The 130,823-nt window shown below is 42.1% G+C and overlaps 3 protein-coding genes across 9 annotated transcripts in view; 2 read left to right on the plus strand and 1 right to left on the minus strand.

Moving 5' to 3' along the window:
- The first annotated feature begins 57,075 nt into the window (after positions 1 to 57,075).
- On the plus strand, positions 57,076 to 96,520 carry LOC132883447 (uncharacterized). 4 transcript variants are annotated; one of them, XR_009654327.1, is made up of 10 exons: positions 57,076 to 57,171; positions 57,893 to 57,999; positions 59,578 to 59,662; positions 59,769 to 59,967; positions 60,059 to 60,127; positions 64,613 to 65,562; positions 65,858 to 66,630; positions 66,760 to 66,960; positions 92,159 to 92,474; positions 93,310 to 96,520. XR_009654327.1 is itself a non-coding variant. In XM_060917102.1 (9 exons), the coding sequence occupies exons 1-9, from the start codon at positions 57,080 to 57,082 to the stop codon at positions 92,257 to 92,259; spliced, it is 2,577 nt and encodes an 858-aa protein (XP_060773085.1). In that variant the 5' UTR covers positions 57,076 to 57,079; the 3' UTR covers positions 92,260 to 96,520. The 4 variants fall into 4 exon arrangements, 3 of the variants coding, with proteins under 3 accessions (XP_060773085.1, XP_060773083.1, XP_060773084.1); XM_060917102.1 differs by having other exon boundaries at positions 92,159 to 96,520; XM_060917100.1 differs by lacking the exons at positions 92,159 to 92,474; positions 93,310 to 96,520 and adding an exon at positions 67,628 to 68,488.
- LOC132883448 (butyrophilin subfamily 1 member A1-like) lies at positions 79,813 to 99,511 on the minus strand. 3 transcript variants are annotated; one of them, XM_060917106.1, is made up of 11 exons: positions 99,396 to 99,511; positions 99,246 to 99,302; positions 96,835 to 96,979; positions 95,631 to 95,835; positions 95,193 to 95,489; positions 94,478 to 94,576; positions 86,192 to 86,212; positions 86,085 to 86,099; positions 85,141 to 85,182; positions 84,482 to 84,523; positions 79,813 to 80,542 (listed from the first exon to the last, which is right to left on the minus strand). In XM_060917106.1, the coding sequence occupies exons 3-11, from the start codon at positions 96,934 to 96,936 to the stop codon at positions 79,980 to 79,982; spliced, it is 1,386 nt and encodes a 461-aa protein (XP_060773089.1). In that variant the 5' UTR covers positions 96,937 to 96,979; positions 99,246 to 99,302; positions 99,396 to 99,511; the 3' UTR covers positions 79,813 to 79,979. The 3 variants fall into 3 exon arrangements, with proteins under 3 accessions (XP_060773089.1, XP_060773087.1, XP_060773088.1); XM_060917104.1 differs by lacking the exon at positions 96,835 to 96,979 and having other exon boundaries at positions 95,631 to 95,993; XM_060917105.1 differs by lacking the exons at positions 86,085 to 86,099; positions 96,835 to 96,979 and having other exon boundaries at positions 95,631 to 95,993.
- Positions 99,512 to 123,357: 23,846 nt separating this feature from the next.
- The window catches only part of si:cabz01076231.1 (calcium-binding protein 2), a 21,800-nt gene continuing 14,334 nt past the window's right edge, over positions 123,358 to 130,823 (plus strand). The window contains exons 1-5 of one of the 2 annotated variants that reach the window (XM_060915957.1): positions 123,358 to 123,619; positions 123,807 to 123,875; positions 128,131 to 128,169; positions 128,531 to 128,672; positions 129,884 to 129,914. In XM_060915957.1, coding sequence (XP_060771940.1) covers positions 128,132 to 128,169; positions 128,531 to 128,672; positions 129,884 to 129,914 — 211 coding nt within the window. In that variant the 5' untranslated portion in view covers positions 123,358 to 123,619; positions 123,807 to 123,875; position 128,131. Of the gene's footprint in view, positions 123,620 to 123,806; positions 123,876 to 123,943; positions 123,994 to 128,130; positions 128,170 to 128,530; positions 128,673 to 129,883; positions 129,915 to 130,823 lie in introns of those variants that run through there. The other variant, XM_060915956.1, reaches the window with a different exon arrangement.

Below are 130,823 nucleotides of genomic sequence, written 5' to 3' on the forward strand. Positions count from 1 at the left end.
GAGTCAGCTCCAGGAAAATCTCCATTTGGAGGGGTACAGAAGCCCTACCCCTTCCCCTACCCCTCCGCGTTAACTGGGATTGGGATACCCCTACCCCTTCACGTGAACGCGCAAAATGGAGGGGAAGGGCCAAGGGGTATGTCCAAGGGGTGAAATGGGATTCGGCCTTTGACGCGGGAGTCTTGGTTCCCGCTATAATAGATTGTTACGAAAATAAATGTTAAATTAAATATGCATCCCACGCATTCCTTTCCACAGGAACTTTGCTCACAACGTTTCGGTCGTGGCTAACGCACTGTCCTCCTTACCACAAGTGCAACGTTTCGGGAACAATACTGAAAGGACAGTGCGCGGGATTCATCTTTCCTTGAACAATTACCCAGAGACTTTTTAAATTACCTCACTGGGAAATATCCAATGCACCTGTTCAGTTACAGAGTTGTGCTCTCTAAATTGTAGTCATTCAAACCATTGTTTTGGCGGCCTGATATACTAAATGTAAATTCATGGTTTGGATGACTGCACAATTTATTTTCGTAACACTGTGTTACAGCGGGAACCGAGACTCCCGCGCACAGTCAGCCTATTTTGCAGAGTTTAGTGTTGCTGCTAGCCTGTATTCAAACAGCGAGTGGCATGCCAGTGAATCCAAATCGTGGCACTTTTTTTCAATAGTGCATGATAGGCAGTGGGACGGAGTTTTCTTTTCTTTTTTGATCAGGTAGTGTGACGAAAAAAATGTGCAGGTTGCTGCACTGCTATTTCAAACGGCTATGATAAAGTCCCCTGTCTCTATGCCCTATGGACAGTCTGGCTAATGTACACGAACACACTTACACGAATTTGTACTGCTCATGAACGTGTGCATGTTCACAAGCTGACCATTAGCTTCACCCTGAAACAGAACAACAGGGTAGGAAGCTGCTTATGTTATTCAGCATCACGACTGCAAAGTGTACAATCAACTTACTACTACTGATATACAATATCATTAAACTTGACGTAACTACATTGCTTACCAGCATTCACATAAGAATTTCACAATAATAAACTGAATCCCTAGCTACATCTGCAACGGCTAAAATCCTCCTACCGCTCACTCTCGTGGCTAACATTGGCTAACGAGGAGTTTAGCTGCTATCACCAAATAACAACACATTAATAAACTTACTGGGCAGAATGGATCTTCAAATGCCGGACGAAATTGGAGGTCGTGGTCTGGCTGTCAGAAATCGTCACGTTGCAAATCTTGCACTGCGCCGTTCGTCGTTTACCTTCTAGGCAGTAGCCCTTGAAGCCGAAAGTGATTACTCTTGGGATGGCTGACATGATGATATGATGTGAAATCTGTGAACACATCATGGCATGGGGCGTGGTATATAGCCCACGCAGAGAGCATGCCTGATGGACAGGGCGGTGACAACGCAACGGCAGTGCAATCAAAATTACTGAAGTATGTGCATATTACATTTTATTTTCACAATAAAAACACGATGGAAATAACACTCAAGTCACTCAAGTCATCGTGTGTCAAGTCAAGTCAAGTCCCGAGTCTTAAACTTCCAAGTCCGAGTCAAGTCTCAAGTATTTTCATGTTTTGTCAAGTCAAGTCACAAGTCATGAAAACAGTGACTCGAGTCGACTTGAGTCCAAGTCCCCAAGTCTCAAGTCCCCACCTCTGGTTTGAACATATCATCATCTACAGTGTATAATATCATCAAAAGATTCAGAGAATCTGGAAGAATCTCTGTGCGTAAGGGTCAAGGCCAGAAAACCATACTGGGTGCCCATGATCTTCGGGCCCTTAGATGGCACTGCATCACCTACAGGCATGCTTCTGTATTGGAAATCACAAAATGGGCTCAGGAATATTTCCAGAGAACATTATCTGTGAACACAATTCACCGTGCCATCCGCCGTTGCCAGCTGAAACTCTATAGTTCAAAGAAGAAGCCGTATCTAAACATGATCCAGAAGCGCAGACGTCTTCTCTGGGCCAAGGCTCATTTAAAATGGACTGTGGCAAAGTGGAAAACTGTTCTGTGGTCAGACGAATCAAAATTTGAAGTTCTTTATGGAAATCAGGGACGCCGTGTCATTCGGACTAAAGAGGAGAAGGACGACTCAAGTTGTTATCAGCGCTCAGTTCAGAAGCCTGCATCTCTGATGGTATGGGGTTGCATTAGTGCGTGTGGCATGGGCAGCTTACACATCTGGAAAGACACCATCAATGCTGAAAGGTATATCCAGGTTCTAGAGCAACATATGCTCCCATCCAGACGACGTCTCTTTCAGGGAAGACCTTGCATTTTCCAACATGACAATGCCAAACCACATACTGCATCAATTACAGCATCATGGCTGCATAGAAGAAGGGTCCGGGTACTGAACTGGCCAGCCTGCAGTCCAGATCTTTCACCAATAGAAAACATTTGGCGCATCATAAAACGGAAGATACGACAAAAAAGACCTAAGACAGTTGAGCAACTAGAATCCTACATTAGACAAGAATGGGTTAACATTCCTATCCCTAAACTTGAGCAACTTGTCTCCTCAGTCCCCAGACGTTTACAGACTGTTGTAAAGAGAAAAGGGGATGTCTCATAGTGGTAAACATGGCCTTGTCCCAACTTTTTTGAGATGTGTTGTTGTCATGAAATTTAAAATCACCTAATTTTTCTCTTTAAATGATACATTTTCTCAGTTTAAACATTTGATATGTCATCTATGTTCTATTCTGAATAAAATATGGAATTTTGAAACTTCCACATCATTGCATTCCGTTTTTATTTACAATTTGTACTTTGTCCCAACTTTTTTGGAATTGGGGTTGTATATTTTTAGTCTTTTGTATTTGTAATTATTTGTATCTGTAAATGCACAACCCTACCAGCTCTGCTGATCAATTTATCATGTTTAAATAAAGTTATTCATTATGAGTTGGAAAATTATCCATCCGTTGAATTCCCCGACATCTCAAACTACCTGCTGCTGCAGACATTGTTCTACACAGACAAACAGATGAAAACCTGAAAGAGCATGGAGGTGAACAACTTTTTACATGTGGCTGGGTTAAAGATCTAGGGATCCGGACACTACAAGGTAAATCCTGTATCGTTTTTGACCGGGTAAATAGGAGTTTCTGGGCTTTTTGTTCATGTCCTTGAGAAGGTTGTTAGGACGCTACAAGTTTTGGTATCGGGTGTAAACAAACCACAGCCACTTGATTTTCAATCCTCCCTGCTCTTCTCTTCCAGCAGGTATCACAGATCCATAGAATTTACCCACAAACATATGCTATGTGTGTGTGTGTGTGCGTGCGTGCGTGTGGGTTAAATGTGACAAAATAAAGGCTTGCTCTTCTTAATTTACCCACAAATGTATTTATTCCACTTGAAAAATATACGGCAAACCAGCTACCGGATTTGGGACACTACGACATCCTGAACTATTTAGTATTGGGCTTCAAACTTGAAAAAATGTCCCAGCCCACTAGATGGCACTTGGCCCAGTGATTGAGAAACACTGCTTTAAAGGACATTGTTAAGCTAAATAGTCTCATTAAAACAATTTGTGATATTGCATGAATTGTCTGTATCTACAAATTTAAGTGTTTGTACCTACATTACCATCCACGTAATCTCCTGCTCAGGAACATTCTCCTGGCTTACCTTCATTGAACACTGCAAGATCAATAGATTAACTCACACTAGATGATATGACATTGGGCAGACATCCGAAATTCAGCCACAAGGTCACCTCAAAATCATCCGACCATGAACTCATACTAGGCAAGCTTATGTCCAGCAAAAAAAAAAAAAGTTTTCAGAGACAGCATGCTACACAGGCTCATAAGGAGGGTCCTTAAGGGACTCCAGTACAAGAAGGAGAACCTACTGTTGACTCATATGGGACAGTGGTTGATGGAGCTGCAGAGAAATGCCACCCATGTTACTGTAGTGTGTGCTGAAGGTTGCCATGTACACCTTTAGCATAGATGAGAACATTCTGCTGTCTAGCAGTCCCTGAAGATCCAATGAATAGGGCAATACACTGGCTTCAGCCAAATGAATTGAATACTATTCACAAAACAGCAACCATGGAATGTCATACAAGGCCAATGTGCAAAAGGTTCTTGTATTCAGAAGTGTTTCCTAGATCACAGTCTTCAGTAATTCAGCCTGAGGTTTAAGACCCACAGGCATAGGTAACCTGTCAAATCCTGCTGTTCATTTGGCTCCACAGATCTCCTCATGGAGGAACCCGGTGAGGAGTTCTAAGAACTGGAGAAAAAAGCAGTGGGAACCAAGGTTTTGCTGGCCATCTCAGGGCTACAAGGGACTTCTATGAATGATCTGCTACTATAGAAACAGTAACATATTAGAACCAGTGCATTTAAATAATATGGGCTGGCACTGAGCGCTATATCAGATATATCCCATTCAGCTAGCATGATATTGAACAAGTCGAAGATGAGTTCAATATCATGCTAGCTGAAGGGAATATATCTGATATACCAAGGAAAAAAGCCAGCCAATATTACTAGTAGTAGTAGTAGTAGTAGTATACAGACATATTCAATTAAACAATTATAGATTTTACAAAAAGTTAAGAACAGCGGGGTTACTTACCAATATCCAATGCACTTACTAGCGAGGATGTTTTACATGTAATATGTATCTTATGGTGAGCAGCATGGTGGTGTAGTGGTTTGTGCTGTCACCTCACAGCAAGAAGGTCCGGGTTCAAGCCCCGTGGCTGACGAGGGCCTTTCTGTGTGGAGTTTGCATGTTCTCCCCATGGGTTTCCTCCGGGTGCTCCGGTTTCCCCCACAGTCCAAAGACATGCAGGTTAGGTTAACTGGTGACTCTAAATTGACTGTAGGTGTGAGTGTGAATGGTTGTCTGTGTCTATGTGTCAGCCCTGTGATGACCTGGCAACTTGTCCAGGGTGTACCCCGCCTTTCGCCCGTAGTCAGCTGGGATAGGCTCCAGCTTGCCTGCAACCCTGTAGAAGGATAAAGCAGCTAGAGATAATGAGATGTATCTTATGGCATTTTCAATTTATTGTGACAGTTTACTGTGGGCACCACCACCAAGAAATGCTCTTCTGCGTGTACAGCAGAAAACTCTCTCATTTGCTGTGTCCGAAATCACTCACCACAATGCATCGTGAAAAGTAATGTACAACCGATGGTCACTAACCATTATGGACCACAATGGAAATAAGTGTTTTCACTTTCTTGTGTCATCCATGTATTTGCAATTGTTTGTATGTATTTACATTGAATTTACTAAATAAAAAAAATCAAAACCTAGCAATATATACCGTCATGCATTGCGATCACACAAAGAAAAATAGCAGATGATTTGACATGAAAATAAAATTGTTGTTGTGTCTAACTTTCCCCAGGAGGGGTGTAGTTTGACCATAGGAATCTGACACTAATGAGAAAGTTGTTCACTGAGAATTCATTCAGAAATGATGGTTGTGTATCTATTGTAAATGTACAGGCCTAGCATCATCTTTTCACTTATGATTTGATGACATCTTGCTAGTCTAGCAAGAGCAGCACGTCTCTGTTTTCTCTCTGGTAATTCTGTTAGGGTTTTGCTGGGATTCGAACCCGGGTCGCTGGTGTGATAATCCAGCAAACCCCCACTAGGGGGATGACTCAAGTTCAGGGCCGTAGGTAGAGTATCAAAAAACAGTTTATTTACAATATTTACAATCCAATGGAAAAAACAAAAAGAAAATCCAAAAGCTCAGAAGATGACCAAAAATAAAAATATCCAAAAAGGTTCAAAGTCCAAAAAACAAAAAGGAAAGGCAAAAAATGCTGAATGCTCAGAAGATCAAAAAATAAAAAGACATCAAACACACAAGGGCACAGGCAAGATACATGGGACAGAGGAAACTAGCACTAGACAACATAGCATAAAGACTCTGTGACTAGGGGAACAAACAGAGGGGTATTTATACACAAACTAATTAAGGAACAGGGCGGGGCAGGAAACAGGCAATCAAGACAAACAAAACACAGTGGTGGCCTCTAGAGGCCAAAACAACCATGACAAGATAAACATAACAGCGGCCTCTAGAGGCCAAAAAAGTCCCAGTCCTAACAGGACACCCCCCCCCCCCAGGAGCGTCTCCTGACGTTCCCAGGGCAATCCGGATGGGCTGAATGGAAGTCCTGGCACAGTCCTTTATCTAAAATGTCCCGGGCGGGGACCCAACAGCGTTCCTCAGGGCCATAGCCCTCCCAATCTACCAGATATTGAAGCTCACCACGGACCCGGTGGGAGTCAAGCAGGCGATGCACGGTGAACACAGTCCGACCCTGGAAGATGGGGGGGGGGGATTCCTAGGGGCAGGGGCATACGTGGACGCAAGTACGGGCCGCAACAGGGAAACATGGAATGTGGGATTGATCCTCAGAGTCCGGGGCAACTGGAGCCGGTAGGCGACAGGGTTCACCCTGCGCACCACCTTGAAGGGGCCAATGTAGTGAGGAGCAAGCTTGCGGTTCTCCACCCGCAGCGGAAGGTCCTTGGTGGACAGCCAAACCCGCTGCCCAGGGCGGAAAGTGTGGGCAGGTCTTCTATGGCGGTTGGCCTGAGTCTGGAGGTCTGGATGAGGGTCTTCCTGACCTTGCTCCAGGTCTTGCGACACGGTCTCATATATTGGTTGACCGAGGGCACCCCCATGTCCTCCTCCTGGTCCGGGAACAGAGGTGGCTGGAACCCAAATTGGCACTGGAATAGCGACAGCTTGGTGGCCGATGACTGCAGGGTGTTGTGGGCGTACTCTGCCCATAGCAGCCAGGTGCTCCACGATGTCAGGTTATCCATAGCCAGGCCTCACAGGGTGGTTTCCAGGTCCTGTTTAGCAGTTTCAAGGGCAGAAGGGAGCTTGCACAGTGGTATAAAGCAGCAGGCCTTGGAGAATCTGTCCACTATGACAGTGTTACCTTGTGACTCCGGGAGACCCGTGATGAAGTCGACTACCACGTGGGACCAGGGATGCCAGGGAATGGTCAGAGGATGCAGGATGAGGAGATGTGGGCAGAGGGGTCAGCTGTGCCAGGGTTTTCCAAATCTGCTGAAGCAATACCTCGTGGCGAGCAAGGGCCGCACATTGGCTTGCAAGCATACATCCATGAGCGCCCATGGTCGCTCCAAAGCGTGTCAAAGCTGCCATAATTCCCTGAAGGTTGGCGGGGTAGACAGTTGAAGCAGCCTCTGCTGAGTCGGTCATGACGGAGTCTTTCTGTTAGGGTTTTGCTGGGAGTCAAACCCAGGTCGCTGGTGTGATAATCCAGCAAACCCCCACTAGGCCACCAGGGGGATGACTCAAGTGCAGAGGCGTGAGGTGTAGGTAGAGTATCAAAAAACAATTTATTTACAATTTTTACAATCCGATGGAAAAAACAAAAAGAAAATCCAAAAGCTCAGATGACGACCAAAAATAAAAATATCCAAAGGTTCAAAGTCCAAAAAACAAAAGGAAAGGCAAAAATGCTGAACACTCAGAAGATCAAAAAATACAAAGTCCAAAGAAAGCAAAAACATCAAACACACAAGGGCACAGGCGAGATACGTGGGACAGAGGAAACTAGACAACATAGCATAAAGACTCCATGATTAGGGGACCAAACAGAGGGGTATTTATACACAAACTAATTAAGGAACAGGGCGGGGCAGGAGGCAATCAAGACAAACACAAAACACAGTGGTGGCCTCTAGAGGCCAAAACAACCATGACAAAATAAACATAACAGCGGCCTCTAGAGGCCAAAACAGTCCCAGTCCTAACAGTTTCTTCTTATCAAAAATATTTGAATGATTGTCAGAACAAACAAAGCATGACTGAGATTGGCTGGCATTTTCACAGAGCTGTAAAAGCTGTTGCATAAGGAGCGTTAAGTAGAGTGGCGGCTACAATTATCGACAGTCCATAATTATCGACACTTTCTCAGATTTACCAATAAAAAAACTATTTTACAAAAGGTGAGTTTCAGTTACAACAGTTAATATTAGTTAATTAAATCAACCGTAAGACCCCTCTCGCCCTTTGATCTTGTCGTTTGATGACACAGCTCGCTACCTGAGATGGAATTTTTTTAGCACAATCAGCAATTTGAGGAAAACCTGGATGTTATCATCACAGGTAAGCATGGTGGAAAGATCATGGACATGTTTTTACTTATCAAATTCATCAATATTTTATGATATCCTTGTCGAAACCTACTTTGTTTCTTACTCTTTCATTTGGCAGTCGCCATTTTGTATCTAAACGCACATTTGAGAAGTCACGTTAGGTGTCAATAATAGTGATCATTTTCACCCCGTGTCCACCATTATCAACACCTTGTGGAATTAAGTGACATTTACAACTGTTATGTATCGATCTTTGTGCAACATTGTTGAAGTAGATGAAGTACTTTAAAAAAAAATAAAAGTGCTGTGATTTTTTTTTTGGATTCATAACAGAATGGAATGTTTATAGAGTTTTTGGAATCCTATTGCAATAGAATTAGACCAGAATTAAATTCCTAACATATTAAAAAAAACTTACACGCTTGAAATATTTAGATTTTTCTATTCCATTTAGAAATTTTTTTCAGCTTGTTGTAAATAAATATCGAACACATATTACAATATCAGGAGACATTTTATATTTTGGTTCGAGGAATGAAATGCGACCTTTGACCTGGATTTTCATGTAGTGACAGTGTCAATTGCCTTTTGACATTTATTGGTAAACTACAAAACTAGAAATTAATACAAACAACAACAAATTATATTTTGCATGAAATATAAGTCTATATAAAACAAAATTTTAAATAAAAACTGTTTTGTTAACTTAATACCACATGCCAATTATTATTTTTGTTTTTTATAAATAATCATCTAGATGTCAATAATTGTGGAATGGTGTCGATAACTGTACACAAAGGTGTTAATAATTGTGTCACGTGATCTGATATGCTAAGTAGTCGGGATTCAACTAATTTTTTTCCAGTGGAAGTTACTCATGCACAATTTATGTATTGAAAGTTTTTCTACTTTTGCAATGGTCAAAAGATCGTTAAGGTGTCGATAACTGTAGCCGCCAGTCTATTTTAGACTGAGTATAGCAGTAGTTTGTTTTTCCTTATGACAATGGGCACGAGACAAATTTATCAGTTGTGGCATGAAAATGGCAATAATATTGTAGTGTGTTGGGGTGAATGAACAGAGGAAGAAACAAATAAACGGACATTCATGTACAATTAAAAATAGTAAGAGAATAGAAAATAAGTTAAAATAGAAAAAGACAGATACAAAAGAAGAATAAAAAAGTTTCAGTGCAGAGCGAGGAATTAATCAAAAGCCTCAAATTTGGTTTCATAAAAGGCAGTGGCAAAGAAGAAAGTATTCAGCCTTGATTTAAAAGAACTGAAAGATGCAGTTCTTTGTATTTATTAATGTGGGAAATGCGCTCAGTATATGTATTTATCACAAAAACATATGCATGTATTTATTAGGGATGTCCCGATCAGGTTTTTTTGCCCTCCGATCCGATACCGATCATTTGATTTTGAGTATCTGCCGATACCGAGTCCCGATCCGATACTTCTTATAATCCATAAAAAATAATAAAGACGAGGAAAGAAACGGATCCAGGATGTTCCTCATTTTTTATTTAACACCTTATTTTAACATCCAACAACTCCGTTAGCAAACAGAGTACGGAGCCGTAGAGGGGACATGGTGAATAAAAAAAAAAACAAAGCGTGGGAACGACTTATAAGGCGTGTGCACGAGATATTAATGCGCGCGCACGAGTTATAACCCGTGCGCACGCTTTGAGGGGACATGGTGAATAAAAAAATAACAAAGCGTGGGAACGACTTATAAGGCGTGTGCACGAGATATTAATGCGCGCGCACGAGTTATAACCCGTGCGCACGCTTTGCGTTAAGGCGTGCGCTCGGGTAGTTAAAAGTGAGGGGACGAGTTACAAATCGTTCCCTCACTTTCATGAAGGCGTGTGCACGAGATATTAATACGTGCGCTCGAGTTATAAAGGCGTGCGCACGGGTTATTAAAAAGTGAGGGAACGTCTTAAAACGCGTTCCCTCGGTTTATATCCAAGGCGTGGGAATGATATCCTACGGAGCCGTAGAGGGGACATGGTGAATAAAAAAAAAAACAAAGCGTGGGAACGACTTATAAGGCGTGTGCACGAGATATTAATGCGCGCGCACGAGTTATAACCCGTGCGCACGCTTTGAGGGGACATGGTGAATAAAAAAATAACAAAGCGTGGGAACGACTTATAAGGCGTGTGCACGAGATATTAATGCGCGCGCACGAGTTAACAGAGCACTTACGTGAGGCAGTTTGAACAATAAATAACAAATTTAAAAAAATAACCTTAAAATACCTGGCAGGAATGTAAACAAAAAAAAATAAAGTGCCACAGTGCCGGTAATTTGCTTTTAAGAACGCATCTCACAGTGGTGTACAGTAATTTCAATTAAGGAAATGAAAGTTTTTCTTGATGAAAACAAGCATTTCTACCCTTTCAGGTTTGAGCCCGTTTCTTTAGTCATCCAACAACAACAAAAAAATGATCTCATGCTTTGCTTTCCGCTTCGAACTGCTTCCGTGTTCAACTTTGCCGGCAACAGGCAGCCAATAACCAATAGCGTCTCCACTACAAAGTGATGTCATGCCGCACGCGTTGATGTTGCTGTGTTGAGACAAGAGGTCTGGTCTCACTCTGTGCCAACGCATAGCTATTGATGTGTTAAAAATGAGAATATATTATATAGATATATATCCGATCTCTGATCGGGAGGCAATGCCCGATTCCGATCGAGTCTGAAACCATGTGATCGGGCCCGATTTCCGATCACGTGATCGGATCGGGACATCCCTAGTATTTATTATTTTGAAAACCCACCAGCCAACTGATTTGGCACAGTTTAATTGTGCGACAGTAATGATGTAAATAACGGCGCGGTGGAATAGTGTCAAAACATTTTTTCATTTTACCAATGAGCTCACTATATTGTCCTCTATATAGAATTCCTTAGATAGTGAGTAGGGAGTAGTGAATGAGTGGGTGATTTCAAACACAGGGATTGAATATTCGCATTAGCTCCGACATGTGACGTCATGTTGTTTTGACAACCATATTCAATGCTCATTCTCCATTGGGTAGAGTGGCATAATACACGTAGGATCAGCGATATGCTAACAAATATTGTATGAAACCAAATGAATGAAACAGAATACATGTTTTTATTCCATCGAAAAAGTGTCCTGTATGTATAATAATAAGGGATAATGTACAACAGGGGCGATTTCTCAGAGACAACAAGGGAAGCCGAGCTTCCCCTAAAATTCTCTCCCCAAACTGCGGCGTCTACGACGTTGAATTCTCATTAAAACAATAACTTGCATAACATAATATATGCCCAAGATTGTATTTATGTTCATAACTATCCTGTAACTTATTTGAGTGATGTCTGACGAACTTGCAGTTCACTACGAGAATCACCTTTGCTGCCAGGCTGTAACCTTTCTTATTTCAATGGGCTCTATGGACTGGCAGCAGTGTTGCCAGATTGGGCGGTTTTAAGTGCATTTTGGCGGGTTTTGAACATATTTTGGGATGGAAAACGTCAGCAGTATCTGGCAACACTGACTGGCAGCCGGGTATCCGTTGCAGTCTACGAGACGGCTCTGAACAGCCAATTTCGGCTAGTTGTTATTGGTTAAAATCAACAAAATCGTCACTTCCAGGGAAGCCGGGCTTCTCTGGGACTAAACGAGACAGTGGGAGGGACAAGAAGCCAGGCTGATAAAGGATTATTGGAGGTAGTGTTTGAAAGAACATGGAAGTATGATCAGTCAGTCCCTAGCGGATGTCGAGAAAGTGTGGTCGTGTGCTAAAGTGCTGTCCGAATTTCTTTTCATATAAACGGTTCTTCTCATTGATGTCTCTGTACATTACTCTGTAAATAAATGTAAATATTACTCGTTGTGCTCCGTTAACTTTCATCCATTCTATCAGTTTGATCATTCGTGAATTCACTCGTTTATTTCATTTGTAGTTCAATCTGGTTGTAGGCTAGCTTGAGCCTTATTGGGATCTGCAGTGCTAGCTGCTAACAGAAATGGGTAAAGTCTCTGGAAAGCACAACCAGCTAGTGTGACAGGGTCACAGACCATTTTCTGGAAAAGGAGCGGAGGGCAGAATTTGTGTATAAATAGTGTTCATGTTCATGAATCTGAAGTGTGTATATTGTTCAGTAATGTTAAGAGAATGGTAGGCTCTGTGTTATAGGTTATACCTGGGTATAATATTCAAGGTTCTGTGTGTTGCATAGCCTACCTGGTTATGAATTTCCAGACTGTGTTGCAGAAGATGTTCAAGGATGTGTTGCACAGCTGGGTGTTGTGTTAAAGACTCTGTGTTGCATATCAGGGTATGATGTTCAAGGCTCTTCGTTGAATAGTCAGTGATTTTTGGATGTTTGATATTTTTGATTAAGGATATGAGGCACTAGCCTGGCAAGCCAGACTATAACATGAAATGTACAAGCAAAAATACTTTCTGCCACTAGGTAGGGTTGTCTAGTTCATTATGCTAATGGGGCACACCTTTCTATGCTTTGATATCCGGCCTACAGGTTTTACGATGAATGCGTAAAATGGGCTTCCCCTGTTTTAAAAACCAGCAGCCGCCACTGATGTACAACCAAGCTGGTCATTACTGTGAAATAAACAGAGGTGGACAAAGTACCCAACTTCATTACTTAAGTCAAAGTACAGATCCCACTGGTCAAATGTTACTCCGATACAAGTGAAAGTTGTACAGTCAAATTTTTACTTAAGTATTTGATTTTAAAAATACTTAAGTATTAAAAGTACATTTTCTGTCAATGCATTGTTGTATTATTGCCACAATGCTTACAAAACCTAATGCTTCTGAAGCAACTGACTGGATTCACAAAATGAACATATGCTGTGCCATCATGGTGGTTTAACATTAAGCTAGCTCGGCAGTGAAGCTCCACCTGACATGCTAACAAACTCTTTTCAAACTTGAAGTCATATTGGGTATGCTCTTAGAAAATAAAGATTTCTACATTGTTTATTTGGCAAGATTATGCTAAAACATATTTCTGAAAGGACTAAAGATAAGTTAACATTATTCATGTTAGCATAACTCCATTTTTACATGCTAACTAACAGTGTCCAAGTTAACTAGCTATGTGTTATCATTAGCCGTGGACAAGGCTACAGCAACTTGGTGGACAAATCCATAGAAAGTCCTTTAACTACCCAGACTGCATAGCTATTGCAACATTGTAACTAGCTCTAAAAGCACAGACAACTTCATTGCATGCTTTCTTTTGGAATAAAATGTTTACATACCTCAATATGCTTCCGCAGGTTGGATGGTGAGTTTTTGTAGGTTGCAATGTGCTCCATTTTAGGCAAACAAAGCAAACATTTTAAACAAAACAGATCTTTAATTCTTTCAGAAAACTGAAACATGGGTTCATGGGCCATAGGTGTGTGTGCATTCCCCAGAAGAACCGCCTCCTTCCATTCTGCCATCAACTGATCGTGTTCAAATAATGCTGCTGAGAAATCATTGAACTTGATTTTATACAGTCCATGGACGTAATGTGACCCTAGTGATTACTGATAGTCTCTCAGTGTCACCTGCAAAAAAAAAATCAATCACATTTTAGAAAAGAAAAGAAAAAACATCCACTTTCAAAGCTGCTTCATAGTAACAACTAATGAGGACCTTGATAGAAATGTAGTGGAGTAAAAAGTACGATATTTGTCTTTCAAATGCAGTGAAGTTAAAGCCGTAAGTTTCCAAAACAATAATACTCAAGTAAACTAGATACTCAAAAAGTGTACTTAAGTACAGTATTCAAGTAAATGTACTTCGTTACTGTCCACCTCTGGAAATAAACCCCAATAGGGTGATGAAGGAATCACCCTGAGGGGTTTATTTTGTTATAATATATAGGGCCAAGGGGCAGCACAGTGGTGTGGTGGTTAGCGCTGTCGCCTCACAGCAAGAAGGTCCAGGTTCGAGCCCTGTGGCCGACGAGAGCCTTTCTGTGAGGAGTTTACATGTTCTCCCCGTGTCCGCGTGGGGGTGCTCTGGTTTCCCCCACAATCCAAAGACATGCAGGTTAGGTTAACTGGTGACTCTAAATTGACCGTAGGTGTGAATGTGAATGGTTGTCTGTGTTTATGTGTCAGCCCTGTGATGACCTGGTGACTTGTTCGCTCGTAGTCAGCTGGGATAGGCCCCAGCTTGCCTTCAACCCTGTAGAACAGGATAAAGCGGCTAGAGATAATGAGATAAGATGCGACATAGGGCTGTAGGTGCAATTAGTAATTAAGTGATCAATCTCATTAAATAATACCATTAATTTTGGTGCTTAATAATAAATTACCAAACAGCTAAATTATGGTATATTCCAAATTATTATGATCACTTACCTTATTACATAACTTATATGCACCTTGGAATTCTTTTGAGATTGGGCAACTTCAAAAATATCGGGACAACAAATAAACACAGTTTCAATAATTAATTGAATTTATTATAGCAAAGAAAAAAATTGAATAATAGTAATTGAAATCTTCAGCAAACAGTGTGTGTGTGAGAGTGATGTGTGAGAGTGATTGCAATCTTATCTGAGGTGTGTGTGTGTTTGCATGTGTGTGTGTTATCTGAGGGGTTGGGGTCACCACGTGGGAGAGGTGACCACGTGTTTCTAAGTGGAACAAAAGAGTTAGCTTTGGTTGCTAGCTAAGATGTGTTTGTGTCCACGTGGTGGAAACAAAAGAATTAGCTCTGGTAGCTAACTCCACGTGTGTGTGTGTGTGTGAGGCCTGTGACCACGTGTTTCTAAGTAAAACGAGATTAGCTCTGTTGCTAACTAAGGTGTGTTTGTGGGGGGAGGATGATGAACTCATGGTCCCTTGAGACAATACAATTAGCCCTGGATGCTAATGAAACAAAAGAATTAGCTGTAGCAGCTAATTCCACTGAAATCTTGATGAGGTCAAAATATGTGTAATAATGAAGTCAAGGGTTAGAAAGGAATAGAGAGAGCATGCAACCTATCTATTAAGCAATTGAGAGGACAAAAATAGAACAATAATTAATTCAATACCCTGAGGGTCTACAGTGTACACATTTAAACCGTTCCGGAGTTTAAATTCACACTTCTTCATAAAGCTAATTCCTAAAACTAGTTTTTGTGCCCAAATGCCAGTATCTTGCCTCTACGTGAGATTATGAGAAGATGTTCCGAGACTTTTGGAGTCTCACCGTTGTGGAGCACGTGAGTCGCTTCCGTGGAAAGCAGAGGATTTCTTGGTCTGACGCGTGGTCGCTCGTGATGAAAAGAAGCCTCTGATCAAAATAATGTGCACAGCGCTTTAATTAGAAGGATCCGGTCGCTTCTAACTTTTAAATTAAACTGCTTGGGCGGCAGTCTTGTAAAGTTACTATAATACGAATAAAAAACTGGTTGTAACTCAATCTGAGTTTAAAATCGCGCGATTCTAGAGTCTACCGTGGCCAAAGGTAAACAAAAACCGCGCTGAATTGTGGCTCTTGCAAGAAAGATGTCTTTTCTTGGGTTTTCTGGTGTAGGGTATCTCTTTGTGTCCAGACGGCTTGAAGTCCAAGATGAGAGAGAGCGAGCTGGGAGTTTCCGGGTTACTTATGGCTTCCTGGAGGATGTGATGTAGGTGATCCCGCCCAGCCGTGACGCAGGTCAACGCGGAAGCTGGTCGATGGGACCTGTAGTTTCTTAAAGGGACTGTTGTAGTTCTTAGACGGACTGTGTTACCTACAGGGCCAAATTACTCAATTCTGATTGGTCAATCAAGGGTTTTTTTTTCCTTCTGAAATGTTATTGGCTAGTTCATTGCTTGGTTACAGTTACAAAAATTAGCAAATTTTGTCAAAAAAATGGCTTTTGTAAAGAAGTTCCAATAAAATTTTGTAAACCACTTTCAAAATCCTCGTGTTGTGTCACCATGTCATGATGAAAGACGCCTTAGAAACTGATTCAAACGTGCAAGAAACTGAGATTGTATTGAAATGTATATCAAATTGTATCTTTTATAACTGGAAAAAACAATAAAAACACTTTGTTTAAAAAAAAAGTGCAAGACAGTTTCGCGATTGGTTCAGAAAACATGAATGACAAATGTTGTGAACTTGAATGGCTTCCAAAGTATGAATTTGGCCTTCATCTCATCTCATTATCTCTAGCCGCTTTATCCTGTTCTACAGGGTCGCAGGCAAGCTGGAGCCTATCCCAGCTGACTACGGGCGAAAGACGGGGTACACCCTGGACAAGTCGCCAGGTCATCACAGGGCTGACACATAGACAACCATTCACACTCACATTCACACCTACGGTCAATTTAGAGTCACCAGTTAACCTAACCTGCATGTCTTTGGACTGTGGGGGAAACCGGAGCATCCAGAGGAAACCCACGCGGACACGGGGAGAACATGCAAACTCCGCACAGAAAGGCCCTCGCCGGCCACAGGGCTCGAACCCAGACCTTCTTGCTGTGAGGCGACAGCGCTAACCACTACACCACCGTGTGAATTTGGCCCTATATATTATAAACAAGTAATCGTATGGTTCCTCGTAAAACTAAGGATTAATTTCACTCGTGATTTCAAAGTTTTTAAATTTTCAAAACTTCGAAATCACTCGTGAAATTAATCCTTAATTTTACTCGGCCACATACGATTACCGTATTTTCCGCACTATAAGGCGCACCTAAAAGCCCTCAATTTTCTCAAAAGCCAACAGTGCGCCTTATAATCCGATGCGCCTTATATATGGATCAATATTGGTTAATCACGGCTTTCTTGGTGCTTTCGGTTTAGGAAAAGATGTAATCTCTCCATCCGCACACGAACTAGTGTTTCGCTGCAACTGCCAAAAGACTATCAAGAAAAGCTGGCCACTTTCCGGGCATACTGCAAAAACAAGATCGCTGAAAAGAAGATCCGGCCAGAGCACATCATCAACATGGACGAGGTTCCACTCACCTTTGATATTCCTGTGAACCGCACTGTGGATAAAACAGGGACACGTACGGTGAATGTACGCACCACAGGAAATGAGAAGTCAGCCTTCACTGTAGTTCTCGCCTGCCAGGCAAATGGCCAGAAACTTCCACCCATGGTCATTTTCAAGAGGAAGACCTTGCCAAAAGAAAACTTTCCAGCCGGCGTCGTCATCAAAGCTAACCCGAAGGGATGGATGGATGAAGAAAAGATGAGTGAGTGGCTGAGAGAAATTTACGTCAAGAGACCAGGTGGCTTTTTTCACACAGCTCCATCCCTACTGATCTACGACTCCATGCGCTCTCATATCACCGATGGTGTCAAAAAACAAGTGGAGCGCACTAATTCGGTGCTTGCCGTCATTCCGGGTGGATTGACAAAAGAACTCCAGCCTCTAGATATTGGTGTCAACAGGGCATTCAAAGCTAGACTTCGAGCTGCGTGGGAGCAATGGATGACAGAAGGCGAACACACGTTCACCAAGACGGGGAGACAGCGCTGAGCGACATACGCCACTATCTGCCAGTGGATCGTAAATGCCTGGGCTGATATATCAGTCTCAACTGTGGTCCGAGCTTTCAGGAAGGCAGGAATTGTCACTGAACTGCCAGACAACAGCAGCGACACCGACGACTTTGACGAGACGGAGCCGGGCATGTTGGATGTCGTATTCGCCCAACTGTTCAATTCGGACACTGAAGAAGAATTCGAGGGATTCGTGGATGAGGAATGAACTGATAAAGTGAGCTTTACGTGTTTCTTTTGTGTGTTCACAACTGAACAAGGTTGGTCATATTGTGAATATGAACGTTAACGTTTCAACAACGTTGAGTTATTGATTTATTGTTGTATTGTTATTGCTTTGCACTATTTCGAGAGTTACTATATTGTGATTGCACTAACCGTGACTAGATTTACCGTAATGGTATCGGTTTCTTTTACATGTTTACTGAATCGAGGAAAAGTTCCCCTCCACTACGTGATTAAAAAAAAGTTGCACTACTTGTTATACCATGCTGTTGTTAAGAGAGAATCTGTTTCGCGAATATACTACGTCACTGACATTACCTCGGGGAAAACAATAAAACTGTTTATTCATTTTGGGAGTGAACGGAGTTGTCAGAACGCTGGTCTGTATTATATTAATAAAGTTTGACTGCTAACTTATCTGACTGTTTTGTTGACATTCCCTTTAGCGCAGCTCCATCTAGTGGATGCATAACACAACCCCAGCCACTACTGTAGGTTCTATTCTATGCGCCTTATAATGCGGTGCGCTAGATATATGAAAATAGTTTTAAAATAGGCCATTCATTGAAGGTGCGCCTTATAATCCGATGCGCCTTATAGTGCGGAACATACGGTACCTATACTTACAATAATGACCAACTTACTGTACATTATCCAGCTTATTACATGACTACTTACAACATAAACCAATACTTTGACACAAAATATTGATTTAAAATTTATTTTATTGATTTAAAATTAGGGGCGGCACGGTGGTGTAGTGGTTAGCGCTGTCGCCTCACAGCAAGAAGGTCCGGGTTTGAGCCCCGTGGCCGGCGAGGGCCTTTCTGTGCGGAGTTTGCATGTTCTCCCCGTGTCCGCGTGGGTTTCCTCCGGGTGCTCCGGTTTCCCCCACAGTCCAAAGACATGCAGGTTAGGTTAACTGGTGACTCTAAATTGACCGTAGGTGTGAATGTGAGTGTGAATGGTTGTCTGTGTCTATGTGTCAGCCCTGTGATGACCTGGCGACTTGTTCAGGGTGTACCCCGCCTTTCGCCCGTAGTCAGCTGGGATAGGCTCCAGCTTGCCTGCGACCCTGTAGAAGGATAAAGCGGCTAGAAATGATGAGATGAGATGAGTTTTAAAATAGGTCATTCATTGAAGGTGCGCCTTATAATCCGATGCGCCTTATAGTGCGGAACATACGGTACCTATACTTACAATAATGACCAACTTACTGTACATTATCCAGCTTATTACATGACTACTTACAACATAAACCAATACTTTGACACAAAATATTGATTTAAAATGTATTTTATTGATTTAAAATTAGGGGCGGCACGGTGGTGTAGTGATTAGCGCTGTCGCCTCACAGCAAGAAGGTCCGGGTTTGAGCCCCGTGGCCGGCGAGGGCCTTTCTGTGCGGAGTTTGCATGTTCTCCCCGTGTCCGCGTGGGTTTCCTCCGGGTGCTCCGGTTTCCCCCACAGTCCAAAGACATGCAGGTTAGGTTAACTGGTGACTCTAAATTGAGCGTAGGTGTGAATGTGAGTGTGAATGGTTGTCTGTGTCTATGTGTCAGCCCTGTGATGACCTGGCGACTTGTTCAGGGTGTACCCCGCCTTTCGCCCGTAGTCAGCTGGGATAGGCTCCAGCTTGCCTGCGACCCTGTAGAAGGATAAAGCGGCTAGAAATGATGAGATGAGATGAGTTTTAAAATAGGCCATTCATTGAAGGTGCGCCTTATAATCCGATGCGCCTTATAGTGCGGAACATACGGTACCTATACTTACAATAATGACCAACTTACTGTACATTATCCAGCTTATTACATGACTACTTACAACATAAACCAATACTTTGACACAAAATATTGATTTAAAATTTATTTTATTGATTTAAAATTAGGGGCGGCACGGTGGTGTAGTGATTAGCGCTGTCGCCTCACAGCAAGAAGGTCCGGGTTCGAGCCCTGTGGCCGGCGAGGGCCTTTCTGTGCGGAGTTTGCATGTTCTCCCCGTGTCCGCGTGGGTTTCCTCCGGGTGCTCCGGTTTCCCCCACAGTCCAAAGACATGCAGGTTAGGTTAACTGGTGACTCTAAATTGGCCGTAGGTGTGAGTGTGAATGGTTGTCTGTGTCTATGTGTCGGCCCTGTGATGACCTGGCGACTTGTCCAGGGTGTACCCCGCCTTTCGCCCGTAGTCAGCTGGGATAGGCTCCAGCTTGCCTGCGACCCTGTAGAAGGATAAAGCGGCTAGAAATGATGAGATGAGAAAAGGGCACATTTTTAATTTTATTATTAACCTTTGATTATGCACCTCATCCACTATACACGTCCCTGTGACAGTTGTTACTACAGAAACCATAACCGATTAGAGCAAGCGCATGAATATTAACCGGAACTATTGTCAGAGATGCTGTGACTCATTAACACTTTCATATTCGACAGCTGCAAAGGGCTGTATAATAATAATAATAATAATAATAATAATAATAATAATAGGGCTTGGAATTTTGTTGTTGTTTAGCTCCGATGACGTAGAAGCGAAACTCTTCCAGAGGCCACGCCCACTGGATGGTGGCTAGGCTGTGCAGTGTAAGTCGTGGGAATGAAAGACAGCAGGGCGATTTTACCAAATTATGCGCGTTGTTGACGTTTCAAACGTTCGCAGGACGGTATTAGTACCTTAGTGTTACTGAAGCACCGATTTTTGTGGGGAAATCACCTGATTTTCCCGATAAAATACAGCCTGTTTTTGCGCGTGTCATGGAGGGCCAGAAAGACTTGGAGCCCGGTCGGTCGGCCACCGCGCGAGCTGTTGCTCTCGCGCGCTTACTGCACGAAGAGTGCAAAAGCTTGTTGGAATTATATGTGAGTATGGGAGTTATTTATTTGTTTGTTTGTTTGTTTTTGCATCAACACGACTCGAAAATCTTCGTTGCGTACCTGTGTACCGTTATATCTGATTGATCCTGTTCTGTAAATCACGTGCTGTTGTTGCACCTGTTCATAATGTGCACTCTAATCTAGAAAGTGCAAATAAATAAGCAAATATCAAGCAAATTCACCTGCCTTGTGCTTTCAATGTAAATTGAATTAGCTTGGAACACTGAAGCTACCCATCCATCAACTTAAAGTGCCATTCCACCATTGGATGTATTCTTTGGCATAAAATACAATATATTTTGACAACATATATAAATGGTATCACTAGATAGAGAAATCTTTTAGCTTCAAAATGATATATCAAACATAATTTTTTGACAACGACAAGTATATTAATTTTGCGACCAAAGTCACCTACCCTTTTAGTTTCCGCGCGTGATGTCATCGGCAGGTTCCCCTTCTTGTGTACCACGTGACGTGTGACGTGGCACATATTATCAGCAATGGCGGATAGAACGCGATAAAAATAATACCAATAAATCTAGCTAATACCAATAAATCTAGCTAACTGAAAGATTAACTCAATTTTTCGCAATTTTTTTGGCCCCCATATACGAGGAGAAATGACTCTCTCACTTTGGGGGTTTCCTGGTCTAAAAATAGACCGACACGTGGTACACAAGAAGGGGAACCTGCCGATGACATCACGTTTCACTACCGCGCGGAAATTAAAAGGGTAGGTGACTTTGGTCGCAAAATTAATATACTTGTCGTTGTCAAAAAATTATGTTTGATATATCATTTTGAAGCTAAAAGATTTCTCTGTCTAGTCATGTTGTCATAAAATATATTGTATTTTATGCCAAAGAATACATCCAATGGTGGAATGGCACTTTAAGTAGATTGAATGTGGATGTCTGATGCAGCCATTTAAAACAAAACTTCACCCTGATGATCATTAAATTTTATTAGATTGACTGACATATTTGTGCTGTTTTTAACCATACTGGTCCTGAAATGTTAGTCGATTCTGTATTGTCATTATTCCTGTGAGTTGTTTGTGGTTGTGTCCCTTGCTCATGTCACAAGGAGACATTGCAAGCACAATTACATTGCCATTTAATAACAGAAAAAAAATCTGTACCCCTTTTCTGCAAAAAAAAAATCACTTTTTGGCCAACAGGGAATGGTTCATGAACCGGTTCCGTTCAGGATTCTTGAACGTTGGTGCCAGCGAACCAGCCTGTGTTTTCATCAGTTTTGAGCAGAAACACTGTAATCAAGGATGCGTCTTGAAGCGAAGGTGTTGGAAAATGCATAACAGAAGTCAACAGTAGGAGCAAGATAGCAAAACACACTGATTACCTGCGGGCTTTTGTTCTGTTATTGCAGATATTAGTTTTTGTTCCATTTTTCCTGAAGATGCATCCTTTTCTATTGCTGTGCACTGTTTCCTGTCCAAACTAATGACATGCCCACTGATGTCATCATGGTTTGCACTGGAAGGTTCTGAATCAATTTATTTTTTGGTCAGAATGCACTGAGCATTTCAAAATTTGGTGTGTGAACCAGAATGGAACCCTTTCCCTGAGCCAATTCGGAGCTGGTGCCTAATCTCAAACCAGTTTTTAGTGTTTTGGCACCCAAAATCAGCTCCCAGCCAGGAAAACTGGTTCAAGAGTAGCACCAGCACTTTTTGGTCTAGATCCAAGAACCATTTATGTCAGAGGCTGGGGGTGGGATTACTGTTACCAACAAGACTGACTAAACCTTTGTGACTGCCATTGTTAAAAGCAAACAGAGCTGGTGAAGCATCCAGTCTGTGTAATCCAGTAGTGCGTTCTTGTTGTTTTGCTTGGCTCTAGCATTGCTGGGAGCATTGAGACATGTACAGACATATGTAATATAATGACGTGGCTCTCTAGCCTGTGGAAAAGCAAATCAGTTCTTTGAAAATTCGCAAGTTGAAAAAATTCTGAACTGGCACCAGCCCAGAACTAGCACCTAGTTTGCTTTGGTGGAAAGGGCATAAAAGATTTCAGAAGCATCTGATTTTTCTGTTTCAGCTCAGCCACTTTTGTCAACACACATTGAATATGACTCCGATTGCTATTAATTTGTCTAATTGCTCATCTGAGAACTTTGTTGCATCATGTAGCCATGATCATTTTATAGGTATAATTGTGGATGGGAAAGGGTTTGTTTGTTTGTTTGTTTGTTTGTTTAAAACCTAAGGCATATTCAGCATAAATTGTAATATTATTTCAATTTTGGTGGTATAATGAGGGGAAATAAGTATTAGCATACTTTTTTATTATTATTTAATATACTTCTAGTGCATATATCCACTTCAAGTGTAATAAAATGTAAAAGTTGGATAAAAATCAATCAAGTTCCAGATATAAATGTGCTTGTGGAAATACTATCTGATGGTAATATAAAAGACGTTGCCATTGTTTGGGACTGTTTCACTTAACAATCATGGTGAAGGTGAAGGCACTTCCTAAAGTACCCAGGGACAACATTATTGAACAGCATTCAAGTAGAAAAAGCTACAGAGCCATAGCAAAGACCTTAAACATCCCTACCACTACAATTCATTTGATAATGGTAAAAGTCCTCTGTTAAAAAAAAACATAGAGATGCACATCTTAAAGCACTTGCACAAATCAGAACTCTTTGGTAACCATGTACTCTGGTTAGATGAAACAACAACAAAAAAAAACTCTGGCAATAATTCAGCTGGTGGTATTTGGAGGAAGAATGTTTGTTTTTATAAATCCCAGAACACTAAACCCACAGTGAAACACTGTGGTGGGAGCATCATGGCATGCATGGAGCTGTTGCTCTGTACACACTTCAGGGGGATTACACATCATTTGCCAAGAAAGTGAATCTGGGGAGATGATAGCTGTTTCAATAAGATGACCATGTCAAACATACAGCCAAAATATCTCAACAAGGCCTTGCATGGCCTAGCCTGTCTCCTGACTTGAAATTTGATGGAAGATTTATGGAGGATTTTGAAATTGTGAAGCCCATCACAGGGACCTTCAAAACCTTGTGGAACTGAAGACAATTTGGTAAGAGGAATGGACCAAACCTGAACCGCAATGCTGTTAAAAGCTAATGACTTCTTCCTCTAGATATCTCGAAGCTGTAAATGCAAAGAAAGTTTTGCAAGTACTAATATTGGTCATTTGTAGTGTCTGAACTCTTACATATTATCTTGAACATATTATTAAGTACACATTCAAAACAGCATTGTATGTATAAATTTGAAGTGGACATATGTATTGGAAGTATATTAAATAAAAAAAATCCAAATACTTTTCATATCACTGTATTATTTGAAATAATCCTTGGAAATTTCAGCATTGTGATACATTTGCCCTCAATGGGATGCCTTTTTGCTCATGTCATTCTCTACTCCTCTTGTTACTCATTCAGAAAGAGCGAGAGAGTTTTCTCTCTCATCACATCCCTGAGGGTGAGCGTTTGTTGATCTTTGACCTCTGCCCTGACTCACCAAGCTCTACGCAGCAGGTAGGCCACGCCCACTCAGCTTTGAGTCGGTGCCTGGAGATGCTGGAGTGCGTGATTGCCCGAGAGGTGGAGGAGCTGGGTGAAGATTTTGAAGGCGAGTATGAAACTACCAGGAATACCGTGAAGGATCGAATCAGGCATCTGCTGCACAGCACTGGAGCACTGCTGGAGAACGGAGAGGATGTTTGTGCTCCATTGCCTGAGTTTCAGTGTATCCAGGTGGGTAAAGAGAGACGGCGAGACATTTCTCTTCATGCTTCATAAGCATGTATGACCTACATGTATGACATAAGTGTACACATGTAGCACAAAGGAAGGAGTTTGTTGCAGAAGTGAGCCTCTGATTTAAGCTCTCAAAGTCAAAACAGCAAGTGACGTGCTCCAAAAGTTAAATCTTGAAAGGTGTGAAAGCTTCTTGCTGTATACAAGGGGCTGCAAAAGTAGGTATACAGTAAGGATTATTCCAGTATTATAATAGTGGTGCTAGGTTTCATTTAATACTAACGTTTTGTGCAAATGTTTTGTTTTTCATTACTGTATACCTACTTTTGCAGCCCCCTGTATTAGAGGAGGATAAAGTGGTATGAGTGAAGCTACAAGCAAGATAGACCTAATAATGTTTACACTAGGCTTGAATGCACCTTATCTTTCAATGCAAATCGAATGGACAATTTTATGTTAAGTCTGATTGCTATTAAGTCTAATTGCTAAATTTAATTTAGCATTTCTTAACTTTTCACACTGATCAGTGGTTGAGGATCCTTTCTGGCAAATCTGCTCGATTATATATAAAAGTAAGAATTCAGCATTCTGTGTGATAGATGTAATGAAAAAGCATGATGTTTCTAATGTAGCTTGCTACACGCCTTTTCCCATCTTTGTGAAGCTTGAACCAGGAACTCGCATGACAAGCTTAACTAATTATTTACTGCCTGGCACCAGGATCATATTGCATTTACACATGGTGCAGTCACACCAGAGATCGCATTAAGCAAACCAAAGACCGGCATGTATGGGTGTACTTGAGATCTATTCCCTTGAGGCCTCAAGCCAATAGAACTGCGGGTGTATATGTAACAGACGTTGCGTTGTGTTGCTCACCAGTCTTTTTATTCTGAAGAAATGAGACACACACACTGCTGAGGATGGGCTGCAAACATCTAGTGGGATTGGCGCTTACATTTCCAAAATGAACTGAAAGAGGCCAGCGCCTCATTCCCATAACTACCTGTGCTCTTAAAGGGCCAGCGCAGAATTTCCCCACCACTACACACAATGGCAAGTGGAAAAAAATAAACCCGTTACATATATAGGGTTGAGTTTTGGAAATAAATAAATTAATTAATTAAAAAGCACACTCTAAATAACCAATTATTTGCAGATAATATTAAAGTTCAGTGAAATCAAGATGCTCTCTAGAATATATATGCCCCGACCCCAGGGGTGGATCTTGCTCTATAGTAGCAGCTCGTCAGCAGCAAACATGGTTCATTGGTAGGGTTTTGGCTGTGTGTCTTGCATGCTGTTTCCTTTTCCGACCATTGCTTGGGAAAGAAACTGGCTGGAGATTTGAATAAGTTGGAATTGAGGTGACCGTTATGTACCTGGCACTTTTCAGACATGTTTACCAACTACAATGCTGGAATATGTTGCTTCCTCAGACTGAGAGAGGATGCAATTCAGTCTTTAAACACTGTTGTGGCTTCTCCATCAGTAAGACTAAATAAAAGGCTATTGTTAATTGGGTTGCTGTTTTCCACAAATAGCTAGCTCGCTAATCTACTGCTGAGTTTGTGTCAGTTCAGCAGTGGTGTGGCATGGCATATCTCAAACTCTACTGGCTGTTGTGTAAATCAGTCAAGCATCACTCTGACTTCCTGATTCAGAAGGAAATATGTCAACATGTGGAATCAAATCACAGCTGAGAAGTAGGGGTGGGCGATATGGGCAAAAAATAATATCTCGATATTTTTTAGGATTTTAACGATAACGATATTTTGACGATATTTAAAAAAAAACACTTGCTTAAAGATTACAATAATTACAATGACTAAAAGAATCATTGCAGTGACACAAGTATTTAAGGAAAAGCCATATTTATTTTCTTAAACAACTTTAAATTAATAAAAATGAATAATTCAATTGACAGTTCGTAACGGCAGCAAACATTCTAATCAACCGTCTCTGACGGCAGTACAGGTCTGCAAATATCCCGCCTGTTCCGCTGCCAACAACCAATCATATGTCGATCTGAACCAACAGCTTTCCAATCATCTTGCAGCTTTGTGCTCCGCTGTCCCTCTCCTGCCGTTATAGAAGTACTGCGCCTGCGCAGTGTCAAAATAATCCACGAGAAAAGTGGATTTTAAAGCTTTTTCTGAGTCATGAGAACCAACCTAACACTCAAGTATAATCAACTTTTCATGGCGATTTCAATCATATGCTCTTCGCGACCGTTAGTTTTCACAGAGTCCAGTATTGATATCTCCCCATTCATGTTCAGAGGGTCTGGTCTCACTAATCCGAAAAAGATGCCTGAAAGTGGCCGGCGAGTGACAGCACTTGGCCTGATAGGAGCCCGTCACAGCTTCTTCTTCTTCTTCTTCTTTGTTTTTTTTTTTCCCCTCAAAAAAAAAACGTAAACTACAAGTCAAAGTTTTTCAGTATAACAATAATAAAGAAAAATGTGCTCAATTTAAAATGTATTGAAACTATTCGAAATCAGCTGATCGGTTCATTCATTATTATCCGTGAGTACAGAAACACTAGTAATAATTTCTGGATCATTGCTATAAACGTGGACTAATATTTCTTGGGAACCAATGGGTTAATGACATGGAATGAACCAACCGACCAATCGCATTTTTTCTTCAGATGGTATCTGGGTAAATGAGCAGCTGTCTCAGCCAATCACATTTTATTGCTGGACGGGATCATATCACGACATCTTCCAGTAGATACCCGAAATCAGCTTTGTGCGTTGTGAGGCCAGCGGAGCAAAAAAAAAAAAAAACTTTTAATATGCTGAGCAATGTTTGATACATTTTGGAAAGTTGTTTTGGTTGCTTTATAGGTTTCTTAGAATATTTAACTCGTCACGTCTGTGCTGCTCTCCTGGGTTGCTAGAAACAGTTGTGTTGCCCTGGCTTGGCGTATAAAATGTGTGCCCCCCCCAAAGCAATTCAAGGCCCGTCCGTCAGTCCGTGTCTGGCGCCGGGTCTGCTCCGCTCTGTATTGATTTTTGGCGGCTTAATTAAAAAAACTTGATAATGCAAAATTACACATCGTCAAAACAACATTCACGATGACATCTCAGACGATACATATCGCCCACCCCTACTGAGAAGCCATTTCATTGAGACCTTCTCAGGCAATCTAAAGAGGGCCAAACATTGCACCACTGATCACCAGTGAACTTGTAGCACTGATTTAGCTTCCAAAACCCATCTTGATGAGATTAATAATTCCATTTGAATGAAGAGTGTGAGGAGGCTTGTGGGAAGGTTTGTTTTTTATGTTGTTCCTCTGTACTATGAATCAGTGTACAGCTGTGCCTTTTGTGAGAATTTTAGCTCTGGTTGGAGCTTTGCCAGGTTGTGTCAGTAAATCCCTCTTTTACAGTAAAGTAGCACCACACACACACACACACACTGGATAGGCCTACAACAGCTGCCAACAGATCACATGGTGAGTAGCACTTATTAGCTGACATGGTAAATTGGTAGATACTGCATCCCAAATGAGAGAGTCATAAATTTGCCCATGAGCATCAGTTTGTTTTGAAAAGTGCTGGGGACAAAAATGGGTTTGACATGTTCACACATTTTTCAGTGGGCCATATATTGCCGAGATACAGTGGTATGCAAAAGTTTGGGCACCCCTGGTCAAAATTGCTGTTAACTGTGAACAGTTAAGCAAGTTGAAGATGAAATGATCTCCAAAAGGCATAAAGTTAAAGATGACGCATTCCCTTTATATTTTAAGCAAGAACAATTTTTATTTCCATCTTTTACATTTTCAAAATGACAAAAAAGGAAAAGGGCGTGAAGCAAAAGTTTGGGCACCCTGCATGGTTAATACCTAGTAACACCCCCTTTGGCAAGTATCACAGCTTGTAAACACTTTTTTGTAGCCAGCTAATAATCTTTCAGTTCTTACCTGGGGGATTTTCACACATTCGTCCTTGCAAAAGGCTTCCAGTTCTACAAGTTTCTTGGGCTGTCTTGCATGCACTGCTCTTTTGAGATCTATCCACAGATTTTCAATGATGTTTAGGTCAGGGGACTGTGAGGGCCATGGCAAAACTTTCAGCTTGTGCCTCTTGAGGTATTCCATTGTAGATTTTGAGGTGTGTTTTGGATCATCATCTTACTGTAGGACCCATCCTCTTTTTAACTTCAACTTTTTTACAGATGGCGTGATGTTTGCTTTCAGAATTTGCTGGTATTTATTCAAATCCATGCTTCCCTCAACCAATGAAATGTGCCCTGTGCCACTGGCTGCAGCACAGCCCCAAAGCATGATCGATCCACACCCATGCTTCAGAGTTGGAGAGGTGTTCTTTTCCTGGAATTTGGCACCCTTTTTTCTCCAAACATGCCTTTGCACATTGTGGCCAAAAAGTTCTATTTTGATTTCATCAGTCCACAGGACTTGTTTCCAAAATGCATCAGGCTTATTTAGATGTTCATTTGCAAACTTCAGATGCTGAATTTTGTGGCTAGGATGCAGGAAAGGTTTTCTTCTGATGACTCTCCCATGAAGGTCATATTTGTTCAGGTGTCGCTGCATAGTAGAACAGTGCACCACCACTCCAGGGTCTGTTAAATTTTTCTGAAGGTCTTTTGCAGTCAAACAGGGGTTTTTATTTGCCTTTCTAGCAATCCAACGAGTAGTTCTTTTCAGAAAGTTTTCATCATCTTCCAGACCTCACCTTGATCTCCACTGTTTCTGTTAACTGCGATTTCTTAAAAACATTACAGTCTGAGGAAATAGCTACCTGAAAACACTTTGCTACATTCTTGTAGCCTTCTCCTGCTTTGTGAGCATCAATTATTGTATTATTCAGAATGCGAGGGAGTTGCTTAGAGGAGCCCATGGCTGTTGATTTTTAGGGACAAGTTTGAGGAGTCAGAGAATTTATACAGCTTTGAAATCTGCATCATCTGACCTTTCCTAACGAAGAATTTGAACAAGCCACAACTCATTAAGCTAATTAAGGTCTGGAACCTTGGTAAAAGTTACCTGAGAACTCAAATATATTGGGGTGCCCAAACTTTCGCATGGTGTTCCTTTTTCTTTTTTCACTCTCCAATTGTACAAAACAAAAATAATACACAAATCTTGCAGAAAACACTGAAAAGACATGTCATCTTTACCTTTATGCCTTTTGGTGATCAGTTCATCTTCTGCTCGCTTAACTATTCACAGTAACAGACATTTTCAGTAAGGGTGCCCAAAATTTTGCATGCCACTGTATGTAAACCGCATCCCTTGAAGGATCACTTTTAAAAGCTCTTTGCACTTTTTATGTGTTATGGTGCTGACATCATACAACGTTTGGAAGGTAAGGTAGACACATTTTACATCTTTGATTCTAGTTTTGAAAGTCACTGTCAAACAAAAAAACAGTTTTCAACTCACGTAATCGACATTTCTAAGTTGTCAAGTACACCACCCATGCATGTTTTCCCAAACACTGAGACTGTGCTAGACCTGTGGATATCACTACTGCAAGCCATATTGCAGCACATTAGAGCTGACATGAACAAGGTCCTCACTGGGACAACTGACGTCTATTCTCATTGACATTAGACTGATAGAAGTACACAGTCCCGAGAATAGATGAAGGAGATCCCAGAGGTGAATACAAACGAAGGACAGAGCAAAGGTTCGGGCTACCAAAAATTATCCCCGTGTATAATACAGAGGTGATTATAGAAAATTGCATGCGCTGATTGGTCAAGAAATTCGGACTATTTCTCAATCTCCTCGAGTGACTCGGCAAAATGGCAGCCAATCGCTTTGTCCCCATAAGTGAGGAAGAATTACAAATTATGAAAGAAAATGCTGTTCCTAAAAGCACTAAAGATGCTATGAAGTTTGGTCTAAAACTATTCAACGGTAAGGTGGAATTGTGATTTATTTTACTGATATCAAAACAAAATCTTTTATGTGACTCTGCATAGATAAGTGACACAAGTCTGCACCACGCCTTCATTACATCTGCATACTGCTTTTGAAGATTGAAATAAATGATTTAAAAAAAATCTTTTAAATAATCACCTGTGTATTTATACTAAAACAAGTGTCCACCTCAGGCTCAGTGAATATTGGTGAATAATAACCTCAACTTCGTCTCGGCTGTTATTCACTGATATTCACTTCGCCTTCAGCGAACAATTGTTAAATATGAAAATCGTCTGGCCTTCCTAGACAATGTTTACGTAATTGTCTGTAATACGCAACCAGTTTAGCTTCCTAGTGGCAAATGTAAATGTATTTAAAAGATAAATGGATTTTTGTCATATCGAATCAGATAGAACTTGTGTAATTCCAAGGTCTTTGAAAGTCTTGTATATGTAGGTGGAGATATATATCCTGACCAGAAAGGAATGTCTCTCTCTTTCTCTCACACACACATCTATCTGTCTCTCTCCATCCCCTTGAGACTGTCTGTAAGAAAGAGACCACAGAAATGTCCCTCACTCTGCCTCTTGCAATTCTGTGTGTGTGTGTATATATTTTATATATATATATATATATATATATATATATATATATATATATATATATACATACATATATATATATATATATATATATATATATATATATATATATATATATATATACACAACCCTGATTCCAAAAAAGTTGGGACAAAGTACAAATTGTAAATAAAAACGGAATGCAATGATGTGGAAGTTTCAAAATTCCATATTTTATTCAGAATAGAACATAGATGACATATCAAATGTTTAAACTGAGAAAATGTATCATTTAAAGAGAAAAAATAGGTGATTTTAAATTTCATGACAACAACACATCTCAAAGTTGGGACAAGGCCATGTTTACCACTGTGAGACATCCCCTTTTCTCTTTACAACAGTCTGTAAACGTCTGGGGACTGAGGAGACAAGTTGCTCAAGTTTAGGGATAGGAATGTTAACCCATTCTTGTCTAATGTAGGATTCTAGTTGCTCAACTGTCTTAGGTCTTTTTTGTCGTATCTTCCGTTTTATGATGCGCCAAATGTTTTCTGTGGGTGAAAGATCTGGACTGCAGGCTGGCCAGTTCAGTACCCGGACCCTTCTTCTACGCAGCCATGATGCTGTAATTGATGCAGTATGTGGTTTGGCATTGTCATGTTGGAAAATGCAAGGTCTTCCCTGAAAGAGACGTCGTCTGGATGGGAGCATATGATGCTCTAGAACCTGGATATACCTTTCAGCATTGATGGTGTCTTTCCAGATGTGTAAGCTGCCCATGCCACACGCACTAATGCAACCCCATACCATCAGAGATGCAGGCTTCTGAACTGAGCGCTGATGACAACTTGAGTCGTCCTTCTCCTCTTTAGTCCGAATGACACGGCGTCCCTGATTTCCATAAAGAACTTCAAATTTTGATTCGTCTGACCACAGAACAGTTTTCCACTTTGCCACAGTCCATTTTAAATGAGCCTTGGCCCAGAGAAGACGTCTGTGCTTCTGGATCATGTTTAGATACGGCTTCTTCTTTGAACTATAGAGTTTTAGCTGGCAACGGCGGATGGCACGGTGAATTGTGTTCACAGATAATGTTCTCTGGAAATATTCCTGAGCCCATTTTGTGATTTCCAATACAGAAGCATGCCTGTATGTGATGCAGTGCCGTCTAAGGGCCCGAAGATCACGGGCACCCAGTATGGTTTTCCAGTCTTGACCCTTATGCACAGAGATTCTTCCAGATTCTCTGAATCTTTTGATGATATGCACTGTAGATGATGATATGTTCAAACTCTTTGCAATTTTACACTGTCGAACTCCTTTCTGATATTGCTCCACTATTTGTCGGCGCAGAATTAGGGGGATTGGTGATCCTCTTCCCATCTTTACTTCTGAGAGCCGCTGCCACTCCAAGATGCTCTTTTTATACCCAGTCATGTTAATGACCTATTGCCAATTGACCTAATGAGTTGCAATTTGGTCCTCCAGCTGTTCCTTTTTTGTACCTTTAACTTTTCCAGCCTCTTATTGCCCCGTCCCAACTTTTTTGAGATGTGTTGCTGTCATGAAATTTCAAATGAGCCAATATTTGGCATGAAATTTCAAAATGTCTCACTTTCGACATTTGATATGTTGTCTATGTTCTATTGTGAATACAATATCAGTTTTTGAGATTTGTAAATTATTGCATTCCGTTTTTATTTACAATTTGTACTTTGTCCCAACTTTTTTGGAATCGGGGTTTTGTGTGTGTGTGTATGTGTGTGTGTGTGTGTGTGTATATATATATATATATATATATATATATATATATATATATATATATATATATATATATATATATAAATTTTTTTTAATAAAATAAAAAATACTGAAAGGGCACTTCACCACATACAGTACAACAAGACCACAGTAATAAATAATGACAAAAAAGGAACACCATCCTCAGATTTATGTGTATTTATGTCCGTTTAGAACATATTAACTGCTGTGTATGAATGTGTTCATTTTCAGTTACAGCCTTAGAACTGCTGGGTGATTTTCACTATTACTCCGGTTAATTTGAATTAATGTTTTAACACAATTTCCAAAATATTCTCAAGACTGCATGTTTGTTTATATGTACAGCCAGTCAAAAGTTTTGACACCCTTATTCATTCATAGGTTTTTCTGCATTGTGATTTTATACATTGAAGAATATTGAAGACATCAAAACTATGAAAAGACAAATGAAACATATATGGACTTGCATAGTAAACGAAATGTAAATAATAAAAATACAGTAAAAAGCCCTATTCTACAACTGTAGTAGTCCATATTATGTCAAGAACCGCTCAACTAAGGAAAGAGAAATGACATCCATTTTTACTTGAAGACATGAAGTGCATTTTCCTACAAACACTGCATGCTTAAAAAAAAAAAAAAAAAACTAAGATAAGCAGGCAGCACTAATCCAAGGACTGAGTTAAAGAAAGTTATGGAATTGGGACAGTTTGGAAAGTCAGATAAACAAGTTTATGTAAAATATGCTGCATTTCATCCTAAACTGTAATTTGCAGGTCAGAATTGCATCATTTTCAACCTCCACACATTTGACAGACAAAGTGGGGAACTGTTCGTATTTTGTTAACAAGCTAGGCAGCTAACTCAGATGAGTGATGCATATTTTCTTTCTCAGACAGTGTACTCTATTGGATTTAACAAACAAATATGTCTGTATGTTAATTAAGCTCATACTTGTAAATCCAGTATAACGGGTTTATTTTGTCGAATGTTGATTTGACTTCACTTCTTAACCCCAGGATACCCCAAGGCAATATCATTTCATGAAAGACATGGTCTCCATTTGCTCTGTTGAGAAAGAAATGTTCACTAAGTTGTGCAAAAATACTAACAGCACAAACAATGTTTTTATAATGATTTTTTTTATTGTCTTTGATGGTTTCATATATTTCATCATGATATATTTTTATTTTCTAAATATTTATCAACATACCGCCATTGTGGCATGGGAGCTTGTGATTGATGGACAGCCGACAAAGGGTGTCTCCCATCGGTTATAAATCGTGACAAAAAAAATTGTAAACACATACGGGACCCTGATTGGATGTTCACATACTGAAGACAAGCGGAGATGTCCAGCATCTGTTGCTGTTGTCAGAAGAAAACTACAGCTAAAAAGGTTCTACTACCGGATTACTTGGACAATCTTAGTCAAAAAGAAGCGAAGGATGGATATACACGGAAATTAGAGTTTATTAGCGGTTATGATCCATCCAGAATTCCTCGAAACAACTGACCTGACGGTGCAGATTTGTGGCCTAGCATTAGCTACATGTTGTAATATCTTCTTTTTCGCGAAAAGTCCTGACACGGAAGAACAGTTTTAAAAAAATCTACAGAAGCAAGAAAACCTTCTTTGTGTAAAGACTTTTTCCTGACATCAGCTTTTGGGAATAGAATGTTGCGAAAGCCAAAGCATTTACTGTCAAAGGCTCTGACCTAAACTGTGGGTTAGATGGTATTGCTGCCCCTCCATGTCTCATCAACCCCAAGGACATGTAACTACACAGCTATCTGCACTCCATTTATACAGTGATGCTTATTATTGTTAAAATGATATCTGAAGTGTTATTTGTAAAATAACAAAATATCTTGCTCTAGACTTTCAAACGATATTGTAAGATTTAATTTTATTTAATAGTGGATGGTACAATAATTACAAACACTAACAATCGGCACATTCCAGTTGTAGCTGTAGTCATACAGTAACTAGAATCATCATTCTTGTAATAATAATTTCAATAAACGGTTAATGTTCAGTTCCCTCTTCATTAATTCTCGATTCAAAGGCAAAACTGAGTCACACAGGTTGATCAGTGTGTAACGGACAATAACAATTTTATCCAAAATAGTTTTTCCTGCCTGAGTCGATTTATTTCCATTTCACATGCGTGCAGCTGTTGTAAAGTTCAGTGTGTTTGTGTAGAACTCTCTTGAACTGTAGGTTCATTTCTACACTCTTGTTCCATGGTGACATTTTGCACAGGACTGTGTTCCTTTGATAACAGAAACAAAGCTCCAGCATTATTATTATTATTATTATTATTATTATTATTATTGGGCAGCACGGTGGTGTAGTGGTTAGCGCTGTCGCCTCACAGCAAGAAGGTCCGGGTTCAAGCCCTGTGGCCGGCGAGGGCCTTTCTGTCCGGAGTTTGCATGTTCTCCCCGTGTCCGCGTGGGTTTCCTCCGGGTGCTCCGGTTTCCCCCACAGTCTAAAGACATGCAGGTTAGGTTAACTGGTGACTCTAAATTGAGCGTAGGTGTGAATGTGAGTGTGAATGGTTGTCTGTGTCTACGTGTCAGCCCTGTGATGACCCAGCGACTTGTCCAGGGTGTACCCCGCCTTTCGCCCGTAGTCAGCTGGGATAGGCTCCAGCTTGCCTGCGACCCTGTAGAACAGGATAAAGCCGCTAGAGATAATGAGATGAGATAATGATATTATTATTATTATTATTATTATTATAATACTCATTCAGAACTCTCCACAGCTTAATACACCCTAAATTGTTCATTCCTCTGCTGCTAGAACAACTTTCTTTCTGAATGTGTCTGCATATATTGGTTTTATGGATTTATGATAATTATGCTGCTTCACCTTTAAAAAAATAAAATAAAATAAAAATCCACTGCATTCTGTCCTCTCCAAAATAAAATAAAGCTCTGGGCAAGTGGAATTGTTTTTTGGGCAAGTATGTTTTGGGTGCTGCTTGCTCATTGGGCAAGTAAGGCTGAGAGATTTTTTTTCAAGGACGTGTGTGTGTGTGTGTGTGTATTACACACACATTCACACACATACCATGTCCATACAGTAAATATAGCGCATATATATATATATATATATATATATATATATATTTATATTTTAAGTTGGTTTCTTAGACAAGGATATTTTTTAAGCTTGTTACCTTGTTAACAGTTTCGGCGAGAATCTCCCGCCGCCTTCAGAAACAGTCACCAGATGTCGAGTGGTGACGTGCCTTATCAGCTGATGTTGCGTTACGGAGATATATATATATATATATATATATATATATATATATATATATATATATATATATATATATATATATATATATTTTATTTTTTTTTTTTTTTTTTTTTTTTTTACTGTATGAGGCAAGAGCCACAAAATGAAGCATAATCCAAAAATGAACAATTTTTTTTAAATCACAGAAGTAAACTATACGAGGTCTCTGTACTTTATATTATTCTACTCTTACCTCTTACAGTTTTTGAAACCACCGAACCAAGGCTGACATACACACACTGTCGCCATGACTGAAACTCTTATTTCCTGGAAACGGCCTGGTGCTAGAGCTCAGTGGAACACACTTTTCTTCTGTAATAAGCATAAACATACCTGAAAGCGATTTTCTTTAGTCTCGTCCATTTATTTCGAATGGTGAACCAAATTGTATATACTCACCGGCCATTTTAATTAGGGATGTCCCGATCCGATCACGTGATCGGAAATCGGGCCCGATCACATGGTTTCAGACTCGATCGGAATCGGGCATTGCCTCCCGATCAGAGATCGGATATATATCTATATAATATATTCTCATTTTTAACACATCAATAGCTATGCGTTGGCACAGAGTGAGACCAGACCTCTTGTCTCAACACAGCAACATCAACGCGTGCGGCATGACATCACTTTGTAGTGGAGACGCTATTGGTTATTGGCTGCCTGTTGCCGGCAAAGTTGAACACGGAAGCAGTTCGAAGCGGAAAGCAAAGCATGAGATCATTTTTTTGTTGTTGTTGGATGACTAAAGAAACGGGCTCAAACCTGAAAGGGTAGAAATGCTTGTTTTCATCAAGAAAAACGTTCATTTCCTTAATTGAAATTACTGTACACCACTGTGAGATGCGTTCTTAAAAGCAAATTACCGGCACTGTGGCACTTTATTTTTTTTTGTTTACATTCCTGCCAGGTATTTTAAGGTTATTTTTTTAAATTTGTTATTTATTGTTCAAACTGCCTCACGTAAGTGCTCTGTTTGCTAACGGAGTTGTTGGATGTTAAAATAAGGTGTTAAATAAAAAATGAGGAACATCCTGGATCCGTTTCTTTCCTCGTCTTTATTATTTTTTATGGATTATAAGAAGTATCGGATCGGGACTCGGTATCGGCAGATACTCAAAATCAAATGATCGGTATCGGATCGGAGGGCAAAAAAACCTGATCGGGACATCCCTAATTTTAATCGGAACACATGTATGCGCAGTGCGCAATCGTTACACTTACATTCTTACAGCATGATGACATAGTGGCTAGCGCCTGTATATGAGGCAGTAGACACAACAAAAACGATTTTGACCTTTTTGATGACCTTGACCGGATGACCCTCAAAATGTTGGAGGTTGATTTTGAGACCACTGTCCATCTATCCTGAAAGTTTCATGAAGATTGATCCAGCCGTTTTCCCATAATATCGTTTACAAAGAAACAGAAACCCGACCAAAAACAATACCTCGTCCCGCTTACTCTGTAGCGGGTGAGGTAATGAATTCCATAATTTTTCAGTTGTGTTATGTGAAAACAAAAGAAATGGAAATCGTAATTAAGAATTGTTCATAAAGGTTTTTTGTTTGATTTTAAACAATATTGCCCATCCTTAATGCTGACTGGGGACCAAGTGCAGTGTTTCCCACAGAAATTTTGGAGACTATGGGGGCAGCCCATGGGGTGGCGTGCGTGTCCAGTTGAATTGCAGGGGTGCGCGGGGGGTTGTTTAGCGCATGGCGCGCGTGTCCGGTTGAATTGCAGGGGTGCACGGGGGTTGTTTAGTGTATGGCGCGCATGTCCTGTTGAATTTAGCCTATTAATACTACTAAACTAAGACTAATGCCGCTTTTCCACTACAAACGCGGCTGAGCCGTGCCGTGCTGAGTCGAGCTGAGTCGGGCTGAGCGGGGCTGTTGGAGTTGCATTTCGACTACAACCGCGCTGAACCGTGCTGGCTGGAAGTGGGTGGACACATTGGGTGGAGTTAGCGAAAGTGGGTGGACGTCACGTGATGTCGTTAAGCAGCGCAAACAGTGACATCAGTGACAGTGGCGGAACAAGTCAGAGTCGGGCCGGGGGCGGGGCAAATGACCGGGCCCTTTATTAAAGCTTATCATAACATCATTTTAGGCTACAAAATGTCCGCAACTGCGGTGTTTACCAATTTCAACACTACCGGGTGCAACTATGTTATTTAGTACATCAAATCCTTCAAACGAACATGTAACTCAGAAACAAAAAACATTAGGATACTGTACATGGCTCATAATAAAACATCAATAGCCTATACTGCACACATTATTTGAAGGGCATACGAATGAGCGCTCAGAGGTTGCAACGGTGACAGGAAGAGTCAGAAATAAAAGGAGGGCGGTGCAAACCTCACTGAATGCACTGTGTTTACCAATTTCAGCACTACGGGGTGCAACTATGTTATTTTGTACATTAAGTCCTTCAAACGAACATGTAACTCAGAAACAAAAAAACAGGTGACATACTGTACATGGCTCATAATAAAACATCAATAGCCTACTGCGCGCATTATTTGAAGGGCATACGACGAGCCTTGCGCTCCGCGAACTCGTCCACAATGCTCTGTATGTCACTGATTCAGTGAGCTTTTAAGCGGTAGTCTCACGACCCGAATAGTAAACAATAAACATGGAGGACATGGAGTCGTTAGTGTTGCTGGTCTTGGTGCTGTGGCTTGTTGTCACCGACAACGCCAACAGATACTGGCAAGAGCGTATAGATGAGGCGAGGCGCATAAGGCTTCAGAAATTCTCGTAATTCGTAATTATTCTTCTTCCGGGTTTGCGGTGTTTACAGATCCCAGCGCGCTCGCGGGGCGTGTGTGGGCATGTGAGGACACTCCTCCTCACCAATCAGTGCACAGGGGAGTGTCTGCTCACGCCCCCAACCTCACTCGGCACGGCTTGGCTCGCTTCAGCCCCACTCCAAAACGGTGCCAGTTTTAGGGGCTAAGCAGGGCTGAAACGAGCTGAGTCATGCTGGTTTTTGGTAGTCGAAACGCGAGCCGTGTCGGGCTGAAGTGAGCTGAAAAAGGGTAGTGGAAAAGGGCCACAACAAAGAACAAATTCGTTGGTATTGGTTATGCACCTTGTATTTTATTTTAGCATGTTGCTACAGAGGGCAGTCCTACAAGAAGAACATATTACAGATAGCAACCAAACCAAACCAAAAATCCTACAATACTTCACACCCTGAACTCCTACAAAAAGTCCTACAAAACAAGGACTTCTAGCTCTGCTGTATGTCAAAAGTGACCCTGACAAATGCCTGCCCTATTTACAAAGACCACACCCTGCACTTGTGCATTTGATTTTTCTTGGCTTTGAGGAAAAAAAAAAGAGTTTGAGTGCCCTTTCATAATTTATATCTTCTGGTTGTGGCCCGTTAATGGAAATCCTCAAGCAGGCGGCCAGGTGCTCTCCTTGCAGTCTGTTACGAAGGTCTGTTTTGACCTAAAATGGCAAACAACTTGTTACTACAATGAGTCATGTGATTTGTAGAGCTTACTCTGAAATATTTAATTAAGTGAAAGTGAGATTGAACTTAGGTGGGATTTGAGCATAAAAACAATGGGTAAATGTAAATTGAGTAGTTGAAATGCGCGTGCGCGAAATGTTTCCGTGGTTACCGAGTAACTTCCTTCCGAGAATATGGCGGATGAAACAACGTGTGTGTGTTTTTTGTTGTCAATGTACAGTCTGTATTTCTGGTGGTCATTTATTCAGTCGAATTGTATAAAACGCGCGAGGCAGTTGAGAAAGAAACAAATGAATCTCCGTTCTTCACTATTTTATTCAGCGAAGACATCGATTGAGGTGTGTGACTTTGTGCATGCGCATTATATTTGTATCGATACAGAGCCGCTTCATCTGTCCACACTACGCGAAGCGCTACAGTACCGGTACGAAACCCATACATTTGTGGGTTTCGTACCGATACAGTTATACTGCTACAGTACCAGTGGGCAATTCCATGTAAATGTCAACCTCACCATGCAAAAATAAAGCAACATGTAATACATCAAAACCACTCCCAGAGATATCACCTAGGCCTGTATTTTACAGATGTGAATAAGTTGAACCAATTTGTAACCAACCTAATATGTCACTGTCAGTCTTTCTTTCTTATAATGTAAAACCCAAGCTAAAATCAACTTTGATCATGTACAATTCTATATTATTGCCACAAGCCACAGAAATGTATGCTAAAATCCACAAAACAGCAAAACAATAGCCATCCTAAATATTATTTAAGAACTTTGATAGTTTTAGCTGATATTTAGAGAGTTTTTCAAAGGGTTATGGTGGTTAAATTGCTGATTTTCTAAACATACGCCATGTCTATTTCAGACGTGTCACATCCATAACGCTGACTTTTCCTTCCGAAACTCTGCATGAAATACAAAATATTTTAAACAAAGATTTTTTTATATTCACCTTGGACCCCTCTATCAAATGGATATCTCCATTTCGACATTAGGTTTATGATTTCACAGAGTTTGATAAAAATGTACAGTCACCCAAGAAAAGTGATACTTTTTCTGTCACATCCATAACGCATCTTTTATTGGCATTTTCTGGCATGCCCTAGATGTACTATGGGAATTGTTCTTGTTCTATCACTTCTCCAGTATGGTACAGCCTTAAAATATGCAACACCTGTTTAAATACTGGGAGACAATAAAACATGCACTGGGTCATTTGTTGCCATTTTGAGTTCAAGTGTCACGTCCATAACGCTGGAATTGCTCTGGTATAGTTGCTAGTGTGGACAGGTGTTGCGGCACGAAAGTAGTTTCGTATCGGTACAAAATCCCTAGTGTGGACAGGGTATAAGACAGCAAGCAGTTGATGTTAGGCCTACCTCAGTCACTACCTCTTCATCCTGAGGTGAATTTCGATCCCTCTTTTTGAAATCATTCAAAATGCTCATGATCTGAATTAACAACAAAACAAATTTAGCATCAGTTTAATAAAGATCAGAAATTTTCTGTTACAGCTGTAGCGTCTACAATAAGGCTGACATCGTCACCTGGCATTCACCGCGTTGCATTAAGGCCTACGCTAGTGGAGAAACACTCTTCATCAGTAAATTTGAAAACAATCAAATTCGAGTCAAGAAGTTAATTTAATTAAGTAGGTAACTAATGCCGCTTTTCCACTACAAACGCGGCTGAGTCGGGCTGAGCCGTGCCGTGCTGAGTCGGGCTGAGTGGGGCTGTTGGAGTTGCATTTCGACTACAACCGCGCTGAACCGTGCTGGCTGGAAGTGGGTGGACACATTGGGTGGAGTTAGCGAAAGTGGGTGGACGTCAGGTGATGTCATTAAGCAGCGCAAACAGTGACATCAGTGAGCTTTTAAGCGGTAGTCTCACGACCCGAATAGTAAACAATAAACATGGAGGACATGGAGTCGTTAGTGTTGCTGGTCTTGGTGCTGTGGCTTGTTGTCACCGACAACGCGGACAGATACTGGCAAGAGCGTATAGATGAGGCGAGGCGCATAAGGCTTCAGAAATTCTCGTAATTCGTAATTATTCTCCTTCCGGGTTTGCGGTGTTTACAGATCCCAGCGCGCTCGCGGGGCGTGTGTGGGCATGTGAGGACACTCCTCCTCACCAATCAGTGCACAGGGGAGTGTCTGCTCACGCCCCCAGCCTCACTCGGCACGGCTTGGCTCGCTTCAGCCCCACTCCAAAACGGTGCCAGTTTTAGGGGCTAAGCAGGGCTGAAGCGAGCTGAGTCGTGCTGGTTTTTGGTAGTCGAAACGCGAGCCGTGTCGGGCTGAAGTGAGCTGAAGTGAGCTGAAAAAGGGTAGTGGACAAGGGCCATAACATTACATTCCCTTAATTATGTGGCCTAATAGCTTCACCTTTAGAAGGTAGCCTATTATAAAAGGCTAAAAATAATTTAACGTCTTCTATCTCACCAGTAACAAATCGCGTTAAGGCTACTAGCACTAATTCTCAAAAGTGGCATCGAAGTTCGCTCTCTGTTAGAATAGACTACTTTTCCCTTTTAACATGTACATGCAGACCTAGATTAGTTTATCACTGCTGTCACTTCACGTCTCCATCACTTGGATAGACTGTGCACATACAATGTCAAGCGGGAAGCACTTCGCCGGTGAATTCGGAAACGACCTGATCCTGGTAGGATGATAAAGTTAATTTGATGAATTAGATAACTATGTAGGGCTAACTAATATTGCCTCAAAATAGCCTACTGTTGCCTTATAGAAAAGGTAGGTTTGCCAGTACGAAATGGACAAAGTAATTTTACTGAAACAATACACTTAACGTCATCCATCAATCAGACCCCCCAGGATTTCGCGGCCCTTTTTTGTGATTGTTGCGGGCTAAAATGTCTGATGTTGCGAGGGGGGTTCCAAAAAAATTGCGATGAAAGTTGCGGTGTTTTTTAGGTTTTTGTTGTGATTACATTGCGAGAGGAAGTGAAAGTTGCGAGAAATTGTTGCGATTTTCTCTTTTTGTGATTAAAATTGAGTGATATGTTAAATATTAAGTTATTACTGAAAAACTATTGATTAAAAAAACAAAGACACTGAGAAATGGTCCTATAAACAACTTTACCAATATAAAAGATTACCAGGACTACAAAAATGCAGAAAAATAGGCTTTACTTATCCAAATGCACCTGTTGGTTCAAAAGTTAAAGTGCAGAGAACCTCACAGCACAACATGAAGATACCTTAAAATATAATATAAATGCCTCAGCTTTCATGTAAGAAAAAAAACGATTAATACTAGTACTGTGTGCAGGCAGTCTCTCCTGAAGACTAAATTAAACAATAATTATAAACTAATAAAATAAATGGCTCAGGCTTCATAGAAGAAGAAAAAAACAATTTGAACAGAATCTCACAGTATGATGCTGAAGCTGCCTAAACAATGGAAAATAAAATACCATTTTGGCAAAAACGTTGGCATCCATTAATTTCTTGTATTAAGTTTAAAAAAAAAAATGTAAAGTGCACACAGTCCTTCACTGTAAACATAACACTTTCAGTAACAGAATTTAAGCCTACATAAACACTGACTTGCACATGCAGTGTTGCCAGATACTGCTGACGTTTTCCAGCCCAAAATAGTTTCAAAACCTGCCAAAATGCACTTAAAACCGCCCAATCTGGCAACACTGCGCACATGCTGCTTCTCTTGAATGTATACACGGAAGTAAGGCGGAAGGTAGTTTGTCGACGTCACCTCAAGATGACGCCAACAATTGGTCAAATTTGCGGGAAAGTTGCGGTGATTGGATATAATTGCAACACCGCCCTGAATTCGCGGGGATTGGTTGAATTTGCGTTGAAGTTGCAAATCGCAACATCTCGAAATCCTGGAGGGTCTGATCGATGCGCTCTCCATACGCCTATAAAGCACAATAGCGTAGCCTAAATGTCACCTTCTCAATCGTGTCAAAGGCTACATAAAGTTGTATAAACTTACCTTAACATGTAGATGCAGGCAGGATGTAGCTTATCAGAGTTGTCTCCTCACACTGTCTCAGATAGGCAACGCACGCAATGTCAGGCCGGGTGCGTCAGTGTCGCCGTGCGTGCGGGCGGGCGCGGACTGAGGCTATGGCGGGCCGCCATAGTCTCGTCAATGTGTGGGAAACACTGAAGTGTCCTCACAGTGATATGAAAGTCTGATATTTTTGACCTTCTGGGGGTATTTGGCTAATCCCCAAAAGGAAAACTGATATTTACAGCGATTAAAGCATGTGTAGAGTAGTGCAGCGGTAAATACCACTGCTTTACTACTCCATCACTTTAATCCTGTGCTGCGGTTAGTGATTTTTGTCCAGGGCTTTGAAAATAAATTATCAAATCATGTTGGCTGTACAAAAACAAATTGTGCTAAGGTTTATTCATGTGGAACTCCGTGAATTAAAGGGATAGTTCAGGATTTTTTACATGAATCTGTATGGCATCCCCATCAATAGTGTCGTGCAAACACACTGACTTACCCCTGACAGCATCCTGTGAGTCCAGTTCTTGTCCAGTTTTGGTCCAGCCGAAAGTAGTCCGGCAAGTTTGTTGGGGTCACGAAAGAAAACGTTTTTCGTCTCAAAACAGTATGTGTTCAAAAGAGTGATATATTTGCATCACAAAACCGTTGCCAAATAAAAAGTCAGACCTCGAAATCGCTTGCCACTATTTTCTCTCCCTTATCACTGCGCGCTGCCGCCAGGTGACAGCGAAATGCAGACCCACTAAGCTGGTGGGAGACCAAGGCTGCACTCTATCCACAGCATACACACGTGATGGCACGGAGGATGTGTATAGTGGCAGCATCTGTCCCCCCAGAGAAGATCTTTTCAAAAGCAGGACAGATTATAACTGAGAGGAGAAATAGAATCAGAATTAACTAGTTAATTGCAGCAATTAAAGGAATAGGTAGGAAAAGGAAGGCGCAAAGACACCGCGCAGCGCCTGAAAACGGGTTTTCAGGCGCTGCGCACCCATTTTCAGGCGCTGCGCGGTATCTTTGCACCTGCAGCGGTGCTTTGCCTGTGCTGTGGCTGAAAATAGTTCCAGATATAAATTGGTCTAGTAAATCCCTTCATGTTAATTTGCATTGATATGTGTAGTCGATGTGACTGTACAAGTCATGAGAAATAATTATAAAAAATCTTGAGTTATTTAATTCACTTTTGCAACGACAATGCTAGCTGGACACGCCGGATTACAGCGACTACGCTAAGCTAAGCTAACTGGGGCGTTTATAGATCAGGACAATGGCTGGGTTGGCTACAAAACGCTTTGGCTCACTCATCCAACTCTAGGGACTGCAGGGACTGACTCAATTTCATCTGGGGTGGCGTATTCCTTTAAATCAAAAATAAAATCTCAGGAGCCGTTTGGGAGCCGAAAGAGCCGGCTCCTTATAGTAAGAAGAGCCAAAAGAGCCGAAATTCCCATCACTAGTAAACAATGAATGAAACAGCCGTGGCTGTCACCTGGCGGCAGCGCGCAGTGATACCGAGGGAGAGAAAATAGTGCCAAGCGATTTCGAGGTCTGACTTTTTATTTTGCAACGGTTTTGTGATGCAAATATATCACTCTTTTGAACACATACTGTTTTGAGACGAAAAACGTTTTACTTTCGTGACCCCAACAAACTTGCTGGACTACTTTCGTCTGGACAAGAACTGGACTCACAGGATGCTGTCAGGGGTAAGTCAGTGTGTTTGCACGACACTATTGATGGGGATGCCATACAGATTCATGTCAAAAATCCCGAACTATCCTTTTAAGCAAATTCATTGTTTGTTTTTTTTTACTGGACCGCCTAGTGGGCAGTTGTGCTCACTGACTGACTGAGTCGGCATTCTAGTTAGCTGAATTTTGCTGCCTGATAGAGATGTATGTTTGGCATGCTTGAAATTGGTACAGGCCGTCTGATTGTCACTTGTTCTTGAAACTGGTACAAACTGTTCTGATTGCTACTTGTTTTGGTTAGTTAAATCCTTGAGACATATCTTTGCTCGCACATTCTACTCTCTGCTTAATGAAGGTTATGTTGACCAGTAATGTATTTCTTCTTTCCATAAGACTATGGTCCTGATGGGTGAAGTAATGGTAAATGACATCTGTCTTCTTTCATACAGTAGTGTAGTCTAAACCAGTGATGTAATGCTTCATCACCCATTTACGTTATATATCATCATTCAATCATATAGCTACAACACACTCTTGAATGTGAATATATACTCATGCTTGTCCAACAATAAACAGAGAAACATCTCCGAGCAGCTGTGTTTGTATCAGTGACTGTTTGCTCCCGGATCGATCCGTGAGGCAGAATCTTTTAGGCGGCAGAGATCTACATTCCTAGATCATACTTTGTCAGTTCAACCTCTTTCACTACAGATGGATTGAAACCTAACACTGCCCTTGGCTAGGCTTTTCTAGTGTCCTTGTTTTGTTGTATAGGCATATACATGGTGTCAATAACCTGCAATATTTATTATGTGTTAGAAGGTTCCAAGGATACAAGGATAGTAAGGTGTTTGTGTGTTTCTTGCAGGGTTTGGACGAGGTCGAGGGTTCAGGCAGCTTTGCTGTTAAACTCTGGACCTACAGGGTTCTGCTGGAGCTGATTCACTGGAGCGACTCAGCTGCTCATGCCCTCCACCTCCTCCACTCTGAGCAAAAGAATGAGCAAGAAATCTAGATGATTGCATCCTCTATGCATGTGATATGTCCTGATTTTGCTGAGAGTCAGCAGGGGTGAGGTTTAGGGTTTTTGTTTCTTCCTTTTCTTTTTCTTCCCATTTCTTGGGCTTGTCATGTTGACTGACATACTTAAATTCTGGTTTTAATTACACAACATAATAGTATAGATAAAACATCAACTAAGCTAGCTATCTGCTTCAACGCTGCACTGACCGAATGTGAGCCAGCAAAAATGGTGTATTTATTTCATGCTACCTCTCTAGCACCCAACATCTGATGTTAAGTGGACAGCTAGCTAACATTTAAACTTTCTTGATTAATTAAAACCAGCAGGCAAGTGGACAAGCAAAATTGATTTAATTACATTGAAACCCTGCCCTTGTCAATCCAAGAATGACTTAGAAAATCAGGACATGGCTATGCCGAGTGGCGCAACAGAAAATTGTTCACCCTGTTATCCCGGAATTAAAATCCCAATGATGCCACAGCCATCCATGGTCATGAGTGCTCTCTGGGTGGAAGGGGTGGTATAATCTCTCTTCTCTATAATTAACAGTGTTACTAGCCAATCTGTGAGCTCATACATGTAGAAGGGGCAGAAAGCGGCTTCATCGGAGTGTGTTACGCTGCCCTGTGACACAGCATGAGCAGCAGTTTCAAAAGATGCGGTTTCAGAGGAAGCATGTGACAGTCCTCACATAGCTTGATAGCTGTCATGTACAGGAGACCTGCTGTACTGTGCAAAAGTCTTCGGCACCCGATTTTTAAAAAAAAAAAATTTTCTTCCATACAAACTTTGTTATAGATTTCTATTTTATACATTATCAAGTCAGAAAGTTACAAAAACATTTTAGAGTCCCAAACATTCATTTTCCAGCACAAAATTAAATGTTGCAGAAAAAAAAGTTTGTATCTGAGCAGCATATTACATAAGAGACCACTTTTCAGATTAAAAAAAGAAAACATAATGAAGGCTACTGGGATTTGCTGCAAAATGAAGAAGCAAGTATGACAAAGTGTCCAGAAGAACTGTGGCTGGTTCTGCAAGATGCTCAGTAAAACCTACAGCTCATTTCCTTATAAGACTGCGCTAATTGTACCTAAGACTACCATCTTTGTTTGTTTTTGTTTGTTTGTTTGGGTTTTTTTTAAGTAAAGGGTCATCTCACACCAAATACTGACTTTTTCATTTATTATGGCTTACTGCTGTTTTCATATTTTTTTTTTTTAAAGTTGAAACATTTCATTTCATTATTTTTAAGCTATTTTTGGTGAACAGCATTTCTTTACTTGTGCCTAAGACTTTTGCACAGGACTGTAACTGTTGGATGGGAAGTGGCTAAGACTAAATTCAGGAGAAAACGAGGGAAAAAGTCCCAAAATGATAGAGCTCTATCTTCTCACCAAAGCAGCTATTTATTTAAACTTCATTAAGTGTCATATACATTTTGTCCTTTAAATCGAAGAATAAGTAGGATAAGGTTATGAAAAGGTTTTAAAACATTCACTGTCCTGCTGTTAGAGGAGCATAATCTAGAGGAAATCTGACCCTCCCCCAAAAACAAAAAACAACTGATTATTTTCCAATAAGAGCACACCACCAAGTGTTGTATTCCTCAGCAGTTTACCAACAATTTAATATTTTGTATTTGTTAAGGAATGAAGCATCATACTTATCTATTTATAGTTACATTTAATGTTGTGGCCCAGTCCAGAGAGAGAAAAAAAAAAAAGATGTTATGTAACTATAAACTATGACATCATACTTTAATGAATAAAATTGTAACATGCCCTGTTACAGAGAAAACACAAACTCCTCTGTGTCAAGACTTTCACATGTCAGAAAGCTTTAAAGTTACAGATTTACCTCTGACATTGGAGACTCCTTCCGTAGACGCTAAAAATCTCCCTGTGGAATACAGGGAATGCTTTAAAAAAGATAAAGAATTCAAACAAGGGCATTAATATAATCATGAAATGTAATCAACCCCTCCTGAACAATCAGATTTGAGAATCAACGACCTTTCTGGTAAACAGTCATGATCTTTTCGTTTTTTAGTACGTTGCAGTATCTGCTTCCAATTCGGGGTGAAGTCAATACGTAAACACTGTTTTCTAACCAATCGGCAGAGGAGCATGAGGAAACCTGGACATAATATATAAACATCCAGTCCGCTGCTTGTTTGTGTAGTGTTTGATTTACCCGTGTAACTTACTTAATTATTTACTTTTTTTATGGGCTTTCTATAATTGGTCAACATTTCGCTTTTGAAGAATTGTTGTAGTAGCTATACTAATGATAGCTAATGGATTCAAAAGAGGATCATGACAAAATGTTTCACGATGATGTGATATAATGATGCTCAATGTCATGTTGCCCATCCCTACTTTTAACAAGATAACAGCATCATCGGTGTACATCTAACCAGTACGTATTGCGATATAGATTTAAATTTATTCGTGCTACACAACTGGTTGTTGGTTTTTAATGGGCTTTCTGTGATTAGTTGATTTCTCTAGTGAGGTTGGATTAAAATATCTTACTCAAGGTTAGCTAGCCTGCTAGTAAAATTTATCTGCTGGTGTACTAGTGATCCGTGTATCACGATGACAAGGGTTCAATATTATATTCACAATTTTGACGTTTAACGACATTAAATACTGCTTCAGGAGCAATGCAAGGGTTTAGTTCTTTAGTTATGAAAAACTGCTCGGATTTTGTTGAAATTAAGATGAAAGAGAGGTTGATATTCTGTTCATTTCTTTTAAAAAGTTTTACAAATTGTATAACTATTTCTAATTGCATTATTGTGGCATGACTTCCTATCGTCATATCCTTAGCTGAGATCCAGGTTGAGCTGGTATCACTCTGTTTCTCTCAGACATCCAACATAAATATTTGGGAATAATGCCAGGATAGTGCTGTGCGTCCTTGAAAAGATGCTGTCAGTTATAAACATGGTTAACAGATGGATGCACCTAATTTTGAGTCATGAATAATAGTCACAGTTTTTCAATATGGTCAGCAGTGAATCTATTTTGACTAAACATGAGTTAGACAGAGTGCAGTAATTCCAAGGTCAAGGTGAAAATGTCAAACACTGCTCACATGCTGCAGAAAGTTCATCAGTAACACTGTACTAGGCTGCATTGGCGAGGTCTCCGTTGTGAAATGTGGCATCATAATTCTGGCTGGTGTCCAGGGTCAGGAAAGTGGTCGCATAGCCATGTCAATAGGTTCACATAGTAGCTCGAGCTAGTCCCATGATACAGCCTCAATTTTGTGAGGTAATTTTGCCAGCATCTTCAGTTGTGCTTATGGTTAGGAACTGGCAGATTTCAAATGAGCTGAAATACGAGGGTAAGTCAAAAAGTTCTAAGACAAATGAAAAAAAATCTTTATTTATGAAAATAACAAAGCCACTGTATTTCTCTACATATCCTCCATTTAAGTCTAAACACTTCTGCAAGCGATGTTTCCGTCTGAGAATTCCTCCTTTGTATTCCTTTTTTTTGAATTCTTTTGAATTCCTTTTGAAATTGTAACGTCTGTCTTAGAACTTTTTGACTTACCCTCGTACATTGTTGAGTCATCAGCTGTGGACATGATGCCAACATGCAACCAAAATGGACAACAAGGTGCACCCGTCTCGCTGTTTTCACTTCTCCTATAGGTATCCTATTCACGTTTTCTGGAAGAATGGTTTATTAGAGATAAGCTATAGCTTACCCTACTGGGTGTCACCATAAAAATTAAGATAAAGTTAGAAATGTGAAATTTGCATTAAGGGAAACGTGTTGGTAATATTAATTCTTTCTGTCTTCATAGTGAGACAATTTGGTCAAAACTCTATAATCTAAATACAAAGCTAGGTATCTATTAGTTAGCTAGTTAAAAATGTCCTAGCTAACAAGGTTATAAAGCAATACTTGTAATCATTGATTGGGACAACTGCTATGATTCCCAGCTAAATGGACACTCATCAGGCAGTCGGCTCTCTAGCTTGGCGAACTTGCTGACCTAGCTAGCAAATGTGTGCCAAGTGACTAAAAACATTTAAATAAATAAATATGGTCCTTATATTACATAATCAAGTTTAGTTTGTAACGATTATTGCTTCAAAAAGTGGACCATCATGAGCACTGGAGCTTTATTGCCTGGGTAAATTAGAAGTCATTATAAGACAGATTTGTTAGCTGACCAGTTTTCGCATTCCTTTGAGCTTTAGAGATTTGTGTACTTTAGTAAAACATGGACCATACATTTTCAAAAGTTTAAGCTTCACGGATAATGAGTAGAGCCTCACAGTTACTCCTAACTGCGTCACAGTCACCATCTTAAACATTTATCCTCTCAAGTAAAATTTTTCCATCGACCCCAAATAGGCCTGAGGGATTAAATCAGTGTTGGTGTTACCCTTCCAGAGTAGAAATCACTCAAAATATGTCATCTGAAAACAGCAAAAAAGGTGGATGAAACTGTTTACGAGTATTAAAGCAGAAAAAAAATTACAAAAAAAGCTTTTTTTCAGATTTAATTAGCCAACACATTATATACAAAAGTACACTTCTCTTTATTTTGCTAGCTATTTTGTAAAACTTCAAGTTAACATGCTAACTGGTTTGCATACTGGCTGTTTAGCAAATGAGCTGATTAGGATGCAAGTTAATTGTGAAGTGGGAATAATTTGGTCCCTAGTTTAGGGAACTTGATGATGATGATGATAATTTATTATTATTATTATTATTATTATTATTATTATATTTATAAGTGCCTTTCAAGACACTCAAGGACACTGTACAATGAATAGAAACAATAAATAAAATCAACATACATAAAAGAAACAATGGAGAGTGTAATAGAAGTTAAAATGAGCAATCTTAAACAGGTGAGTTTTGAGTTTAGACTTAAAGATGGGGAGAGAGTCAGAGTTACTTGAGCTACTACAGAGTATAACTCAAATCATTTTAACTACATTATTCTTGCTGCTAATATTGTATATGTTCCTGTTGAAAAATGTGCTAGTAACAATACACTGCATTAGTAAATACTCCTTGTGCAAGTCAAAAGGGGCATGATACAAACAGTACTGAATACAGAGCGTGTGTACGCTGTACTAACACTCCGCACTGCTCGAACAGCTTCTGTGTAGCGTTTCTCTGTAACTGTGAAATGTGCAAAGTTTTTGAATTGTGACACTGTGTTAGCATTGTTGTGACATGAACAAACATTTTAGTTTGAATAATAGTTTTCTTTATTTATCTATTTTTGATAATTTTTTTTTCCTTTATTTCCTTTATTTTTTTTTTTACTAAACCTGTTGAGAATTTGTGCCAGAAATGGCAATAACAATTACATGTAAACATGCTGTGAAAATATGTTACTAATTGTTGCTCGGTTTTTGCAATGTATTGTAGCAGACATGTTACCTGTTAGCAGACAAACTGTTTTTCACACCTCAGACATATACACAAAGGTGATTTCCAGATACACTAACTGCTTCACTGAAAAAAAAAATGTGAGAATGTAGAGACTGTTAAATTTGTTTTGTATTTTTATTTATTAGCAGATATGACACCTAATAAATTAAACCATGAACTACCTTTGAATTGTTCAGTGTGTTTGTTTGGTTGGTTGGTTGGTTGTTTTTTTTTTAATTAAAAAAAATGATGGATCACATGTATGCTAGAATGTAATATGGAAACAGTTATTTCATGCCTCCTTTTTCTTCTTTTGGCTGTCCCTGTTAGGGGTCGCCACAGCAGATATGTTCCGTATATCTGATTTGGCATAGGTTTATACCAGATGCCCTTCCTGACGCAACCCTCCCCCAATCTATCCAGGCTTGGGACCAGCACTAAGTATGTACTGGCTTGTGCAACCCCAGTGGTTGGGTGTTTTACCTAATCTGCATCTCTTTGAACTGTGGGGGAAACCGGAGAACCCAGAGGAAACCCATGCAGACATGGGGAGAACATGCAAACTCCACATAGAAAGACCCCCATCAGCCATGAGGTTAGAACCTGGAACCTTCTTGCAGTGAGGCAACAGTGCCCTCCTTCATGCCTTCTGATCATCTGAATACCTTCTTCTGCCTGGTTATCCAATGCTTATATACACAGACATAGTCATCATGGACATGAATGGATATGGCAATATCGGGCTTTCAACAATCTTTTTGAACTTTTTTTTATGGCATAATGATTTTACAACATCTTTAATTAAAAAAAAGAATTTGGTGCGCAAGTTTTAATTTACTTTATTTTGGGTTTTCTGAAACACAGGGTTAAAGTTACATATACAGCAACCTAATATCTGGTTAAATGTCCCTTAGCAAGTTTCACCTTGATGAGGCCCTTTTGCTAGCCATCATCAAGCTTCTCACAGAATTCTGGTTGTATATTTGCCCACTCTTCTTGTCAGAATTTGTAGGATTAAATTAAATGTGTGTTTTTTTCTGACAAGGACCTAACTTTTAAACGCAGTCCACATAATCTCAATAGAGTTAAGGTCAGGATTTGTTTTAAGCTTAATGTTAGCCTGCTTTATCCATTCCATTACTAGCTTTGATGTGTATTTGGGAGTCATGTTTCCGCTAGAAAACCCAGTTGTGTCCAAGTTTCTGATGGTTTGAGGTTATGCTCAAGAATTCTGAGGTAGTCCTTCTTAATTATTCCATCAAATTTGTGCAATGCACCTGTGTCACTGTCAGCAAAACAGCCCCAGAGCATGACGCTGCCACCACGTGCTTAACAGTTGGTACAATGTTCATCTGTCCCTCTGGTCATTGTGGCCAGCCTCCTCTCAGCTGAGGGTGACAGTTTAGGTCTTCTTCCAGTGAAGTGGCTTGGCAAACTCCCAATTACTTACATACAGTTGTTTTGAATTGATGATTTTGGAATCTGCAAACTCCAACAGACATTCCTGGATCAAAAGGTCACCAGTTTGAGTCCTTGAACTAGCAGGAATGGCTGAAGTGCCCTTGAGCAAGCTGCCTAACCCCCACCTGCTCCCCAGGCTGCTCTGGGTATGTTGTACATTGCTCTGGATGAGTATCTGCTAAATGCCTGTAATGTAATGTAAATCTATGATTCTCTTAGATCTGCACTGAGCTCCTTAGACTTTCCCATTGTACTGTGTGTAGGTCAATCCAGTGAGTTTTGTCAAACAAACGCTTTTTAATTTGGCACAGAGAAGCCACCAACTGTTGTCAGTCATGATCAGTAACAGGAACTTAAGAGGCATTGGCCTTGGCAAGTTAAAAGACATTTTGGAACTTTCAGCACCACTGAATTAATAATCTAACTGGGTGTGTGTAAATGTTTAATACTGTGTTGATTTCAGGAAACTCAAATTAAAACTTGTGCACCATTTTTTTTAATTAAAGATGTATGTTATACAATCATTCTGTCACAGAAAAAGAACAGTTCAAAGAAATCACTGAAAGCTCAGTATTGCTATGACAGTCATGTCCATTATGACATTAATTTCCCTGTATGTAAATTTCTCACCACAACTGTAAGTAGTAATGTATGTTTGGGTCAATGGCTGTATTTAAAGATTCACTCATCATGTATTGACACTGGACAGACACACTGGCTTTAGGGCAGTAATATGCTGGTCTCTAGCAGTGTACATGGTGCTATCTGGCCACATTTGCCTCTGGTCCACCAGCAATGAAACCATATTTTACATTAGCTTTGGAGACTTTTCCTTGTATGCAGTCCTTATCTTTTGCCAAATATTCAAATTCTTATCTTATTTGACCAGAACACACACTTGTGGTTCCAGTGACAACTGAAGTTCAGGTGCTGAATTTGTGAGCTGCTCCCAAAAAGCGCTTCATAGTGCACACTTCAAGACAGAATATTGTTTTTTTTTTTTTTATTGTGTGTGAATGCTTGTAGACTCTATTGTATTTCCTTACACTAGACTCAGTCAGTTGTGTCCACAACCCCTGAGGGCTGTCATAAAATACAAGAAACAAGTTAGCGCATGTTCACTTTCTTCACTCATTTCATCAAGACCGAATAATTTAGGAATAGAATCTGTTGTGTTTATTTAGGAGCAGATTTTTCCAGAACTACACATCTCATCTCATTATCTCTAGCCGCTTTATCCTGTTCTACAGGGTCGCAGGCAAGCTGGAGCCTATCCCAGCTGACTACGGGCGAAAGGCGGGGTACACCCTGGACAAGTCGCCAGGTCATCACAGGGCTGACACATAGACACAGACAACCATTCACACTCACATTCACACCTACGCTCAATTTAGAGTCACCAGTTAACCTAACCTGCATGTCTTTGGACTGTGGGGGAAACCGGAGCACCCGGAGGAAACCCACGCGGACACGGGGAGAACATGCAAACTCCACACAGAAAGGCCCTCGCCGGCCACGGGGCTCGAACCCGGACCTTCTTGCTGTGAGGCGACACATACCAAATTAAATATTCTAGTTGTATAATATTTTTTGTGCATTTTCATCTCATCTCAACTCATCTCATCTCATTATCTCTAGCCGCTTTATCCTTCTACAGGGTCGCAGGCAAGCTGGAGCCTATCCCAGCTGACTACGGGCGAAAGGCGGGGTACACCCTGGACAAGTCGCCAGGTCATCACAGGGCTGACACACAGACACAGACAACCATTCACACTCACATTCACACCTACGGTCAATTTAGAGTCACCAGTTAACCTAACCTGCATGTCTTTGGACTGTGGGGGAAACTGGAGCACCTGGAGGAAACCCACGCGGACACGGGGAGAACATGCAAACTCCGTGCATTTTCATCTCATCTCATCTCATTATCTCTAGCCGCTTTATCCTGTTCTACAGGGTCACAGGCAAGCTGGAGCCTATCCCAGCTGACTACGGGCGAAAGGCGGGGTACACCCTGAACAAATCGCCAGGTCATCACAGGGCTGACACATAGACACAGACAACCATTCACACTCACATTCACACCTACGCTCAATTTAGAGTCACCAGTTAACCTAACCTGCATGTCTTTGGACTGTGGGGGAAACCGGAGCACCTGGAGGAAACCCACGCGGACACGGGGAGAACATGCAAACTCCGTGTATTTTCATATTTATGATAATTCATTTACCTTTAGGAAAGGAAACTGCATTATATCTTAATGTATCGATTTCATAGTGATATTGACTGGAGAGTTCTATTGGCCATCTATAGAACTTCAAATGAGCAGATAATGTGATGGAATAATGGGATCTTTCAAAAACCAATAGGTCCTGTGAGGACAGGTTCTTTGGATGACTTACCACAAGATGTTAGGATCACCAGTCCGATTTATTCTTTCATTTTTTATACTGCTTATCCATGGTGAGTCTTGTGGGATTGGAGCTAATCCCAGCTGACATTGGACAAGAGGCAGGGTACACCCTGGACAGGTCTATCATGGACAAGTCTATCATGGGGCTACCATAAAGAGACAGACAACCATTTACACTCACATTGACACCCGTGGACAATTTAGAGTAGCCGGTTGACCTAATTCACGTCTTTGGTCTGTGGGAAGAAACCAGAGCACCCAGAGGGAACCCACGCAAGCACGAGGAGAACACGCTCCTCGCATTCGAGGTTTCTTTCTCATGTCGTCTGAGGGAGTTTTTCCTTGCCACCATCGCCACAGACATGCTCATTGGGGATAGATTAGGGATGAAATTAGCTCATGTTAAAGTCATTGAAATTCTGTAAAGCTGTTTTGTGACAATGTCTATTGTTAAAAGTACTATAAAAATAAACTTGACTTGAACATGCAGACTCATTATAATTTTAACTTTGTGTATTGTATCAAACTGGGCGGCACGGTGGTGTAGTGATTAGCACTGTCGCCTAACAGCAAGAAGGTCCTGGGTTCGAGCCCAGCGGCTGGCGAGGGCCTTTCTGTGTGGAGTTGCATGTTCTCCCTGTGTCCGCGTGGGTTTCCTCCGGGTGCTCCGGTTTCCCCCACAGTCCAAAGACATGCAGGTTAAGCTAATTGGTGGCTCTAAATTGACCGTAGGTGTGAATGTGAGTGTGAATGGTTGTTTGTCTCTGTGTCAACCCTGCGATAACCTGACGACTTGTCCAAGGTGTACCCCGCCTCTCGCCCATAGTCAGCTGGGATAGGCTCCAGCTTGCCTATCCCAGGATAAGCGGCTACAGATAACGGATGGATCAAACTGATGATAACTGTTCAGTGATGATGATTGGAGTGCAAAATGTTATTAGAAATTGCAATAGTCCTAAAACGATCCAAGGAAGAACATCCACAGCCATCTTATAGAAAGACGAACAGAAGAAATATTTAGGCTCATAGGTGAATTTTTTCTTTCTAAGGGTGTATGGTATGGTGTGGTCTGTTTCTGAAGCGACAAGGCCCACACAGAGAATTTAAAGGGGTTATGCAAAGAAGAGGTATAAAATAATGAAATTGATTTACTTCACAGGGGCCTTCGAAATGCAATTCATGAAAAGACAAACTGACAGACATTTTGGTCTCCAAATTCTTTGGGGGTCTCTGAAAAAAAAATTCTAGACACAACTGAAGGAACAGGGTGTGATGCTACAAGGGGGGGGGGTGTTCCTCAAGGGTTCTTTGGGTTCTTCTAGATGCTAGCTGTCAAACTGTTCGTAATTTCAGAGTGCGCATGTGCGGCAAAGTCTTTACCGGAGCGAAGAGGTACTACTGGACCAGCACTAATGGCGGAGTACGCATGCGCAGTGGAGTCTTTACCGGAGCCCTAATGGCGGAGAACGTACGGTCGCCTTTCGACTATCGGGAGCCACCGACTCTTGACAGCGATGGAGACGGTGGCAAGCCTCCGCCACCACGGGGGTTAGTGAAAAAAAAATCCGTTTTCTGTCTCGGAAACGAGGCGTTAAGTTAATGTTACAGAATCGTGGCGTTCTGTCTTTAACCAGCCAAAGGGTTTCAATACAATTAGCTAGCATGCTATGCTAACTTGTTTGTTTCTGTTGTCCATATCACAGTAGCAGTGCGTATTAAATGGGAGTACAGATTTGTTTAAAAACCTGACTCGCGATTTTCAGACTGCAAGTCCTGATTTTGGCAGTCGAAATTGTTTAAAAGTCCCTGCATTGCATGTTATTGAGAAGCAAAAAAAAAAAACATAAAATGGGCTATTTTAGCAGGACCTGTAGCTATGCTAACTGGAGATGTGAATGGACAGTGTTTATATCCCAATCAGATGGTTTCATGGTGTTAATTACAACATAGCTTGCTTCTGCAAAAAGCACAGCCATCTCATTCTTATGTAGTGTATATATGTAAATTCTTTTTTTTTAGCTATCCCACATCGTCTTATTAAAACACCTTTTAATTAGTGTGTATTGCACAGTAATTGAGCTATGTGTTGTATGAGGCTGCAGAGTTGTGATCCTGACATGCTTTATGTCCTGTGTAAGATCTGTGTTGTCAATCACACATGCTTGCAGCACAAAATGTAGAAAACCTGACCGTGATCTATAGATCCTTGGCAGTGTAAGTGGTAATTGTGATAAATAGTGAAAATGTTCACTGGGTTGTCATCTTGTAGGCGAGTGTGTGGCCGAAAGAGAAAGGGCACTCCTGTTAAGGTGTGCGATCGGGCATATGTGACAGAAGATGAAGAAGAAAGTTTGTCTGAACACAGTTACAGTCCAGGTATGTGTATATACACACGCACAGACTTATCCAAAACTTAAGTTATTATTTCGAATAACTTTTGATGTGTATCTTTGATGTTCAAGGTATTGTGTTGGACTGAAGGTTGAAATCCTTGACGAGAAAAAGAAGAAAAAAATGTTAAATTTTCAGCAGTGGTGACCAAATAGGTTCAACAAGCAGAGAAAGAAAATAAACCCCATTTCTTGTTTTCATTTAGTATGCACTGTATGTTTCAGTATCATGCATTTCACAACCCTTGTGCATGCTTCTGGATCTGACCACCTGCTGCACTATTAGTTGGAAAATTTTATTTTTCCTTCTTTACAGTGTGATATGTATTTACCGTCAATGTTAAATATGTAAGGAATAAAACAGCTGTGGATGTTCTGTTGTAGGAAAATATAAATGACTGGGTTTATTACAATAATATTAAAAAAACCCTGCACATCCAGAAGCGCATTCCTCTTGTACCACATGGCAGTGATTTTACAAGTTGTAGTTTTTTATATATATATATATATATATATATATATATATATATATATATAAATGAAATGATTGATGGATGGATGGATGGATGGATATTAAAAGCGGCGCTCCAGATGAGTGTAAAATGTGTTTGTAAATAATCCCACATTATTTTTTAAAAAGTGAATTAAAAATAAGCGCTGGATGAAAACCCATCTATCTGATGGAAATAAAGATACAAATTTTGTTGTCCGGTGGTCAAGTGTTTGAGATGCATTGCCTTGCACTTACAATTGGGTTCCCTGTGGTGGTACACGTACGTCGTCGTATGGTTGCAAAAGCCATCAAAAATCAGGCTATGCATTACTATATTCTCTTAAGTATGGAGTGCCACTCTGAATGAACTACATGCTGTACCTTTGATCCATTTATAGTTAGGCTACCTTTCTAACATTGGAGAATGCCAACATTAAAAGGGAAACAAGTTAATTTATTTTATAACCACTTTTAACAGTCATATCCTCACCTTTTTTTTTTCTGTTGAACTTAATAAGGGAAAAAAAAAATAGATTTCCTGACCATCATAACTGTATCTGGACCTTCCCAAACTGTTGCCACGAAGTTTGACATGTTATTGTCTAGAATGTTTTTGGATGCTGCAGCATTAAAATTTCCCTTCAGCATAAAAATGCCTTTTTGCAGACAGACAATTCAGGCATGGTCTGCTAAGGTTGGTGCATACGAATGTGAGTGGTCTGTACAGAGACCCTACTTCAACCCCACTTAACTTAAGGTCACCTAATATCAGGGCCTTCTCTCAGTAACGCTCTTGTTCCTGAAAGGGCAAACCCTCACAGCTATATTACAAAACTGAATGGAAAGTCTTCCCAGAAGATCGGAGGGTATTATAACAGCTAAGGGGGTACCAAGTCCTTATTAATGCCCATGGTTTTGGAATTGAATGACAGCTAGCAGTTCTGTCTGAGCTACTGTTAGAGAAAATTACACCACCTGACCAGAATTGATTTTTTTTTTTTTTTTTTTTACTTACACTGGTGTATGAAGAGTACATAATGATGGCAACTATCTTGCTCCTTTGCCTTGCAGGTGAAGGGCAGTACCCAGATGAAGCAGAGGATCAGCTTCCCCCTCCCAGCAGTCCATACTATCTTGCTGATCCATCTCAGCTTTGGTAAGCTTTCTTTCTTGCAGCTCGTCCATTCAGATCAAACAGCTGAAACTGAGCTCAAGGCTATAAGTGAGCTGCTGTGTGTGGGCGTATATGATTACGTTCACAGTGTCTCGGAGCTAGGCGAAGAAGGCGCCGGTGGTGTTCGTGGCCCTGTGCTCTTTCCCCCTCTACCGCCTAACTGCAGGATCAGAGAAGTACATTGTGGGAGCCAGGTACGACTGGTCGTCATAGCGATCAGAGACATTGCCAAGGGCGAGGAAATCACGGTGGACTACAACTTGGCTGAGTGGGGAGAAAACGCGCTGGTAATCAAACTCTGTTATTTTTTTCAAGACGGAACTTTTTTAAAAAAAATTTATCATGTGTATATATAATTGATGTTTTACAACTTTGCAGGCTTTCCATCGCTCTGTATCACCACGTGGATTTGAATGCGCCTTCAATCCAGACAGCAGTATTAAGAAGGTGATGAGACATGCATGCATAATGTACATACAACTTATCAGTGTTGTAGTCGAATCACTAAACCTGGAGTCCGAGTCCAGTTTTGAGTCCCCAGTGTTCAAGCCCGAGTCAAGTCCAAGTCATTAAAGAAAATTTTGAGTTGAGTCCACTATTAATCTGAGGCTACATCCACACGACAACGGCAACAAGATTTTTTTTTTTTTTTAAATAGCGCGTCCACATGGGCAATGGATCAGTAAAATTTCAGGTACATATGGCAACGCAGCGCTTGCTGAAAACGATGCAATACATATGCCACACCACTACGTGCGCTGTAAGACGGTCCCATCGGAGACACCAGAACAATAAAAGAAGTAGACGCATGCGCATAAACCCCTTCTTCTGTAGCATTAGCCACATAAAGTTTTGATTATTAATCAGTAGCGTAAAACGAAAGACGCAGAAAGAGGAATGAATGGGGGTAGATGGAAGCCGGTACGCCAACATTCTGATATCCTCCAGAATTCTTTAATGGTCCGGAATAAATTGAATGCTACACGTTGATGGATTACTTTGTTCTTCTACGCCCTTTTTGAGGAATGTATTGTCGGACTTAAACCAACATCTGAAGAGGTGAGATCGCTCCTTTTTTTTTTTTGCCTATGTTTGCTGGCGGGATTGTTTTTGTTTTTGGAAAGCGCACGGGCGGTGCGTGGTTTGGTACTGCTTCCGCAGTGTTTGGACTAAAGACTCTGCCCTAAGGGCTATTCTCTCTCTCTCTCTCTCTCTCTCTCTCTCTCTCTCTCTCTCTCTCTCTCTCTCACTTTGCACCATTACACAATAAATATTCACAGTGAAAATATTTTGTAAGCGCGTTTCATGAACCAAGTTATAGGATTTGTTGACAACTCGCATCGAGTTTGTTACACTTCTACCCGGCGTGAAGCACTGACAGTCATGTGGTTGTGACGTCATCGTAAACAAATCCGTTCTACTCATCCAGACAACTTTGCAACGGCGCCGTTGCCAGATTTTTTCACTTTGGAACCCGTTCTCAAAAGATTTCGTTTTGTGGCACCCAAAACGCCGGTGCCGTGTGGACGCCAGGCCGAAACGATAAACAATTTTATCAGATTCACCTGAATCCGCTGCCGTGTGGACAGGGCCTAAGTCGAGTCCGAGAACAAGACTCCAAGTGCACCATTTGACTGTGGCTGTTGCTGCCTTTATGTGAAACCGTCTCTGCTATTGTGTTGGATTAACATTACTGCTTAACTGCCCCATTTTAGTTAATAGGCTACAGATAAAAAGCTAGTTCATCGGTCAGCAAGCCCTGCTATCAACAGAGCAGTGAACATCACGTGTCACTGACTTCTCTGGGTGTGGTCTTTCCAGATGACGATTGAAGTTCAAGGTTGTCCCTGTCGTCTCCTCGATAGTTCTACATGTGAAACACATAGCAGTGCGTTTTTTCCCACTGCACGAGAAGTCTGTATAGACCCTTTTCAGTCATGTGACCTTCGTAAACACGACCACCATTTTGGACATGTAGTGGACTTCGGCTCGAATCGGTTTGAATGCGAGGAAGGCGACAAACGAAAAGCATAAAAGAAAAAGGAGCGAGATGCAGAAAACACCTTCACTATCCAGCGACGTAGGGCATTTACAGGGCGAGCAGAGGGAGAGGTATTTGCAAAAATTGAGGTTAGCAGGCTTAGAGAACAACGTTTACCTGCTTCCACCAGGATTGTTCACTGACGTACGGAAGTACACGAAGCCCTCGTCTTTACCTGACTTCGGCCCATATGATCTGTATACCTATGTCGTTAAAAACCCATCGCCATTCACATACATGCCAACGTCCGAGGTTCCGGAGTGCGCTCCGGCTTGCTCCCCCTCAAATTAAGCAGCGTGCTCCAGCTTGCTCCCCCTCAAATTAAGCAGCGTGCTCCAGCTTGCTCCCGGAGCGCTCCGCGTTGCTCCCCCTCAAATTAAGCAGTGCGCTCCGGCTTGCTCCCAGAGCGCGCCGCGTTGCTCCCCCTCAAATTAAGCAGCACGCTCCGGCTTGCTCCCGGAGCGCTCCGCGTTGCTCCCCTCAAATTAAGCAGCGAATGTTAACAGCAATGTAATGCCTTTTCTGGCTAATTTTATTCGTCTTACCTCCAACAAAGTGGTCACTACACAAGCGTTGGTATGCCAAGGGCTGCCAATCTTTCCTGTTTATGGCCGCTATCCATCTTCTCTGTCGGGATCCGATAAAATGATAAACCTTGCCTTGTTTGTTGATGGTTACTACATCCAGGTGCACAACAATATAGTGGCATGATGGAAGTCTTGCTGAAAGTAAAAACTTTCTTTGCTGCCGTTCCTCAATGTTGGCTGTGGTAAACTACTGGTAGTACATGTCCAAAATGGCGGCCGCGTTTGTCGTGACGTCACGTGAAAAGGGTCCATAAGCAAAACTAGGGGCTTCTCTCCAGGCATTTTAGTGCCATTAACGCAGTGGTTACGTTAGACTTTTTCATTGTCCGTCATTTTGACGGACAGGGTCGTAAAAATTCCGTCATTGTCCATTATTATCTGTCATTTTATTTTAACTTTTAAATGACAATGTATATAGGCTATAAATGCTATATATTTAATAACTTGTGTTTTCATGGACTCGTTTTCATTTAAAAATTAATTCACAGAACAATCTTGTATTATGTAATCATTTATTTATGATGCAAAAAGATGAACAGAGATTCTGACGTTCGGTCACTTGTGAACCCATTTTCCCTCCGCTAAAAACATTGCGGCTGTTGTGCCTTAACGGGCATATGAACAATGTTATTTTACAATGTAGCAAGACAATTGCAGTTAAAATATGAACAGTCCACTACAACGATTTAAGTGACAATCTAATTTGACCTGTTTGCGTGAGCTCAAACCTTCCTTCTGGCCCGCATGGATTTAAATTGGGAGCTCGCTTGTGCATAATCAAAGTCGTCAATGGAGACTGTTGCCGAGGCAATTGTCATTAAATTTTGCGTCTTTGCCTCGGACAGACGACTTCTCATTGACGTTTTAATTTTATTCTGAAGGCTGAACCCGCGCTCTGCTGCGACACTGGAGACTGGAATAACCAGCGCCACTTCAGCCAAAGTTCTGAAGTCGGGAAACATTTCTCCCAGGGAAGTGATCAGAAGCCGGCAAGAGCCTCTGAAAGTTGGATTTCCCAACCCTGCTAATACTCTCTTCATAGGGAGGAAATCCTGCAGCATGCGGTCTTTCTGCACCCCGTGGAGCCTGGAACCTGACACGGAAGGTCTTAAATAAAACGAAGTTATGTTTAAATGTTAGTTTGTCTACCCGTGCTCTCATTAAAATGATAGTTTAGCAGATATTCGAGCAGTGATGTTCCTAAGCTTGCTGGGGAAGAATACAATAAATCGACATTTGTTTCATTTTAAAAACAAGAAAAACAACTAGCCTAAATGAGCGCTATTGTACAGGCAGGGAAACGACAAACAACCCAATGCATCTCTTTTTTTAATAGCAAAAATGACGTGTCTTCTGCAGAGAAGGGAAACATTAATACATCTCACTGTGCTAGTGGTTAGAGAAGTCAGAGCGCGGTCAGGAGCGCGGTGGGGGGAACAGCCTTGCGCGGTGGTGACAATGTATACATGAGTAGCCTATGCACTGAACATCAAGACTGCCGCAACGTCGGCTCAGATTGAAAGTGACGGCAGTGAAGACTATGTATACTGTATGTAAGAAAACTCTGCCACAACTTGCCAATCATTTCAATTGTGTGTTTCATTATGTTTTATTATTGTTATTATTAGGCTATTATTGTTATTGGTAATGGTAACAGTAAACATCCGTCAAAATGACCGACAGCCTTCAGATTTTTCCGTCATAGCTAAAAAAAATCCGTCAATGACGGACAATTGTCGGTTAACGCGACCTATGCATTAACATTAGTTTGTTTCTGAACATGATGTATGAACAGGTGACTGTGCATTCTCTTGCACAAAATTAGTATAAAAATTAATGTAGATATAAATATCTTATGCCAAATTAGTATGGCATGTTACAAAAAATAAAAAGTCTGAGTCCTCGTCTCCAATTTACAAGTCTGAATGCAGTTAATGCATGAGTCCAAGTCATCAGTGCTCAAGTCCAAGTCAAGTCACGAGTCCTTAAAATTAGGGCACGAGTCGGACTCGAGTGCTACAAGCCTGCAACTCCTAACCATATAGCTATATAATTATGAAAGCCATTTTCCATACAAGATATAGTAAATTATTGAAATGTCAGGTTTTAGCCTTTGTGTCCACAAAAAAAATATATAAAACTCAGATTCATACGCATTTGTCTTCTTAACAACCCTAGATTTAATTAGAAGTTTTGCTCTTTCTCCATCAGTTTGTTCATGATTATTTATATATATTTATTAACTATAATATTGACATTGCTTTGTAGTAATTTTTCAACATTCTTGTGTGGTCGTCTTTGTAGGAAGAGGAGGCAGCTCCGTCTCTGCCTCTGTCTCTCACAGTTTCAGACTACCTCACTCCTTCATGGTCTCTCTCACCTTCATCCTCTCCACTCTCTCGCTCCGAGGCCAGTGATTCGGACCGAGAGGAAGATGAAGAGGAGGAGGAAGAGGAGGAAGAGGACGAGGAAGAAGAAGAGGACCTCGAAGAACTGAGGGGCCGCATGATGCGGAGGCGCAAGAAACGGAAAACGACAAATAATGCAACCAAAAAAAAGTCTCAATCCAGCCCTCTTTCCTTCCCTCCATCCTCCTCACCCTTCCAGACCCCTTTAGCCCCGCCTACCACAAACATAAACAATAACATAAACATAAACATTGGCCGCAGCGCAAGCAGGAAGCAACACTGTCCTCACTGTGGCCGTCATTTCCGCTCTCTCGCTCGGCATCTTGAAAAGCACCATGATCAGCAACCGGAAATCCGGAATGCCATGGAACTGTCACATGGCCCGAGATCCTCACACACACCATCCTCAGCACACACACATGGCTCACACACTTTCAGCTCACCACAGCCCTCTGCTTCCTCCTCTTCCTCCTCAGCCACCCCCAACCTGTTCTCTCGCGACTCATCCGGTTCCGGTTCAGCAGCCATGTCATTCTCTCTCTCCCTTTCTCCTTCTTCACGTCGGCCTTCCTCCAAAAAGAGCCCCGCCTCTCTCTCCTCCCCACCGAGAAAGAACACAGCTCCTCCAGCAGTAGTCGTGAAAAAGTCTGCCAGTCCTCCAGCCAAAAGAGGGCGACGGCCAAAGAAGGAGAAAGAAGAGAAGCAAAAGAAACAGGAGGAGATTGAAAGAGCAAAAGAGGAAGCTCCACCCACGCCGGGCCGAAACGACGAGGAGGTAGATGATGAGGAACTGGATCTGACTGAAATGAGGGACGATGACAGTGGAGAAGAGAAGAATGGTGGAAGGTATTTAGTTTGTGTTAAGACTTTGACTGTTTTGTAGAGACGAGCCACTGTTGCAGAAACACACATTATTGCAGTTTATTTTAATGACTTAGACTTGATCTAATGAAAATAACACTTGGGCCCCCAAATAAAAAAAAAAAACTTTTGTTGATCATTAGCTTTGTGGATACAGAAAATCATCTTTGTCTGTGGTCTTAACGTAATTTTTCAGCGACTTATCAAATTTGAAAAATATGAATCTTCTCCTTACTATCAATCTTCTTAATTCTTAATGAATTAACTTTCTCTCCCTCAGCTCTCACCGCTCCCATGTGTCTCCCCTCCTGTCCTCTCTCTCCACCCTGGTTTTGTATCTCCGACGTCAGCAGCACTCATCCTTCCTCTCCCTCTCGCGTTCAAGCAGCTCGGCAGAAGCCTGGCGCCTGCTATGCCACTCCAGCCTGGCGCTGCTCATTCTCTATAACCGTCACCGCGAGTGTGAGATGGCAAAACTGACCATAAATGACTACCGCAGCCGCATTACTCCTTCCCCTAACTCCAGCTCCCCTCTTGAAGTGTCTTTGTCCCCTTTTGAGCGTCAGGTTTTGTGCCACAGGCCCCGCGTGGGCGTTTTAGGAAAGCGCGGTCGGATTCAGCCACTAATCCTTCCACCTCATTCTGAATCCTGCCTCGATTTGCTTCTGAAAACTTCCACAGATGTAAATGTCGATCCCGAAAGCCCTTATGTGTTTTCTCGGCCGTTTCATTCTCCTGCCACCCCTCTACGTGGCACGGACCTCCTGCGTGGGTTAGCGCGTGCCAGTGGGGCTAAAAACCCTGCAGCACTGACATCACCACGCACCCGAAGGCAAGTCGCCATCCTCACCCAGCTCCTGCTGATGGACGAAGGAGAGAAGGAGAGGCTTGAGCACTTCCTTCACAGCGAGTATCACGTCACCCAGAGCTGCACCCGGATCGGACAGGACCCAGCGTTGATGGGCCGAGTGGGGCGTGTTGTGCTGTACGGGGAGAGAGATGGGGTGTTGTTCAGAGGGATGAGCCTCAAACACATCTGCCTCGAGCTGGATGGTGAGAGGGAACAGAAAATGTGCACTATCCAACCACAAAAATCACTTGGTGGGGGGGATCAGTTGTTCTACAGATTTAAAAAAAAAACATTTTTTAAATGCATTTTTTTTTCCTTGCTTTCTCTTTCAGTAATGTCTGGGAATTCAGCAGATTCTTTCTCGGAGGAATCTGATGGAGAAGGAGAGAAGAGTAATGAGAGAACAGAGGCAGGAAAGACAGCAGGAGTGAATGGCCGCGGACCTTCTAAAAACAGCGCTAGTCCCGTCCCCTCACCCACTACACCTTCCCCATCAGGTTCTCACAAGAGGCGGAGCTCACAAATAAAATCAGGTAAGAGTGGCTTGCAGTTATTTATTCCAAAGCGTCTGCAAGTGAATAAGTTTACTTAGAATTATTATACGCCATAATTATATTACTCAGAATTATGCTACCTGCTCGTTCTCATTTATTGAGAAACCTACTTATCTTTGTGTCTGATCCCTCATTCACACAAGCAACTGACGGGTATTTTGTGCCTCTTGTAGTTTGGCTTGTTTGTGTAGCGACTAAACTGAAAATTGGTTGTTTTGATTTGCATGTTACATGCCACTTTTGCTTTCCATACTGCACTCAGTGCATACATTCACCAAAGGCACCAATAATCTCTGCTACTTACTTGCATTGTTGCTTTCTTTGCGTAATATCTTGGTACATGTTTAATGAGAAAGTATATGACAGGGTACGATGAAACCAGTAAATGGAAATAAATTTTTGGTAGGAACTAAGGTTGAGAGTGGGGAACAAAAGAAACGTTGGACCCCACACACAACCTAGCATTGGTCCAAGGATTTGTTCAAGTCAGTCATTTGGATTTTGACTTGATTTGGATTAGAATTGCGAATGACAAAATGTTACATTAAGCTTGAAGCGAAGACTGTGATCTGAAAATTTTATTTCAGCTTTTCTACAGTATGTAAAGATAAGGTTTTAAAATGAACGTCCTGTGGCATTCGGACAGAACGTTTACCCCACGTTTCAGGCAAGCGCGGTGTGCTGAAGAGGCCGTGGTCCGAAGCTGAGCGGGTTGCCGTGGAAACGCACCTGAAGCGAAATATTGTGGAGTTGCGTGTTCCTGCGAAGGCAGACTGTGAGCGATGTTTGCAGCACTGCCCCCTACTGGTGAGCAACCAGCGTGACTGGAGAGCCATTAAATTCTACTGCCACAACCGGATTCAACTACTGAAGAAACAGGGACGCGGTGGAGCGGCTATCTGTTAGCTCAACACACAAAAGCACAAACATAAATACTGAGGAAGAGACTCTTACTTGCACATTCAGTCCTGGAATGATGGGTTGAATAAGTGACCACACACATTTTTGGATTGCTGTGCATCAGTGTTTCCATTGACAATACATACATACACACACACACACTTTATGCATTCTTGTACATTGTATGTCCGTTGACTACACACACACACAGATGGAGGCTCATATGCTCACTCTGGAATGTTGGACGAACTAAGTGACCACACACACACACACACTTTGTGTCATTTATACATTTCCACATTTTACCCCAAACACATACGCAAAGTGTTATCAATATAAACCTCTGAACTGACCTCTTATCCTCGTCCCTGACATGCATTGGGACTGAGGCTTGTGTGTGAAAGCACTGCATCATGCCCAGGCTCTCTCTCATCTGACAAAGCAGCTTGAAATACATCACACATGGACCACAACAAAGGATGTAATTATTCCTCTGTGAACTCTTTTGTCCCTTTTCTTTTATATGATGATGCTAATCCTGTTTGTCCAGTGGAGTCTCGCTGTTGAACCGATTGTGATAGACTTCTATATAAAGATCTGAAATTTCTATACCTGTCATTGGCAAGCAGTTATTTTGGGACCATATATGTTCCATGTCTACAATGCTAACATGGTTAGTTGTGATCATGAAGGTGGTTCTCAGTTCCAGTCCCATTGGAGGTGGCATACCACTACTGATATCCACTACCAAGTGATAACAGTATTTTGAAATCCGTAACAGCTATCCATAATGTTTAGTAATGGATTCTCAGTAAAACGCCAGCTCATTCAATACTTAAGTAGCAAACTATTCAGCCAGCAAGCTATATATTTTTAACTACTCGAAGATTGACCCTGCAGTGTAAAGCTAACCAGGGACTATATCGATGAAATAAAGTAATATGTAGAATAAAATGAGTCATAGTAGCCAACTAACAACCTAGCATGCTTTTGTTTTATGAAGTAATATATAATCTGGAGAATAAAATTAGTAAAAGCAGCTAGCTAGCAAAATAACCCCTCACTGTACCACTACTATATTTATTTGACATACTTTTTATTTCATAAAGAGGAAAAGCTACAAACTTGGTTATCTATTTTTAGCTAAGCCATTGATAACTAACCCATGATTAATGCTAGCCAGCTAACTATATTTAAGAACATGTATCACTTTAAGAGAGTTATCATAGCTAGCTAGCAACTTAGCAAGCTATTTATTTTAGCTATTCCAAGAACAACCCCTCAGTGTAATACTACCAAGGCAGTGTATTACTTTATCTCATCTCATCATCTCTAGCCGCTTTATCCAGTTCTACAGGGTCGCAGGCAAGCTGGATCCTATCTCAGCTGACTACGGGTGAAAGGTGGGGTACACCCTAGACAAGTCACCAGATCATCACAGGGCTGACACATAGACACAGACAACCATTCACACTCACATTCACACCTATGGTCAATTTAGAGTCACCAGTTAACCTAACCTGCATGTCTTTGGACTGTGGGGGAAACTGGAGCACCCGGAGGAAACCCACGCGGACACGGGGAGAACATGCAAACTCCACACAGAAAGGCCCTCGCCGGCCACGGGGCTTGAACCCGGACCTTCTTGCTGTGGTTAGCGCTGTCGCCTCACTACACCACCGTGCCGCCCGGATTACTTTATTTCAGTGATAAATACTTTTAGTATTTTAGGTACTCCAAGGATGGCCCTTTAGCATACTTTTTTTTCCCTTTTTTTTTAATTTGAAATATTTAATTTTATATACTGACAGTAGCTAACCACAGTGTTAGCTAGATTTCTATTTATTCTTAGCTATGCCTTGAACATCTATTCCATAAAGTGTAACACTAGCCAGCTAGCTATATATTAAATAACTTATTAGATTTATCTTTATTTCTTATAGTGATGTTAGCTGAATAAAAACTTTAGCAAGGTATTTGGTTTAGTTATTTTAAAAAAGCCTCAGTGTAGAGTTAACAACCCATCGTTTTATTCATTTTATAATATAAATAGCTTGCTAGCTTACTATTTTAGCTATTACAAAAGCATATCTAGCTTTTTATTTTTAAGAACTCCAGTTTAGCTAATTAAGAGGCTGTTTTAAGGCTATTTGTTAGCCAACCTAATAACAACCCCTCAGTGCAATACTAGCAAGACAATATACTATTTATTTTATGTTTAACTTGACATAAAACAAGCAAAGTATCTAATAAATATCTTGTTAGCTTGCTATTTAGCCACTGTTTTCGCTATACCCCTCAGTGTCCTGCTAATCAGCTCCTATATGCTCATCTCATCTCATTATCTCTAGCCGCTTTATCCTGTTCTACAGGGTCGCAGGCAAGCTGGAGCCTATCCCAGCTGACTATGGGCGAAAGGCGGGGTACACCCTGGACAAGTCGCCAGGTCATCACAGGGCTGACACATAGACACAGACAACCATTCACACTCACATTCACACCTACGGTCAATTTAGAGTCACCAGTTAACCTAACCTGCATGTCTTTGGACTGTGGGGGAAACTGGAGCACCCAGAGGAAACCCACGCGGACACGGGGAGAACATGCAAACTCCGCACAGAAAGGCCCTCGCCGGCCACGGGGCTCGAACCCGGACCTTCTTGCTGTGAGGCGACAGCGCTAACCACTACACCACCATGCCGCCCGCTCCTATATGCTATTTTACATATTTTATTTCATTAACCATAAAATTAGCAATTGGGCTGGCTACATTTAATAACACTGAATAACTTTTTCTTCCACTTCTTATTCTTCTAATTATTATCTAAAGTGATACCAAGTTAGCTAGGGATTTAATTTTAGGTCCTGCAATGACAACCCCAATATTTACTTACAAAAATGTCATATTAAATATGCTATTTCCCTGATTAAGAAAAAAGAGATGAGAATCAATCCATTAGGAAGATTTCTCTTTTTTTTTTTTTTTTTTTTTTTTTAAATGGAACAGATTAAAACAACGCTTCGGGGACTGGAACTGATTATCATGAAATTAAACTGAGTGAAATCATAAACCTCAATTGAAACTGATTTTTTTCCCCCCTCAAAGTCAGTGTAGATGCAAACTTGTATAAATATGGACAGAACATTTTAACAAACAAGCTAGCCAAGGATTTCCTGTTCTCTCATTTTTAATAATTTATTAATTTTATTTTTTATATAATTTTTTTTTCAAGCATCAATTAAGCCTGGTCTGAATCTTGTCTCTGCTGTTAGTGCTGATTCTCCATTGACCAAGAAGAAGCTTAATAGTTGTAGAATAGTTTTACTTCATTTATTTCAATAATTATCTTACAGTAATTGAATTTTTACTGTTGGTTTTTATGGTTATACTTCAGCAGTATTTTATATAAGCTAAAATCCAAGTGTGATGTTCCTCCCTTTTTTTTTTAAACACTGTTTTTCCCCAGTCTGTGCCCCCCCCCCCCCCCCCCAAAAAAAAAAAAACACCACACACACACATACTTGAACCTTATTTTATCCATTAGGTTTTATATATTTTTTTTATCTTCCATCCCTAGACATTTGAGTGTAATGTTGATTTTATAGTATAAACAATGAACTCGTATTAGCGTGCTAGCTAGACTTGTGAAGGTGTACATTCTGTAAATATGGACTTATGAAAGTGCGCCATTTTGGATTTTTGTTCTTTTTAGTTGTGTTTTCTTAAATGGCATTGTAAAGATTTTAAAGGAAAAGCTGTTTAGAGGCACAGATTAATGTACATCACTGCAAGAAATAACACCTTTATTTGCATTTTGTAGCTTGTGCTGTGTGTCAATTTCAGCTTCTGATTTAGAGAAAAGGCAGGATGGAAAATGGAACTACATTTGAACCTGCAGTGACTTCTGTCTACCAGTAGGGGGTGTTAACCAACAAAAATTTGTTCAAAGAATACAACTGTTTGAAAGCCAATTTAAATAATTGGTACTTGCCTTAAAGGTCATAGGCAATGGTTGGAGGTGAAACGTAGAATATCAACTATATTGTCTAGAACAGGGGTCGGCAACCCAAAATGTTCAAAGAGCCATATTGGCCCAAGAAAACAAAAACCATACCTGTCTGGAGCCGCAAAAAATTAAAAGCCTTAAGCCTAATATGAAGGCAACATAGGCTGTCAGTATATTAGCTATATAAGCCTACTATTAAAATGACTAAGTAGGCTACAAATACAAAATGAGCATTCATGATTAAATTTTAATTTTCCCTGCAGCGCATCCTGGAGAGAATGACGCACCACGTGACTACGCTGCTGTAGCCTACGATATTTGGTGCTTCAAGTTTAACTTCCATTACAGTATTAAAAAGATGGATAATACTCCAAATGCGTATTTCTTCATGTTCCTATAAGTGTCAGGAAGAGCCTTCCATGTTTCAAACACAAGTTTCTCTGGTGTTGGGAGGCTTTCAGTTTCGCTCCATTTGTGGCTTTGGGCAGCATGGGCTTTCTGGCGGCTGACGTCTTCAAGCTCTGCTGTCAGACTTTTGAATTTGGACACCCACAAATCTTTGTCAGCTATATCAGCCATTTCCATTTCGAGGTCAGCTTGATTTACTCCTGGGAATGTATTCAACAAGGAAGGGGCAATTTCCAGGGGTGTGACAGGGAAAGACTGTCATTTTTTCCTTTTGGAACTCACTAAATCTGCTCCCAAATGCAGCTTGCATATCAACGATTGCACCTTGCAAATAATCACCGTTGAGTGTGTGATCGTGATGAGCATCTTTGAACTCTCTCAGGGAGGAGAAGTGAGAGAGCGTGCCTCGCTGTACATCTCTGCCGAACACTGCCAGCTTGCGCTCGAATGACAAAACGGCTTCCAGCATTTGCAGTGCAGTGTTTCCCTGCTCCTGGAGACTTTTATTGAGCATGTTTAGGTGACGTGTCATATCAACCATGAAGTGCAGTTTTTCCAGCCACTTGGTGTCTTCCAGTTGTGGGTAGTTCAGGTCTTTGCTTTTCAGGAATGTTTTCACGTGTTCTAAACAAGCAACAAAGCGACGCAAAACCTCACCCCTGGATAGCCAGTAGACTTTGTTGTGTAGCAGGAGATCTGAATATTCACTGTCAACTTCATCTAGCAATTCACGGAACTGACGGTGGTTTAATGCTTTTGCAATTATTTTGTTCACAATCTGGATGACAAGGTTTATCACCTCCATACACTCTGGTGGGAATGTTTGTGCACATGGTGCTTCTTGGTGTAAGATGCAATGGAATGCAAGCAGATTCCGATCCAATGCTTTCTGTAGTAAAGTCACAAACCCCTTTTGCGACCCTCTCATACTCGGTGCGCCGTCTGTAGCCACTGAAATCAGGTGGTTAGTGTTTATTCCTTTGCCATTTAAACACTGCAGCACAGCCTCACAGATGTCCTCCCCCCGTGTTTGGCCTTTCAGTGGTATTAATTCGACTATTTCTTCTTGCGGCCCATCAGAGTTCACATACCTGCATAACAGAGCTGTCTGTTCGATATCGATCACGTCACATGACTCATCACTCTCTGCCTCATCTCCTCTTTCGGAAAAAGCCAACCCACTCGCGCAGCCTCTTCTACTTTTTCGGAAAAAGCCAAGCCTCTCCCTCCGCCTCTTCTCCTCTTTCGGAAAAAGCCAACCCACCTGCTCTGCCTCTTCTCCTTTTTTGGAAAAAGCCAACCCACTCGCTTCTCCTTTTCCGGAAAAAGCCAACCCTCTCGCTTCTCCTTTTCCGGAAAAAGCCAACCCTCTCGCTTCTCCTTTTCCGGAAAAAGCCAACCCACTCGCTTCTCCTTTTCCGGAAAAAGCCAACCCTCTCGCTCCGCCTCTTCCGGAAAAAAGCCAACCCTCTCGCTCCGCCTCTTCCGGAAAAAGCCAAACCTCTCGCTCCTCCTTTTCCGGAAAAAGCCAACCCACTCGCTCCTCCTTTTCCGGAAAAAGCCAACCCACTCGCTCCGCCTCTTCCGGAAAAAGCCAACCCTCTCGCTCCGCCTCTTCCGGAAAAAGCCAACCCTCTCGCTCCGCCTCTTCCGGAAAAAGCCAACCCTCTCGCTCCGCCTCTTCCGGAAAAAGCCAACCCTCTCGCTCCGCCTCTTCCGGAAAAAGCCAACCCTCTCGCTCCGCCTCTTCCGGAAAAAGCCAACCCTCTCGCTCCGCCTCTTCCGGAAAAAGCCAACCCTCTCGCTCCGCCTCTTCCGGAAAAAGCCAACCCTCTCGCTCCTCCTCTTTCGGAAAAAGCCAACCCACTCGCTCCTCCTCTTTCGGAAAAAGCCAACCCACTCGCTCCTCCTCTTTCGGAAAAAGCCAACCCACTCGCTCCTCCTCTTTCGGAAAAAGCCAACCCTCTCGCTCCGCCTCTTTCGGAAAAAGCCACCCTCTCGCTCCGCCTCTTTCGGAAAAAGCCAACCCTCTCGCTCCGCCTCTTTCGGAAAAAGCCAACCCACTCGCTTCTCCTTTTCCGGAAAAAGCCAACCCTCTCGCTCCGCCTCTTCCGGAAAAAAGCCAACCCTCTCGCTCCGCCTCTTCCGGAAAAAGCCAACCCTCTCGCTCCGCCTCTTCCGGAAAAAGCCAACCCTCTCGCTCCTCCTCTTTCGGAAAAAGCCAACCCACTCGCTCCTCCTCTTTCGGAAAAAGCCAACCCACTCGCTCCTCCTCTTTCGGAAAAAGCCAACCCACTCGCTCCTCCTCTTTCGGAAAAAGCCAACCCTCTCGCTCCGCCTCTTTCGGAAAAAGCCACCCTCTCGCTCCGCCTCTTTCGGAAAAAGCCAACCCTCTCGCTCCGCCTCTTTCGGAAAAAGCCAACCCACTCGCTTCTCCTTTTCCGGAAAAAGCCAACCCTCTCGCTCCGCCTCTTCCGGAAAAAAGCCAACCCTCTCGCTCCGCCTCTTCCGGAAAAAGCCAACCCTCTCGCTCCGCCTCTTTCGGAAAAAGCCAACCCACTCGCTCCTCCTCTTTCGGAAAAAGCCAACCCTCTCGCTCCTCCTCTTTCGGAAAAAGCCAACCCACTCGCTCCTCCTCTTTCGGAAAAAGCCAACCCACTCGCTCCTCCTCTTTCGGAAAAAGCCAACCCACTCGCTCCTCCTCTTTCGGAAAAAGCCAACCCACTCGCTCCTCCTCTTTCGGAAAAAGCCAACCCTCTCGCTCCGCCTCTTTCGGAAAAAGCCAACCCTCTCGCTCCGCCTCTTCCGGAAAAAGCCAACCCTCTCGCTCCGCCTCTTCCGGAAAAAGCCAACCCTCTCGCTCCGCCTCTTTCGGAAAAAGCCAACCCTCTCGCTCCGCCTCTTTCGGAAAAAGCCAACCCTCTCGCTCCGCCTTTTCCGGAAAAAGCCAACCCTCTCGCTCCGCCTCTTCCGGAAAAAGCCAACCCTCTCGCTCCGCCTCTTTCGGAAAAAGCCAACCCACTCGCTCCTCCTCTTTCGGAAAAAGCCAACCCTCTCGCTCCTCCTCTTTCGGAAAAAGCCAACCCTCTCGCTCCTCCTCTTTCGGAAAAAGCCAACCCTCTCGCTCCGCCTCTTTCGGAAAAAGCCAACCCTCTCGCTCCGCCTCTTTCGGAAAAAGCCAACCCTCTCGCTCCGCCTCTTCTCCTCTTCCGGATAAAGGAGTCCCGTTCCTGAATGAGTCCCGTTGTTACAGTTCACTGCACAACAATAAGGCATGGGGTTTTTCTTTGGAAAATCCTGAACGCACGTCTGCACTCAAGCCGAACGGCAATGCAAGTAAACGGAAGTGGACTCAACTCAAGCGGTTTGTTCGTCTTGAACGACGCCAAGTGGTCGCGAAAATAGCCGAACAGAAATTCATTGTGATCTGCGCTAACTTATTTTAATTATTACTTATTAACAATACTTACTGGGACCAGAAGAAAATTACAGAGGGTTTTTTAACATAGAAAGTTTCAAATGTACATAAATTGAAAACCGTTGCCTATGATCTTTAAATGTAGTCAGTCAAGTAAGGAAGAAAAAACAACAGGGCCTATTTTTACAGGAAATTCATCAATATACTACATGTACATCTAAGCATTTTGGTTCTCTTATCACAGCTACTTGCAAGTGATAATTTTTTTTTAATTAATCAAGCATTCAACAGCATTGTGGTAGGATGTGTAAATATTTGCCATTTTAATTTGTGTGTCTTCATGGAAAAGAAAGTGACACGAATTTATTTATTTGTATTTAAGATGGGTTCATGCAAACAAGTCACACAGAACTTCAGAAAAATGGTTGGTGTTTATTTCCAAGTAATAATAACAATTTACCAGAGCAGAGGAAATGACACTCCTAAATACAAGCAGGTAGGTAGTGTGTGTGTCTGTCTAAAATTTGGATTACCAGTCCATCATATAAATATAGAACCCATATTACTATAGATAACTGTTTTCCAAATGGACAATTAAGAAGCCAGATTGTGAAAAATGGAAATTAAGACAAACAGAATTATTAGAGACAAAAATGAAATGCGTCTGAAGCAGTTGGTTCTCAAGAGAACCAATCATAAATTGAATAAATATCTATAAACTAGCAGTAGTATCTCTACAAAGTTCACTGAGGTATCAGTAAACATTTTAGTGATTTACTGGATATGACACTTAACATCAGGACTATAGCAGTTTTAGTTAGATGCTGCTGATGATTACATTTTATTCTATGCACATTCACTGGATATGAACAATTGTGGGCTCTGATTGGCTACTCTACTATGAGGCTATCAGCTCATATACCATGCAGGGTTAGATCTTAAGGTTTTTCTGCACTAGCCAGCCGGGCTAGTGGCTTGCAAATTGCACTAGCCCGCAGAGTGTTGCACTAGCCCGCTATTTTAAGCCCAATTCCTGTGACAATTGAAAGAATTTTAAATACTAAGCAATGAACAAGTTGAAACAACAGAAGCTCCCAATTCAGTGTAACAAAACCAGTACTTTATTCAATCCGTTATGGTTCTCATATGTGACTTTGTGTTTCAAACCATAATTGTCACTTTGAAGTATAAAAGAGGTAGTCATTGCTTACAGTTAAGTAGACTAGTACATGTAGTAATCTCGCAAAATGGACTAGAACTGAAATCATTCAGTTGCCTTAGACTGGAAAAAAAAAACATAGCAACAGGTAGGTCTGGCAAATTAGGCACTCATGGTACACAGTTACAACCTGTGTCAATGAACTGTGACAGTAATGTTCAGCAACAATGCATTACACCATGTACAATAAATAGAATGAGCTAAAAGATTTATCAGATTTTGCATGATTCAAGATGGCCACACCCATGTCAAGTTATTGCACTAGCCAACACGGGCTAGTAGCAGAGATTTTGCACTAGCCACGGGCTAGTGTTAAGATCTAACCCTGCCATGAGTAGAGAAAAATGGCAGAGCGTGTTGCTGACCCAACCGAGGATGAAATAAAAACTCTACTCAAAAACAAAAACCCCAAAAATACAAAAAAAGCAACAATAGGTATACTTTGCCATAGTACTATAAATGAATATTATGCAATAAACAAGTTTTTTCTTCATAAACTCAAAATAGCTATACATACTGTATTTATACATAACTGGCTCCTTAAATTGTCTGATTTTTCAAATTGGGGCACAATCAGTACTCTAGATTCAACTTTAGGCCTTTTCTCCAGAAACAAGTCACATACACACGTATATTAAGTTCAGCATGTTCATCATAATTAATGATAAAAACAATTACTACATTAATGATTCTAGCATTAAACACACATCAAATACAACCAAGTGAACTTTGTCCTGTATTAAAAGAGTATTGATCACACCAAATCTTGTGCCCATCTGAGCAACTTCATCTCAACCATAGCTTGTTCTTAGGGGTGTTATAGAGCTCCGGGACCATGCTCAGTCCCTTGCTCAATGTAACTTTGTGATTTTACACACATTTGATCAGTGTGCCAAAATTCTTAAGTTTTCAAGCATCACAAACAAGTTGGCACACAGAGAAAAAAAAAAAAATCACACACACATGGTGCTTGAAAGTTTGTGAACCCTTTAGAATTTTCTATATTTCTGCATAAATATGACCTAAAACATCATCAGATTTTCACACAAGTCCTAAAAGTAGATAAAGAGAACCCAGTTAAACAAATGAGAAAAATATTATACTTCGTCATTTATTTATTGAGGAAAATGATCCAATATTACATATCTCTGAGTGGCAAAAGTATGTGAACCTCTAGGATTAGCAGTTAATTTGAAAGAGAAATTAGAATCAGGTGTTTTCAATCAATGGGATGGCAATCAGGTGTGAGTGGGCACCCTGTTTTTATTTAAAGAACAGGGATCTATCAAAGTCTGATCTTCACAACACGTTTGTGGAAGTGTATCATGGCACAAACAAAGAAGGTTTCGAAGGACCTCAGAAGAAGCGTTGCTGATGCTCATCAGGCTGGAAAAGGTTACAAAACCATCCCTAAAGAGTTTGGACTCCACCAATCCACAGTCAGACAGATTGTGTACAAATGGAGGAAATTCAAGACCATTGTTACCCTTCCCAGGAGTGATTGACCAACAAAGATCACTCCAAGAGCAAGGCGTGTAATAGTCAGCGAGGTCACAAAGGACCCCAGGGTAACTTCTAAGCAACTGAAGGCCTCTCTCACATTGGTTAATGTTCATGAGTCCACCCTCAGGAGATCACTGAACAACAGTGGTGTGCATGGCAGGGTTGCAAGGAGAAAGGCACTGCTCTCCTAAAAGAACGTTGCTGCTTGTCTGCAGTTTGCAAAACTCACGTGGACAAGCCAGAAGGCTACTGGAAAAATGTTTTATGGACAGATGAGACCAAAATAGAGCTTTTTGGTTAAAATGAGAAGCGTTATGTTTGGAGAAAGGAAACCATTGCATTCCAGCATAAGAAGAAGAAAAAAAAAAAAACCTTTGTCACATGCACACTTCAAGCACAGTGAAATTCATCCTCTGCATTTAACCCATCTGAAGCAGTGAACACACGCGCACACACACTCAGAGCAGTGGGCAGCCACAACAGAGCGCCCGGGGAGCAGTCAGGGGTCAGGTACCTTGCTCAAGGGCACCTCAGCCCAAGGCCGCCCCACATCAACCTAACTGCATGTCTTTGGATTGTGGGGGAAACTGGAGCACCCGGAGGAAACCCACACAGGCATGGGGAGAACATGCAAACTCCACACTGAAAGGCCCTTGCCAGCTGCTGGGTTTGAACCTGGAATCTTCTTGTTGTGAGGCGACCATGCTAACCATTACACCACTGTGCCGCGAAACATGGTGGTGGTATTATCATGGTTTGGGCCAGGACGACTTGCCATCATTGATGGAACAATGAATTCTGAATTATACCAGCGAATTCTAAAGGAAAATGTCAGGACATCTATCCATGAACTGAATCTCAAGAGAAGGTGGGTCATGCAGCAAGACAACGACCCTAAGCACACAAGTCGTTCTACCAAAGAATGGTTAAAGAAGAATAAAGTTAATATTTTGGAATGGCCAAGTCAAAGCCCTGACTTTAATCCAATTGAAAGGTTGTGGAAGGACCTGAAGCGAGCACTTCACGTGAGGAAACCCACCAACATCCCAGAGTTGAAGCTGTTCTGTATGGAGGAATGGGCTAAAATTCCTCCAAGTCGGTGTGCAGGACTGATCAACAGTTAGCGGAAACGTTTAGCTGCAGTTATTGCTGCACAAGAGGGTCACACCAGGTACTGAAAGCAAAGGTTCACATACTTTTGCCATTCACAGATATGTAATATTGGATTATTTTCCTCAATAAATAAATGACCAAGTATAATATTTTTGTCTCATTTGTTTAACTGGGTTCTCTTTATTTACTTTTAGGACTTATGTGAAAATCTGATGATGTTTTAGGTCCTATTTATGCAGAAATATAGAAAATTCTAAAGGGTTCACAAATTTTCAAGCACCACTGTGTACACACACATTTACATAAACTCAGGAACCCTTGTAGGATAAAAACATTTTTCCAAACTTCTTACAAACAAAATTCTTGTATTTGTATTACGTTCAATTTGTACGTTCTGATTTGCATATTTGGCTTGAACACGAGCTGTCTCTCAAGGCTCATTTTTGACCTGTGGTTTAATTATTTGAAGTGGAGACTTATCACCTATTCCTGGATTAAACAGAGGCACAACAGCATCTTTGAAATTGATTTTCATTGTCAAGAGATGCACTTTGTCTGTACCAATGTAAAATGAAAGCTTGCTGTTGTCATAATCTAACAAAACTCCAACACGTTCTGGTGCAGTGTCTACCAGAAGTGAGAGTTCTGGTTCAGTGTTAACATGGAGGCCATTTTCTGGGTCTGAGCGCAAAAACCAAAAACCATTTGAAGGCGTAAAATCAAAATCACTCATTTTGTCACGAATGATAGATGAAGTTTTGGCGACTCCAATCAGCCATGACTTTTTGGGTTCAACATTTTCTTTTTTTAATCCAACTTCCCAATATGCCCGACCAGAAGAGAATGTTTCTTTTCCATGTACACATAAGTTATAAGGAAAACCATGTCCTTTATACTTGTTAGAAGCTTCATCTCGATCTCTCACAAGATCACCTTCCATGTTAAATATCAGGTCGTCTTTCTTACAGTTGTCCTTATCTAACATGATGACCACTGTAAAGTGAGAAATTAATTAATTTAAAACAGTCACACTTTGGCATTTTCAAAAATGCTTACAGTATCATGAATAAAATGGTATAGACAAGGAAGTGGGATATGAGGGTGCTGAGGGTGACTCTGAGAATTTCTTTAAATGAAACTATTTAAATTCTACAACATACAGATGCAGTCACAAGTTACTGTATATACAGACATGAATGTCATGGCAATATTGGACTTCCAGTGATTTCTTAGAACTGTTCTTTTTCTGTGGGAGAATGATTATACAACATCCATCTTTCATGGAAAAGAAAGCAAGAATTTGATGCACAAGATTAAATTTATTTTGGGTTTTCTGTAATCAACACAGAATCAAAATTACAACCCCAAATCGGAAAAAGTTGGGACGGTGTGTTGAAATTGAAATTAAAACTGAAAACAATGATTTGTAAATAATCTTTGACCTGTATTCCACTCAAAATACAACACAACAGCACATTACGTGAGGTTTTACTGCATGAATTTTATTGGGTTTTTTTTCCAAAACACTTATTTCAATTTTGATTCTAAATTTCAATTTTGATGCCTAAATTGCCCCTGTCCCAACATTTTTGGCATGTGTTACAGGCCTGAAACACAGGAATGGATGTATATGGACAAATGACAAAGTTGACCAACACAACATCACATATCTTGGGTTCATTCTGTCTGCAATGATATATAAGTCAAAGTAAATTAAGAAATCACTGCTTTCTTTTTTTTTAATTTGCATTTTCACTACTGTCCCAATTTTTTTCTCATTTGGGGTTGTATACATAGTGTATAATTATACACATCAATTTACACAAAGTGGCTACACCTCCCAATAACGTTAAAATGTGTGCACCAAATTCTTGCTTTTATTTTAAATAAATATGTATATTGTACAATCATTCTGCCACAGAAAAAGGACAGTTCAAAGAAATCACTGAAAGCCCGGTATTGCTCCCCCCTGTGTGTGTGTGTATATATATACACAACCCCAATTCCAAAAAAGTTGGGATGTTGCATATAACATAAATAGAATACAATGATTTGCAAATCTGGGCAGCACAGTGGTGTAGTGGTTAGCACTGTCACCTCACAGCAAGAAGGTCCTGGGTTCAAGCCCAGCGGGTGACGAGGGCCTTTCTGTGTGGAGTTTGCATGTTCTCCCTGTGTCTGTGTGGGTTTCCCCCGCAGTCCAAAGACATGCAGGTTAGGTTAACTGGTGGCTCTAAATTGACTGTAGGTGCGAGTGTGAATGGTTGTCTGGGTCTAATGGCCCTTTTCCACTACCCTTTTTCAGCTCACTTCAGCTCGCTTCAGCTTACTTCAGCCCGACACGGCTCGCGTTTCGACTACCAAAAAACAGCACGACTCGGCTCGCTTCAGCCCTGCTTAGCCCCTAAAACTCGCACGGTTTTGGAGTGGAGCTGAAGCGACCCAAACCGTGCCGAGTGAGGCTGGGGGCGTGAGCAGACACTCCCCTGTGCACTGATTGGTGAGGAGGAGTGTCCTCACATGCCCACACACGCCCCGCGAGCACGCTGGGATCTGTAAACGCCGTAAACCCGGAAGAAGAATAATTACGAATTACGAGAATTATGAAGCCTTATGCGCCTCGCCTCATCTATACGCTCTTGCCAGTATCTGTTGGCGTTGTCGGTGACAAAAAGCCACAGAACCAAGACCAGCAACACTAACGACTCCATGTCCTCCATGTTTATTGTTTACTATTCGGGTCGTGAGACTACCGCTTAAAAGATCACTGATGTCACTGTTTGCGCTGCTTAACGACATCATGTGACGTACACCCACTTTCGCTAACTCCACCCAATGTGTCCACCCACTTCCAGCCAGCACGGTTCAGCGCGGTTGTAGTCGAAATGCAACTCCAACAGCCCCGCTCAGCTCGACTCAGCCCAACTCAGCACGGCTCAGCCCGACTCAGCCGCGTTTGTAGTGGAAAAGCGGCATATGTGTCAGCCCTGCGATAACCTGGTGACTTGTCTAGAGTGCATCTTGCCTCTCGCCCATAGTTAGCTGGGATAGGCTCCAGCTTGCCTGCGACTCTGTTGGATAGGATAAGCGGCTACAGATAATGGATGGATGGATGGATTTGAAAATCCTTTTCAACCTATATTCAATTCAATACAACATAAAGACAAGATATTTAATGTTCAAACTGATAACCTTTATTGTTTTTTGTAAATAAAAACACTTTGATGCCTGCAACATGTTCCAGAAAAGTTGGGGCAGTGTCAACAAAAAACTGGGAAAGCTGTGGAATACTTAAAGTGCACCTAAAGATAAACATGATCAGTGGTAGTTGAAAAGGCCTAGTCATTTACAAGCAAAGAAAAGGCGAGGTTCACCATTTTGTGAAAAACTGCATGGGCAAATAGTCCAACAGTTTAAGAACATTTCTCAACATACAATTTCAAGGAATTTAGGGATTTCACCATCAACAATCCATAATATCAAAAAAAGACTCAGAAAATCCAGAGAATCTCTGCACATAAGGGGCAGGGTCAAAATCCAACACTGAACACCTGTGACCTTTGATCCCTCAGGCAGCAGTGCATTAAAACTGACATGACTGTATGAAGGATATTACTACAGGGGCTTGGGAACACTTTGGAAAATCATTGTTGGTAAACAGTTTGTTTCTGCATCTACAAATGCAAGGAAAAAGCAATATATCAACAACATCTAGAAATGCCTCCAAATTCTATAGGCCTGAGCTCATCTGAGATGGAGTGAAATTTGTGCTATGGTCTGAAGAGTCCACATTTCAAATTATTTTTGGAAATCATGGAAATTGTCTTCCAGGCTAAAAAGGAGAAGGACCATCCAGAAGTTCAAAAGCTAGCATTAGTGATGGTCTGGGGGTGTGTTAGTGTCCATGGCATGGGTAACTTGCACATCTGTGAAGTCACCATTAATGCTGAAAGGTACATACAGGATTTAGAGCGATATATGCTGCCATTCAGACAAAGTCTTTTTCAGGGACGTCCTTGCTTATTCCAGCAAGACAATGCCAAGCCACATTCCACATGTGTTGCAACAGCGTGGTTTCATGGTGGAAGAATGCAGGTGCTAAACTGGCCTGTCTGCCTCCCATTGAAAATGCGTGGCACATTATCTCATCTCATCTCATTATCTCTAGCCGCTTTATCCTTCTACAGGGTCGCAGGCAAGCTGGAGCCTATCCCAGCTGACTACGGGAGAAAGGCGGGGTACACCCTGGACAAGTCGCCAGGTCATCACAGGGCTGACACATAGACACAGACAACCATTCACACTCACACCTACGGTCAATTTAGAGTCACCAGTTAACCTAACCTGCATGTCTTTGGACTGTGGGGGAAACCGGAGCACCCGGAGGAAACCCACGCGGACACGGGGAGAACATGCAAACTCCACACAGAAAGGCCCTCGCCGGCCCCGGGGCTCGAACCCAGGACCTTCTTGCTGTGAGGCGACAGCGCTAACCACTACACCACCGTGCCGCCCCGTGGCACATTATGAAGTGCAAAATATAACAACATAGACCCCAGACTGTTGAGCAACTGAAGTTGTATATCAAGCAAGAATGGGAAAGAATTTCACTTTCAAAAGTTCAACAATAGTGTCCTCAGTTCCCAAACACTTACTGACTGTTGTTAAAAGGAAAGATGATGTAACAGTGCTAAAAACATGCCCCTGTATTGCAGGCACCAAATTCAGAATAAGAGTATATTTACAAAATCAGTAAAGTTTATCATTTTGAACCTTAAATATCTTGTCTTTGTATTGTATTCAAATGATGAGAAGTTGAAAAGGATTTGCAAATCATTGCATTCTGTTATTTATATTTAACACAGTGTTCCACCTTTTTTTGGAATCAGGGTTTTGTGTATATATGATTATATTTTCAAGAAGGATACATACCTGCATCGTTCTTCAAGTCCTCCATGTTCGTCGCAGACTGATCTAAAAATGAAATGTTGAATAAAAATTTGATTGCCTAGTAGAGCTTGCTTTTAATAAACTCTTCCTGCAATTACATCCGTCTCTCTCCTGTGGTTCACGTGATACTCATCATCCTTATCCTCATCATCACTTTCATCCACAGCCTCGTTGTCCTCATCAAATTCACCCTCATTATCCTCATCATTTTTACCTTCACCTTACCATCATCAACCTTCCAATTCTTATCCTTGTCTTCTTTAGCATCATAAACATCATTATCCTTATCTTCCTCATCCTCAGTGTCCTCATCTTCATAATCCTCCTCATTCTTATCAGCCTTATCCTCCTTATCTTCATCCTTGTCATTCTCCATAGCCACACCATGAACCTAGTTTGCATCATCATCATCATCATCATCCTCAACTACCTGAGGATCATTATCCTCATTATCCTCCTCATTCTCTGGTCTATTATCATGTTAATCATCCTCAGCCTCTTCATCACACTCCTTAACCTTACCATACTTCTCATCATATTCCTCATTCTCATAAGCCTAATCATCTTCATCATTGTCCTTATCCTCATGAGCCTCATAAACATTGTGTATATATGATTATATTTTCAAGAAGGATACATACCTGCATCGTTCTTCAAGTCCTCCATGTTCGTCGCAGACTGATCTAAAAATGAAATGTTGAATAAAAATTTGATTGCCTAGTAGAACTTGCTTTTAATAAACTCTTCCTGCAATTACATCCATCTCTCTCCTGTGGTTCACGTGATACTCATCATCCTTATCCTCATCATCACTTTCATCCACAGCCTCGTTGTCCTCATCAAATTCACCCTCATTATCCTCATCATTTTTACCTTCACCTTACCATCATCAACCTTCCAATTCCTATCCTTGTCTTCTTTAGCATCATAAACATCATTATCCTTATCTTCCTCATCCTCAGTGTCCTCATCTCCTCATCTTGCATTATCAGCCTCATCACCCATATCTTCCTCATCATCCTCAGCTATTCTTGTTAGGCCACATCACACCACCCCATCTTTGATTATTTTACTATGAAAACATGTTTTAATCCTTACTGTACATACAGTTCAGCAAAGTACACAAAAAATCTAGAGAGTATTTGAGAAACACACACCATTGCACCATTCCTTTGTACTGGAAAAAACAATCATACCTTTTCTCAAGTCTACCATGTTTGCTTTAAAGCAAACCGAAAATAAATGAATAAATTGCACAAACACAGTAAATTGGAATATATCCTCCTGAGAACCAAGAAAAAATATGTGTCTCTCAATTTATCTTTTGTTGTGATTTCCTTACTAGGAATTTCCCAGCAACCCTCCTAGTCACATGATATATCATTAGAAAGCCCAGGATGTACTTTTTACAAGACACCAGGATTCAAGTGAATAGCTTGAAAGAGTAAGAGGGTGTGCATGTACAACAAATGTCAACTACAGAGGACACAAGTCGATGGGTTGGTTCTCAGGAGGATATAACTACCACAAATACATCATATAATGGGGACAGTAATGGGGTTTTAGTCATAAAGAATGCACATACCTTTTGGTTGTTCATCTGAAAGTGTGCAGCACATTAGAATTTTACACAATAGGTAAATAAAAACCAGGGGATAAACTGAGGAAAAGTCCAATGAGGTAAAGCTTTACCTTTAGGAACTCTCATGTATGCTGCAACAAAGATACACAGATATGAAAAAGAGAATAAAATCATGACAGCATTAAAGGTCATAGGCAATGGTCGGAGGTGAAACGTAGAATATCAACTTTATTGACTAGAAGAACGACCCAAAAAGCAAATTCAATCTTCCTGGTGTCTAATTTGCACCCTAAAATTGAATAAAACAGTTAAAATATACTGTTTTGCCCAAGTTCCGAAAGTTTGTTTACATCTCACTTATGCACACTTTCACCGCCAGGGGACAGTTGTCGTGACGTCAGTCAAGCCAAACAGACCGGGAGCAGTTCTGTGTTTACCTGTGAACCGAGCACACGTGTACGGACTTTGGTTGTGAGAGGTTGTGTAAAATGTCTGAAAGCGATAGTGATTTTGAAGCAGGAAGTTTCCAAGTTGAATATCGAGAGGGGAAACCATATATGTACTGTATGAACCTATGGCCGTTGCAAAGCAATCGGTAAATGTGGCTCACTGGTTTGACCGTGCGGCCTCGGAATCGGACAGCGACTCGGCCAACTCTGATCGCAGTGACGCCGGACCTCAACAAGACTCGCACCCAAACGATTTATCCTGGTAATTATGATAAATTCTTAATTTCATCGTAATACTAAATAAGAGCCCTTTTGAAGAATAATTAAACCGCCCTCCTTAGTGGATACAGGTAACAATTACTTGACAGTGTGCCGGTAGGCCACATTAGCCTGCCATCCGCAGCATTATACTATTTATAGCCTACTCTAAGCGAGGAAATATCCCTTTGTATCTGTGGCAGCGGGGGCGTGGTCAAGCGTCGGTCTGTGACCAGAGGGCGGAGTCAGGGAAGGTAAGTGGCAGAATCACTACACCTGATGTCAATTAACCGGTGTTTGTGTGTCTTCCCAGTGACCACACCCTATATAAGGAGAGAGAGCAGAGGAAGTGAACTCTCTCCCCAACCAGATGGCTGATGTGTGTGTCTGAGTGTCTGGGAGAGTGAAATGCTGAGAAGTGTTGCAATAAAGAGTTTTTGGAAAACTCAGTTCTGGCTTGCCATACTTCTGTGCTCCACCCACCTGCACAAAGTTCTACAGTGGTGCCGAAACCCGGAAAGGAGCACAGAGGAGAACAGCCCCATGGAGTCCTCCCCCCTCGCAGACCTGATCCACGCCCTCGCCACGGCCCAACAGAGCCAGCACCAGGCGCTGGTCACCCTCCAAAAGGAGCAAGAACAGCAATTCAAGGCCCTGGTGCTGGCGCAACAGGAAGATCGTCAGGCGTTCCGGCACCTCCTCGCGTTGGTGGGCGGCACCTCCTTGCGTTGGTGGGGTCCACCACCTCCACGGGCCCACCCCACCTCACCCTAACGAAGATGGGCCCGCACGACGACCCCGAGGCCTTCCTCGCACTATTCGAACAGGCAGCAGAGGCCTGGGGCTGGCCGGTGGAACAACGTACGGCACGCCTCTGCCCCCTGCCAACGGGCGAGGCGCAGCTGGCCGCGCTACAGCTCCCCGCCGACAGCCGGCTGGTCTACGCAGACCTGCGCCGGGCCATCCTCCAGCGTGTGGGGCGCACCCCCGAACAACAATGCCAGCGCTTTCGTGCTCTACGCCTAGAGAAGGTCAGCCGGCTGTTTGCGTTTGGCCAGCAACTTCGGGACGCCTGCCGGCGGTGGCTGAGGGCTGACAACCGCGACGCCGAGGGAATCAATCATCGATCTGGTAGCACTGGAACAGTTCATCGTCTGGCTTCCCGAAGGAACAGCAGAGTGGGTCCAGTGCCATCGCACGGCGTCGCTGGATCAGGCCATTGAGTTGGCGGAGGATCATTTGGCGGCTGTTCCCACGGCAGGATCGCAGATCTCCTCTTCTCCTCTCTCCCCCCCCCCCCTTCTGTGTCTCATCCTTGCCCCGTTCCCCCACCGTGGAGGCGGGGACCGGCTCCACCCCAACCGGCCCGCCGCCACCCCAGCCGGCCCGCCGCACCCATGGTGCCCTCCCATTTCCCACTTATGTGTCTGTCTCTCTCCCCCCTCAGGTGAGTGAGCCCCAGAGCGCCAGTGCAGAGAGAAAGCCCAGGCTGGTTTGCTGGCGCTGCGGGGAGCCGGGGCACCTCCAGCATCAGTGCTCGGTAATGGAGGTGGGCGCGGTGGTCCAGCTCCCCGACGCGCCAGGAACCGCCCTCGATCGGGCCGGAGCGTATCACATACCGGTGAGCGTCCAAGGGGATACGTATCAGGCTTTGGTGGACTCTGGCTGTAATCAGACCTCAATCCACCAAAGCCTGGTGCTTGGGGGGAGCACAATTGGTGAAGGTGTTGTGTGTGCACGGGGATGTTCACAACTACCCTTTAGTGTCGGTCCACATTCTATTTCAAGGGGAGAAATTTAGTGTAAAGGCGGCGGTTAATCCTCGCCTTACCCACTCGATAATTGTCAAGTTGTTTAAGTTTACTTGCTATTTCCCCAACTTGAAATGGACTCTGATATTTGCTGGAGATTTGGGTAACTGGATTCCATTCAGAATAAATTCCACGCAACAACAGTTTTCCTTTTCTTTCTCCTTTTCCTTTCTTTATTTTCCAAAAGGGCACCCTGTTGCAGTACCAATGGTACTTTGTGAAATATTCAGCAGGTAAAAAAACCTTTCAAATAAAACAGAACAGAGAAAATACAAAAATAATTAACAATCTTATCAAATATTTAAATACACAGGCCAAAGTAGTAAGTAATTTTAAGATGTGTAAATACGCAAAAAAATATTATGAATAATTATTCAAATGTGCAAACATGCAGGGCAAATGTAATAGGCAATCACATATTCCAAATGTACAAATGTGCAAGTAATTTGATCTTGTAACGAACTTGTACACAAATTGCCATACAAAATAACAGAAAACATGCATTCTAAATCATACCGAAAATCTACCACACAATACACAAAGAAAAACATCACACCATACTATACAAACATGCAACACTAAATAACGCCAAATTACTGCAATTCATCACCTCCTTCCATAATGCCTTAACCCTCACATCACTCATTTGCATTCAATCATTCACAACTTCCCGGTTAACAACAAACAATCGCCGCTATGGCTTACTACTATCGCTTAACACATCATACAAACAATTCACACGTAGCATAAACAAAACCACAACGGCACAAATCACCAGGATTTCAAAGCAAATAAAAGACGAGAAAACTCTCTCTTACCGGCTGCCTCTCCAACTTTCTCAGACGTTCTTAACACACTACTCAGACTCACGTTCATTCACAAATACTAGCATTTGGTGCGCCACCATTTAAACTCATTTCCTTCCTGGCAAACCTGAACCTACGTCACCGCATGTGACGTCATGCAGAAGACACACTCACTTTTTGGTCTCCCAAACAAGATACATACACGTATGTACACATGCAGACATAGACACATACTCAACTTAACCACAGCTTGACTTAAGAATAATTTTGAGGACTGATTGGCCAGGATTTCAGGAGTTAATGAGGCATTAGTGAAGAGTGGGTCCTGCCGTAGTTCAGCAGGGGGAGGGCCCGGAGTGGCCTTGGCAGGAGCAGCTGTCACATCTACGTCATCTCCGCATCAGAGTGAGGAGCAGCAGGCTCCTCCTCCCTCTCTCGGGGAATCCCTCGCGGATTTCCCGTTGGAGCAGTCGCGAGACGAGACTCTGCCGCACGCGTTTGACTAAGTGAGAGTAATCGATGGTCAAACGCTCCAGCCAAACGCCACCCCGTCCTTCCCCTATTTCTCCATTATGAGAGATAGATTATACCGAGTGACGCAGGACACTCAGACTAAGGAGACGGTCTCACAAATTTTGATTCCAAAGAGCCGTCGGGAATTGGTATTCCAGGCGGCTCACTTTAATCCCATGGCTGGACACTTGGGGCAGGATAAGACACTAGCCCGAATAATGGTCCGGTTCTATTGGCCAGGGATTCACGGCGATGTCCGTAGGTGGTGTACGGCATGCCGCAAATGCCAGTTAGTAAATCCAGTGGCCATTCCAAAAGCGCCTTTGCGCCCTCTACCATTAATCGAGACCCCATTCGAAAGAATTGGGATGGATCTCGTCTGGCCATTAGATCGGTCAACACGAGGGTATCGCTTTATTTTAGTCCTGGTGGACTATGCAACGCAATACCCGGAAGCAGTGCCTCTTCGCAATATCTCAGGCATGCAGGATTGCAGAAGCACTCTTCTGTGTCATCTCCCGAGTCGGAATCCCCAAAGAGATTCTGACTGATCAAGGCACTTCGTTTATATCACGCACACTGTGCGAACTGTATGGGTTACTGGGAATTAAGCCAATCCGCACCAGTGTTTATCACCCACAAACGGACGGTTTAGTCGAAGGGTTCAACTGCACACTCAAGAAGATAATTAAAAAATTCGTAAGTGAGGACACACACAATTGGGATAAATGGCTCGAACCCGTTATTCGCAGTGCGAGAGGTCCCACAAGCCTCCACGGGGTTCTCCCCATTCGAATTATTATATGGGCGTAAGCCGCGCAGCATCCTAGATGTACTGCGGGAAAATTGGGAGGAGGGACCTTCACCAAGCAAAAACGAAATTCAATACGTTACTGACCTGCGCGCAAAACTCCACACACTCACACACCTAACCCAGGAAAATTTGCAGCAGGCCCAAGAATGGCAAATCCGCCTGTACGACAGGGGTACGCGCCTTAGGGAGTTCGCACCGGGAGATAAAGTACTCGTACTGTTGCCCACGTCGAGCTCCAAATTGATCGCCAAGTGGCAAGGACCCTTTGAGGTCACATGGCGAGTCGGGGACGTTGACTATGAGGTGAGGTGAACGGACAGGGGTGGGGCACTACAGATTTACCACCCCAGTCTGCTTAAACTCTGGAAAGAGGAGGTCCCCATGGCGTCGGTGGTTCCGGAGAAGGCGTAGCTGGGGCTGGAGGTTCAAAAAGGAACATTGACATCGCTTACCTCTCCGGTCCCCTGCAGCTATGAGGCCACACCCGCCTCATAGAACACCACATTGAGACGCCCCCGGGGGTGGTCGTGTGCAGCCGCCCTTACAGGCTACCCGAACACAAGAAAAAGGTGGTTCGGGAAGAACTCGAGGCCATGCTCGAAATGGGCATCGTCGAGGAGTCCCACAGTGACTGGAGCAGCCCGGTGGTCTTAGTTCCCAAGGCCAACGGGTCGGTCCGGTTCTGTGTGGACTATAGAAAAGTCAACGTGGTGTCTAAATTTGACGCGTACCCAATGCCTCACATTGACGAATTGCTGGGTCGATTAGGCACGGCTCACTTTTATTCGACATTGGATTTGACAAAGGGTTATTGACAGATCCCCTTGACTCCATATCCCGAGAAAAAACAGCCTTTTCCACACCGTTTGGCTTACACCAATTTGTCACACTTCCTTTTGGGCTGTTTGGGGCACCCGCTATGTTCCAGCGGCTTATGGACAGGGTCCTCCGCCCCCACGCCACCTACGTGGCCGCCTACTTAGATGACATAATAATCTATAATAATGACTGGCCGCGGCAGCTGCAACACCTGAGGGCCGTCCTTGGGTCGCTGAAGCGAGCGGGTCTCACGGCCAACCCGAAGAAGTGTGTGATTGGGCGGGTGGAAGTATGGTGTCTGGGCTTCCACTTGGGCAATGGGCAGGTGCGTCCCCAAATTAATAAGACAGCAGCGATTGCAGCCTGCCCGAGGCCCAAGACCAAAAAGGGGGTGAGACAGTTCCTGGGGCTGGATGGCTACTATCGTAGGTTTATACCTAATTATTCAGACGTCACCAGCCCGCTGACTGATTTCACTAAAAAGGGGGCACCAGATCCGGTCCAGTGGACGGAGCAATGCCAGCGGGCTTTCTCTGAGGTGAAGGCTGCACTGTGTGTGGGGTCACTGTTGCACTCCCCTGACTTTTCTCTCCCTTTTATGTTGCAGACGGACACATCGGACAGAGGGCTGGGGGCTGTTTTGTCCCAGGAGGTGGAGGGGGAGGATCGCCCCGTGCTGTATATCAGCAGGAAGCTGTCAGTGCGTGAGGGGCGCTACAGCACAATCGAGAAGGAGTGCCTAGCCATCAAGTGGGTGGTCCTCGCCCTCTGCTACTACCTGCTGGGATGCCCTTTCACCCTCTGTTCGGACCACGCGCCCCTCCAGTGGCTCCACCGCATGAAGGATGCCAACGCGCAGATCACCCGTTGGTATCTGGCACTCCAGCCCTTTAAAGGAAAAGGCAACTTTTGTACAAAACCAGGTGTGTAATAGGAGAAAAACATATACGTAATCAATTCCGTTAATTATTTCCATTATATATCGAACATGAAAAAATATTTTTAACTTTGAAATCATGAATTGACACAGAGGAGTCAAAGTTGGAGGAGTCAGCCATTTTGAGATTGTGGGCAACTATAAACCAATCAGAATCTTTCGTTAATGCGCCTCCCTCTGATCTGTGATGTCACTGGGCCCATGAAAACAGTGTTTACAAGCAGATCACTGTGATTAGGAGTCCCGGCGGGTGGCTTGTATTCGATTCGTTTATATCCCGACCTTGTCAGCTGTCAGATTTATGTTCATGGACCCGGTAAGCTGGTAAATAATTTTTTTTTTTCTTTACCAAATTCTAACAGAAAACGAGAGCGCCCGAAAGGGAAAACCGAGCCGAGCCGCTTCACACATGCGCAGTAGGCTTGGTAGGACAAATCCAAATAGGAGTCATTCAGGATTCAGCCAAGTTTTTGCTCCGTGTTTTTACTCAACCAAAGTTATACAGTATTATGAGCTTCAAGTTGCATAAATAAAACCATTTGGTGAAACTTTGAAGAAGCGATTGTACTGGTTTTTTACCTTATTACCATGAAGCACTGAAGAGTTCTTTTCAGTGGTGGGCCGCATGACGTCACGCAGTAGATCAATATGGCGGAACGTATCTTCGCTGAGCTCAGCGCAAGCCCATATTATTAAAAGTTAAAAGATACTGTTATGCGGTCTGTTCTTTCTCTATAAATTCCATGATCGATTACTTTATATATTTATCTATCCATTTGTGGTGATTTTGTACAAAAGTTGCCTTTTCCTTTAACTTCAAGGTGATCAACAGGCCGGGGGCGCAGATAGTTGTGGCAGACTTCCTCTCCTGTCAAGGGGGGAGTCGGCTGCAGGCCAGACGGCTGCCCGGCCTGAGTCGGGCGGTGGGGGTATGTGGCAGCGGGGGCGTGGTCAAGCGTTGGTCTGTAACTGGAGGGCAGAGTCAGGGAAGGTAAGTGGCAGAATCACTACACCTGATGTCAATTAACCTGTTTGCGTGTCTTCCCAGCGACCACACCCTATATAAGGAGAGAGAGAGCAGAGGAAGTGAGCTCTCTCCCCAACCAGACAGCTGATGTGTGTGCACGCGTGTGTCCGAGTGTCTGGGAGAGTGAAACGCTGAAAAGTGTTGCAATAAAGAGTTTTTGGAAAACTCAGTTCTGGCCTGCCGTACTTCTGTGCTCCACCCACCCACGCAAAGTTCTACAGTATCATTTCCACAATGATTGTACAGGATCTCCCAGGATTCTTGACTTGTCAATTGCAAGCAAAAGTAAAAATGTTTACCTGCAATCTTCTCCTTTTTGCTTGAGCGTTGCTGGTCCGTTTCTTCTTTGACTGCTTGATTTTGTTTCACGCGCACAATCCACTCTCTCCGCCTCATCTCCTCTTCCGGAAAAAGCCAACCCGCTCGCTCCGCCTCTTCTCCTCTTTCGGAAAAAGCCAATCCACTTGCTCCGCCTCTTCTCTTTCGGAAAAAGCCAACCCACTCACTCTGCCTCTTCTCCTCTTCCAGAAAAAGCCAATCCACTCTCTCTGCCTCTTCTCCTCTCTCGGAAAAAGATAAAAACTGCTTTCTGAGCCGGTCCCGTTGTTACAGTTCACTGCACAACAATAAGGCATGGTTTTTCTTTGGAAATTCCCGAATGCACGTCTGCACTCAAGCCAAACGATAATGCAAGTAAACGGAAGTGGACTCAATTCAAGCGGTTTGTTTGTCTTGAATGACGTCACACGCCAAGTGGTCACGAAAATTGCTGAACAGAAATTTGCCGCGATCCGTGCTAACTTATTTTAATTATTACTTATTAACAATACTTCTTGGGACCAGAAGAAAATTACAGAGGGTTTTTTACATATAAAGTTTCAAATGTGCATAAATTGAAAACTGTTGCCTATGATCTTTAAATGTATACATATATAACTGTATATAAATAACAGAAAATGAACCTGATTTATATTTTGTGTAGAGAATGAAGCCAATGCTGATCAGTACCAGTACACAAAACACCAGAATGAAAAGAATCTTCCACACTCCACTACTGTTAACTGAAAGAGGGAGAAGAATTTAAGTGATTAGACTGACATTGTGATAAATACTGTGTTTACAATTAAAGTAAATTAAATGTTACTTAATGTTAAAAGTTAATTAATGTTACCTTTATTTAGTTACATTTAATGCTGTAGAACACCACAAATGTTAGTTGTGCCTATCGTTTACATTATAGCAGCGATAAACAGTCATTCCATCATCAGCCCCTCTTTCATGAAAACTTCCCCATGGCAGAAAACTGACTATTACAAATCAATGACACTGGAGACTCCTTCTACATGTTACGCAAAAGCCTCCTTACATCTTTTAATTTCATGGCATTAACATTTATACATTTTCTTTGTGAAATAAGATGATTTTTAACCTGTTTATTATTAGTCTTAGATTATGTGGCGTGTGAAGTCCATGTGCATGACCTGTTGTGAAATAAACTATAAAATATTACACTGTAGAACTGGCACATTAATATAAAACATGTATGTATAAAATTAATTAATACCTTCTGACCAATCAGAATTAAGATTTCAACAGTGCTGTAGTATAAAGTCAGTAACTGTACACCTACAAATTGCACCTACAGTACTATATATGTACAATGTTTTCATAGCAAACCTGATAGGCGGGCCCCTAAATCCAGGCTCACATTTCTTTTCTCATCTTCTGACAGAGTCACAGAACAGGTTATTGAGTTAGAGACAGAAGATGACAGGATGATCCAGCTGTAAATGCAATACAGGCCATTTCCTTGTTCACTGTAAATGGGGGGTCTAGGATCAGAAAGAGTATCTCCTTTTTCTTTGGTAGATTTCCACAAGAGACTCGGTCGAGGAAACCAGCCACAGGAAGAACAGCTGAGGTTCACAGAATCTTGATGGTGCTCCAGAGAAAGGAGAGGCAGAGAGCCTAGAGCTGAGATGGGGAACAAGGAAGAGACAGAGAGAATAAGATGGATTGGAGTGGAAGGGTTAGAAAGAGGGGATTCTCAGATGAGTGGAGAAACATCAAGCTTCCATCTAGCCATCAATCAAACCTCATCAAACATCTACTCACCAGTTAAACTGAGTTCCACAGTGTTGTCATCATATGATTTGTCTCCACTCACATAGCAGTGAAAAATCCCAATATCTGAGAAGCCAAGGTTGTCCAATCTCAAGGAGACATCTCCCTGTTTCAGTCCAGCAGACTGAGGGTTTCTCAGGGTCAACGAGCTCCGATTCCTGTACATCTCCTGATAGTCTGTATTGACTTTACGGTTCTGGTAAAACAATAATGGAGTTGTGAACTGACCTGGGCGGTACCAACGAATCTCCAAAGTCTCTGCATCAATCTCAGGGGAGAGCCAACATGGAAGAACCACAGAGGAACCGTATTTCCCAATTATTACAGTCTCAGTACAGTTTACAGCGATAGAGTCTAAGAGAGAGAAAAAAAAATTAAATCCTGCTTAAAAATTGTGGATAAATTATTAGAACAAAGAAAAATCACAACAGTCCCCACCAATGACCTTTTAATGTTTGATCTTCTAGTGAATTGAACTTCCACTAGTTTGACCTACGATTTGTTTGTTCTCCTATCGTTTTGATCGACCGATTGTGATATGGTGATGCACTGGTTGTTTGAGCTTCCAGTGATTTGCTTTAACAATTGTTTGTTCTACTGGTGATTTCATAGTCCAGTGGTTTGTGCATTTCATTCCCAATACCATTTTAAGTCACTATGTTTATTAACTGTAATCAGTTATGTAATTTTTGAACTGTTATTATAGAATTAGTACCGGTAATTAGTATATGGGTCCGTCTCAGAAACTGGTCTCTCATTTGGGACATTATGGTCAAAAAATAAATTTTCTAATTTTACTATTTTGTTTTTTTTTTAATTTACCTAACACTCAATGTTTCTTTTGTCATGTTTAATAAGAATAAAAATAGTATCTTGCTTTATCTGGCCTCCACTGTGGAAATTTTTTTTTTATTCGGTGGTGGTAAAAGAACAGCGACTGTACCGGCTGAAGGTTGCACGGGTCTCTGCTGCGGCGCCCGAGCAACAGGACATCAGTACCGCACCGGATGGAGCGGGGGCGGGGCAAAATGACTGGCCGTAGATTCTATCAAAAGTTCGATCTAAACTGACCATGGTTGCAAAATATTGGCCAAAAATACACAAACACTACAAAATATGAAAGTAAGATGAAAAAGAAACAATTCTATTGCCTTATACTGCAAGACTAAAACAAAATAAAACTGTCAAAACTCACCTTTTCAGTGATAACGTCCGAACAGATCACTCGCGTAACAGAAAGACCGCAAATGGAAGCATGATCAACTTCTGTTGGAGTGGAAAATTCCATTCTACACATGCAAATTGTTAATGTGTGTCCTTCCCCGCACACAAATAACACACTACAATAAAAAATAGACCACAACTCATTTTATAGCTCAGAAATTCATACAAGACCAGCTACCATTGTAACATATTCTGTAAGGAACATATTCTATACCTAACTTTCAACTTTCGTTTTAAAAAACAAAATTGCAGATTTATAACTAAATTTTTATAATGGTGTAGTGATTTTAAGTTACTACTTTTGGTGAGGTAGTGACCTCGACCCTGAGGCTTTCCATTTAGATCAAAACACACGATCGTATTGGTTTTGGGTCTGCGGAAAATGGAGTTACAACGGTGATCAAATATTTTGCATAATGTTTTATTACGGTTATGATTATTCTGTGAGTGCGCCAATCCTTAGGTGTATAAAGTTACAACTTAAAATACAATTAGTGATAACTGTAGACTTTTCAGTGGACTACAACCTTTTTAAGGGAATGCGATGTAGTCAACCATTTATCATATCCCAGATCAAGCCGCCATTTTTCCACAAATTTGCAGAATTTTTGCCAAATTCTGAATAGAGTATTCACATCAAAGATTTAGTTTTATCTGTATTATTTCTTTCATCATTTTATTTCAAATTAAAACCAACATCACCATTCAAAACCGTATAGTTTATTGACTGTGAGTATATTTAGTGGGGTACCCCCACAGCACCCAGTTTCTGAGACAGACCCATATGCAACAGTTAACATTTTCAGCATTGTGCATAATAATAATAATAATAATAATAATAATAGAATTTGTCTATAGTGTCCATAGCCTACTAATGTCAGTAGTTCAATGCACACTGGACCCAAAAAGGGGACTCCCTAAAGTGAAGGATGCATGAAATGGAATGACGAATGACAGCTAGTGATTTGAACAATAAATGGTCCCTTGTCATTCAGATTCTTATAAATGGAATAACGATTGAAATGTAGGTGGAATGACATGCTTTCAGCTCATGAAATGGAATGACATTGTTTCTAATGCCGCTTTTCCACTACAAACGCGGCTGAGTCGGGCTGAGCCGTGCCGTGCTGAGTTGGGCTGAGTCGAGCTGAGCGGGGCTATTGAAGTTGCATTTCGACTACAACCGCGCTGAACCGTGCTGGCTGGAAGTGGGTGGACACATTGGGTGGAGTTAGCGAAAGCGGGTGGACGTCACGTGATGTCGTTAAGCGGCGCAAACAGTGACATCAGTGAGCTTTTAAGCGGTAGTCTCACAACCCGAATAGTAAACAATAAACATGGAGGACATGGAGTCGTTAGTGTTGCTGGTCTTGGTGCTGTGGCTTGTTGTCACCGACAACGCCAACAGATACTGGCAAGAGCGTATAGATGAGGCGAGGCGCATAAGGCTTCAGAAATTCTCGTAATTCGTAATTATTCTTCTTCCGGGTTTACGGTGTTTACAGATCCCAGCGTGCTCGCGGGGCGTGTGTGGGCATGTGAGGACACTCCTTCTCACCAATCAGTGCACAGGGGAGTGTCTCCTCACGCCCCTAGCCCCACTCGGCTCGGTTTGGCTCGCTTCAGCCCCACTCCAAAACGGTGCGAGTTTTAGGGGCTAAGCAGGGCTGAAGCGAGCTAAGTCGTGCTGTTCTTTGGTAGTCGAAACGCGAGCCGTGTCGGGCTGAAGTGAGCTGAAAAAGGGTAGTGGAAAAGGGCCATAAGTGGAATGACATACTTTTAGGTTATCAGTGATATCACCTTTTACAAATGGAATGACAGCGTTTCCAGGTGGAATGACATACTTTAAGCTAATGTTATCAGTGATATCCCCTTTTACAAATGGAATGACAGTGTTTTTAGGTGGAATGACATACTTTTAGGTTATGTTATCAGTGATATCACCTTATACAAATGGAATGATAGTGAATTACAGCTAGTGATAATATAAGGTAAAGGTATGTCATTCCATTTGTTAATTTGATATCACTGACAACATTAGCTCAAAGTAAGTCAATACATATAGAAACCCTGTCATTCCATTTGTAAAGCTGATATCCCACCAAGCACCCACTTATCTTATCCTAGGGAGGTCTAAAACTAAAGATTTCAATCGTTATTCCATTTGTAAGAATCTGAATGACAAGGGACCATTTATTGTTCAAATTTACTACCTGTCATTCGTCATTCCATTTCACGCGTCCTTCACTTTAGGGAGTCCCCCCAAAAAGATCCAAATTATTCTTGTATTTTTAGCTCAGCTCTATTTTGCGTGTAGGAGGGATATTTTTCTGTTGTCTTTTTTTTTTTTAACCCAGAGGTTTCTGCTCGAAATATTCTTACCTGACACCATTATGAGCCGCGAGCCGAAAAAGACGACGATGAAACACACGTACATTTCTGTAATAACAATAATAATAATAAAACCGCGCACAGTCTGTGCAAAGGCACTGATTAATTTGATAAATCATGAATGTGTGCGCGCGCGCTTACCCTTCATTTTGTCCACACTGTTCTCAAATCAGCTCGTGCTGAATTTAACCCTGAAATCCTGAATTTAATCTGTTTTGATTGGGGAATGAAAAGCTTCAACCTTCCAAAATCATGGAGCTGGAAATCAGGAAGTGACACTAGTGTTCCTTTCACTTTCACTATCCGGGGGAGGTGCTTTCCGACAAAATGCGTTCCTGGATAAATGAAGGTAAACAGATATCTCCATACATCTGTGTTCTTTCTATAAGTCTTTCTATATATGTGGTTTAAAGATGCATTAGAGTTTGTGTGTGTGTATTCCTATCATGTAACTAGGTGTAGTTCAATAAGAGTTCAAAAAAAAAAATTTTTTTTACTCATTGACCCCCATTTCAACTCATGTGCATACAGATCCGCCCCCAACACTTAGCCATACTTGCCAACTTTTCAAAATTCTCTTTTGTTTTAATTGATGCTGTAGAACAGTAACAATAACAACACAGACAGCAAGACAGACAAACAGACATCAACATAAAGAAAAAGACAGGAAAAAATTTAAATACAGTCTTCCATTTTTACAATACGCGTTAAAAATAAATAACAAAATTAGATCTCATCTCATTATCTCTAGCCGCTTTATCCTGTTCACAGGGTTGCAGGCAAGCTGGATCCCATCCCAGCTGACTACGGGCGAAAGGCAGGGTACACCCTGGACAAGTCGCCAGGTCATCACAGGGCTGACATATAGACACAGACAACCATTCACACTCACATCTACGGTCAATTTAAAGTCACCAGTTAACCTAACCTGCCTGTCTTTGGACTGTGGGGGAAACTGGAGCACCCGGGAGAACATGCAAATTCCGCACAGGGCTGGCCACGGAGCTCGAACCCGGACCTTCTTGCTGTGAGGCGACAGCGCTAACCACTACACCACCGTGCCACCATAACAATATCTCGTTCTCATTATCTCTAGCCGCTTTATCCTGTTCTACAGGGTCGCAGGCAAGCTGGAGCCTATCCCAGCTGACTACGGGCGAAAGGCGGGGTACACCCTGGACAAGTCGCCAGGTCATCACAGGGCTGACACGTAGACACAGACAACCATTCACACTCACATTCACACCTACGGTCAATTTAGAGTCACCAGTTAACCTAACCTGCATGTCTTTGGACTGTGGGGGAAACCGGAGCACCCAGAGGAAATCCACGCAGACACGGGGAGAACATGCAAACTCCGTACAGAAAGGCCCTCGCTGGCCCCGGGGCTCGAACCCGGACCTTTTTGCTATGAGGCAACAGCGCTAACCACTACGCTACCATAACAATATCTCATCTCATCTCATTATCTCTAGCTGCTTTATCCCGTTCTACAGGGTCGCAGGCAAGCTGGAGCCTATCCCAGCTGACTACGGACGAAAGGCGGGGTACACCCTGGACAAGTCGCCAGGTCATCACAGGGCTGACACATAGACACAGACAACCATTCACACTCACACCTATGGTCAATTTAGAGTCACCAGTTAACCTAACTTGCATGTCTTTGGACTGTGGGGGAAACCGGAGCACCCGGAGGAAACCCACGCGGACACGGGGAGAACATGCAAACTCCGCACAGGGCCGGCCACGGGCCTCAAACCTGGACCTTCTTGCTGTGAGGCGACAGCGCTAACCACTACACCACCGTGCCGCCATAACAATATATATTATATAATATTACATAGTACAAACAGAGGAAGGGATCAATCATACAAGTACTTTCAATACTGTGTGAAGGAGACATAAAAGTCTGTCATTTTTTTTTTATTATTTTTAACCAAGCAAAGAGAACTGAGGAGCAAGTCTATTTCTGACTTGAAGGCATAGAACGAAGGTTGTACTTTTTGCCATTTTTGTGAATGGAGAAAAAATTTAGAATGCAAAATGAAAAAGTTTACAACACATTCCAAACTTTTCAAAATTCTCATGGGGGAGAAAAGTGCGTGAACGACATTTTCAATTGGACGAGGGTCTGATGCACGGTTGAAACGATAAAAACAGTGGATCCCAATTAATTGCAAACCATTTGAAATTTATACAATTAAAGAGTTTTTGAATTGTTGATATTGTTCTATCAGTTACTATAGGTTAATTGTATTCATGTATCAGGCATGAGAGAGCTCAGAGTAAAAAATCTGAAATAATACTCTTGTCTTGAATTTTAATATAATAACAATGAAAGGGAAGTCTGCTGAAATCAGATTTTGAGCTGAAAAATCTCATGCCTGAATATTGTATACATACAGAGACCCACAGAAAATAACACACATGATGCTTTAGAAGAATGTTTATAATTTCTTAAAATAGTCACAGTGAATGAAAGTATTACTGGATTGCATCAAATGTGTTTTCCTTCTGTAAGGTCATGTAAAAATACAGAGAACTATAATATCATATATAAATTAAATAAAATTTTAATAAGATTTAACCAAAATAGTAACAACTCAGGGTGACACGGTGGTGTAGTGGTTAGCGCTGTCGCCTTACAGCAAGAAGGTCCGGGTTCGAGCCCCGTGGCCGGCGAGGGCCTTTCTGTGTGGAGTTTGCATGTTCTCCCCGTGTCCGCGTGGGTTTCCTCCGGGTGCTCCGGTTTCCCCCACAGTCCAAAGACATGCAGGTTAGGTTAACTGGTGACTCTAAATTGACCGTAGGTGTGAATGTGAGTGTGAATGGTTGTCTGTGTCTATGTGTCAGCCCTGTGATGACCTGGCGACTTGTCCAGGGTGTACCCCGCCTTTTGCCCGTAGTCAGCTGGGATAGGCTCCAGCTTGCCTGCGACCCTGTAGAACAGGATAAAGCGGCTAGAGATAATGAGATGAGATGAGTAACAACTCAATTAAATAAATACTGCACTGTCTTAGTACTACTAAAATGCATCTCTCTCACTAAACACTTTCCAACAGAATTTTTAAAAAGCACTAGAAACTCTATCAAAATCCTATCGGAATGCATCAAAGGAATTTGCTCATTTGCAAACTTTGAAAGTTTTCAAACAAAATTTAAAAATGGCACTATATAAATACTACTGGGGCGGCACGGTGGTGTAGTGGTTAGCGCTGTCGCCTCACAGCAAGAAGGTCCGGGTTCGAGCCCCGTGGCTGGCGAGGGCCTTTCTGTGCGGAGTTTGCATGTTCTCCCCGTGTCCGCGTGGGTTTCCTCCGGGTGCTCCGGTTTCCCCCACAGTCCAAAGACATGCAGGTTAGGTTAACTGGTGACTCTAAATTGACCGTAGGTGTGAATGTGAGTGTGAATGGTTGTCTGTGTCTATGTGTCAGCCCTGTGATGACCTGGCGACTTGTCCAGGGTGTACCCCGCCTTTCGCCCGTAGTCAGCTGGGATAAGCTCCAGCTTGCCTGCGACCCTGTAGAACAGGATAAAGCGGCTAGAGATAATGAGATGAGATAAATACTACCATACTATCAAAACATACTCCACAAAGAAATTCACTCGAATGCAAAATTTTAGTACTACCAAAATACACTCACTAGTAATATTTTACTTAAAACTCTATCAAAATCAAGATAATTCACTTCATTTAATTTCACTTAAAACTTTCAAACATAAATTCAAAAGAGCACTAAGACACTACCACACTATTCAAATACACTCATCAAACAAATTCTCTGTCATGCAAAATTTCACGAAACACTTTAGAAGTTGTACAGTTTGTTTCTGAAATGGTATGGAAGACTAGTTTAATTTCACACTCAAATGTCCATTATATTCTGATTTACGGTATCTTTACCTTAAAATGTGTAACTGGCAGGTCAAACATTTGCTTATCCATGGAAATTCATTCTCCCATGCAACCTGGTATTTGGTTTATTGGCTATGATGAATGACTGCTTGGAACAAAGTATCGGACAGCCTGGGTGAATCCTACATTACGGAAGTGACTGTCATTCTGTTTGTTGATTGGTTAAAAATCAGTTGACATCAGCAGTGTTTCTCATACGATTCTGATTGGACATAATCGGGAGTATTTTTAACTTGGCGGTAGGGATTTCCCCAAACCGGGAGATTATCCAGTTTTTAACAAATATGATCGGGAGGCGGGAGACGGAGGCTAAAATCGGGAGCTTCCCGCCGAAATTGGGAGGGTTGGCAAGTATGCTTAGCACACCATTCAACTGGAATTAACATGCTCACTAAAATGACCATGACATCACTTTCAACTGATTGAAAGAAAAGTTAAATACTATGACCATGCAGCTTTCCTTTCATTCATTCTCCATTGCATGTCACAGGTGAGCTAGAGCAAATCAAGTCAAGTTTATTTTTATAGTGCTTTTAACAATATACATTGTTGCAAAGCAGCTTTACAGAATTTGAATGACTTTAAAGAGCTAATTTTATCCCTAATCTACAACCCCGATTCCAAAAAAGTTGGGACAAAGTCTCATCTCATCTCATTATCTCTAGCCGCTTTATCCTTCTACAGGGTCGCAGGCAAGCTGGAGCCTATCCCAGCTGACTACGGGCGAAAGGCGGGGTACACCCTGGACAAGTCGCCAGGTCATCACAGGGCTGACACATAGACACAGACAACCATTCACACTCACATTCACACCTACGGTCAATTTAGAGTCACCAGTTAACCTAACCTGCATGTCTTTGGACTGTGGGGGAAACCGGAGCACCCGGAGGAAACCCACGCGGACACGGGGACAACATGCAAACTCCGCACAGAAAGGCCCTCGCCGGCCACGGGGCTCGAACCCAGGACCTTCTTGCTGTGAGGCGACAGCGCTAACCACTACACCACCGTGCCGCCTGGGACAAAGTACAAATTGTAAATAAAAACGGAATACAATGATGTGGAAGTTTCAAAATTCCATATTTTATTCAGAATAGAACATAGATGACATATCAAATGTTTAAACTGAGAAAATGTATCATTTAAAGAGAAAAATTAGGTGATTTTAAATTTCATGACAACAACACATCTCAAAAAAGTTGGGACAAGGCCATGTTTACCACTGTGAGACATCCCCTTTTCTCTTTACAACAGTCTGTAAACGTCTGGGGACTGAGGAGACAAGTTGCTCAAGTTTAGGGATAGGAATGTTAACCCATTCTCGTCTAATATAGGATTCTAGTTGCTCAACTGTCTTGGGTCTTTTTTGTCGTATCTTCCATTTTATGATGCGCCAAATGTTTTCTATGGGTGAAAGATCTGGACTGCAGGCTGGCCAGTTCAGTACCTGGACCCTTCTTCTACGCAACCATGATGCTGTAATTGATGCAGTATGTGGTTTGGCATTGTCATGTTGGAAAATGCAAGGTCTTCCCTGAAAGAGACGTCGTCTGGATGGGAGCATATGTTGCTCTAGAACCTGGATATACCTTTCAGCATTGATGGTGTCTTTCCAGATGTGTAAGCTGCCCACGCCACACCCACTAATGCAACCCCATACCATCAGAGATGCAGGCTTCCGAACTGAGCGCTGATAACAACTTGGGTCATCCTTTTCCTCTTTAGTCCGAATGACACGGCGTCCCTGATTTCCATAAAGAACTTCAAATTTTGATTCGTCTGACCACAGAACAGTTTTCTACTTTGCCACAGTCCATTTTAAATGAGCCTTGGCCCAGAGAAGACGTCTGCGCTTCTGGATCATGTTTAGATACGGCTTCTTCTTTGAACTATAGAATTTTAGCTGGCAACGGCGGATGGCACGGTGAATTGTGTTCACAGATAATGTTCTCTGGAAATATTCCTGAGCCCATTTTGTGATTTCCAATACAGAAGCATGCCTGTATGTGATGCAGTGCCGTCTAAGGGCCCGAAGATCACGGGCACCCAGTATGGTTTTCCGATCTTGACCCTTATGCACAGAGATTCTTCCAGATTCTCTGAATCTTTTGATGATATTATGCACTGTAGATGATGATATGTTCAAACTCTTTGCAATTTTACACTGTCAAACTCCTTTCTGATATTGCTCCACTATTTGTTGGTGCAGAATTAGGGGGATTGGTGATCCTCTTCCCATCTTTACTTCTGAGAGCCGCTGCCACTCCAAGATGCTCTTTTTATACCCAGTCATGTTAATGACCTATTGCCAATTGACCTAATGAGTTGCAATTTGGTCCTCCAGCTGTTCCTTTTTTGTACCTTCAACTTTTCCAGCCTCTTATTGCCCCTGTCCCAACTTTTTTGAGATGTGTTGCTGTCATGAAATTTCAAATGAGCCAATATTTGGCATGAAATTTCAAAATGTCTCACTTTCGACATTTGATATGTTGTCTATGTTCTATTGTGAATACAATATCAGATTTTGAGACTTGTAAATTATTGCATTCTGTTTTTATTTATAATTTGTACTTTGTCCCAACTTTTTTGGAATCGGGGTTGTATCCCCAATGAGCAAGCCTGAGGCGACAGTGGCAAGGAAAAACTCCCTCAGACGATATGAGGAAGAAACCTTGAGAGGAACCAGACTCAAAAGGGAACCCATCCTCATTTGGGTGATAACAGATAACGTGATAACATTTTTAACAGTTTTAACATGAAGTCAGTTTCGTTGATGCTATAACTCTTCATTGATGGAAACTTGAGTGCAAAACTGTTCATGACAACTGCAGTCCTAAAGTTAGCAAGTCAACTGTAGTCCTCAGCCATAAGAGCATTACTGTAAGTGTCCAGAGCATCTTCCAAGTGTGACTTTCAACTGTCCATATGGGGCCATCCTCTACAGGAGCGATGTGATGAGACTCCAACCAGATGTAGGGCATCAGGATGGATCAGGCAGGTCCAAAGAGCAGAAGAGGTCAGCATCTCAATCTCAGGATTGACAAGTAACTCAGGAGGGACAGACGGGGGGAGAAAACACAGGTTGCTAGGTATGCCCAATGTCACATGATAAGTAGGAACAGTATACATTTTGCGCTGAGTGCAAGCAAGGACTCTGGCAAAACTAACTGTGACAGCATAACTAAAAGGGGAGAGCCAGAAGGTAACACAGGCATGAGGGTGCCCCGGGACATAAAGCAGCAGCTACTACACCATCAACAAACTCAAGTGAGCCAGCGAGTGGGGGACTGACAGCATCCATATATCCCAGTTTACCAAAACACTCTATGTCTGAGGACCCTCCAGATCTACTCCTTTACCTCATAAACACTATTAACAAAAGGCTTGACTAAACAGATATGTTTTCAGCCTAAACTGATATGTTTTCAGCCTACGACAGAGAGGAAGAGTATAGGAGCCTGGTGAGGGACTTTGCTGTGTGGTGTGTGGGTGCAATCAGTTAATTATTGAAATTAAGTGATCAATCTCATTAAATCAGTCTCATTAAATTTGAAGGTTAATAATCAAAATGAATCAATCCCATTGAATCGTTTTACTTTGACTCATTTGAATTGAATCATACCATAGAATCAGTCTCATTTGAAGTGAATCATTCAGTGAATCGTTCATTGAATCATTTAGTGAATCGTTTAGTGAATCATTTAGTGAATCGTTCAATGAATCATTTAGTGAATCGTTTAGTGAATCATTTAGTGAATCGTTCAATGAATCATTTAGTGAATCGTTCAATGAATCATTTAGTGAATCATACCATTAATCCTGGTGCTTAATAATAAATTACCAAACAGCTAAATTATGGTATATTTCCAAATTATTACGATCACTTACCATATTACATAACTCATATGCACCTTTTTGAATTCTTTGAGAAGATTGGGGACTTCATATATCGTTCACACAAACAAACAGTTTGTTTAATAAATGAATTTATTATAACAAAGATAAAAATAAATCAAAATATACAAGCAGTGAGGTGTGTGTATATACATGTGTGGTGTGTGTGTGTATGGCCTAGCTTGTTGCTAGCTAAAACAAAAGAATGTTATCTAAATAGAACAAAGGATTAGCTCTGTTGCTAATATGTGCTTGTGTGTGTGTGTGTGTGTGTGTGAAGGACCTGACCATGTGTTTAGCCTCGTGTAGCTAACTACACGTGGTGGAGGCCTAGATTAGCCTTGTGTTGCTAGTGTGTGTTTGTGAAAGGCCCTATGGCCTAGCTAAAGTGTGTTTGTTAGGCCTGGTGAGGCCTACTGAGCACGAGGTAGGCCTAGATTAGCTTTGTGTTGCTAAGCAGACAAAGGGAAGCTGCAGCTAAAGTTATCAGGCCTGGTCAGGCCTGTTGAGCACGTGTTTTCTCAGTAACAAAAAGATTCCACACTCATAACATTACCAAACTCACTGAAACCTTGATAAGGTCAAAATGTATAATAAGGAAATGAAGGTGTTAGTAAGCAAAGAAAAGCATGCGCAGCCTATCTATTAAACAATTGAGAGAACATAGAACCAAAATAAATCAACACACTGCGTGTCTAACAGTGTAACAGATAAACCTGGGTTTAGATTCACACTACTTCAAATAAAAGCAAATTCCTAAGACTATCCTAATTATGCCCAAATGCCAAAATCTTACTTAATCCTGCCTTTAGCAAGATATGAAGAATTATTCGCCGGTGTAGTTTCGGGCCTCGCCGTGGGAGCACGTGAGCCGCTCGTGATGGAGGCGTAGAAAACTTTCGGGTCCAGCGGAGCACTTGGGTGGTTCCCGTGGAAAGCAGAGGATTCTTGGTCCGAACCTCAGCGTTCGCAAGGAAAAGTCTCTGATCAGAATAAGATGCACAGCGCTTTTGAGTTAAAAAGGATTCAATCGCTTCTTAACTTTTAACTGCCTGGGCTGCAGTCGTGACGTCACTTCTAATACAAGTAAACCGGTTGTAACTCAGGTTGAGTTTAAAGATCGCGCGACTCTAGAGTTTACCTTTGCCAAGGGTAAGAAAGAAAATCGCGCTGAGTGATGGATCTTGCAAGAAAGAAGACGTCTTTTTGGGTGGAGAGCATCCCTTTTGTGCGTCTAGACTCGTTGAAATCCGGACGCGAGAGACAAAATGGCGGAGCTTCCGCTTGGACTTATGCGCGCATGGCGGACTGACGTAGATGATCCCGCCCACGTGTGACGTAGGTCACACGGAAGTTGCCTGGGAATTGTAGTTCTGACACAAGATGGCGGCATGATACCTACAGGTGCAACAGGAACCATCTGCAGCTCAACACCTCAAAGACCAAGGAGCTGGTCATTGACTTTGGGAGGTCCAGACCAAGGTCACGACCAGTTCTGATCGAGGGAGTCGAGGTGGAGGCTGTGGATTCCTACAAGTACCTTGGGCTGTGGCTGGACAACAAGCTGGACTGGACTTGCAACACCAAACACTTACCGTATACAGGAAGGGACAGAGCAGGCTATACTTCCTTAGGAGGCTGCAGTCCTTTAACATCTGCAGGAAACTCCTGTGGATGTTCTATCGGTCTGTGGTCGCCAGTGTCCTGTTTTACACCATGGTGTGCTGGGGGGGGCAGCACATCCAAGAAGGACACATCCAGGCTGGACAAACTGATCAGGCAGGCCAGCTCTGTGGTCGGCGTGAAGCTGGACTCTCTGGTGACGGTGGCAGAGAAGAGGTCTATGGGCAAACTATTGAACATCATGGACAATGCCAGTCACCCTCTGCACACCGTCATCAGCAACCAGACGAGCCTGTTCAGTGACAGAATGCTCCTTCCCAAGTGCAGGACGAACAGACTCAAAAACTCCTTTGTCCCTCATGCCATCAGACTGTACAACTCCTCTCTGGGGGGGAAGGGGTAACAGGAGGACAGAGGACGGGAAGGAGCAGTAGCCTAGCCTAACAATAAGCAATTCCGGACAATGTGTAATTTAATGTGCAATATAAAGTGCAATATCTCTCCTGCCGCCCCCCCTTCTCCCTCCCCCTTTTTCCCCCTCCTTCCCCCCTCCCCCCTTCCTCTCTTCCCCATGTCTTGTTCTTTTTATATTTGTATATGTAAATAATTTATTTTAATTTATCTAGAAGTTCTCCTCTATTTCTTTTCTCTGTTTATCTGTAATGATGCTGCTGGAATCTTAATTTCCCTGAGGGAACCCTCCCAAAGGGATCAATAAAGTTTTTAATCTAATCTAATCTAATCTAATCTAATCTAATCTAATCTAATCTAATCTAATCTAATCTAATCTTAAATGCTGAGACTGTGTCTGATTCCCAAACACTACTTGGAAGGCTGTTCCATAACTGTGGGGCTTTGTAAGAAAAGGCTCTGCCCCCTGATGTAGCCTTCACAGTATGAGGTACCAGCAGATAGCCTGCACCTTTTGATCTAAGTCGGCGTGGCGGGTCATAAAAGACCAGAAGTTCGATCAGGTACTGTGGCGCGAGACCATTCAGTGCTTTAAAGGCCCATAGCAGTATTTTATAAACAATACGAAATTTGATTGAGAGCTAATATAGTGTATCCACACTACATTAGCTCTCAATCAAATTTCGTATTGTTTATAAAGACAGGGGTGATGTGGTCATATTTTCTAGTTCTAGCAAGGACTCTTGCTGCTGCATTTTGAACTAACTGGAGCTTGTTTATGCACTTATTGGAACATCCAGACAGGAAGGCATTACAATAATTCAACCTGGAGGTAACAAAAGCATGAACTAGTTTTTCTGCATCGTGTAGTGACATTAAATTTCTTATCTTAGCTATATTTCTGAGATGAAAGAAAGCTATCCAGATAATGTTATCAATATGAGTTTCAAATGAAAGACTGGGGTCAATAATCACCCTGAGGTCTTTTACTGCTGCATGTGAACAAACAGAAAGGCCATCCAGAGTTACTATGTAATTAGAAAACTTACTTCTAGCTGCATGTGGTCCTAGTACAAGTACTTCAGTCTTGTCAGAGTGAAGCAGAAGGAAGTTACTAAGCATCCAGTGTCTAATGTACTTTACACATTCCTCAATTCTATTAAGCTGGTGTCTCTTCTAGTTTTGCAGAAATATACAACTGTGTGTCATCAGCATAACAGTGGAAACTTATACCATGCTTATGAATAATATCACCCAGAGGTAACATATATAAAGAAAAAAGCAGTGGACCTAAGACAGACTCTTGTGGAACACCAAACCTCGGTATGTCTAGAAAAATCACAGTTTACATCAACATACTGATAGCGATCAGTTAAATAAGAGTTGAGCCAGGAGAGGGCCATTCCCTTAACTCCCACAACACTTTCTAGTCTATCCAGAAGAATGGATTGATCAATGGTATCAAATGCTGCACTAAGGTCAAGCAACACAAGCAGCAAGACACAGCCCTGATCAGATGCCAACAGTAGGTCATTTACTACTTTAACCAGAGCTGTCTCTGTGCTATGATGAGGTCTAAATCCTGACTCATACATTTCATGGATGTTATTCCTATGTAAATATGCACATAACTGTTGTGCCACAGCTTTTTCAAGGATCTTGAAGATAAAGGGGAGGTTTGATATTGGCCAATAATTGGATAGTTGACAGGGATCAAGGTTAGGTTTTTTTAATCAGGGGTTTTGTTAACTGCTAGTTTCAAGGATTTGGGTACATAGCCAATCCTAAGAGAAGAATTTATTATTTTTAGAAGCGGTTCAATTACTTCAGGTATTATCTGTTTGAATAGACATGTAGGTAAGGGATCTAGTACACAAGTTGAGGATTTTGATGTGGAGATTAATGAAAGCAATTCGATTTCTCTAAGGGGAGTAAAACATTCTAATTGCTGATCTGATACAGTTATATTGTTAACTACAGGGTCACTTAAATTGTCTGACCTTAAATTAGTAGTTTGAATTTTTTGTCGGATATTTTCAATTTTGTCACTGAAAAAATTCATTAAGTCGTTGCTACTACATACTATGGGTGTGCATGTGTCTATAGTGGTCTTTTTCCTGGTTAATTTTCCTACAGTATTAAATAGGAATCTAGGATTATTTTTGTTATCTTCTATTAGGGAGGGGAGGTATGTTGATCTAGCAGCACTAAGAGCTTTTCTATACTTCAGAAAGCTCTCCTTCCAAGCTAATTTGAATGCTACCAATTTTGTTTGATGCCATTTACGTTCCAATTTTCGAGTGGTCTGTTTTAAAGTGCGAGTGTCATTGTTATACCAGGGTGCTAATTTTTTCTCTCCGATCATTTTCCGTTTAAGAGGAGCTCCATTATCTAAACCAGGGGTTTTCAAAGTGTGGGAGAGTCAGCCCCCCCTCGGAGAGCAAATAAACAACAGCGCCCCCCTTACAATTTTTGTTGTTGCTATACTTAATGTTCCATTCGTATTTTTAAAAAATGGTTGTTGTACACATTATTTTTTTCTTTTTCACATTTTAAACATCTGTGCTTTTTAAAACATCTTGTTTTACACATTTTAAACATCTCATAGCATTGTTAGCTAGCATCTCTTGGCAGACAACACACTGTGGCAGTGGAGCATCTTCAGATCCAGTCCATGAAAATCCAAACTTTAAATAATCGTGGTCATACTTCCTTTGTTTTCCAGTCCCCCAGGATTCCGCGGGCCTTTTTTGTGATTGTTGCGGGCTAAAATGTCTGATGTTGCGGGGGGTTTTCAAAAAAAATTGCGATGAAAGTTGCGGTGTTTTTTAGGTTTTTGTTGCGATTACATTGCGGGAGGAAGTGAAAGTTGCGATAAATTGTTGCGATTTTCTCTTTTTGTGATTAAAATTGAGTGATATGTTAAATATTAAGTTATTACTGAAAAACTATTGATTAAAAAAACAAAGAGAAATGGTCCTATAAACAACTTTACCAATATAAAAGATTACCAGGACTACAAAAATGCAGAAAAATAGGCTTTACTTATCCAAATGCACCTGTTGGTTCAAAAGTTAAAGTGCAGAGAACCTCACAGCACAACATGAAGTTACCTTAAAATATAATATAAATGCCTCAGCTTTTATGTAAGAAAAAAAAACTATTAATACTAGTACTGTGTGCAGGCAGTCTCTCCTGAAGACTAAATTAAACAATAATTATAAACTAATAAAATAAATGGCTCAGGCTTCATAGAAGAAAAAAACAATTTGAACAGAATCTCACAGTATGATGCTGAAGCTGCCTAAACAATGGAAAATAAAATACCATTTTTGCAAAAATGTTGGCATCCATTAACTTCTTGTATTAAGTAAAAAAAAAATAAAGTGCACAGTCCTTCACTGTAAACATAACACACTTATCAGTGTTGCCAGATACTGCTGACGTTTTCCAGTCCAAAATATGTTCAAAACCCGCCAAAATGCACTTGAAATCGCCCAATCTGGCAACACGATGCGCATGCTGCTTCTCTTGAACACATGGAAGTAAGGCGGAAGGTAGTTTGTCGACGTCACCTCAAGACGACGCCAACGATTGGTCAAACTTGCGGGAAAGTTGCGGTGATTGGATATAATTGCAACACCGCCCTGAATTCGCGGGGATTGGTTGAATTTGCGCTGAAGTTGCAAATCGCAACATCCTGGAGGCTCTGTTTTTTTGCTTGGCCCAGACTTTGTCTCCTCACTCCCTGTAGCTTTAGGTACTAAAAACCGATCCATTTTGTCTCTCACGCTGCGCCCCCCCTGAAGAACTCTGGCGCCCCCCAGGGGGGCACGCCCCACACTTTGAAAAGCCCTGATCTAAACTATAGTTATAGTTTACTATACTATATATATTTCTGCGATATATAGTTCCACTAAAGTATAGCGGAACGTTGACTCTAAGCATTCGGTTGCCTGATCAAGTTCTGCGGGGGCTGACAGTGACCCAATCAAAGTTGATAACTTTGGGAGATCATTTATAAAACTCTGTGCAGTAGTTTATGTGAATGTACGTTTAATACAGTAGCATGGTGAGGTACATATATTATTACTCAGACATATTTTGAATGAGATGAGATAATGATCTGAGATAACTTCAGACTGTAGAAGTGTGACAATATTTTCTATGTTTAACCCAAATGTCAGTATTAGATCGAGAGTGTGACCACCATTATGGGTCAGTCCTATGAAGCTCTGATTAACCCGTCCTGAATTTAAAATGGACACAAACGCTGTTTTTAAGTCAAGTCAAGTTTATTTGTATAGTGCTTTTAACAATAAACATTGTCGCAAAGCAGCTTTACAGAATTCGAACAACTTAAAATATGAGCTAATTTTATCCCTAATCTATCCCCAATGAGCAAGCCTGTGGCGACGGTGGCAAGGAAAAACTCCCTCAGGCGACATGTGGAAGAAACCTCGAGAGGAACCTGTTAGGACTAGGACTGTTTTGGCCTCTAGAGGCCGCTGTTATTTCCTTTTCATGTCGTGTTTATTTTGGCCTCTAGAGGCCGCCACTGTTCCTGTGTTTTGTGTTTGTGTTAATTGCCTAATTATCTTCACCTGTGTCCTTAATTAGTTTGTCTATTTATACCCCTGAGTTCAGTCCTCTTGTCACGGAGTCTTTGTGCTGTTATGTTTATCTCCAGTTTCCTTTGTACTGTGTTTTTTGATCTTCTTAGCTTTTGTATTTTTGCACTTTGCTTTTCTTTTGGATTATACTCTTTGGTTTTTTTTTTGTCTTTTGTTTTGCCCTGTATATAGTGTATATAGTTTAAATAAACCTTTTGATTCTTTTTCTACTTCCGCCTCACGCCTCTGCATTTGAGTCATCCCCCTGGTGGCCTAGTGGGGGTTTGCTGGATTATCACACCAACGAACCAGGTTCGAATCCCAGCAAAACCCTAACAGAAAGACTCCGTCATGACTCAGCAGAGGCTGCTTCAACTGTCTACCCGGCCAACCTTCAGGGAATTATGGCAGCTTTGACACGCTTCGGAGTGACCATGGACGCTCATGGACGTACGCTCACCAGCCAACGTGAGGCCCTCGCTCGCCACGAGGAACTGCTTCAGCAAATTGGGAAAACCCTGGCACAGCTGACATCTCTGCCTGCATCTCCTGCTCCTGATCCAGTTCCTGCTCCTGATCCAGCTCCCACTCCTGCTCCAGTGCCTCCTGCAATGCTGCCTTCTTCACCTCGCGAACCCAGCCTTCCTGCACCACAGAGGTATGACGGCAAGCACAGTGAGTGCCGAGAGTTCCTTACCCAGTGTCAACTCACCTTTGAGCTTCAGCCTACCACCTACACTACGGATCGCCGCAAGATTGCCTTTGTGATCACCTTATTAGCTGGTAAGGCGCGAGCCTGGGCTACTGCTATCTGGCAAAGACAGGGACCTGAGTGCTTTGATTTCCAGCTGTTTTCTGAAGAGATGCTTCGGGTCTTCGATCAGGCAGACATTAGTACCGACGCAGCCCGAAAGCTCATGTCCATCCGGCAAGGAGGAAGCGTCGCAGATTACGCCATCTCGTTCCGAACACTCGCAGCAGTAAGTGGATGGAACGAGACTGCCCTGGTGTCAGCCTTCCACCATGGTCTGTCTGACCCCATCAAGGACGGTCTGGCCTCTATTGGATGCCCAAGTGACCTCGAAACCCTCATCTCACATGCTATTCGTCTGGACAACAGGATGAGAGAACGCCACCAAGCCTTGAGCCCCCCCAGCCTCCCTACCTCTACCTGGAGACCGTCTACCTCCTTCAGTGACTGTCCAGAACCCATGCAAGTGGGTCGTACTCGCCTCTCCGCATCTGAGAGGGAGCGCAGAAGGAGGGACAAGTGCTGCATCTACTGTGGCAAGCCTGGTCACTTCCGAGCATCATGTCCCGAACTCTTGGGAAAAGGACCGCCCCGTCCAGCCGAGGGAGGGTTGTGACGGGGCCTACCCTCTCTCCCGGACTCCCTGGCCAAGGAATCTACATCCCGGTCTCCATCTCCTGGGGTGAGTCTGTCCACTCTTGTCAAGCTTTGATAGACTCAGGGGCGGCTGGGAACTTTATGGATATTCACTTCGCCCAAAGCATCAATATTCCGACTGCACCTCTTGAAGTCCCACTGTCTGTGTCTGCCCTCGATGGCCAAGCGTTAGGTGATGGAAGAGTCACCCAAGTTACTTCTCCAGTTTTCCTCCAGTCTCAAGGTCACAAGGAAGAAATATCCCTGCACCTGATTCCTTCACCTGAGTTCCCAGTTATTCTAGGCCTTCCTTGGCTTACTCGCCACAACCCTCGCATAGACTGGGTAACAAGCCAGGTTGTGGAATGGGGCCCTGCATGCCATGCCTCTTGTCTGCTCTCTAGCTCTCCTGTGTCTCCTGCCGAGCCCCCTGATCTCACCGAGTTATCTCAAGTTCCCACAGAGTACTGGGATCTCAAGGAGGTATTCAGCAAGAGCAGGGCCGCCGTTCTTCCTCCGCACCGGGCCTACGACTGTGCCATCGACTTGCTCCCTGGGACTACCCCTCCTCGTGGCAGACTGTTTTCACTCTCTCAGCCAGAACGCAAGGCCATGGAGGAATACCTCAAAGATGCCCTGGTCTCTGGGTTTATTCGACCCTCCACTTCACCTGCTGGAGCCGGCTTCTTCTTTGTCGGCAAGAAGGATGGGGGGCTCCGACCATGTATTGATTACAGGGGCCTGAATAAGATCACTGTGCGCAACCGATATCCCCTTCCGCTGATGTCCACAGCTTTCGACCTGCTCCAAGGCGCCACCGTCTTCACCAAGTTGGACCTACGGAACGCATACCACCTCATCCGTATCCGACAGGGAGACGAGTGGAAGACTGCCTTTAACACCCCGTCTGGGCACTACGAATACCAGGTGATGCCCTTCGGACTCACCAACGCACCAGCTGTTTTTCAGGCCCTAATCAACGACGTCTTAAGGGACATGATTAACCTATACGTTTTTGTCTACCTCGACGACATCCTTATCTTTTCCAAGACCGTGCAGGAGCACCGCCACCATGTCCGCCAGGTTCTCCAGAGGCTGCTACAGAACAATCTGTTCGCCAAGGCCCAGAAATGCGAATTTCATGTTCCCGAGGTCTCCTTTCTGGGATTTATTGTACGGACAGGCCAACTCCAAATGGACCCTGCCAAGACCCTGGCCGTCCGGGATTGGCCTACTCCCAAGTCCGTTAAGGAGGTTCAGCGGTTCTTAGGATTCGCTAACTTCTACCGCAAGTTCATCAGGGACTTCAGTTCTGTGGCAGCACCCATGTCAGACCTCACCAAAGGGACAGGTGGATCTTATGGCTGGTCTCCTCAGGCAGAAAAGGCGTTCAAAGACCTCAAGGACCGCTTCTGCACGGCACCCATTCTGGTTCTCACGGACACCTCCCAACCATTCATCGTGGAGGTGGACGCCTCGGACAGTGGTGTCGGCGCGGTGCTCTCTCAACGTTCGGAAGGAAAGCTGCACCCCTGCGCTTACTTCTCCCACCGCCTGAGTCCTGCTGAGTCCCGGTACGATGTGGGGGATCGAGAACTGCTAGCGGTCAAACTGGCCCTTGAGGAGTGGAGGCACTGGCTGGAGGGAGCACAACATCCATTCCTGGTTTGGACTGACCACAAGAACCTGGAGTACCTCCAGCAAGCCAAGAGACTGAACCCTCGACAGGCTAGGTGGGCCCTGTTTTTCAGTCGGTTTGACTTCACCCTCTCATACCGCCCCGGCTCCAAGAACACCAAACCTGACGCACTGTCCAGACTGTTCTCTGCCACTAACAGGGAGAATGAAGTCGGGCCTATTATCCCTGTGTCCCGGATTGTGGCCCCTGTCCGCTGGGGTATTGAGGAGGCTGTCCGACGAGCCCAACGCCAGGACCCCGGTCCTGGGACGGGGCCACCAGGCCTCTTGTACGTCCCACATCAAGCCCGGGCCAAGGTTCTCCAGTGGGGTCACTCTTCCCCTCTCACCGCCCACCCGGGAGCTCGGAGGACCCTGGACTTCCTGAAAAGACGCTTCTGGTGGCCTAACATGGAGAAGGAAGTAAGGTCATTTGTCCTGTCCTGTGAGGTTTGCACCAGAACCAAGAACCCACGACAGCGTCCCCAGGGTCTCCTGCATCCTCTGACCATTCCCCGGCGTCCCTGGTCCCACGTGGCAGTCGACTTTATCACGGGTCTCCCTGAGTCACAAGGTAACACGGTCATTTTGGTCTTAGTTGACAGATTCTCCAAGGCCTGCCGCTTCATACCACTGTGCAAACTCCCCTCTGCTCTTGAAACTGCGAAACTTTTGTTTAATCATGTCTTCCGAGTCTTTGGTCTTCCACAGGACATCGTCTCAGACCGAGGGCCCCAGTTCTCCTCCCGAGTGTGGCACGGGTTCTGCAAGGTCATCGGAGCCACTGCCAGCCTCTCCTCTGGGTTTCACCCACAGTCCAATGGTCAGACGGAGAGGCTCAACCAGGACCTGGAAACCACCCTGCGAGGCCTGGCTATGGATAACCCGACATCGTGGAGCACCTGGCTGCCATGGGCGGAGTACGCCCACAACACCCTGCAGTCATCGGCCACCAAGCTGTCGCCATTCCAGTGCCAATTCGGGTTCCAGCCACCTCTGTTCCCGGACCAGGAGGAGGACGCGGGGGTGCCCTCGGTCAACCAATATGTGAGACGGTGTCGCAAGACCTGGAGCAAGGTCAGGAAGACCCTCATACAGACCTCCAGAACCAACCAGACTCAGGCCAACCGCCATAGAAGACCTGCACACGCTTTCCGCCCTGGGCAGCGTGTTTGGCTGTCCACTAAGGACCTTCCACTGCGGGTGGAGAACCGCAAGCTTGCTCCTCGCTACATTGGCCCCTTCAAGGTGGTGCGCAGGGTGAACCCTGTCTCCTACCGGCTCCAGTTGCCCCGGACTCTGAGGATCAACCCCACTTTCCATGTTTCCCTGTTACGGCCCGTACTGACGTCTACGTATGCCCCTGCCCCTAGGAACCCCCCACCCCCCCGCATCTTCCAGGGGCAGACTGTGTTCACTGTGAATCGCCTGCTTGACTCCCGCCGGGTCCGCGGCGGGTTGCAATATCTGGTGGACTGGGAGGGCTATGGTCCTGAGGAGCGCTGCTGGGTTCCTGCTCGGGATGTCCTTGATAAAGAACTATGTCGGGACTTCCATTCGGCCCATCCGGATCGCCCTGGGAACGTCAGGAGACGCTCCTAGAGGGGGGGTCCTGTTAGGACTAGGACTGTTTTGGCCTCTAGAGGCCGCTGTTATTTCCTTTTCATGTCGTGTTTATTTTGGCCTCTAGAGGCCGCCACTGTTCCTGTGTTTTGTGTTTGTGTTAATTGCCTAATTATCTTCACCTGTGTCCTTAATTAGTTTGTCTATTTATACCCCTGAGTTCAGTCCTCTTGTCACGGAGTCTTTGTGCTGTTATGTTTATCTCCAGTTTCCTTTGTACTGTGTTTTTTGATCTTCTTAGCTTTTGTATTTTTGCACTTTGCTTTTCTTTTGGATTATACTCTTTGGTTTTTTTTTTGTCTTTTGTTTTGCCCTGTATATAGTGTATATAGTTTAAATAAACCTTTTGATTCTTTTTCTACTTCCGCCTCACGCCTCTGCATTTGAGTCATCCCCCTGGTGGCCTAGTGGGGGTTTGCTGGATTATCACACCAACGAACCAGGTTCGAATCCCAGCAAAACCCTAACAGAACCAGACTCAAAAGGGAACTCATCCTCATTTGGGCAACAACAGACAACATGGTTATAACATTAACATTCCTAACATAAAGTCAGCTTCGTTGATGCTATAAACCCCCCACCGATGGAAACCCGAGCGCGAAACCATTCATGACAACTGCAGTCCCAAAATCAGCAAGTCAACTGCAGTCCCCAGCCACAAAAGCACCACTGCAAGAGTCCAGAGCGTCCTTCAGCCATGACCCCCAACTGTCCACACGGGGCTGCTCTCCACAGGAGCGATGCAATGAGACTCCAACCAGACACAGGACACCAGGATGGATCAGGCAGGTCTGAGGAGCAGAAGAGGTCAGCATCTCGATCCCAGGACCGACATGTAACTCAGAGGGATAGATTTTTTTTGGGGGGGAGAAAAAAAACCACAGGTTGTTAGGTATGCCCAATGTCACCTGATAAGTAGGAACAGTATACATATTGCACTGAGTTCAAGCAAGGACTCTGGCAACTAACTATGACAGCATACCGGTAACTAAAAGGGGAGAGCCAGAAGGTAACACAGGCATGAGGGAGCCCCGGGACATAAAGCAGCCAGCCACTACACCGTCAACAAACTCGAGTGAGCAAGCAAGTGGGGGACTGACAGCATCCATACATCCCAGTTAAGAAACACTCTACTGTATGTCTGAGGACCCTCCAGATCTACTCCTTTACCTCATAAACACCATTAACAAAAGGCTTGACTAAACAGATATGTTTTCAGCCTAGACTTAAACACTGAGACTGTGTCTGATTCCTAAACACTACTTGGAAAGCTGTTCCATAACTGTGGAGCTTTGTAAGAAAAGGCTCTGCCCTCTGATGTAGCCTTCACTATACGAGGTACCAGCAGATAGCCTGCAACTTTTGATCTAAGTAGGCATGGCGGGTCATAGAGAACCAGAAGTTCACTCAGGTACTGTGGTGCGAGACCATTCAGTGCTTTAAAGGTCAATAGTAGTATTTTATAATCAATGCAAAATTTGATTGGGAGCCAATGCAGTGTGGATAAGACAGGGGTGATGTGGTCATATTTTTCTAGTTCTAGCAAGGACTCTTGCTGCTGCATTTTGAACTAACTGGAGCTTGTTTATGCACTTATTGGAACATCCAGACAGGAAGGCATTACAATAATCCAACCTGGAGGTAACAAAAGCATGAACTAGTTTTTCTGTGTCATGTAGTGACATTAAATTTCTTATCTTAGCAGTATTTCTGAGATGAAAGAAAGCTGTCCGGATAATGTTATCAATATGAGTTTCAAATGAAAGACTGGGGTCAATAATCACCCTGAGGTCTTTTACTGCTGCATGTGAAGAAATAGAAAGGCCATCCAGAGTTACTATGTAATCAAAAAACCTACTTCTAGCTGCATGTGGTCCTAGTACAAGTACTTCAGTCTTGTCAGAGTGAAGCAGAAGGAAGTTACTAAGCATCCAGTGTCTAATATACTTTACACCAGAGGTGGGCAAACTACGGCCCGCGGGCCACATCCGGCCCGTTGGCGTTTTTAATCCGGCCCACGGAAGACAATCATATAAACGCGATTGAGCAGATCTATAAACTATAAGTTTCAGTGTTATCACGTAGACAGGTGTTCTAGAGATCCATCTTTCCAGTCAGTCGTATTCACGCGAGATTACATTTGCAGAGTGGTGCAGCGCGTGCCATGGAAGTCATTCTGGCGCCCGTGCCACTGATGATCTCGAGAACACAGGATAAAACTTTACAGTGAGTGGTCCTAAAAAAAGAAAAGTGGACAGTGAGTGCCGGGTGTTCAATAAAGAATGGACAACTAAATATTTTTTTGCTGAAGTCCGATCAAAGGCTGTACGCCTTATTTGCAAAGAAACTGTTGCAGTTTTAAAGGAATATAACATCAAACGGCACTTTTCCTCCAAGCATGCTAATTATGCTAACAACCAGTCAGCGCAAGAATGGACGAATACAGCTCAGCGGTTGCTGAGTGAATGTGAGTATTAACTCATTTATGTCCCTGTCTGCTATTATAGGTGTATTATGAGCAGCTGACCTTGCTTCTGCTTATATCTGTTCCTGGACTTTTGCCTGTGGAGGTTATTCTGATCTATGAGTGGCCTTTTGGAATATGAAAACCTGTTTGGAACCTGTGTGTGTGTGTGTGTGTGTGTGTGTATTACTTTTCTGGATGGATCCAGTGCCAATCTATTGAACTGCAAGCATTTTTCTGCTCTGCGTTTGTTGACTGAGAACTAAAATAAATGTCAATCTGATCTGCATTTGGGTCTCTGTCAGTGAAGGCCTTACAATAACACTAAAGCTTTTCCGGTTTATGTTCGATATGTATGAATTTGGTGTTGGCCCGGCCCGCCTGGCAAATTTCAAAAGTCAATGTGGCCCCTGAGCCAAAAAGTTTGCCCACCCCTGCTTTACACATTCCTCAAGTCTGTTAAGCTGGTGTCTCTTCTGGTTTTGCAGAAATATACAACTGTGTGAACAGTATTAAATAGGAATCTAGGATTATTTTTGTTATCTTCTATTAGGGAGGAGAGATATGTTGATCTAGCAGCACTAAGAGCTTTTCTATACTTCAGGAAGCTCTCCTTCTAAGCTAATTTGAACACTACCAATTTTGTTTGATGCCATTTACGTTCCAATTCTCGAGTGGTCTCTTTTAAAGTGTGTGTCATCATTATACCAGGGTGCTAATTTTTTTTCTCTCTGATCATTTTCCTTTTAACAGGAGCTACAGTACATTATCTAAAGTGTATAGCGGAAAGTTGACTCTAAGCATTCAGTTGCCTGATCAAGTTCTGTGGGGGCTGTCAGCAACAGAGTAATGTGGATATGTGGGTCTACATAGTATTCACTCTCAGTGAAGAAGTAGGAACTGAAAATGTTGTGACAGAGGTATTTGATTTGAATATATGCAAACAAATACGGATGAGGTGTATTTTAAAGGAAACTCCACCATGAATCACATTAAATACAATCACCGGCCACCTTAATAATAACTTGTTATTGATTCTACGAGTTCTGTTCTTGGCTGGCAGGAGTGGAACATAATGTGGTCTTTTACTGTTGCATGCTGAGATGCTTTTCTGCTCACCATGGCTGTAAAGAGTGATTATATGAGTTACTATATACTTCCTGTCAAAAAAGCTCAAACCAATCTGGCCATTTTCCTCTGACCTCTCTTATCAATGAGACATTTCCACACAGAGAACTGTCACTCACTTGATGTTTTTTGTTTTTTCACAAAATTCTGTGTAAACTCTCGAGACTGTTGTGTGTGAAAACCCCAGGAGATCAGCAGTTTCTGAAATACTCAAACCAGTCCATCTGGCACCAACACCCACGCCATAATGAAAGTCACAGTTTGAGATCACAATTTTTCCCATTCTGATGTTTGAAGTGACATTAACTGAAGCTCTTGATTTGTATCTGCATGATTTTATGCATTGTGCTGTTGTCAAGGGATTGGCTAATTAGAGAACTGTATCAAACAGCAGGTGTATGGGTGTTCCTAATAAAGTGTCTGGTGAATATATATTGATATTGAAATATTGTAATGTGATTAGTGATGTTTTCTGGTGCTAATATGTTACTTGATGCAGTATTTTTGTGATTCCTGTGAGAAGTCAGCAGTTGTAGTTGTGTGCAGTGCTGACCTCACAGGGAGACAGTGTTAATGCACAGTTGAATAAAGTTTCAGGTCAATGTTAGCTCCAAAAAAAAATCATAAACTCAGGAGGTGTTTTTTTTCCTCACTCACCATTTTGCAGCAATGTTCAGTAGCATATTATTAAGAAATCTAATATAGAAGTGGGGACGCTGAGAAGCCATGGTTAGAGATGGTTAGAGAAGCAGCTTTGGGACCAAAAGGTTATTGGTTCCCTGGACCAGCAGGAATGGCTGAAGTGCCCTTGAGCTAGGCACCTAACCGCTAAATGCTCTCCAGGCTGCTGTGGGTATGGATAAGAGTGTCTGCTAAATGCCCGTAATGTAACATAATGGAGGCAGCAAGTGTTGGACTCAAAGTTCCTGAATGCAATGCAGCCAAATGAAAGAGTTGCACTTTACTTAAGTATTACTGAAACTGAATACTTTTACTCTAATTTAGTTAAATTTAAAAGACAAACAACATACATTTCACTTTGCATTTTCATTGTGGCCTTCAAAGTAAAAATCTCAGTGTTCACATTACAACTGAATTCAAATTCACATTACAGAGACTTAACTCAGTTAGTTAGTGATCTACAAGATGACAAGAATGATGGCTTTGACAGTGAACTTTAAACCTTTATTATTATCAGCCATAATAACCAGTCTATAGTCTGATGGACAAAAATAAGGATGGTACAACAGGATATTCACACAGAACCAGCTTGAGAAATGCTTGAACCATGGTAATTGCAGGTTGAGTCTATTATTAACATCATCCATCCATTATCCATAACCACTTATCCTGTGCAGAGTTGCAGGCAAGCTGGAACCTATCCCAGCTGACTACTGGCAAGAGGCAGGATACACCCTGGACAAGTTGCCAGATCATCACAGGGCTGACACATACAATTCACACAACAATTCACACTTACACCTATGGTCAATTTAGAGCCACCAATTAGCCTAACCTGCATGTCTTTGGACTTTCGAGGAAACTGGAGCACCCAGAGGGGATCCACACAGACCTCCACACAGAAGGGCCCCCATCACCCACTGGGCTTGAACCCAGAACCTTCTTGCTGTGAGGCAACAGTGCTAACCACTGCACCACCATGTCGCATTATTATTATTATTATTATTATTATTATTAGCAGCATGAATACCATTCTGACCTTTGCTCTTCAGTCACGCACGCACACTCATGTTTGCACGATAATCTGACCACATTTACCCTGCTAATCACCTCTTATCCTTCTGATGGAGGACAGATGAAAGAAGTCAGGAGAAGATGAAATCAGGGAGGACAAAGGAAAGAAAGATCCCGAGACTTCATTTATGTTAGTCCAGTCCTTTTGTTGTGGCTACAAATAGAAGCTTGTATTCAGTCTTTTAGCTCTCTTCTCACCCATTCTTCCCCTCATTTCTCTCTTCTCGGACCTGTTCCATTAACTGAAGGTAAGCTACGAGAGGAGTTAAATATATCAAACCATTTAAACCCTAGCTGTTAATATATTCATGTAAAATAAAATGTGATTTCTTCAGAGTTAAATAATAGTTTTAAGGCAGTGATATCTAAATGACATGTCGAATCAGTAGTAGGATGTTTGCTTCAAATTAGGGCGACCGAATATTATTTATTACAAGACATGTCTTCTTATTGAGGCTAAACAATTTTGGTCAATATTTATGTAATTTAAACACTGTGCAAGATGATAGAGTTTAAATTAGTGTTAATATAAATGTTTAATAATTTTTTTTTGCAAATGAAGAGGAAAACATATTCCCCATTATCTAGTTTTTCCGAAGCAAAAAACTTTATGCACCAAAAGAAAAACAAACCTAAATTAGCACAGTGCCTTATCATAAAATCAGAAAACTTTGTCATGGATATGGCTGTATTACTTATGTACAGTTGTGGTCAAAAGTTTACATACAGTGACATGAATGTCATCTTGGATATGAATATCATGGCAATATTTGGGCTTTCAGTAATTTCTTTGAACTGTTCTTTTTCTGTGGCAGAACGTACAGCATACATCTTTAATTAAAAAGACACTAGAATTTGGTGCACAAGTTTTAATTTTCTTTGGGTTTTCTGAAATCAACAAGGGTCAAAATTATACATACAGGGTAAAAAATATACATACGCTCACTTAGACTATTAATTCAGAGGTGCTGAAACTTCCAAAATATCTCTCATCTTGCCTAGGCTGAGGTCTCTTAACTTCCTGTTAGTGATCATGATTGACTACAGCTGGTAGCTTCTCTGTGCCTTCATAAAAAGGGTTTGTTTACAGAACTCATTGGATTGACCAACACACAGTAAAATGGGAAAGTCTAAGGAGCTCAGTGCAGATCTGAAAAAGAGGATTGCAGATATACACAGGGCCGTTGACAGCTTTGGCTGGGCCCGGGACAAAATAATCTGAGTGGGCCCCCCCCAAATAATCTGAGTGCCCCCCCCCCACACACACACACATACGCGTGCACGCACATCGCCACACAGCAACCACCCACACCCAACCCCTCTTTTCACAGTCTCCATTCACTCCAACCCTTAAATAACAGGTATTCCAAGCCCATTATAACAGTCAACCATTTTATTTCAACATTTCAACATATTTACAGTTTGAACATTTCCTTAGTCTGCAACTATTCAGGTGCGAAATGCAATGCGCCGGACTTTTGCTGTGGCAAAGTCGTCAATAAGGTCATTGAAGTCCAGCTTCTTTGCAAGTTCGCGCTCTATAGAGAGCATAGCCAGCCCATTGAGCCTCTCCTGTGACATGTTTGAGCACAGGTAGTTGATAAACCAAAATGATTGTTTACGGGATGGAACTGGGCCTCAATGAGAACGGAGTTATGGCTTTCCCAAAATCTGAACATAGAAGCATCACCACTAGTGATGTGTACAGTGAGTTTTTCAGTGTATTTTTTTGTCTTGTTTTTCATAAACGTCCTTTCCGTACTCGATTTAGAATGTTACAAAAAAAATTGACACCCTCCCAACCACGTAACATTAGCCTATCTGACCTGGGGGCTGACACGTTTATTACGGATAAACCAAAAGGATTACAACGCTCCCTGGATATAGAACTGGACCGAGAAGATTTCAAAATCTTAATGTGTAAGCAACAACAATAAAACAGAGGTTGTTTTATTCATTTAGGGCTTATTAGGCTACTTTCATTAATTGCGCTTTTCATACAGGCCTATCATTTTTCACTTGAGCAAGGGAATTGTTTGAAGAGTATCCAGTCTAAGCGAAAGTTTAATGTTTTGCAACAGACTAACCTCAAAACACCCCATTTATAGCCCATTCGTTACATTAAACTCTATCTAGCTGGCAATTTCACATGCCGTCGTATCTACACGGGATGATTTCCAACAAAATAAGGTTTAATTAACAAGAGGCAGCGTTCCACAGGCTTTCAGCTAACCGGAGTCCAGCTCAGCGCAGCTCAGCAAGCGTGCCTAAAACATTTGGATATGATTGCCACATACATATACACATACAAACAGCCACTCAAATCTCCACTGCCAAGCCTCTACCTCTCCAACGCCAGATCCATGTAAACAAAACGGACGATTTGGAATTACCTTATTCTATTCTATAATCGGCTGGTCAGTGCAGTACTAGTAATACTTAAGTGACTTACCCATCCAGTGAGGATTATTTTCTTGTTTACAAGATGCCACATCTGAGTCGTTGACAAATCCTGAATTTCTGTAAAGATAACTGTCCAGAGATTTATAGGCACGCAGTGCTTCACCACTGAACAGCGAGGGAAAGTTGATGAGGTAATCATACACGTCCGGGTATTCCGCTGGCAGTTCAAAATCCGGTCCTGAAAACTCCGTCCGGTAAGCCATAAGGGTCACAAATCTGTAGATCGTTTATTTTAGACATATATCTAGTTATCTGTTCATTAGAAAAATGAGCCGTGTAGTCCGTCGGTTGAAATTGATCCATTCTGTACACGAGTGCAGCAGTATTCAGCGGTGTTTTTGACCGACAAGATGGCGGTTGTGTTCTTTCCGGTCACGTGACTGCAAGATCTCTATAGTGCCATGTTATTTGGCGCCTTAATCAAAGACCAAACCATTTCTGCATTAGGGGTGGTAGGTGGGTTCTTGAATCTATTTTCGAAGACAATAAAGGCAAAAGAACCAGAAATCATTCACTGAATGCAAATATAGCACATTTTTCTCCCCCAAATCAACACATTTTGAAATGAAACAGAATGATTAATGGCATCTTCATGAGGGACCAGTTCTGGCCCCCCCCCTCATGCCTGGGCCCGGGACAAAATACCCGGTTGTCCCCCCCGTCGACGGCCCTGGATATACACAACTCCAGAATGTCTCTTGGAACCATTTCTAAACAACTGCAAATTCCAAGATCAGTTCAAACAACTGTATCCAAGTTATTGTGAGGTATAGCCATTTTGCTTCAAGACAACCCAAAGTGTCACCCTCAGCTGAAAGAAAATTGGTTTGGATGGTCAGGGACAACCTGGGAACCACCATGGCGCAGCCCTGCCATGAACTGGAAGCTGATGGATCACTGTCTACAGTTCAGATCACCATGGACTAAGAGGCTGCTATCCAAGAAATAACCCCCTGCTCCAAAATTAACACCTTCAAGTTTAATTAAAGTTTGAAGTTGACCACATGGACAAAGAAAAAGCCTTCTGGAGGATAGCTGTATGGTCAGATGAGACAAAGATTGAGTTGTTTGGCCACAATGACCACAATGTACAGAGGGACACTGGACCAATTGGTGGTGGTGGTAGGATCATCATGCTCTGGGGCTGTTTTGCTGCCAGTGGAACTGGTTCATTGCACAAAGTGGATGGAATAATGAAGAAGGAGGACTACCTCAGAATTCTTCAGCATAAACCATCAGAAACTTGAACACGAATTGGGAGTCACAATAGGACAATGAACCCAAACACGTATCAGAGTTGGTTGTGGAGGATAAAGCAGGATAACATTAAGCTTAAAACAAGTCCTGACTGCAATCCTATTGAAAATATATGGACCGTGCTTATAAGTTGAGTCCATCCCAAGAAAAACAGCAAATTTAACTGAACTCTACCAATTTTACCATGAAGAGTAGTAAAATATCCAACCAGAATTCTGCCAGAAGCTTGTTCATGGTAAACGAAAATGTTTGGTCAAGGTGAATCTTGCAAAGAGACATTTTACCCAAATATTAGGTGTACTGTATGTATATTTTTGACCATGTATGTATACTTTTGATCCTGTGTTGATTTCAGAAAACCCAAAGAAAATGAAAACTTGTGCACGAAATTTTAGTGTTTTTTTTAATTAAATATGTACGCTGTACATTCTGCCACAGAAAAAGAACAGTTCAAAGAAATTACTAAAAGCCCAAATATTGCCATGACATTCATATCCAAGATGACATTTATGTCACTGTATGTAAACTTCTGACCACACTGTATAGTGAGAAAATGCAGTATATGTGTGTATTTATTTGTGTAATTCTTTATATTATGTGCTGTGAACTATCTGATTTGCAGGTTAGTATGTTATAGTACTGAAAGTTTATTGTCTGTCCTGTAGAATGGCGCAGAAGGGTGAGAGCTCACCATCCACAGACAGGTACAAAAAAACAGCATTAATTATTTTAAAGGACCAAATATTACATTATTAAATAGTGCTGTGTGCTCGAGACTCCATTGTTTCATACATAACCTTTGTCTCTTTTATGGAGGTTCGATGTATAAAATCATCATTATTAATTCATTTTTGAATGTAGTTTGATGTTGGAAACTGAAGTTCAGAATTTTTATCAGTGTTGCTGCAACGAAATTTCATTTTACACAGGTGCTTTATTTGATTTTCTGAAAATTCAAAAATTTACCATGGTTTATAACTTATAAAATGTAAGAATGGTCTGGTTCTTCCTCTATTTAGACAGCATATCTCTCTCTCTCTCTCTCTCTCTCTCACACACACACAGTACTAAAGCTGAAGAAGTTGCTCTTAAGCCCAGCCTCCGAAAGACGTCATCAGATACAGTGAAGAAAACAAAAAGCAATAAATCTAACGAAGAAGCCATGAACAAGGTGTACACAAATCTGCTCAATAATGTGTTTGGACAGGTATTTTAACACACACACACACACACCTGCTTAGCAGTGTATTTTCATAGGTACAATGCCTTGCAAAAATATTCATGCCCTTGAACTTGTCCATATTTTGGGGTGGAACAGAATGGACTCAATTGGGATTTTTCCCATTTCATTTATTCAATATGTCAATGAGCAAAATGTAATTTATACAATATGCTTGGGGGTCTAATAGGAACATAGGATTTCCCTATGTTTGCCTTCATTCATCTTGCCCCAACCCTGACCATTTTGCCAGTCCCTGCTGATGAAAAGCATCCACATCATAACCTGATTCTCCCACCACCATGCTTAACTGTGGAGATGGCATTCTCAGGGTGATGAGCAGGATTTCTGCCAAGCATTCAGCATTGTGCAAAGGAAAAAAAAAAAACCTTGTCCTTGATTTGTTTTGATACTTCCTTATTCTTCATGATACTGATTGTTTAGGTATGTTCTCTAATTAACTCTGGGGCTTTTTCACAAACAGGTGTATTTATATTGCTATCCATTGACCCTTAAATGGCATACTTGTGGGCTCAACTAATTGTGTGACTTCTGATGGAAACTGCTTGCACCAGAATTAATGTTAATGTTTCACAACACTTGTACAGCCACAGCTTTTGAAATCATTTCTTCAATCGCAACTAAAATCAAACTATGTTTTAAATTTTCACCACCTTAATATTTTATGCAGATTTATAGCATGTAATCCCAACAAAGTCTATTTCAGTTCAAGGTTTAACGCATCAAAATGTGGACAAATTCAAGGGGAGTGAATGCTTATGGAAGATACTTTATGATTCATAAGAAGTAGAAATGGCATTGATGTCTGTCTAAAGTTACACAGCCTTGTCGGTAATCTCGTGAGAGTGTGTATTGAAGTCGCAGCCTGTGAACGGTGTAGAGGAGGTTAATCCCCTCGTAATGCCTTCCAGTCCGCTGTTATAACAGCTCATTAGATGGGATTAATGTCTCTGTTAATTAGACTCAACAATGTTGACAAAAGGAAAGCAAATCAGAAGGTCAAGTTTTCGTTCATGGTTTCATTGCTTTGAATGTGTGGCTACTGCCAGCTTGTTACACTGTGTTTGAGTATGTGAGGAATGGTGGCTAAGATAACTGATTGATTTATTGATTTGCTTAATCAAGCAGTGATGCTATAATTAATAAAGCTCTTTCTTCCCACTCTGTTCTTCTATAAGGAGAGGGAATTATCCCAACCCGAATTAGATGGTGAGTGTCTTTCATCCATCATATCACTAAATTATTAATTGATGCAAAATCTTTTTAAAAATTATTTGGACACTTGGAATCAATGAAATGATCAATAGTTCAGGTAGCTGTGACTTACTTTTTTCCCCCCAAAGTGTGAACATTTTTATATTCTTTTCCAAATTTGGCAAGTACAATATAAAATAATTGGGAGCTTGTTGTTACAGGAAGATCATCAATGACAGGATGGTGTTATATGTGAACTGGAGTTACTGTCACTCCAAAAATTGATCATTTTTCAATAACAGCACATCCTGAAGTGTTTTATTCCTGTTATACCACAGCAAAGTGCTAACAATTAGAATGTTTTTATTAATCACAGAATTAAATATTGTACTTTTAATCCACAGTCATTTAAAATTTATAAGGAAAAAAAGCAGCTTTTATTTTTAATATTTTATTATTCAGAACATTATGTTAGTGACATATATTACCAGTCAGAAGTTTGTACACCCCTACTCATTCATCGTTTTTTCTGTATTTGGACTATTTCTACATTGTTAAACAATACTGACGACATCAAAACTATGAAATAAGATTGAAATGGAACATATATGGAATAATGTGGTAAATAAAAAGTGCTAAGAAAAACGTGTTGGATACTTCAGATTCTTCAGCGTATCCAGCGTTTCCCCTGATGATGCTTTGTACACTATTGGCATCATCTTAACCAGCTTCATGAGGTAGTCACCTGGAATGCTTTTCAATTAACAGGTGTGGCTCATCAAAAGTTAATTAGCGGGCGAGTTTCTTGCCTTTTTAATACGTTTGAGATCAAACAGTAAACAGCAAATAATAAAAATACAGTAAATAGCCCTCCTGGGTTCGAGCCCAGTGGCCGACAAGGGCCTTTCTGTGTCGAGTTTGCAT

The sequence above is a fragment of the Neoarius graeffei genome, chromosome 3 (genome assembly GCF_027579695.1).
Source record: "Neoarius graeffei isolate fNeoGra1 chromosome 3, fNeoGra1.pri, whole genome shotgun sequence".
Taxonomy (NCBI): domain Eukaryota; kingdom Metazoa; phylum Chordata; class Actinopteri; order Siluriformes; family Ariidae; genus Neoarius; species Neoarius graeffei.

Excerpts from the sequence above, each read along its gene's own strand:
- LOC132883448 (XM_060917104.1), bottom strand. Across the intron at positions 95,994-99,245 it reads GCGGCTCATAATGGTGTCAG|ACTCTATCGCTGTAAACTGT; the intron begins GTAAGAATATTT and ends TCTCTCTCTTAG. Across the intron at positions 94,577-95,192 it reads TTTAGGGGCCCGCCTATCAG|TTAACAGTAGTGGAGTGTGG; the intron begins GTTTGCTATGAA and ends TCCCTCTTTCAG.
- LOC132883447 (XM_060917100.1), top strand. The coding sequence starts at position 57,080 with ATGGCGGAGAACGTACGGTCGCCTTTCGACTATCGGGAGCCACCGACT. Across the intron at positions 58,000-59,577 it reads TGAACACAGTTACAGTCCAG|GTGAAGGGCAGTACCCAGAT; the intron begins GTATGTGTATAT and ends TTTGCCTTGCAG. Across the intron at positions 66,961-67,627 it reads GAGCTCACAAATAAAATCAG|AACGTTTACCCCACGTTTCA; the intron begins GTAAGAGTGGCT and ends GCATTCGGACAG.